This window comes from Phalacrocorax carbo, chromosome 2 (assembly GCF_963921805.1).
Source record: "Phalacrocorax carbo chromosome 2, bPhaCar2.1, whole genome shotgun sequence".
Lineage (NCBI taxonomy): Eukaryota > Metazoa > Chordata > Aves > Suliformes > Phalacrocoracidae > Phalacrocorax > Phalacrocorax carbo.
This window is the reverse complement of record NC_087514.1, coordinates 119,828,241-119,950,136: the sequence shown is the minus strand read 5'-3', so window position 1 is coordinate 119,950,136 and position 121,896 is coordinate 119,828,241. Positions and strand designations below refer to the sequence as shown.

At 42.0% G+C, this 121,896-nt stretch overlaps 6 protein-coding genes and 4 long non-coding RNA genes across 26 annotated transcripts; 4 read left to right on the top strand and 6 right to left on the bottom strand.

Annotated features, from left to right (window-relative positions):
- Positions 1-692: 692 nt before the first annotated feature.
- Positions 693-21,015, top strand: BFSP2 (beaded filament structural protein 2). The gene is made up of 7 exons (XM_064441806.1): positions 693-1,148; positions 10,183-10,265; positions 12,162-12,318; positions 14,613-14,774; positions 19,290-19,421; positions 19,901-20,117; positions 20,930-21,015. The coding sequence occupies exons 1-7, from the start codon at positions 693-695 to the stop codon at positions 21,013-21,015; spliced, it is 1,293 nt and encodes a 430-aa protein (XP_064297876.1).
- LOC135312038 (uncharacterized) lies at positions 1,541-8,396 on the bottom strand. Its single transcript, XR_010371666.1, has 2 exons — positions 5,139-8,396; positions 1,541-4,300 (listed from the first exon to the last, which is right to left on the bottom strand). It is a non-coding gene; the product is annotated as an uncharacterized LOC135312038 (long non-coding RNA).
- Positions 21,016-21,063: 48 nt separating the features above from the next.
- Positions 21,064-27,687, bottom strand: LOC135312039 (uncharacterized). The gene is made up of 3 exons (XR_010371667.1): positions 26,821-27,687; positions 26,075-26,233; positions 21,064-25,346 (listed from the first exon to the last, which is right to left on the bottom strand). It is a non-coding gene; the product is annotated as an uncharacterized LOC135312039 (long non-coding RNA).
- Positions 27,688-27,959: 272 nt separating this feature from the next.
- Positions 27,960-44,552, top strand: CDV3 (CDV3 homolog). 4 transcript variants are annotated; one of them, XM_064444117.1, is made up of 6 exons: positions 27,961-28,450; positions 30,426-30,505; positions 32,663-32,799; positions 33,557-33,719; positions 34,836-34,885; positions 35,268-44,552. In XM_064444117.1, the coding sequence occupies exons 1-6, from the start codon at positions 28,226-28,228 to the stop codon at positions 35,282-35,284; spliced, it is 672 nt and encodes a 223-aa protein (XP_064300187.1). In that variant the 5' UTR covers positions 27,961-28,225; the 3' UTR covers positions 35,285-44,552. The 4 variants fall into 4 exon arrangements, with proteins under 4 accessions (XP_064300185.1, XP_064300187.1, XP_064300188.1 ...); XM_064444115.1 differs by having other exon boundaries at positions 27,960-28,450; positions 34,836-44,552; XM_064444118.1 differs by lacking the exon at positions 34,836-34,885 and having other exon boundaries at positions 27,962-28,450; positions 41,778-44,552.
- A 1,624-nt stretch (positions 44,553-46,176) lies between these two features.
- TOPBP1 (DNA topoisomerase II binding protein 1) lies at positions 46,177-71,676 on the bottom strand. 5 transcript variants are annotated; one of them, XM_064444114.1, is made up of 28 exons: positions 71,480-71,608; positions 71,129-71,216; positions 70,417-70,551; positions 69,699-69,842; positions 68,704-68,885; positions 68,373-68,566; positions 67,378-67,557; positions 66,189-66,358; positions 65,477-65,640; positions 64,708-64,955; positions 64,082-64,401; positions 63,100-63,272; positions 61,938-62,149; positions 60,275-60,567; positions 58,418-58,591; positions 57,264-57,373; positions 56,638-56,761; positions 56,125-56,274; positions 55,501-55,609; positions 54,708-54,900; positions 53,664-53,890; positions 52,431-52,594; positions 51,389-51,503; positions 50,709-50,872; positions 49,690-49,830; positions 47,856-47,945; positions 47,224-47,385; positions 46,177-46,838 (listed from the first exon to the last, which is right to left on the bottom strand). In XM_064444114.1, exons 2-28 carry the CDS (start codon positions 71,207-71,209, stop codon positions 46,695-46,697), a joined length of 4,563 nt encoding a protein of 1,520 aa, XP_064300184.1. In that variant the 5' UTR covers positions 71,210-71,216; positions 71,480-71,608; the 3' UTR covers positions 46,177-46,694. The 5 variants fall into 5 exon arrangements, with proteins under 5 accessions (XP_064300184.1, XP_064300182.1, XP_064300183.1 ...); XM_064444112.1 differs by lacking the exons at positions 46,177-46,838; positions 47,224-47,385; positions 47,856-47,945 and having other exon boundaries at positions 49,695-49,826; positions 50,705-50,872; XM_064444113.1 differs by lacking the exons at positions 46,177-46,838; positions 47,224-47,385; positions 47,856-47,945; positions 50,709-50,872 and having other exon boundaries at positions 49,695-49,830; positions 71,480-71,609.
- LOC135312040 (uncharacterized) lies at positions 57,896-65,001 on the top strand. Its single transcript, XR_010371668.1, has 2 exons — positions 57,896-57,950; positions 62,661-65,001. It is a non-coding gene; the product is annotated as an uncharacterized LOC135312040 (long non-coding RNA).
- A 113-nt stretch (positions 71,677-71,789) lies between the features above and the next one.
- LOC135312037 (uncharacterized) lies at positions 71,790-110,645 on the top strand. Of its 8 annotated transcripts, none has more exons than XR_010371664.1 (6): positions 71,790-71,918; positions 94,552-94,684; positions 100,089-100,159; positions 101,005-101,152; positions 107,344-108,660; positions 110,220-110,645. It is a non-coding gene; the product is annotated as an uncharacterized LOC135312037 (long non-coding RNA). The 8 variants fall into 8 exon arrangements; XR_010371663.1 differs by having other exon boundaries at positions 101,005-107,454; positions 107,959-108,660; XR_010371665.1 differs by having other exon boundaries at positions 101,005-108,007; positions 108,556-108,660.
- LOC135312035 (C-C chemokine receptor type 5-like) lies at positions 72,988-97,851 on the bottom strand. 2 transcript variants are annotated; one of them, XM_064444106.1, is made up of 5 exons: positions 97,819-97,851; positions 80,872-80,967; positions 77,059-77,216; positions 75,648-76,725; positions 72,988-73,184 (listed from the first exon to the last, which is right to left on the bottom strand). In XM_064444106.1, exons 4-5 carry the CDS (start codon positions 76,712-76,714, stop codon positions 73,127-73,129), a joined length of 1,125 nt encoding a protein of 374 aa, XP_064300176.1. In that variant the 5' UTR covers positions 76,715-76,725; positions 77,059-77,216; positions 80,872-80,967; positions 97,819-97,851; the 3' UTR covers positions 72,988-73,126. The 2 variants fall into 2 exon arrangements, with proteins under 2 accessions (XP_064300176.1, XP_064300175.1); XM_064444105.1 differs by lacking the exon at positions 97,819-97,851 and having other exon boundaries at positions 80,872-81,280.
- Positions 89,520-97,873, bottom strand: LOC135312036 (C-C chemokine receptor type 2-like). 2 transcript variants are annotated; one of them, XM_064444107.1, is made up of 3 exons: positions 97,819-97,873; positions 91,948-92,105; positions 89,520-91,614 (listed from the first exon to the last, which is right to left on the bottom strand). In XM_064444107.1, the coding sequence occupies exon 3, from the start codon at positions 91,601-91,603 to the stop codon at positions 90,533-90,535; it is 1,071 nt and encodes a 356-aa protein (XP_064300177.1). In that variant the 5' UTR covers positions 91,604-91,614; positions 91,948-92,105; positions 97,819-97,873; the 3' UTR covers positions 89,520-90,532. The 2 variants fall into 2 exon arrangements, with proteins under 2 accessions (XP_064300177.1, XP_064300178.1); XM_064444108.1 differs by lacking the exon at positions 97,819-97,873 and having other exon boundaries at positions 91,948-92,118.
- A 1,812-nt stretch (positions 110,646-112,457) lies between the features above and the next one.
- On the bottom strand, positions 112,458-114,761 carry LOC104042555 (C-C chemokine receptor type 8). The gene has a single exon (XM_009502024.2). It carries the CDS (start codon positions 114,688-114,690, stop codon positions 113,635-113,637), a length of 1,056 nt encoding a protein of 351 aa, XP_009500319.2. The 5' UTR covers positions 114,691-114,761; the 3' UTR covers positions 112,458-113,634.
- Positions 114,762-121,896: the final 7,135 nt, after the last annotated feature.

Sequence of the window (121,896 nt, the reverse complement as noted above, 5' to 3'; positions counted from 1 at the left end):
GGCTGGGTGCAGTTAATAATGTGACGTTAAACCGACTGAGCAGGGGTAGACATAAGGGTGCTTGTCCCTAGTTAAAACCCACTGGGTTTGGGGCAATGTGCCTTGGTCGGGTGGTGAAGCCAAAGGCCAGAGAAATCCAGAAGCTGCAGCAGGACTGAGGGAGCATTCGAGGCTCTGCGGCAGTGAAAGGCTGACTTGGCCATGGCCCTGCCATCTCCTCAAAACTTTAGTAAAGACTTTAGTAAACATCTTGCTGCAGGAGATTCTGTCTGACGCAAGCATGGGTGTGAGCAGCCAATGTGTTTTTAACATATGTCTAGCTACCTGCGGGTATAAGGGTAGGAAATCATCTGGGTGTCAGCGTAGAAAACACTACTGGTATTTTAACACACGTACATCACACTGAATCCCTGTCCCGCTGTCCCTGTAAACACCATTGTGCTTTTCATCTGCCACATTTGCAGCAGCAGCAGCAGGGAGATTTCCCCTGAAATGAGATTGCTGACCCAGCAGCCGCCCGGACAATGTGACGGGCGCTCCCGGGCAGCACAAAGCCCCCCTTCCAGAAAGCCATTGCACAAAGCCGAAACTCCACGCGGGCCCCAGCTTGCTGGGCTCGGCACATCCCTCCCGCCAGTGCGGGACAAGGCGGCCGGGCTGAGCGGCGGCACTCGGCGGGCTGGAGAGGCAGCATGCCCTTGCCGAGGCGCCGGTCGTCCTTCTTGGGGCAGCAGCCCTCTTCCTCCGTGGCCGAGGGCTCAGGGCCCCCCGGCCGCCGGGTGAGCGTCGGGGGTGGAGGGAGCCTGACAAGACCCCCCGGCGTCTACGTGGGCGCCATCCCCACCGGCGGTGTGAGCAGCTTGGGCACCCGAGTGTCCCGCAGAGCACTGGGCATCAGCAGCGTCTTCCTCCAGGGTCTGCGCAGCTCCTCCACTGCTCTGCCCCTGGCCCCGGGGCTGGAGAAGGGCAGGGGTCTCGCCTACGAAAGCTTGAATGGCTGCTTGGTGGAGTACATTGAGAAGGTGCGAGCTCTTGAACAGGTCAACCAGGAGCTGGAGGAGCACATCAGAGTCTACCTGGACAAGAAAGCGGCCAGTGTGAGCAGCTGGGGAGTGCTGCGGGAGAGCTGGGAGGCCATTTACCATCAGGTGAGCGCCGGAGCGCTGTCGGCAACTGGGGGAATGGGGGGAGATTCATGAGTCATTAGCAAACCTGAGCAGAGAGGGTTGATGCTGGTGATGAATGCCGCCTGACTTCAAGGCGCGGTGATCTAGATGGAGGGTTTTAAATCTGTCTTCATGATAATTAGCATTATCATTTCATAGTGTGCTGTGGAAAATGCCTATTAAGCAGGAGAATTGCCTCAGGCATCCTGCGCATGGGGGCGATTGAAACACACCCCAAGGCGCGATAGTCTGGGCTGATTAAAATGGGTGGGGTTTTTTCTTAATTTTTTTTTCTTAGCTGTGATTATTACACTGAGCATCAAAATTGTTAAAAGAAAACTGCAAGAACTGAATTAGTTTATCCCTCAACATGATATCATTACAAGCATGTGCTTTTTTTATTTTCATTAGCAATTCATATTTTTACTTTATTCCTATGTTTGCTCAATCACATTTTCAAAAGCTGTATTTATTTAAAAATAATAATTACATGGCTATAAATGAGTGAATCCTTTCCTTCCCTTTGTCGCCACCCCACCTTCCCTTACTCTCATCACCTCCGTATGGGACAGGCTGCGGGTTCTCCAGGAAAGTGTTTATTGTGGGGGTGCGAAATGGTGTTTGCTGTGACCTCATGGACAAGAAACAGTTCCTTTTGCTGACCAGTAAGACTTTGCAGGCTGGTGTCCTGCTTGCAACACACACAGGGCTCTGTCTCCTGAGGTCTTGGTGTGCCTTGCGAGTCCCAGCTTCTCGACTCCCAGCCAGCGGGAGCAGATGGGACCCTGAAGAGCTGGAGCCCAGCATCTTGCAAATCTCTTCCTGGCAGCATTTATGCAGGTGCAGAAAAGGCTGTCAGCAGGTCTTTGGAAAGCCTGAAAGACAACTTTAAGGTTCCCCTGGACAACTGTGTGTTTTACCTTGGGCAGGCCAGAGTTTTATTCTGGCATAGGAAAGAGGGTCTATTTCTACAGTGCACTGCATTTTTAGGGCAGGTCTTCACCCAGAACACTACAAACATTGTCTGAACCCTGAATGTTGCAGCATAAACTGTTGTACAAAGATGACGTCAGCAGAAACACCCGGTTAAGCACTGACTTTTAAAGTTGTTATCTTTTTATATTGGTAAATGACACTGCTGCTGCTAAGCCTATAAAGCTTCCTGAAGGGACTGGCAGCTGAAGGCAACAGGTGCTCTGAATCTGGGGTGCTTGTGAAAACCTACCATCTCGCTGAGGTAGATGGGGACTTTGACATGAGATGGGGGGTTAATGCTTTGCAGCCACCATCCTGTGTTTTCCAGACAAGTGTCCCATTTTGCAGTTGTACACCTCACCTGTAAAACCTACAGGGGCTTATGGTTAAGACCAAAAAAGTAGGACCATGACTACTTTAGGAAGGACGGTTTGATTTTCCTTTATATGAAACCCCAATGTTGTAGTGCAGATGAAACTTCTCATGAATTTTTCATTCAAATTGCTTTCCTTTTAAGCTTTCCTTATATTGTCACCCTGCCACCTTGCCTCTACCTCCCTTTCTTATAAGTAAGTAAGAGCAGCTCATAATGAAATCTAGCTTGAATATTGGGGTTTTCCTATACAAAATCAAGAAAAATAAAGCTATGTAATAATACCATTTGCAAGCATCACAGAAAATGAGACGATGATTAGCATCATCCATATCTATTTAACAATTCAAACACATTATAGAATACAAAAGTTTTCTGAATTACTTTCATTAAATCAATAGAAAGGACATCACTTAATGGGTTTTGACTTTCTCAGATATAATCTGAGATGTTATGTACAATTCTGACTAATAGGTTTCTTCGCCTCTTTTATATTAAGCATCTAACCAAAAATGAAAGTAGGCCCTCATCCAGCTCAAACACCGATTAACTCATTCATCCTGGGACTAACTGGCAAAAGTATGCCAGCATCAACACCAAAAGTGTAACACTTATTAAACCAACATCAAAATCTGTTGCCGCAGAAATGGCTGCAACCACACGTACTTTCCTGCTGTGACACGTCCCAGTGGGAAAAGTAAAAGGTGTCCAGGACTCAGCTCTAACAGAAATGAGAGATACCCAGCAGATATATTTCTAGATGTAATTTTTGTAAATATATTTAGATTTAATGTGACATATCTTTTTTTCGGCCTCCTACAAAATCTGAGGATTCATTTTGATTCTTGGCCAGCCCTGTGCGTTCAGCCAGGAGGGACGCTTGGCAGCCGTAAACCCCTTGGTCCCCTTTGTATGAAGCAGCTGTGAAAGTTTTGGGGCAGAAAGCTGCCTGAGCAGCCACCTGGTTTAACCCAAACACCCATGATAGGAACAGATTTTGAACAAAAAGAAGCAAAAGAAAGATACACAATTGGGGGTGGGGGGTGGGGGTGGGGGGTGGGATGAGGGAGAGGCCTAGGCAGGACCCCCTTCCTCCTGCCCTGCTAGTGAGAAGACAAGGATACTGCCATGTAGGAGTCGCAGATTCTCCTGGTCCCAAAATCAGAAATGTGATGGACCCATCTCTGCAGCAGGGTAGGAAAGACCCCAGTGGACCGGAGGTCCCATCCTCTTGCCCTCCCTGGAATGTGCTCCGGCATCCCACATTTTGGGTACTTGTCCTCCCAGCAATAACAACTGGGTGCCAGCATCTCTCCCAAACACAGAGTTAGGGGGAAAAAAATGTGGAAATGCGTGACTCGGAGGGTACGAGTGGAGGGTCCCTCAGGGGAAAAAACATTCGTGTTTCATTGCAATTGTCAGAGCTATTACTGCAGCAGGGGATCACCGACAGGAGCTGAATGATGGGGAGCCACTATCCAGCTCACAGCATTAATTATCTGCCCGGGCAGCTGGTTTTTAGCAGAGCAGGTGGACACACACTAATTGGGACAGGCACGAAATGGGAGGATTTTTGCAGGAAATGAGGGAAATGAGAAATCTTTGCGGAGAGGAATTCATGTGACAGAAATACAAATTCATCTCATTTTACCCCAGGCATACTCCTTTTCTCCAGGCTTCAGTCTGGTCTTCTTGTGGAAAATTCTATCTCTAATCAGATGTGCCTCTTCTGCAGAACAGGAGGTTGTTTGTAATGGCAATTCCTTCCCATGGAGCAGGGCAGCACCTGGGAAAAGTGGATGCTTGAAATCATCTCAGCGAGTTTACAGAGAGGAGAGGGTAGCTCAGCCTCCGTGACTGTTCAATTACGGCTGAGTGGGAGACAGAGAGATTTATTTTGCCTATGAGATGGCATGTAGCCCAGTTCAGATCACAGGAGTAAACACAAAAGCAGAAGAAGGATTCAACATCCTGGATGGATTTTAGCCTGTGCATGGTTGGGAGCATTTGAAAGCTCACCAGAGTTCTTTTATAGAGAAACTTTTATTTACACCTGGCCTTACTGTCAGCATTTATTAGGTGTTAATATTAAGCCTGAGGGACCCTCCCTCAGGGTCCAGGACTAAGAGCCCAGGGAATTGCCGCATTTGGACTTGCACACAGTAATTTATTTGCTGCGGGGCCAGGAGAACTGCTCAGGATTATCTGTAACACACTCTAACGCAACACAGTGTATTATTAGTGTCTGTAAATTGGTGAAATAGCATTCTGCCACTGATCGAAGGGCACAACAAACCCCCACAAAATGGCACAGAGCTTGGTCAACCACCATAAAGAGGATGGTAATAAATTAGCTTTAATTATGTCCTCTCAGCCACCTCCAACAACATAACATTGGACTGCCTTCACATACAGCTGTGAGGTTTTTTATCTTGGGCTTAGGCAACATTACAGTTTTTACAGATCATTTCTTTAGGAGGCATCTCCTGCTTTGAGAGCTAGACCTTTTTTGATGCAGTCCTGTTTACTTATAAAATATTTGCTGTATAAATGAAGTGGTGTTTTCTTGGATGGAGCAGGAATCAGCAAAGGACCCATCTTCCCAGCCTCCCTCCAGGTATTACCTTTCCAATGCAACAAAGCCACTCTTGCTGCCTTTGGGTTTTCCTCCTTCAGGGGGAAGGGGTTCAACGCAGAAAGCATGACGAGTTTACTGCTTGGCATCTGAGCAGCAGGCACGGGGTTGCATGATTTTAGCCTGATTTAGCTGTGAATTACAACATGTGGGAGGCAATGGTCTGATATCAACCATTTCTTTCTGTGTGCAGAAGGAGGGACTAGACCAGCGTCTTCTGATCTTTCTCCACGGAGGCAACATTTGCTTTAACTGCAGTGAACTTAAAAGCCAGATAATTTTCCATTACATGAATAATTAAACTGTGAGATTCATTATCACAGGCCACACCTGAGGCCGCAAAGTCAGCAGCATTCACAAAGGGATTAGGCATTTGTAAGAATAGCGAAAGTATACAAAGCTACTGATAAAGCATAGCTGAGAATTTGAAAGGCATAGTAAATCTTGCAATTCCAGACTTGGTCAGATCGCTGTTAAATATCAAAAGCTGCCAGCCACGAGGGATAAGTCCTCCCCACAAGTGTCTGTACCACGTCACCCTTTATCAAGGCTGGAGTCTACAAACTCCCTTGAAGCACCAGGTTTTCCTTGTTGCCAGTCATAACCCAGTAAACTGGCCAGTACGTTGATGCAGATTTTTACAAGATTCTTTTTTGCTAAAAATTAAAATTGTGTTTTCATGTCTGTAAAATCACAGTGAAATCAAAGAAAAATTTTTCTGCTTTCTACTTAAGATGTTTTATACCACAAATATGCAGTGTTAGCTCAAGAACTGAAAAAAAAATCGTGTTCAAAGGTGTATGTGCATCACAGATGTGAGTGTTGAAAGACAATACGTGCCTTAAAGAAGCTATTATTAGAAACAATATTTGCGTGTTGATAACACTTCCCATCTTGGCTGTTTAAACGCCACATAAGCATCAGTGAATTAAGCCTCCCAAAAGCCCTGCGAGGCAGGACAGCATTGCCTTCTGCTTTACAAGCAGAGGAGGCAATGTCCAAGTGCTTGCAGCATTACGAGCTGTCTCATTTCCAAGGGACACAAAGAAGGGTGTTTCCTAAACTGCTGCATCATGCATTTTAGTATGTGTGTCAGCAAAGTGGCTACAAACATGTCTTACTAACGCTGCCTGTTTGCATCCAGCTGTTGATTATTAGGAGAATTAAATCAAACAAAAGAGCCGCTAGATGGAAGTCTTACATCTCATCTTCTCAAGACCAGAAAAGGGCTTTCACAGCTCATGCAAATCAGGGAGAATTTTTCAGGAAACCTGGTTTCTACATAGAAACTACCTTGTAATTATCTATCCTTCAGGTTCACTGGCAGATTTAAAGCATACGCAGCTGATTTCCAGGAGGGCCAAAACACGAATACCTGCTGGCTCCCACTACAACGCTCATCCCTGAACCCTTCCAAACATGAGACTTCTTTATACCATTTTTACTTTACTTTACAGATCAGGTTTGTGTGCAGTTTTGGGAAGCCCTGCCCTTTCTCACTGAACATTTGGCATTAGCCGCCTGTCTATGAAGAGGGGAGTCAGGTATTAACCCAGTCCTCAGGAGTATGGTACTGGGGTTCTGTGCCACTGGGGGGTAGGTAAGAAGTCACTTCAACTGCCTCAGTGAAACCACAAGATTACTACCAAAAAGCACTTTTAAAAAACAGTTTGTCTCCATATAGAGGCAGAAACCCAGGCAGCGGCAGGCTCTTCCCTGCTTCTGCTTTTGTTGAAGCCCAAAAGCCATTTTACACTGGATTCAGACTCTAAACTTAGCCATTAACATACCTCTGAGTGGCACTCTGCAGCTCACAGGATTTAATGTTACTTTTGCTTGTGGGATGTTCCCAATTCCCTCAAAGACATTCACTTTCATCAGACTTTAGGTCAGATACTGTAACTACGGGGGCTCACTGCCAGAAGCAAATGGACTTGTTTTGACAGGGCAGGGCAAATCACAGGGCAGCATTTCTGTTCCCTGATTTGAGTCAGGACAAAAAATAAAAGCTTCTCTGACAATCCATACATGTATGAGTTGGCAGGAAGACAAAATGCAATAATTTCTGTGGGAAAAAATAAAGAACAATATGGGAAAAGAAAAATAAAAAGAAAAATGAAAGAAAGGAAAAGAAAAGAAATAAAATAAGAAAAAAGAAAGAAAACTAAGAAAATTCCAGTAAGGCCAAGAGTAAGTTTTTTAACTATTAGGAGGAAAAAGAATTCAGAGCTTGGGTCAAAGAACTGCCTGTATGCCTATGCTGCTGCCATGTTGTCATGGTTTAGCCCCAGCCAGCAACCAAGCACCACGCAGCTGCTTGCTCACTCCCCCCCTGGTGGGATGGGGGAGAGAATTGGAAAAGTAAAAGAGAGGAAACTCCTGGGCTGAGGTAAAGACAGTTTAACAGGTAAAGCAAAAGATGTGCATGGAAGCAAAGCAAAACAAGGAATTCACTCACTACTTGCCATCAGCAGGCAAGTGTTCAGCCATCTCCAGGAAAGCAGGGCTCCATCACACCTAACGGTTACTTGGGAAGACAAACGCTATAACTCCAAACGTCCCCCTCTTCCTTCCTCTTCCCCAGCTTTATATGCTGAGCATGATGTCATATGGTGTGGAATATCCCTTTGGTCAGTTTGGGTTGGCTCTCCCAGCTGTGTCCTCTCCCAGCTTCTTGTGCACCCGGCAGAGCACGGGGAGCTGAAAAAGTCCTTGACCAGTGTAAGTGCTACTTAGCAACAACTAAAACATGTCCACATTATCACAACTGTTTCCAGCAAAAATCCAAAACATAACCCCATGCTAGCTACTACAAAGAAAATTAACTCTATCCCAGCTGAAACCAGGACACGTGAAAACTAAATGTACTTTCTCCATCTTTCAGGAGAAACTCAGGTCCTGCAAGGGGACCTGAGGACAGCACAGTGGCACAGCGGCACAGCCCCAAAGTCAGGTCTCTGCCCAGCCACTCTGAAATGCCATAGAAGGGATGACCTGAGGGGTGGGGAGTTAGGCCAGTGCTGGTAAAGCAGGGTTGCAAAGAAGCAAGGAGAAGGAAACAAGGGATTGAATGATGAAGAAGAGCCAGTTCTGTGTGCAAGAGAGCACGTAAAGGTCTTCTGTACTTGTGTGCTGCATGGCAGGGCTGGCTGGTGTGTCATGAGACACCATGTCTTTGCCCACGCCTGTGGCTTTCGTAACATCTCTGACTCCTGCGCATTTGCTGTGCTCGCTAATTTTCTCATGACTAAACTGGAGCGTTTTTGCTCAGCAGCAGTATTTGCAGGACTCCTTTCCTCTTTCTAGATGTTATTTTCATGAAACGTGTTGGAACTGCGTGCCCCTGAGATGGCCTATCCCTCTATCATATTGGTGGAAATTGGCCAAGAATTCCCACAGTTATTAAAGAAGACTTGGCTGCCCATGCCATGGCATGAGCTCTGTTTCTTTTGGAAGCCAAGCTGAGATGGAGCTGGCAAGAATGAAGCTCCAGCCCCAGGCTTCCAGCCACAGCCACCTTCTCTTTTAGTTCCTAACAGTAGGTGAGAATAAGTAAGCAAACCACTCATTTTTAATTCTCATGCCTCCTCAGATTTAAAAAATGTAGGGGGCTTTTAACTTCATGATCCATTACGGACCTCTCAATGTGGGGAATAGGTTATTCCTCCAGATCTCTCCTTATCAGATGCCTTCACATGTTTCGTATTTGTTTGTCCAAGCATTTATAAGACATTTAGAGCAGTAAGCCACTTTTAGTGAGGGTGAATGTTAATTACCACGTAGGAATGCTTCAGCCTTGCACGTCCACCTCCAGCCCGTCACCAAGCAGCAAGCCAAAGAGCAGGTAGGACCATACTAAGGCAATGATCCCACTTGCAGTACCTGAGATAACTTGTCTGGACGCAGCCTTGATGTCTCCACATTGCATGGCCTGTTTCACCTCGGGGGAGCACAATGCTTTGGAGGATTTGCAATCTCATTTAGTTGCAGACTTAGTTATCGAAAGAAAGATTTCTGCTTCAAGAACTCTCCTGGCCCACTTAAAAAGTTGCTTTTATTCATGAGGTAGTTTAGTTTCAACTGCAAATCTCCATGTGTTTCTCCTGAAAAAGACCAAAGAGATGTTCAGTTTAGCTCCTCCAGAGTGATGGCACGGACCATGGGATGGCTGGAGTCCCCAGGTTTGCAGAGATGATTGCTCTAATCCTGGTACCAAATTCAGCATGTCTTCTATCACCTCCATAGCTCAGTGCATGTGTGACTCCAGGGCAGGCAGGGGTCCTTTTAACCTTTTTTAGCATTTTATGTAACCCTCTTGAATCACAATAGGCTGCTATGTCACAACCCTCTCAGGTTTGCTTACCCCTCAAGCACCTCCTGGGTATTAAAGATACCCCTGGAGCCATAGCAAGGGTTCCACAGTCTTATGTGCACAATCTTTCCAAAGCATTTCACATTCGGTGTAACAATCTTTGAAGACTGCCTGCTCCGCAGGACTCATACCTGTCACAAGAGCTTACATGATTCCATCAGAGAAGAAAAACAATGCTCTGGGAGCTAAGCACGGCTCGCAGGCGGCATGAGCAACAAGTATTCCCTGGCTGACCGAAGAGGACAGCCCTGAAGAGGACTGTTGACATGGGAAGTAGAACAGGAACTGCATAAGTGCTACTTAAACTGTATCTAGAAAATATAAGCGGGACTTAAATGATGAACGTACCTTGCGCACAGTAATGAATTTTACCCCTTGCGACCAGCTGACAATCAGAATAAATGTGTTTCCACAAGAAGATGAATGCTTAGGAGCAATGAACAGTTTGATGACAAATTGAGGCCTATTGCAGAGAATTTGTGAATACATATGTTCAAAATTACTTGATTAAATTATCTGGAATGAGTCACTTGAACAGCCCTAAGCTAAAGGTTTATTTTCAGAATCGAAGCTCTACATCTGCTTAAGGTACATGTACAGCGTACGTAGGTAACATGCTGAAGCTCTTTATAGCTTAAGCTCTCTTGTCTCTTTCTTCCAGGTGGGCGAAGCAGTCCTTGAAAATGCTCGTCTTATGCTGCACATTGAGAACATTCAAGCCTGTGCTGAAGATTTTAAAGACAGGTAGTCTTGTGGTGGCACCTAGCTGGCCACTTCCTTTTGAAACTTTGCCTTGGCAAAGAGGAGTACTCTATAGAGGAGTAACGCTTAGCCAGTAGAATGGGCTTGTTCTTTTAAGTTGAATATTCATCCACCTGACTTGGGAAGGGGTTTGAAACAGCAAAATAATTAGGATGCTAACATTATTTTGGAAGATTTTTAAGATTTATAGCAACTAATATGTGCCCTAGCAAAATTACTTAAGTGATTCTTTGATATACAGACATTGATCTCTTACTGAGAGGTCGGTATTCATTCAACTTTGGGTTGATATTTTATAAAGGCAAACATTCATGTGATTACTAGTTCTAATTTGCAGTGCCACACACGTGGTTTTGGAAGCAAAAAATCATTCTACTGCAGCAGCTGAAAAGCAAAAACCGTACCACTTACAAACATCAGTGTGGAAACATTAGATAAGACAGAAATGGGCTGCACTGATTTTCCTTGTCTTTACTGAGAGAAAGGAATAGTAAAAGATGTTAAATACTGACAAACTACTTTTTAAACATCCTTCCATTTGCAAAGCCTATTATTCTTGTACATGAGTGCATGACACTCTTTAAATTTACTCAGAAGGCCTGATGATCCTTCCAGCTTTTATTCATAATGGACTTGTTCATTTACAAATAGATTTTTGCAAGATCTGACACACTGTGTTTCACTTTTATTTCCTATAATTTGTATCATCCGTTAAAATTCATCTCTCCTGGTATTATTGTATTAACTGTATCAAAAGGTGCTAATCATGTTCTTAGGTTTGCTTTTATTTCAGAAAGGTACAACTCTGAGCTACTCATTTTGTGGCTTTACATCCAGCAAGCTACACTAATATTTTAAGTAGTTTTAAAAAATATGTTTTAAAAATGTCAGCTGACTTGGGCAAGCAGCCTACATAACAAAAACAATGTCAGATCAGTCCACGGCAGAGTAGAAGCTCCTAATTCTCACTGGGACGAGCTGCCTCTTTCCCTGGCTGTTGAGCTCCCAGCAACAAAGGTGGCTCTCAGGGGGCAGAGTGCAGGTCTTGTTTCTGAAGCTGGCTCCTGTCTCACCTGCCAACCCCCCTGTTTAACCTCCCTGGCCACCAGGTCCCGAGGCTGGATGGGTTTGACGCAAAAGCCTCCCACCCAAGGCAATCCACCACACAACCCAGCCACATTTTCAAAGGAAAGCCTAAAATGAAAAGGTACAAATGAGAGCGGTGCAGCAAGCAGCGCTGTAGAACGGCAACTGCCTGCCACAGTTTTCCCTACCATTGCAGCCATAGTTTAAAAATTATCTGTTTGCTTTAACAGCAAGTCTATTTGCAAACCAACTGCTCCAATTTCCTCTTTATTTTGATACTACCAGGATTTGGTCTTAAGGATGGGCTGGGACCCTGGAACATAGATCAGACTTCCGTGTTCATTAATAAAAGTAATGCTTGATGCATGCATGTTTTCTTTAACCATAGCTCTGAAAAGTTTTTATGTAGGGGAATAAGCTGTTATTCTCATTTTACAGCCAAGCAAACAGAGAAAAAGCTGCCATAGTCATACTGCATATAAATACCAGATCTAGCTAGAGACCACGTGCCTCTCTGTGCTTATTCAGGAATCTGATCAAACTGATAACCACTGTAGCACAGACTGCTAACTTGGCCTGTTTTATTACACTCTGAATTAATGACAGGGTACTTCAGGCAGTTAAATTCAAGTATAACAAGACAAGGTGAAAGCAAAGTATATCTTCTGTGTTTCTATGCCTCTGTCTGGGACACACAAGCTAATTAGCACAAATGATGTAATTTTTTAAAAAAAGCAGGTTTTTCTTGCTGAGCTCTGCTGTATTAAGGTTAGTGGTTTTTTTTCTCTGCAGGTATGAAAATGAGCAGCCATTCAGAAAGGCAGTGGAAGATGAAATTAATTCCCTCTATAAAGTGATTGATGATGCTAATTTAACTAAAATGGATCTGGAGAGTCAGATAGAGAGCATGAAAGAAGAACTAACTTTGTTGTCAAAGAATCATGAAGAAGTAAGTCCAGACTCGGGACATTGCAAAGCCAATGCGTGCCTGTTTCATCTGGTTGGAATCATATATCTATCACAAAGCAAGCACTAAAAAGCTCTGACTGCCATGTCTGGGTGGGGGAATTCTGAAACTTGTTCCTATTTCTCCCTTCTCTGTTAACTTAAAGCACTAACCTCTGAGGCATGATCAAATTCTTACATTTAAATTTTAACCCCTTTTCATCTGAAATATGACATGGAAGAGATGTCATTACCTCATTTCTTGCTAGACACCACATGATGGTCACAGGGTTGCACAGTCACATATGTGGACATCTCAACAGTGAGGTCTGATTCTCAGACAGAGATGTAAAGAGAAAATGCCTGTGCAGGGACCAAGCTCTGGTCCTGCTGCACTAACACTGAGGATTATCGGGGCTCTTCTGAAAAAACTGCTTGGCTCAGCAAGCTGCTTGGTTCCCAAAACCAAGTCTTTCCTTAGGAACACACCACTGAAGCAAGTCACAGCGACAGGCAGCTGGAAGGGAAGCCCATTATTACCCAATTCTGCAATACTTTCCCACTTACTCGTTACATTCACCAGCATTACTTGCATGAAGGTGGTTTATTCCCTTCAGCAGGAGTTTCAGGATAGGACCCAAATCAGCATCTTTACTGATGGGGGCTTGAATATGGAGCTACTATTAATCCCACCCACATAAGGGACAGCAAGCAATTGTGCTGATGCCTCAGAAGTAAAAGAGCACTTGAACTGAGTTGGCTTACAGAAGCAAGGCACTATCCTACCTTACATTTCTTAGGGGTTATTTCTCCAACCACAAGATTTCAGCAACATTGGCAGGCATACAGAGACTTGGGTTGCCAAGATGAGGTTGTTTCATCCCCTCCCTGCTTTTGTGAGTCTAATCCCAAAACCAGCATTTTGCGGAAAATAATCAGTGGTTTCAGCACTACTGCATGCCATGAGAGAGATGGAAGCTGTTTTAGATAAGAGGGAAAACAGAAAATTGACAGAAATACCCAAGATCCCCCTTAAACCTCTGTGTGTTGCAATGATTGCTCTAAAACCAGAAAATTTGGACTGATGCTGTTCTCTGCCCATATAGAGGGCATAACAAGAATAACAACTTTCCAACAGTTCCTCTTGCTCTGCATTAGGCCAGCGAGGAGCCCTTGCAGGGTGGAAGACTGCTCCCTTCTTTACCCATTGGCAATATCTGAGCATTTGCAGAACCACCCCAGCACAGACCTGGCTTTCCCATGGCAGCAGCACCAGGGGAAGCTGCTCAAGAGAAGTCACAGAATAAAGGCTGGAAGCAACTACTGCGATTACTCCAGCTGAGCTCTGGAACACTGAAGTCCCAAGGACTTTCCTGAACTAATTCAAACCTTTCTTTCCTCCAGTGCCCCCACTAGGAAATCCACATCAAGTCCTTTTGAAGCTTTTGTGCACTTGGAGTGGGCACATTTGGAGGCTTTCACTCTTGCGGGTCCATAATTCACACATATGTGCCCATCCTTTTTTTCCCTTACCATCACTGTCAGGGATCACTGCCTACAAATAAAAGTCCCAGATGTTTTTACACCACTTTTTTTTTTTGCTTATGTCAATAGCACATATAAACAGATTGATGTAAAAGGATTGTGGTGCCAGACCATTCAGATACATGTGCAAACCTCATTTATTCTTGTGTTCCTGAACATAGTGTACAACTGATAGGTTACCTTTAAGCATGGATTCTAGACACACTAATTCTTTCCTTCTTAGATGTTTTTGGAGTGCTTATATGTAAAGAAAGAACAGAATGCTGTCACAGCAGAGCGTGCTCTTCATCTAATGTGCACATGCCCAAAAGCACGCAAGCTGCAAGGCTGTGGAGCGCCTGCTGTTTTGCACAACTTGCTGTTTCTCCCAGTAGATGCATGTCGATGTTATTGTATAGTGCAATATAGTTGTGGTCCTGGGTGTGTAGCATGTGTGTATGTCAAGCTCTGACTGCTGGAGAAATTTGCCACTGTGAGAGGCCTGCTCCAGGCAGTGCCCTGGTGCAGGGCTTCAGCCTCCTTCCACCAAGGGGAACTCCAGCAACACTCCCCATGCAGAAGCAAGGCAAATCCACATCTGACAAAGAAACCCTCCGGTGCACTAAATCATTCACCATTCAGGTGAATGAGACACCTTTCAGGACCAGATTGAATTTGTTTGTGGAACAAAACAGGGCTCTTCCTCCAGCCCCTTCAAAGCTACCATTTGATTTTCCAATTCACCTACTTTTATGTCTGTTATTTTTGCTCAAGGATGTGAAGGTGTTATACAAGCAGCTCGCTGGATCTCAGCTGGAAGAACTTGATGTTTCCCTGGGAAGTGGCCTGGACGACATACTGGAAAAAATCAGAATCCACTGGGAGAGAGACATTGAAAAGAATCATGCTGAGACAGGTGCCCTGCTCCGTACCAAGGTAAGCACTCTGTAACCCACTCCAACATTAAGAGATTCAAAGCAAACACAAAAACTGTCTAATACTCTGCAGTAACTCTGAGGGCTGAGTGTTTTGTTTTTTTCTTGAAACAAAAAAAAGATGGTAAAAATCTAAAGGATTTTGGTCAAAGTCCATTGGAAAATACACTCATAAATATCAGTGACTTTCTCAGGACGCACAGAGTTAAGTAGTAGTGGAAGTGACCCTGCTGATATCACTGGTATCCGTGGGAGCCTTCTAAGGGCTCTGAAATGCTGGCTGAGAAAAACAAACTTAATCAGTTGATACCTTTTGTGTTGGATAAGCCACAGTTGTTACCCTTCTTATTAGGGCCATTCCTCCACTGAACAATTTACAGGGGTCTATAAATCAAAAGGGCAAAATACATTGCTCTACACTCATTATACAGCTACAGACTCCTTGTTGGTTTCTCCTTGAGATTGTTTCCTTTGGCAGTGGTGGGAAAATTGGATAATAACTTAGAAATGAAAAGTGATGATAATAGCCATTCCCTTTAAAAGTTCTCTCCACCCCTGATGCTACATCTGAAACAGCCTTTTAATGCAGCTTTTTCTCTGTCAGAAGGATCCCCCGTTTTCCAGAGTGGCTGGCTGAAATAAGTATTTTTGCAGAGCTGAAGCACTAAGTTCAGTGCATGATCCTATATTTTAAAAGCCATCTTATTCTGAGTTGGCTACTACAGCAGATCATAGCACACCAAATTGTAACTACAGCTATGCTATAGGAATATTTAGCAAAAACATAGCTCCCCCATTCCATGGTACAGCGTTGCTGTGAGAGGAGTAGAGGGTAGTGAAGCCAAACTGCAAGAGGACAAGCAAGAAATATGTTTGCAAAAATATATGCAAGATTTGAGTAGGTGCTTATTTTCAAAACAAAGAAGAAAAATCCTGTGACAACAGTAATACCAAATGTACAAGAAGCCAACCAGAGGCATTTGTCCCAGAGATCGTATCAAGTTTGTGAGCCAGACTGTTACTATGCAAAGTTTTCATAAGGTTAGTCTGCAGGGGCCTGATTTTCAGCTTGTACAGCCCAAAGGAAGTCAGTGACAAGAGTGAAAAAACTACATGAGGTCACAGTGCCCCCATACAAAGCACATGCAGCCCTGAAAAGCCTGAGCATTCTCAGTAGCCTCCTGAGCTTTTCCCAGAAAAATCTGTTTGTGGCCCACTGTTGGGTTTCAGCAAAATGAGCGTTACTCTGACAGCACCGTTCTCGTGTCCCCACTTTCCTGCCCTGCTTGTTCCTGTTGTTCCGCCTCCTGTGCAAATACACCCTCACAACTTCTTCCTTCCTGTTTCTTTCATACCTTCAATAGCTGGTCTTTCAACTGCAGAGAGATATCATTTGGGAAGAAAACTGCCAGCTCATACTAGACTGATAATTGGATCCCACTATCGTGTCTTTGATTGTGGCCAACACCAGATGCTGCACAGAAATGCCAATAAGCAGACATAACCTAACCCATCCCTACTTAGCCATCATAGTCTAAGCCTTTACTAGTTTAAGTTGTTCCTGCTTTGGTTTGATATTTTAATGGCAAGAAGACTCAGAATATCACATATTTCTGGCAAGATCTGTTTCAATTAAGAGCAGGTTCTGGTATGACATTCTAGGGCTTTTTGTCCCCAAATATACCTCTCATTAAACCCAGACGATGCAGTTTTGTTTCTCATACAGGTCTATTCAGACGATTATTATTTATACAGATAACAAGAGTTCTGATAATTATGTCCAGCCTTTTTTTCAACTAAGTTTGTGGACTTATGTTATCTTATGTGGCTAAGCTGCACCATTTAGTTATCTGTGAAGAATTTGTCCCTGCTCTTTCGCAACATCAGAGGAGAGAGAGCAGTTTCCTCCTCTCTTTTGCTTTTCATTACTGTTTTCTTCAATCGCTCTTTGTGAGTTTTTTTTGGTGCATAATGCTTTATTTTCCTTTCCCTGCACCCACTCTGTGGCGTTGCTGTGACCAGTTGAGACCAAGGTATTTCAAATGGTGTCCTAGAACTGACTTAGATGTCAGGGCAGTACTTCCATTATCTTCTGATCAATTTCTTTGCCTCATTTGCTTTGTCTTCTGACTAGACTTGCAATCTTTGCTAGATTTTTCACAGGCATTCAGGCACCAAAACATACCAACTTATATTAATACCTAACAGGGTTTCACATGGGTTTTTTTTTAGATGAGTAAGTAATCTCAAAACTCCAGTTCATTGGTTTGAGCTCTGCAGTTATTTGTCCATAATGCTCATAACCTTTCCCTGAATTGACACAAGTGATTTAAACCCTTGCAAGGCATGCAAGCTGCTTTACATTTTTCCCCACAATATGCTTTACTTAACAATGTGGTGCTGTTTGTTCATGTAGTTCAATTCCACACATCCACCCCTGCTCATTGCTAATCTATATTGTTTTCTGCCATGCATAAATCCTTCTAGTTCATGATTCATCCCCAAGGCAGTAAACCTTGAGGCATCAAGCTGTTAAACTTCAGTCATAATGGAACTAGACCATAATCCTCCTCTTCATGGCCCATCTCTTGAGCAGCTGTTGATCCATGGCAATGCTCTGTCCTCAGCACATGATTACACAGCTTTCTGTCACCCCCTACGCTAGAACTCATAAAAGGCTTTGAAAAATCTTGTGAATGACGTCAATTGCCTCTCCCTTCTTTGCTACTTTGCTAACACGTTCCCAGAACTCTTAAGAGCTTATCAAAGTAACTTTCCTTCTGCAGTTATCATGCTGGTCAGACGGTGGATGTTGGTGTTCTATCCATAATCATCCTTTAATTATCTCAATTCCACAAAAAACAGTAATGACTGATTCTGCACTCTTGCACAATGCCTGGCTCAGAACTGTACAGACGTGCTTGAAATCCACACATTCCTAGGAAACTCAAGTACCAAAAGATGAAGACTTAGGAGGATGATTTCATCCTCTCCCTCCATTAATCCAGTTGTTTTGGGGCATAGCCTTACCCTTGTGGAGCATCTCAGGAATAGGAAGAGCCCCCAGAAAACACGAATTGCCTAGTGAAGAGGACACAAGGACTATGCATTTCTCTACGGAAGGAACCCCAAAGCTGAGGCCGGGTGTCATGCCCAGCAGCACCCACTACAGGGATTCTTGGGGTGACTCAGCTGGTAATCCTATAAGGAGGATGAGGAAACCTTGTGTGTACCAAAAGCTTTAGAACTCAGTCAGCGTGTGCTTACTTGCCGTGCCATCCTCAGTATTTAGGGCCTGATGCGGCCACCTCCAGCTACTCCATTTGCCTGTTCCATCATTCACATCACTAACATCATGTAGCTGTGAAGGCTTAGGGTAACTCCTGAAGGAGTTTCAACATCACCTGTGGTGAGGGCAAGTGGATTTATAGGTCACATTTGGGCAACCAGCAGGGTAAATGTGATTGAGAGATGCCGGGCTTCAGGTAATGGGTGTAGGCTATATATACAGATGCAAAGGCACCCTCCCCGCCCTATGTATCTCTCTAAAAAGAGGTACTCTTATAGTCCTCATACCATAATAACGTGCAGACTACACTCTCAACACAACTTTGGAGACACAGATTACTCCAGAGTGACAGGTCCATGATCACTAGGCTGGGTTCACCAGGCCCCCCCAAAAAAACAAAAACAAAAATTATTTCTGGTACGCTGTCCTAGATTTTTAAAAAATTTGATCTTACTTTTAAAATAAAAGAATCCATAATCAGAAAAGCAGGACAGGGTCAAGATGAATTTTCAGAGGGGAATGGAAGCATTTTGCATAGTTTAACTTTAGCATCAGCCAGAAAACATATAGGTTTTGACTGAAAAATTGTATTTGCTAGAGAGCCCAGAGCTCTGGATTGAAAACCTTGATCTCAGCCCTCACTAAGAAGTATAGAAATTTTATTTTTACTGAGGTGCCTTTTCTTTCACCTATTTTCAAGGAGCCTGAACTAAGCACATATAAAAACCCACCAGCAACAAGAGCATGAAATTGCATAAGAATATCTTAATTAACAGAAATTATTTTTCTGACCTCTGTGATATGAGTTGCTCATAGAATCCTATGTGAAAAATTAAGGTGTGAATACTTCTGAAATCCAACAGACTAAGTGAAAACACTTAACTTTAAAAAAATTACAATATAGCTACAAAATTAAGAATTACAGCAATGTTTCCTTTTTATAGGTCATTTTAAATCTACTAATATGAATGCTGAACAGCTTTTGTTGACATAGATAAAATATATATGCTTGTATGCATAAGCCATTTTACAGTAAATGCATAGAAAATATGATAATTTTGACACTAAAAAGTATCCAGAATTGTTCAACCGAGGGATTTAATATACAAGAAGCAAACTTCAAGTCAGAATTGCCACAAACTGAAAATATCAAGTGTCAGTTTGGTATGTCAGGGAACTAAAACATAATTTGAGTAGGCTGTGGCAACAGTCGCAATCTTTTACCAGCAACCGCCTGAAACGACGGCTGCCATGCGAACCCAGGAGGAAGAGCTGGTGGAGGGCCTCAGAGCCGAGTTCCATGAAACTGCCTGCAAAATACAGAGCTTGCAAGCAGAAACCGAATCTCTGAGAACCTTGGTAAGTAATGTTGGGTTTTCAATGGGTATATTCTGTGCAACTTCTGTGCCTTCTAAGGAAAACGTTCCCATCTTGGGATGCAGACTTACGAATGACTCCCGTTTTCCAGTGGGTGCTGTTTGAGAGCTGCCAGACATTTCTGGGCCCTTCTTGATTGATGTGGTGCATTACATGTACCACATTTGACAACCTGACCCCAAATTTCAATTTCAGTGTCTTCATACTCAATAATAATTTCACTGAGATTGCTGGGTGGGTAGTACTTGACAATGTGAAGAATATCTGTGCCTTGTAACCAAAGTAGTTCAACCTTTATAATGATAATACACATTTTTCAAAGTATCTAAAGTAAGGAATTCTCAAAATACTACATCTCCACTTAAGCATATTCAACAGACATATTGGCCAGACCTATATAAAAATCACTATTAAGCATATGAAAACTGACTGTTTTAATGTCTGCTGTCCTGCCCTTACAGAAGAGGGGTCTGGAGAACTCTTTGTATGATGCCAAGCAGTGGCACGACACTGAACTGCAGAACCTAGGCTCTGTCATTTCCAAGCTGGAGGCTGAGATGGAAGAAATCAAAGCAGAAACTGAGCAGCAGCAGCAGGATCGTGAAAATCTGCTGACCAGCAAGCAACAGCTGGAGAAAGACATTGCTGCGTATCACTGCCTTCTGGAAGGAGAACAAAGCAGGTACTTGTCCTTAAAAGCAAGCATGCCACGAGCCTGGAGAACATGTGCTGCCTGGGAAGGGGTTGTGAGGTTGCTGGAAGCAGGAGGACTAGGGTGGTTCTCGTGTTTCATAAGGCTGGGTGGTAGATGGTGAGGTTTGGAGAAGCTTCCAAAGTGGAAGAACACCCCAAATCCAGTTGTGTAGAGACTCCTGACGTATTGGAGATGGGTGGTTTCTAGCACTGCTGTGGAAGGACGAGGTTTAGGAATACACCAATAGGTCTATCAGCTTCACTTACCTGAAGATTTGAGATGTGAGATTAAAAAGCTGCTAGAGCATCTGGGGCCTACAAAGCAGCTGTGCTGTTGTTTCTTGCCTTGGGTACATTATGCCTTTCCTCCTCCTCCCACTAAACAGTCCAAATATTAAGCTGCAATCCTGGGGAAGCTCCCTTTCTAAGCACACAAGTTTCCCCCAAAGTCCAAGGACAGAATCTACCCCACTGGCTGTAACTTTTGTGAAAAAAAAAAAACATAGCTCAGGCTCTTAATGTTTGTCCTCTGGAAATAACCTGTACATGACTTTACAGTGGCTGGGTTATGTGGTTGGGCTTTTTTGAGATCCTTAATCACCATTAGTCACAAAACCTCTGAGAATCTGATCCACAGATTTTGACTTGCTCTTCTGTTCAGGTCAGGGAGAAATTTTTTTATAATCAGTTCCTGCTGAAGTTGATGAGATTTCAGCAGCCGAACTGAAGATAGTACTTGGTTCAGCAACTTTCATATTTGTAGTAGTGACTGATTTTATTTTACTTTTTACTTTCAGCTGATTATGAAACTCCCAGCCCACAGAAGACCATTGCCATTAAAGCAAAAGAAGATGTCACTGCCAATTACGTTCGTGGAAGCTAAAAATCCATCAAAGCAGCCTGCTTTATTCAGTTTGATTCAACCATCGAAGTAGGTTGTAGCTTGAACAACTTTATTAGACCCTCCTCATGTAATTGCTTTGCTTACAGATTTCAATTTACTCATGTTGTTAAAATTATAATAAAAATAAAGACTAACAGGTTTTTTTGTCTGACTTTTTTTTCCCCTCCAGTATTTTTCATGATAGCTGAAGGGGGCTAGGTTAAGGACATAGACCCTCCACTTCCCAGCGCGTAAACGTCTTTTTATAGTACAAATATATCCAGACTGAACTACCCCTCCACTGCGCGCACAGCACCCACATGGAAATGGCAAGCGCTCTGTTGTGTCACAGGACCATCAGCTCACTAGTGCGACATCTAATTCAAGTAACACCGAAGCAGTTAAAGTGTGCAATTAACGCGATCTGATTAATTTTGCAATACGTAAGCCAGCATAAGCACTAATGTGAGCATCCCAGCAGTACTTAATAAACATGCTTTAACTTTGGACTAAACTTCCAGAAAAGGCAAAGGTGCAGGAGAGCCTGCAGTCCAGGTCACATCCTTTTACTGTACACTGAAAGTCCTAGCCAGGGTGTTCAGTTTGTGCAAATGTGATACTTTTTGATATACTGATATACTTTGATATTTGTTTTTTATATGCTTGGCTCTTTCTTGATCCCAACATCCTTTAAGGCACGTTGGCCAAACTTCTTTTGAACAGGCACCCACATAGCATCAATGTGTGGGTGACCCTAGGTAATTTCTCTTATTTTGATGGTATCATGACATAAAAGATTTATCATCTTTCACTTCTGACCTTCTTTCATATTTTAAATATTGATATCGTCATTGTATCACATTTGCAGTATGGTCATATAAAGTGCCGAGATGGATCCTGTGTTTTCAGACAAGCATGACAAACCTTGCCCCCTGTCACACAAAACCTTAGGTAGATGGCTGGCTTTCCTTCACATGTCCCTGCACGGGATTGAAGGTAACCATGCAAGTGTTTGTTGGATTAGGACTTCACAATATCAACACTTACACAGGGTGACAACACAGTTCATAAAGTGGACTCAAAAACTACTGAGAAATGACATATATTAGAGAATATAAAGGCACACAACATATATGAGAGGTAGTCTGTAGATATTTTGATCTTTAAGTGAAACATTAGCTAACAAAGCTACTTACTTTTTAATGACTGATGAAATCAAATACACCCCAAATCCACTATACTTGACCCACAAGCGAATAACAGGAATGGGCACACAAGTGTTGCCACACCTTTCCTTCCACATTCCCCCACATATGGAAAATCCTTCCTGACACAGTTACTTGACAAACAAGTCCACATTTAATCTCTGGAAAAAGGCCATTTGGCACATACCACCTGCCAGATTTTGATAAAAAGATTACTAGATTAAGAGATCACCCAACAACAACCAAGAAGAAAGGCAGATGATGGCAGATTTCCTTTTTTTCCTCACAGAATGTAGGCTCCTCAGAGCAGCAATAATACCTTCTTACATAGCAGTGCGGAACTTACCAAGCTGAGACTCCATCAAGAATAGCGATGATGAGAGAAAATACACACAAATGGTGGTGCAAGAGATGAGATGGCACAGACCCTGGGCTTGTGAACCCAATGCTGTCTAGGAATGGTCACTTTTTAACATTAAAAATTACCTGCCATCATTCTTGACACATAAGAGTGAGCAGTTTCTCTATGATCTGAGAAAGGAGAGAGAATTTACAAATTATTTGTGTATTTCTTCATAGCAGCCTGGTAGGTTTTCAGGTTTTCTGTCTCATGTGTGCTGTAATTATAGTCAGCAGCTTCTATAAATAATCAAATGAATCCTATAGCATAAAAACATACAGTCTGGCATCAGATCTCTCTGCTATTTTCTGGTGATGCTTCAGGTAGGAAAAGACACTGCTGGCTATCCCACTGCGAAACTGTTCATTATAAATGTCACTGACAGAGATAAACCTGGTGGAATGATGAGCCTGCAATCATACTATGATGTGAAAGGAAGGATTTTTAAAAGTTTCTTATATGCCATTCCAAGTCCTTGTTCCAACAAAACTTGGATCATGAGTTCAAATGATCCAGCAAGTTTTGTAAAAATTAAATTAGATTCCTACTGAGATGTTTATTCATTGGAAAGAGTTTCTTGCAAAATCAACAAGGTATTCCAGTATGGGGAAGTGGCTGGAGAAGGAGGAAGCATCTAAACATAAATAATGAATTTCCAGCAGCTTTTCTCTCTATCCCCAGGCAAAGACCAAAAGCCACTGAAAAGATTATTTTTGTAAGTAGTTCATCAGAAATCAAATGTAGCACATCTGGCCCTTCTAAAACAAAGTGCTTTTGTAAGGAGTGCTAAAGCTTTTGTGAAGAAATCTTTCTCTACTTTTACACAGATCGTTGCTACCTACCTAGCTAGCTACGCAGCCCCTCCAGCGTGCCTTGACAGCCTCAATGCTATCTAAGCACTAACAGTTTTCACCATGTGAGATGGGAAATCAAGAACATGAGAGACTAAAGGCTTTCACAACTATTTGTCAGCACTAAGGTTCATAAGCTGATTTAGCTTTATATTTATCCTCTAGTCTAGCAGTTGCTATATTAAATACATGTGAACATGTTTCCAACTGGTTTTCCTAAGAAATCTAAAACCAGAAACCAGGTTTTATTATCTCCTACTGCAGTATCTACCACACCTATATTCCCATGAAAGGATTTGTGGCATTTGCTGTAACAAAGACTCAGGATGCAGTCAGAGAGTACAGATAATACAATCTAACAGCCAGCTGCTGCATAAAAGGACGTTTCTACTCCCCCTCACTCACTATGCGTTCCCACCATGCTGTCTTGCGTTAGCACCAACAGCTGTCTGATGTCCCAGGAGATGGTTCAGGAAACAAGATTAGCAGAAAGTTAGCCCTGCAAAACACAGGGAAACCTTCCTGCCACTCAGCTCCCTGAATCAGGCCCCTGCAGAGTCAGACGCACACCAGTCGCAGCACAGGGATGGGAGGGGGAGATGGACTAGCCAGGGCTGTAGAGCACAGCCGCTCTCCTTGGAGATAGCTAGTCACTAGGTCAGATTAGCTGTACCATCAAACCGTATGCATACTTGATCCTCCTCCTCAGCCAGACACAGCTTCTTCTGCGCCACAGCTTGAACACACGCTGCTGCTGCATCCTCGGGGGAAGCAGAGGGTGCCAGCCCTATGTTAGCCCATGCTTCCTTTCAGCTTTCACATGGAGTAGCAGCATACCACACCAGCTAGTAACTGGATGGTACTCCAGCCTGTCCTCCTGCTGTTAACATTTTAGCATAAGCAACATTACACTGATTCTACAGTTGAAAGATTATTTTTTAGGTGACTTCAAGTTGGCATTTTGTAAAAATCTAATACTCCAACAAAACATCATGCACTGCTGCCACCACTGCCTGCTTTCAGATAGCAACTACTGGTGGAGAAACGGGCATGATAACACTTCTCCCTTCTGAAATTACAGCAAACTCTTAGCATCCCAAAGCTGATAGGAAGGTTAAGGCTCCTAAAGAGAACCAGGGCCCATGCTGGGGAAAGGATTCCACCAGAACCCTTCTGCAAGCTGCTCTGCACTGAAGGGCACCTTCTCCAATTTCCTTAAGGAGGGGTCTGCCTAAGAGTTACCGAATGAAGTGTTCTTCCACTTGTGCTCTGCGTATGGCAAAAGTGGTTTGCAGCACTATCACCTTCATGTCATGGAACAGAGATAATTAGGTACGAAGAAGTAAGGGTAAGACTAAACACTGGGTGACTGGAAATAAAACCTGCTTCTAACTCTTGCATCACCCACAACTCACTTCGGCTGTCCTTTCTTCAGTTTCTCCATGTGAATAGCAGCTGCTGTGTTACTTCCCCTACACGCAGTAGTGCTTCATTCCTCAATCTCTGTAAAACGCACCAAGATGCGCAGGGATTGCATCATGGCAAGACTCATCATAGCTACAGGATGGAGAGGAGAGATGGACAGGCACCACCATGTGCCACGACATGCATGCTGCAGCATGCGCTTCTACTGGAGGGGAGGAAAAAGACAAAGTCCTCAGAGTCCTCTGGGTAAATCTGTACCTGAGCAGAGGCATTCAGAGCAACCATGTCTTGCCAAAGGTTGTTTTCACAGGTCAGTGATGTACAGGAGAAAGCTGTCTGCTGAGCTCATGCTCCCGTCGCGGCAATGTGGCATTCTGGATATATTTCTTGCATTATAAGCATTACTTCTGCCAGCCCGTGCCTGCGAGCCATTCTTCAGCCAAATGTCCTCTGCATAAGCATCGAGGATTGTTGCATTCAAGAGAGGAAAAGAAAAAGAAAAAACAGAAATATTGGCCTTTTTTTTTCTGCATCTAACATTTTACACAGCAACAATCTTAAACATAAAAGCCAAAGCAATGAATTCGCAGAGAACTACAAATGCTGTGCATCAGCATGTTTTCACAATTTTACATAAAAATAAAACCAGAGGTGGGAGGCAAACAGCAAACCCAAGCATAACTGCCTAACTAATGCTTTCTGTAAAATGCCAACTGAGACACAGCTTTCAGTCTGGATCTAAGCCTTCTGATGCCTAAAATGTTGCTGCTATTTTCCATGGTTTCCACTGAGTTTGTTCCAGATTTAACAGCCAAAATGTTTCTTGGTACCCTGCTCCTGACAGGTATTAAGTTTCTAATCCAGAGTTGGTGATTCCAGCCTTACAGCACTGTGTTTGAAAGGGACAAGTGATGCAGATGCTAAAAGCAGCAAAAAGGCATCAGGTTTGCATTCTTCAGCCTGATACTAGGGGTTATCCATAATAACACAACAAAAATATTTTACCAGCTGCTGAAATTCCAAAAAAGTGTAGCTTAGAATCAGACGCAGCACTGTACTTAGTGGCCAGTATTAGCTTATCTACCACAAAAGCTGAGGGATACAAATCGTCTGCTTAGTTACATATTATTATCGGCGCTGAGCCTGCAAGTTACAGCATGGTGCAGTGCGGAGGTTACGTTGGCTCCCTGGGCAGTAATGAAGCACAAACGCAAGGGAAGGCAGCGCTTCGACAGAAGGAACATCAAACACTCTTCCACACCAGGCTGTCCTGTCGCACATCTGCCACACGACCTTCTATCAACCAAAGGGGACAGCAGCAGGGGAGCCCAGGTGCACTGAGGAGGCACAGAAAAGGAGACTTAGCTACCAAATGTGCTTCCCGCTTTGGTTATTATTCCCATCATGAAACAGAATGTGTCGCTGATCGCGCAGCATTCTCGGTGTTACCATATGAACCGTTATGCTTACAATTTTTACTTGTCAGGGCCTGCTCTGTGTGGAATCAAATCCTGGAAGCACACAGGATATCAATGGTAGGAAAGAAACATGGGGAGAATGTGGCATGACAGACATAAAAAGAGGATTGTATAAAATCTCCCAAACGCAGAATGCTCGACTACAGTGTTCAGTTACAGCTACAAAACACTTCACAGAGTATTTAGCCTCCTTCTGCAATACAACAATGGCACCTCCTGTTTTTTCAAACAAGCCAAGAATTATGGATGGAAAACACTAAATAACAGTATTTTCATGGACACAAATTAAAGAGACCATCACTCTCCAAAGTTCTGAAAAACTTTTCATTTATGTTAATATACACACATACGTAATGATTTCTAAAGAAAATATCTCAAAGCATAAAATGACACTAAATAGATCAAGAATATAAGCATGCTTACTTTCATATTATTATAATACAAACCAATGTTCATCTGACAGGTACTTCTCATTTGGGCTCACACTCGAGCAGCAGGAACACCTATCTCTTTTTGATGGCTGACCAACAAAGTCAGTGATCAGAAACATGTTTCGTGTAATTATGACTCAAGACAGCCTGAGGCTGTTGAAATTCCACAGTGTCAAAACTTTTGACAACAGATTTTGAAGCCACGGTGAGCTTTTTAAACCACGTTTTTTTTCCAGAGCTAAACGTCACTACAGTACCCAAAGCTAGTGGCGATGGTCTGCAGATGCCCTGTTAGGTTCGTTTTCCAGCAGATACTCCCCAGGCTTCACTACGAGTCAGGAAAGCAGCCAGGAAGTTCACGCCAAGGCATCCGGACATCCCAGAGTGGTGTTTCAAGTCTTACTCACTTAACCACAGCAATTCCGAGACAAAAGCTAAATTACTTCCTTGCAACCTTTACTACAGCAGTGTAAGCACACGGCCCTTCCCGGGGTGGCGGGTGGCTGGGCCTTTGTCACCTCAAGGGAACGCCGCTTCAGCTCGAAGGTGGGGAGCAGGGAGCGACGGCAGCCGCCGCCTGGCGGGCTGAGGGTGCCCTTAGGCCTGAGGGCCCGGCCAAGGGCAGGGGCCGCTCCTGCAGCCCTCGCAGCCTCCCGGGGAGCGGCCCTCGCAGGGCTCTGCGAGGACGTATCCCCGCCGCGCTCCCGTCCCGCTCCCTCCTTCGCCCCGGCGGGACGGGGGGAGCAGTTGATCATCTCCCGAGGAGGACCGGGTGGGGCACGCAGACAGGCCGCGACGGCCGGTCCCCTCTGCGGGCCACCGCCTGCCCTCAAGGGACGGCGGAAGCAGAGGCGCCCAAGCCGCCGGGCGCACGCGCCAGCAGCGCCCCGCCCCGCAAGCCCGGCCTCAGCGCGCAGGCGCCGCCCCGCTCAACCGAATTCCGTGCGCTTTCCCCCCTCCCCCCGCCCCGCCCGGCTCGGCCAATCCCCAGGCGCTCCACCGGCTCCGCCCCGCCCGTCACGCATTCTCACGTCGTGACGTTAGCGGCTTTGCCCCTGGAGACTTCTGACTGGCCAGCGGGCGCTTCCTTCCCGGCCGTTGATTGGCCGGAGTGCTGCGCCGCATGCGCGGGAGGGGGTGCGCACAGCCGGAAGGCTCCGCCCTCTTCCTCTGGCCGTGTCAAGCGGTGGCCGCCACCAACGTGGAGCGCGGAAGCTGTCTCTCGTCGGCTGTTGGGCGGGCTCGCGCGGGCCCCGGCAGCTGTTAGGCAGCCGCGCTCGCGCCCCTTCAACGAGGGGCGGCGGGCAGGGGGAGGCCGCGTCGCCGCCGCACGGGGCTCACCTGTCGGCCCGGGCTGCGGCCGCTGCCCTCTCTTCAACCCGCCCCCCCGCCCGCCGTTGGGAGCGGCCCCGCTGCCGCCATGGCGGAGACCGAGGAGAGGAGCCTCGACGATTTCTTCGCAAAACGGGACAAGAAGAAGCGGAAGGAGAAGAGCAGCCGAGGGGCCGCCGCAGCCTCCAGCGCCTCCAGCGCCGCCTCTAACGCCGCGGGGGCGGCCGCGGCGGCCGGGGGAGCCCGCCCGGCTGATGGCAGCGGCTCCGGGGCTGCCGCCTCCAATGCCGGCTCTGCCAAGGCAGCGACCAAGGTGCGGCAGGGGCGGGGAGGGGGGGCCGGAGCAGGACCGCTCCGTCGGGGCGGCGGTGGGGGAAGGGTCGCGGCTTCCTCCGGCGCCTTCCTGCCGGCAGGGGGCGCGGCCGGTGGCGGAACGGGGGGGGGGCGGTGCCGCCCGGCCATGCGGGCGCCCGCGGCGGCAGTGTGGGGCCTGGCGGGGCGCCCGGCCGGGTCCCGGAGCGGGGTTCGGGCCTTGAAACGCGCTTTGTATCCGTGTCGGGGGGGGTGGGGTGGGGGGAGCGGGGAGCGGGACCGGTTCGCGGTCGGCGGCTCCGGTTCTGCCTAACCGTCCCCCATTTCTGGGTCTTGGAGCAAGGTCTGGCCGGCATCGGGGGTTCGTATCAGGTGTCAGTCGTGGGCCGCCGGGGTTTGCGGTTTGTGGACCTCGGCGATAAGATCCCCCTGGTCTTGCAGGCAAAGTACGCCCGGCTCCTTGCGTTTCTGCCAGGAGGGGTTTTGCTGCCAGCAGTTTTTTTGTACCGTATTACAGTGAAACGATGAGAATGCGAGAGAAGCTTAAGGCCTCGTAGTTGAGTTAGTGTCTTACAGCTGGCTGTGCTGCGCATTTTAAACAATTTTAGGAAATACTCTGCTATTTCCTAATGTTTGACTTGGGGAGCTTGACACCGCGGTAGCTTTCTAAGTAGACCAAGGTCAGTGGTAGTCTTTCAGCTGCTCCTCTGCTCATTTGCTTGTAAAATAATATCTGGCTTTGACTGAAGCTTGTCCTTGGATTAGAAATAAAGATCATTAAATGTGAATGGTACATTAGTTTGGAAACTGTGATGTTTCCATGGCGATGGGGAAAGATTTTAGAGCTGTAGACTCACGCTCTTCCAAAAGACTGAATCTTCAGCAGACAGTGCAATAACATGAGGTCAGTTTCTACTTCTGCTCTTACTTTAAAGCAGGTCAAAGTTTTCCTGCTAGGTGTTGATAATATAGAAGATCCTGGGGCAGGGCTCTTAAAAGAAGCTGTATTCCTAGCTGTTCAGCAGAAAGGGGGCTATACCTTTGGCAGACCTCGATTGCAAGGTTTTCATATTTAATGTAATATAACTGCATTTCATGTAGAGTGTAGGAATAATGTAAACTACTAATTAGGCTGCGTGTGTCTTAAAGCTGTGACTAGGAACATGGGAGGACCGCTTATCTGTTCTGGTCCATTTCTGGCCTACTTGAACAACCCCAGAATCTGCTGATTACACAGTAGGACAAAATTGGCTGCACTTAGGTGGGTCGCCCTTTCCCCAAACACGTAATCAAACTCCCATTCTAAAAACCTTAAAGTGGCACTCTCCAAAGACTAGTATTCTACTGGTTTTGTGTACTAAGATTGCTGTGATTCTGAAGCTGACCTTTTTACTATTATAAGAACATTATTAAGAAAAAAGAAAGACCGTAAATGTGGTCACGAAAGCGAAAAAGTCAAATGTACCAATATCAATCTTTGCTATAAATCTACCACAAGCTATCCCAAATGTTCTTTGCTGTTTGGCTCATGAAATAGGTGATGGAAAAGTAAATCTAAAGCTTCATGTGCATTCGAGCTCCCTTTTGTTAGCAAAAGGGAGAGGTCTTGCCCTTGTATTTCCCTGGTCTAGACTGCACAGTCCTGCTCCCTGCTTTGTGGTATCCCTTGACTTCCTGCTGGATTTTTACTGAGATGACGTGGTTTTCTTTCACTTGAATGACTTTTTTGCTGGGACGTTTCTTAGCTGTTCTAGTGAGTTAAAGTCAGCTCACAAGCGCATCCTAGATAACACATAGTAAATTAGGAGAGGAGGGAGCAGAGTCCTTTCCCCTCTTGGCAGTGGTGTAGCCAGATTGGTTTCCCATGGAACTGTACTTTCACCTCTAGTTTTCCTTGTATTATCTTAGTTACAGACTTTTTTCTGCTTTCAGTGTAAAGAATGTAACAACTTTTTTTTTTCTTTCTCCTCTTACAGGAAGAGGATGATTGGAAGGAGTTTGAGCAAAAAGAAGAAATTGATTATAGTGGTCTTAGAGTACAGTCCATGCAAATAAGGTACTACTTATTTTTTTCTTTTTCTCTCTGGTATAATCATTACCTATGTCTAAAATGTATGTTCTTTCTTCAGAGCTGTCTCCGTGGAGTCCAATTAAACAGATGTTTGATATGTTTCTGCTAGTATAGAAGTTTGCTGTAGGGTAACTTAGGTTTGACTGTTCTCTGCAGATGATTTCTTTATTTTATAAATCTCTATTGATACTCTAGGTCTATCTGTTATGGTTGGGCCTCAAATTTTTATTACAAGTGCTTAACATTCTCCTCCATAGAGACAGTAAAGTCGGAATCTCAGAGAGGAGTGCAGGGTAGTAATTCCTACAGAATCATTTGATGACTGTAAGGGTGTCTGACTAAGTCTATTCAGCATCTCAGTTTGGGGAGTGAATTCCTGAACCATTGCATTTTTATTTCAAAAAACCAAACAGATGGTTGGTAAAGCTAGTGTCCCATGACAAGATCCCCCAGGACTGCATTTATGAGTCTCATCCAAGATTCTTTGCTTTTTCATTAGATTGCTCCTATAGTCTGGTCCAAAGTAAGTCCACTTAAGCCTGTCCTGGTTAAGAAAAACGTTTCATCGGGACAGAAAAAGGATTTTTACAACCTCAGTCTTAAACTGAGAATGTCACATAATTCTCGTTGTCCAGGTATTGGTGATGTTCAGAATAATGCCGTCTTAAAGTCACCTTACCTGTAACCAGTGCAACAGATGCTTTCTTCGCTATCTGAGCAGGTCTTACGTATTCTTTAACAACATCCCCCATGCCTTCCCTTTCAGTTAACTAGCCCTTTTAGGCCATTTGCACATATCTGGTCCCCCAGCTCTCCATACCATTGAAGTGAACAGCAGGTAATCACACATCTGAATGCTAAGTAAGAAGTGGGCTGCTCTTCACTGACTACTAGTGACTGAAGAACAAGCACTTTGGTTTTCCAGACAAAGGCCGGCATTCTGAATGCATGTAATGCTGTGGCAGATTTTCAGGCATGTGGAAGTTTCTGCCACAGGATTTTGTAACCACTCACTTAGTGGATTCAAGGGGAGAGTGCCGAAGTAAATGGAAGAAAAACCCACCGGAGGTTATAAAGTATCCAGCTCTGGAGACCTCTTTGCTGAAAATAAGACACAGAGTATCTGCGGGGTGGTGGGATGTTATGCATACTTTCTCTGTTCTAGCTAGTCTGTAGGCATCTGCTTGGGCTGTAGTTTAAAATAGGATAGTGATGTGTTTAGGCCCTAGGTCCAGCTTGCTATGATTGTCACTGAATTGGGATGAACAGTGGAAGGCCGTTTAATTTTTCAGAAATAATAGGTATTTTTTAACTGTTCTCTGACTTTAATTTATACAAAAAGCTTATTTGTTCATGATTAGTAGGATTTGGTGTATTATAAACTTCTGTATTCACACTTTGCTGCGGCTGTTCAGACCAATGTCTTGGGTTTTTTAATAGCCTCACCCTCCACCTATGTCCCATTGTACCACACAGCCTTCTGTAGTAGCTTTGTCTAGCAAATTATTTTGAATCTGACTATTTCTATGCAAAATAAAATAGTCTAAATAAAAGTCAGGCTTTTGCATAGGGCTTATCTTTAAAAAATGGCATATCTTTCTCTCCATGCTTTTTTTGGTTGCCTGCTTTAAAGAAAGTCTTGAGTTGGTTTGTAGATTATATTTGTATGGGTAATGTAAGAGTGTTTCTCAGGTGATTGTGGTTATAGGTAAAGGGAGCTCAGGACTTGCTTTCGGTCACTACTTTTTCACAATTTCTTCCTCTTGACTAAAACATTTTATGGCAGCTAGACTTGTATCCCTTTCCTGCTTTATCTTCACATCGCTTTCAAATGCATGACTGTCTTAGTAAGAAAAGTCTTCAAGCTCAAAATAAGAAATCAATTTATTTGATTACTTAGTACAGTTCAAATTAGTCTTTTTATATGCATTTTTTTCCTTTTCACTTGCCATATTATGTGGCAGTGTGCCAAAAATTGTTCAGGTGGAGGTACTAATGCAGTGGTTACAGGACTAATTTAGTCTGGTTAAATCTATTATCTTCAGTACAGTAGCGTGAACTCTTGTCTGTGGCAATTGCGTAATCTCTGGTAAGTCTTAATCTTCTGTTTGTAAAATGCTACTTATAATTTCTCTTTCATAGTGAAAAAGAAGATGATGAAAGTGAAAAAAGAGAAGAACCTGGTGACAACTGGGAAGAGAGTGGTGGAGGTGTAGACAGATCATCTGGTCCTTGGAACAAGTCAGCTCCTGCACCAGCACCCGTTGTTGAACCGACTGGTAAATTTAACTCAGAGTTGTTGTTTTTTGCAATGGGAAGTGTATTGGATTGAATTAAGCTGCTCAGAGGGTAGAACTCAAGGAGCAGTTTCTACTCAGGCTCCTTCTAACCTATGTACGGTTTGTTTGACATAATAGCAAATGAGGACATTTTCCTGTGAAGGGGTCTGAGGAACTGAATTGATAGTAGTGTCAGGTACTTTAAATAAACATGAATGGAGGGGGTTTTATTTCTGAATTTGAAGGGGGGAGCATTCCATCTTTGCAGGAGATCCCTCTACTTTGCAATCTGCAAAATACCTGTTGGAAGCATTTCTGTTGATCTAAAAATATTGCTTTGACAATTAAGGCGATGTTCAGCCACTATCTGATGTCTAACATGGCAGTTCTTGAGTAGGGTTCCATGGTGAGTAGTGCGCTTTTCGAATCAGTCCTAGGGTACAGAGAACATGACATTGCAAACCAGTTCTTTAACTGGGATAGGACTTCAATTTTGATTAAATACAATTTATCAGCATCAGCGGAGATAAACTGCTTAGCAATGATCTGACTGCAGACCGGGAGCCACATTTTAATTTGACTGCAAAGTATAGATTAAATTAGGTGACACCTGATTTTCTAAAATATTTGCTTCCAGAGCTTTAAAAGGTGCAAAAACATACTTGTAAGGTAGTTCTTTGTTTTTTAATCTGTGAGTGTTTTTTTCAGATATGAATGGAATTTTATTCTCTTGTCTAAATCTTGTTCTTATAACTAGTTACAGAAACCCCAGAACCAGTTCAGACTGGCGGAGTATACAGGCCGCCTGGTGCCAGGGAGGGCGGCAGGCCACGGAGAGCACAGCAAGGACCACCAGAAATCTATAGTGATACGCAGTTTCCATCACTGCAGTCCACCGCCAAGCTTGTAGACAGTCGAAAGTAAGTACATTCCATTAATTCCCTAAGAGACACATATTAACTGCCTTCTCTAAGCTCTTATTTTGTTATAGGGCCTAAGCCTGAATCTTTCCACAGAGGAAAGAAATAACTAAGAAATTATTCTGTTTGGCAAAGATATATGGGAGATGTCTTACCTGGGAGGGGCTTCCCATGAAATAACTTTCATGGGACATAGCTCAGTGAGATAGCCAAACAAGACTGCCAGTCACCTTATCTTTGACTTGCTGAAGGATTTACCTGAAGCAGAATATTTCTGCTCTTGACAGCATCTGGTTCTCTGAGATACTAGCCATGGTGAGGCTGTGTGTTATTACCCTCGGTATTCATGAGTAGGATGTCTTGAGCACACTGCCTTCTCATTAGAGATGTGAAGGTAACTTAATCGGAGGAATGGGGTTTAATATAAATACTAATCAATAAACTTGCTGTCTGGGCTGTGGTTTACAATGATGAGCCCACACCCAATTTTGCTGAAGTGTTTTATATTTTATGGTGCTGAAGACTTGAGTGTCACCCTGCTTTTGAGCCCTGATCTTTCCATAACCTTGTTCCCTACAGAAGAGATAGCTAGGCCAATACCTATTTCACTTGGGTTCTTTGGGGTTTTTGGTTTTGTTTTGTTTGTTTTTGTGGGTGGTTTTTTCTGCTTGCTGTGTTATTGACTAACACAACTTAGCAGCTTTGTTTCTTTTTGGTTCTTTTTTTGGTGTGGCTTTGTTTGGCGAATGAGACATGCTGTCATTAATGCTTTAAGGTTTGAATGGTGCAAATTCAGCTGAGATGAAATTCTGAGTGAGCATTCTAGAAATGGACTTCAGCTTTCTAAAACCTGTTTTTCATAAATGCACTTAAATTTACTTCTGAGAAAGTTAATATTGAAATTTAGTATGTAATCTGAGTTGTACTGGGTGATGAGCTTGATTCCAGTGATAAGGCTTTACAAGACTTGCTTGGGAATGTTTGGCTGTTAAAACTCTAGACCTTAGTGTTCTGTGTTCATACTGTTTTTGTTGGGATGGGGTGGAAGTCGACTAGAAATTCACTATTCACAAGCTAGTGATAAGATATTTACTGATTACATTTATTTTCCCTTAGGGATAAAGAAATGGAGAAGAGCTTTGAAGTAGTAAAACACAAAACTAGAGGTAGGGATGAGGTGTCAAAAAACCAGGCACTTAAACTTCAGCTAGACAACCAGTATGCTGTGCTTGGGGATCAGTAGAGCTGCATACACATTACAATTAAGGAATGCTTTTTTGGTAACCCTTCTACTAAGGTAACTAAACTACAGCTAACGGCTATGATGAACATGCCACCTTATTTCTGCTGGATCTACTGCAGCAAGTGCAGACTACTTTGACGTAAGTGATTGGTTCTCCTGCACTATGGAAGCATAATATGTTACATCTTCTCCATTGGATATGGGGCAAATTAATGTAAATGATTGAACAAGAGTCATCAGTGTTCTTTAATTGCTCAGAAAGATATCTACAGCCAGTGGTCATTTCAAAATCTTTTTATGTTCAGATACTGAGCCTTCGTAAAGGTTGACTACCTCAGACTTGCTGCACTCATTGTGGACACCATGTGGATCACAACTTCTGGAAGAGAAGGTTACAGCTGTTTTAGTGGCCATCTGAAACTTGAAACCAGCTCTACTGGATTCCTGTCAGAAATCCTGCAGAAGTCAGCCATTTGGTTCCAATTTGCTATAACAAAGATTTAAGTGACCTTAATGACAAACCTATTCTGTTCCCCCTCTGAGGAATCCTGTCATGTGTAGCCATAGCCTGCCAGAGACTTCTGGAGTGTACCATACCACTCATACTATCCAAGTATAACACAGCTGTAGTTTGTTTACCTTTTTAGATAGCTGTACTGAAGTAACTGCAAAACAAATTAAAACTCATTCAGTATCAGATTTGAGGAATGATGGGTTTGAATGGTCTGTTTGCATTAGCCATTTCACAGTTGTCTGTTTAAGCATTTTTTTCCCCCCCTTATTCTCCGCAAAAAAAAAATATGCCTGCCTTGTTTCTGGTATCAAATTGCAGTATATTTAAATAATGATGAGATGCTGTAGTGAAATAGGGTTTATTTTGGTAATCGTCATGAGGTTTGTCATTCTCACCCTAAAGCACTAAGACTTAAGAGTTTTGATTTGAGACAGAGGGATCCAGACTCCAACTAGTGTCCTTGGAATTTCTCTTCTAAAAATAAGATATGTGGCAGTAGCAATACTAGATAAAAATTTCTCCTCTATTAAAAATAGTTTTTTCTTGAAGGGTAATGGTTACTTGAGAACCAAAATAACTTTGGATGCAGAGGGATAATTAAAGCTGGTAAGCCTTATTTGTTTGGCTACTTCTATGAAGCATGCAGGCTTTTTGAGGCAGAAATCCTTGAAGTAAAACTCATAAATGGTGTTTATTCAAAGTCAGGAAGTTGAGTATGAATGGAAGGCAGTGCCTTCTTGAAGTTGTTGTCATCTCTGACTTAATTTAATGGAAGTAGGCAAAATGGAACTGATACACTAAAAAAATATATAGGACATTGCCTGTAATTCTGATTTGACAAACAAAACCTGTCAAGTACCAAAAGTGTCCTGCTGTAACTGATTTTCTCTTCTTTGAATTGTTACACCAGAAGCAAAATGAAGTACAATAGTGGTGTGCTCCAGTGTTGAGGTTTCTCAGAGTAAATGCCAAAAAAATAGACCCGACATCTATAAGAGTTGCCAATGGCAAGAAAAACAAGGGAACAAAACAAAACTTGCTTACATGTGTGGGAGTACTGTGTATGTGCAGAAGATGAGGCTAGTGCAGGAATTGCCTAGTTGGGTTCCCTTTGACTAACTGCTGACTCCTCCTAAATCTGCTTCTCTGAGGCCAATGGGAATTCTTGCTGTTGACTTCAGTGGGGCTGGGGTTTCACCTGGTTCTTATGTGCACAGACTAAAACTAGCCTTGCCCTTGCAGAGTTAACTGTCTCAAACTTCTGCTAGAAGCTGCTATTAAGAGAGGGCTCAAGAGACTATTCTTAAAGTTGGAGACTTCATTTGGAAACAAAACCCCACTGAAAGACTGATCCCAATCCCTTGGGCTCTAAGCCATGTATCTTCCTTGAAAACACGGTGTTGCCAGCAAAACTGTTGACTTATCACTTAAGATTTCTGTGGAATTCATGGTAAATGGACATGTCACTTGATGTGGTAGAAACGTGAAATCTTAAAACGCTTTTCCTGATGCTCTAAAGCAATTGAGATCACCAATGCACATGAATCGAGTTTTAATCTACTGTATGAAGGGTAGATGAGACTGTCCATTGTACGTATCTTTATTTGAGGTTTGGGGCATGAATTCTGGCAGTTCAACGAAACCCTGTAACAGTTTTAAATCAAATAAAATGGAAATATACATGGATTCTGGAGTCTAATGAATCTTTACCTTTAGTTCTAGCTTATGACCATGTAACAGGTGAGGAAACACTGAGCATTTGTACCTCTTAAGGGACAGCCATGGAGTGGGTAGTCAGCCTTATGGTCAGGTTTAAGAGCTTATAGCAGTGCATATTAATATGACTTTTATACTAGAAGTTTAGTTTGCTACTTGTCAGAGTGTCTTCTTACTCCCACCATATAGGACTGGTTTGAAATTGTGAATTGAGTATGAAGCTTTGATTTGCTTTTCATTTAAAAGCAGATCTGCTAAATTAAAGACTAATAATAATAATAATTTTTAAAAACCTAAACCCAAACCTCTGGATGGTTGCTGTCACTGAAAACCATCAGCTACAGATAATTAGAGGTGTTATTTTGGGGGCTTTTCTTAAGTGTATCATTCCAAGTTCTTTCTGAAGGCGTAAAGAAAAAAAAATCAGAAATGCAGCAAATTTCCATAGTACAGAATGTTAAACTGTTTTAAAATGTTTCGTGTTAAATATCGCTGCCAGCAACTATCAAAATGCCAGTTGTCAGTATCTTCCTTGTAACAATTAATTGTTCTGCATGCCTGAAATTTTGAAAGTCAGTCCTCTGTGGAAGCTCAGTATGCTTTTGAGACTCTGAAGTCCAACTTTATCTGGTCTGTTGTTGCATTTGCTCGAGGCATGCTAAGAATGTCCGTTTCATTCCTTCAGAATGCTTGTTGAAGGCTCGTTCCATAAATGAAGGATTGTCAGTTGTAGAAATGAGATTCTTGATATTGGTCAGTAAAACGCAGTTGTGTGCCGCTTCAGGATCTTCCTAACCTGTAACATGCTTTTATGGTGGGTTAGTTATTAATTTCCAATTCAAAGGTTCCATTTTACTTTCTCTGACTTAAAAGCATAGCCATAAAGTTACCGACTTGCTAGTAGAACATTTAAATGTCCACTCCTTATTGGGAAGGGAACAACTTGGATTTGTGGTTTTTGGTGATACAGTCTGTACTTAAGGAATGTTAAATGCTAAAAAGTAGATAATTTTAATAAAGTTGGACATCCCAAATTCCTGCTGTAGGAATCTGGCATCTGTATTTACTTAAGCTGATGATAAATGTAGGAGAGGAGTAGTTCTGTACTGCCCCCTTCCGCCCCCCTGTTTAGCTGTGCCGTGTTTAATCTTATTCACAAATGAAGAGGAATTGACAACTAAAAGTGACTGTCTCCTGCTACTTCAGTTTTGTCTTTGTAGCTAGCCTTACCAGTCATGTCCAAAGTAACTCTTTTACAAAACTTAGAAACAGATGAATCTTTAATGGTGCAAATCGTGTTAGAGACCCGACACCACGGGGACTCAGGTTTTTGGTATTTGGCGGCATCTGTTTGCTCTCTATCACCACAACATGGCTGAGACACACACCTGTGCTGTTCAGGTCAAGTAAACACAATATAAATTTGGTATGGCTGCACATCTTGGAGTCTGCTTATCTGAGCTTTTGCAGTAGTTGTATCTTCTTGTCTTTCGAGTTTCAGGCTGGTTGAGCAGTTTTAAACTTGCTTGTGGTTTTATGTCAAATACCATCACTAAAATGAGGCAGATTATTCTTTTTTTTAGGCTAATAGGGCTTCATGTGCTTAAAGGGTGCTTGTTTACAAGGTATTAATATTACTCTTTCCAATATTGACATGGTCAGAGAAATGAATACCTCATATTTTACAAGACCCATTTGTATCAGAGGCCCAAGAAACTAAATTTTACTAAACACACAAGTATTCAAAAATCAGGTTCATCACTGGACTGTAATTTAGTTCCCAAATTGTCCCTCTGTGTTTTCAGCGTTGAACTTCACAAATTGCTTTAATAGTCAAGAGGGGCTTTATCTGGGAATATAAGTGAATAACAACATGCGCATTTAAATTTCAGCTATCTAAATTAGGTGCATACAAGGGGGAAGGAAACCTCACATATATTTGCTGATAAATTCTTCAGAAAAAGTTAAAACATCAGCTTGTCTGTATGAAAGTTAATATGAGAACCTGCAAGCTCTAGCAGATGGAAGAAGAAATGACAGCAGAAAACAGAACTGAGTCATCTAATACCAGTTTGGATAAGTCATAACTATCAGGTATCTAGAGTTTGGCTTCTGAGGCACCAAGTGTAGTTCCACCATGTTATGTTTGAAGTAAAATAGAACAGGAAGGGAGATTTTATTTTTAAAAGAAATAAAAGTAGAAAGTAGAAATTATGCAAATAAAACAGAGGAGGTATAAGAAGAGAGGGATTAGGAAGGCCATTTTCTAAATGATAGTATTAAAAGCATAGCCTAAGGCAGGGAGTGGAGTGTAAGTAGTTGGATAGGAGGACAAGTGCTGCGTGGGTAAGCTCTGCTGTCTCAAGTGACAGATCCATCTGACTTTACATCAGCAAAAGTGTGTGAAGTTCAGTACTTGGGGAAGGCATCCCATTTCATTTTTTCCCTTTAAAGAAAAGAATCAGGAAAACCTGTCCAGAGAGAAGGTAGAATTTAGTGCTGGTAGAAAGCTGTCTGACCAGTTGCCTAGAGAGAGAACTGAGAAGGGAAAAATTCTAAGATAGTTCAGCAATCTTACTAGGAAATAACTTGTTTCGTATTTCACTCTGCATGGTAAAAAGCTGAGACACTGACTCAAATTGCTATGAAGACACTTCCTTTTTTTGTGAAGCATCTTCTAATGGTACGTATATCATGGTTTTATTTTCAGTTGCTTAGAATATCTGTTGATACAAGAAGGTTAATGAAGTTCAATGGGCTGCTTAGCCAGAATACAAATATTAAAAATGTATCACGGTATTGGTGAATCACCAGAAAAGGTAGTGCATCTGGAATACTGGAATGGAAAGCATCTAAAAAAACCTGCATGCACTGAAAAGAAGCAAGCCCATTTTGTAGCAAGAGCACAGGGCCAACAGCGTGGCATTTGGCTTTGGCTTTCCACCCAGCTGCTGTGCCAACTTCAAGTAATTTAGTTTCACTTCACCTTAGTTTCCCCAGCTGTGCCAATAAAACCCCCAACAACCTTCTGCACAGGGGTCTTGTGAGGCCAAAGCTGTTCTTTGTCAAGGGCTGGGGCTGATGCAAGCTCCTACAGAGGACTAAAAACCTTTATATAAAAAGATCTTTATATTAGCTTTCGTTACAGTATTTTAATACTACTTTGGGAAAGGCTTATTTCTACAGAATGTAATATATGTTCTATTTAAGTATTATGTAAACAGGTTTATTTTAGTATGTATGGGTAAGGAAAAAGTTCAGGCTGAGTACCCTTAACTAGTATTTCCTCTCTTTAATTATCTGTGCAACCCAAATGGTATATTAATATGAGGCTTTTTGGTTTTACATGGAATACCTTAAAATCAATATTGCTATATTTTGTAAACCCCATGACTGAAATAAAATCCTGCTCACAGTCGACAGCCATCTCTTATAATGTGGCTGTTTTAAAGTTTGTTCAGATTATGTGAACGAGAAATGTTCGCTCCTGAAAGTATGTATTTGTGTCAGGATACTAAGTGGTATTTTGTAGTAGGAATGTAATTTTCTTCCCCTTTCCATGTGTAAACGCACATTTGTCCTGCTCTTCATCCTTTCCCATATTTCAGTTGAAGTAGCATGCAGATACAGTGGAAATATGGGAGAGGGTAATCTTAACTTCAAAACTTCCAAAATCTGGTATTAAGGCAGGCTGTGGAGGAAAAAGATGAAGGGAATAAAACAAAGGGAAATAGTTGCCCACAGAGAGGTTTCTGGGAAACAGATGAAAGAAAAATGATTGGAAGAGAGAGCTGGGAGGGGTGAGTGGAGGGATTGGCAGGAGACGAAGGAATACAGCTACAGAAGTGGTGCTTACCCTATTTACTGTTATCTCCTGGTTTATCAGTTAACTGCAGCTGAAGGAAGATGAAGAAATCATTTTTATGAATATGCTCTTGTCTGCTGATGTTGACAATTTTAAGGTTCATCGCCCAGCTTTTACAGTGGGCCTTTGAACAGAAGCAGAGAACATGATGGTGGCAGGCATGCCGACAAATCAGACCTCTGCTGGGTACTGGGCAGAGATGAGGCCCAGCAGCTCTTCTCTTACTGATACCTTTATCGTTGCAGCACCTCTAAGACAGTTGTTCGTGTGCATCAGCCACAGTAATTCTCCCTCAGAAATGATGACTGTTAAATTTAAACAAACAAAGGGAACATTTAACTAGCTGAATAACAAGCTTTAAAGAATAACATGGGGCTTTTTGGAATACCTCTGGTGATAATGATGAGAAGTGATATTGAGGTCAGCAGACTGGTAGGTGGCTTAAAATGACTTTGAGGTATATATCCTGTTACGTGGTGGGGAGGAGGGTTACTTTTAAGATGTGTATCATCTAGTCTTTTCCCCTCTTAACAAATAAACCACCTCGGTCTTACTGTCTTTCCAGCTAAGAAGAGCTGCTTCTACGATTCTCTTGCTGCTTTCCTCCCTGTATTTTTCTGTCACTTTTTTTTAAGATGCTGGTGAAACAGCAAATATTGAGGACCTCTAAGAGAAATACATGCTGTAATATTTTTCCATATTGTTCTGTCTTTAATACAGCCTAACATCTTATTCGCTTTCTTGACTGCAACTACACATTGAGCAGATGTCTCCATCAAGCTGTCCATGGTGATGCCTAGATCGTCCCCCTGAAAGATCACAACTAATTCAGAATCCACCAGAGCATGTATGAGTGGTTTAAAACCTTTCCAGTATTCATTGCCTTGGGTTTATTTTCTGTTGACATTCACTTGCCACTGACTTGCCAAGTTTACAGAGAGAGTTACCTGACCCTGGCAACCACCATCTTCCCCAGTGCTGACAAACCAAATAACTTTCTATGGGCATTGGCTTTTGCCATCCTATATACGGAAGTCTTCGGGTTCATGTATATAATTCACTCTTCTTACCAGTGATTAGCATGGCATGCTCTTACTAACTTTTAGTCAATCTGACCTTTTCTGTTCTGTTTCTTGTCTCCTATTGTCCTCTTCTAAAGAATCTTCAATATTCTGTATTGAGTTTTCTTTCTAGCTCAGTTATAGCATTAAGTCATCGAGTTATAACTGCTTTATTTCAAAAAATTTGCCTATAGAAAACTGTTAAAATGTTATCACAAGCTTCCTTTTTTAATTAAAACAAATAACTTATTCTGTATCTCTTTCAGAGTATGTACAACCATAACAAAATGATTCAAACCATAAAAACAGGCTGATACAAGAGAACAAATGCATTGAGAAATTGGTAAAACAGATGTGAATCTGATCTCCCAGAGCTTAACTTCATTGGTTTCAGTGGAGTTATTTCTGTCACTTGAGATCAGTTTCATTAAAACCTGATTTGAGATCTTCTCACTTGAAGTCTAGACACAACAGCCAGAATCAAGCACAAGTGAACAAGCTCCATAGCAAACTCGTTTTAAATATCTGGGTTACTCTACTCTTTCTTTGTGGCAGAGATGGAGCAGGCGTATTGGTCTCTGACCAGCAACCAAATGGGCCCAGCCATGCTTAGTCTCATGTACCTGTTGTAGTATTTAACTGGATGTTGACATTAGATTACAGTATTTGAGATGAAGACAAGTGCCGCAACACTGGGGGGCAGGCTTAGTCTTTGTGGTTTGTTTCATCTCTTCACATTCTCATCTTGTACTTCAAAGATCGTGCATCTGTAAATAAGGTTAAGTCTTCAACCATTGACTGCATTTACCAGTATTGCTACATTTATAAATACAAAGGAGGTGAGGGAAGACTCAAGCCTGTTAGGATGTATAGCCTACCACTGACGAGCTGCATTGTCTCAGTATCAGAATACTCTATCGCATAGAACAGCTGCTTTCCAGTACTAACAGTAATGCATGGTCAAGAATGTACCTTGGATTTTGCATCCAAATAAATTGTATCTGTTCAGTGTTCTGTTACAGCCATTACTACTATTCTGTCAAAAACAATTGTGGCTGCTGGCAGGGTTATAGACTTGGCAAATTGAAGCTGAGGTGGGTTTTTTGTTAATTTTCAGCAGGTGGGCAATAGAGCAGATACAGCAATATCTGATAATTGGTAGAATGAAGTACTTCATACCCTCTCCCACACATGTAAAAGACTCATCTCTGCTGCTACTCTCACCAAAGCCCTGTCTTGCCACTAACCACCCAGTAACCTTCAGGACTGACTAGTTCTCTGACTGTGCCCTGTGTCCTTAAGCTGGGAATTAGGTAAAAGGCAAACTGGCTTTGTAAATTGGCATGACACTGTTTTCTAGATAATTGGCTTTGCAATTTTTTTTTTCTGCAACTCAAAGCCCAGCAAAAATCTCTTGGTTTGACCTTCCTTCACCCTAGAGTATTCCCTTCTTTTGTTCATCTACATTATTACTATGCCAAGGATTTCTAATCAGGTGCCTGAATTATTCACCACATATTTAGAAAGCTGCTCTATAAGCAAGTGCTCCTGAGTCTTGATCATGCTGTATTTCTTCAGTCAGGGCTCTAGCATCGTAAACATGCCCCCATCTGTTGCAAAACTGCTTAGCAAATAAATGTGATCTCTGTGAAGAATTTAAACCTAGACCCTCAAAGGCTACACAGGAGCCCAATTCTCACAGAATACAGCAAAATGAAGGCAGCAGCACTGGCCCCAGTACAACACAGTTCAGCTATGGAAAGGAGTAGGGTTGCATGACTGGTAACATGCTAGCTCAAACAAAACTGTCGTAGCTGGACAGCAGGCTCTAGCCCAAAGCATTTCTAGTTTTTTAATGAAGCGATGACTGTGTGAAGAACAGTAAGAGGACATCTCTGTCAGTGAAAAAATACAAAACTGAATTTGCTTTCAGCAATGTACCAGGATGTCTCACCACCAGACTTAACCTGAAAAAATGAAGATAAAGCCACTTGAGTGTTTACTGTAGTGCAAAAGAAAGAATGATGGAGTTGGGCTGGGAAAAATGGCTGGCTGGGAGCCCACTGAGCACTGCAGAAACTGGTTCAGCAAAGGAGAGTACAATTGATCTTTTTCTGAGAACCCTGTGTGGCCCCCACAGTTAACACAGGAACCTAACGGTGCCTGTATATTTATATAATTATGTTTATAGTCATAATTTAAGTTCAAAACCTGAACTATATATATATTTTTTTGTCAGTAGATTTTTTTACCCTGGTTTACCTATCATGGCTTCTGCATATGACAACTTCTAACTGTGCAGTGCACACACCTGTTGTCCTTCTGTCCCATGTTAGAGTAATGGTATCAAACTCTGTAAAGCACTTTTGTGATGTTTCCTGTGAAGAAAGCTGAAGAAAATAAATTTATCTTAACAGCACCAACTGAACTTACACCTCTGAGTCTGTCTCACTTTTGTTGTGTTCACCCCTCTCTCCAGTGACAAGCGATCGGCAGTGTGACGGACAGCAGCGTGCTGGTTGTCAGGGTGTTGTTCTAGGCTCAGAGCAGGAGAGGCTGGCTCTGGCTCTAACAGCTGCTTTGTGCCTGTTCCCTGTAACGCTCCCTCACTGTCCTCCTTCATTCACTGTAGCTGCTCAGTGCCTGCCTTCCCCACGGCTTACAGCCGACATCCTCCTGGGCAGTGCACATGGGGGCCTGTCTGTAGCCTAAATGCGTGCGCAAGCTGAGCTGAGGGCTGGAGACCAGGTAATGCTCAGGTCTCACGTTACTGGTTGCACTGGGCCTTGGTATGGGTCTGATTTTAGCTGCTCCCCCCCACTCTGCCCCCAGAATTCACAGCAGCTGCAGGAACTATGTGTCTCCAAGCCTACTTTAAAGCTTAGCTAAGTGGGTCAGGGAGTGGTTTCTTATCTGTAAAGTGATAATAGCAGCACTACACTTCCACAGCAGCTGCTTCCGAGGCCTGGGAAGGAAAAAAATACAGTAAAGTGACAGGTCTTAGGTCTTACCTAATATCCACACCTATTCAAAATGCCTGCAATGCAAAGCAGCATTTTGGAGGTCGAACAGAAAATTGCCAATGCAATACAAAGTTAATTCAAAATGTGATTTAAGGCATTAACAGCATCATTATTTTCAGTATGGGGACTTGGAGCAAGTCAGAGATGTTTGACATCCACAAGTAGCAAAAAAGCATCAAGCTGTTAAGATCAAGAAAAGCAAAGCAGGTATTAAGACTGTAGTTGCTGCCTGAGGCCCCAGAGAAGGGGGCACAGATTTAACTTTAAAAAAAGAGTCAGATCCTTCACACGCATTGGCATCTTTCAGTCCTTCCTGACAATTCCTTCAGGTCATCCCAACAGCATCTTGCAGAGCTCACTGACAAAACAGCTACTGCACTGAAGCAGGAAGCAGAAGCGCCAAGTACAGCCTTGCACATAAAGGCAAGCTGCCTGTTCTCTCTCACCCGGAGACTCCTACCACCCAGGTCCCTTGTGCTTCCCCCCAGCAGCAAGGGGTTAGTTGCCCCAGCCTAGAACAAGATTCTCAGATGCTCCTTGGCTCCTCCTTCCATGTATCCGCAACTGATAAAAAGACAGCTAGAAAATAAAAGTAGAATACACCCCCCTTCAAAACAACGGAGAGGTAAATTAAATAGACTTTGAAGAAATTACGTATACTTCCCCAGACAACTCCATTGATCCTGTGCAACTGGATGTCATGCTTTTCTGTTCAAACAGCCTGCAGCAACTCTAGCTGCTTAAAACACAGCTCTTCAGATTTCACAGGCACACACACTTTTACCCAGACCAACACCGTGCAACTTACAGTAAGTGCAGTAAATAAGAGACCCAGGCCCCACAGTTATTAAAAAGTCAAACAGTCTGTCAAATATTGTGGTTGTCTGAGTAAGTTTCCAGCTGCTGGAAACTAAGGCCTTTGTTCTGCCTCTGGTTCCTGTCACAGACAAACAGGGAGCACAGTCAGACAAACTTCACCTCTTCTCAAAGGCGGTTGGTTCTGTGGTTCCTGAACAGATTCATGAGCACTCAGAATGGCAGTACCTCAACAGCGCCTCTATTTTATAGAAATAATTTATTACACTCTCTTTTAGTACAAAAATTTACAAGCCAGTTCTTTTTGTCCGGTTTCCCTTTTCCTCTCCAGTAGAAAAATACCCCAAGAGTTAAAATTAATGTAAAACCTAACTCCATTACTGCATGGGAAATGCAACAGAATTCTTATCAACTGCTATTTTCCCAACAACAGACAGTTAAAAGATGTGATAAGCATCTCACAAAGTACTGAATTATTATTATACAATGGTGTCCCTGAACAAAATCATTACATTACATTTTCAGGACATTTTTGAGACAAAGTATTTTTTGGATGAGCTCTTGCCACATATTTAGATGCTACTGGTAAACAAAGCAATCTTATCTATGAGTACGACTGTAAAGTTATTTTAATTTCAGGACAAATTACAAGTGAAATTCAAAGTTTATATTTTTTCATCCTCACCAGAAAAATTAAAAATATTTCAAAATGTACAAACTAGAAACACAGAATTAGCTCAGTGTATTCTGGATCGCTTGACTCTGCTCATTTCTCCCAGTGCTTTTCTTTTCTGGGACACTCCAGTTCCAAGTTCTGCATTATTCTGAAGGTAAGATTGAGCTTCTGGCAGGCAGTAAGACTCCATTGGGGGAGGTGGATCCTTCAATAGAGGAAGAAAAAGAAAACAAAAGTGGTTTAGCTCAAGAAGCTTCTGAGAAGAAAGAAACAGCTCATTGGTTTCCTAAGATTTAAAATAACAAAACGAACACGGCACACCTCCATTTTGAATACGTTTTTTGCAAGCTCCCTATCCTGCAACTGATCCCACTGCCAGCGCTAGAACAAGTCACTTTGTAGCATTTAAAATTTGAGGCCACAGACCAAAATACTCGGCACGGGCACTTGTGGCCACAATTCCTGGCAAAGGAAGCACGGGACATGTCCAGCAGCAGCCCCTTTCAGAGGCTTGAGGTGACTGGGGTTGTTGGAGACAAGGGGCCTGCCCCATCCCCAGCCGCCCCGGGAGCGCCCGCGGCAATGCACACCTGGATGAGGTAGTCCGCGATGTACTCTGGTTTCAGGCAGTTCACTCCTTGTGCTGCCGCCTCTGCTACGTTAACCCTGGTGTCGTCTGGCTTCAGCTTACTGAAGTCAGCAAAGAGATGAGTTGCTTCTTTGAAGAGAGACACAGAATGACCAGAGAACACCTACAGATTGAAACATGACAGACAAAGATGAGTTTATCTTTGTGCTTTTTCCCCAAGACAAATGCAGTTCATGACCTACAATTTAACTCATCAAATTAACTAGCAAAGCAGGGGTAAATAAAATACCATTTACAGCTGCATTCTGTACCATCATGCACCTTCCAGGAAGGGTGATCCTTCTCATCAGGGCCAGGCACAGAAATTCTGCCTTCAGTTCCCACCAGCACTACTGGCCTGTGTGACCTCAGACAAGCTGCCCTGCCTGACCACATGCAAAATGAAGGTGACGTAGCTTTTCCCTCCCACCCTTTCACCGTATCTCAGCAATCCTGTGTAAGCAATCTTGCTGGTTAAGGCATTTTACTCACATGGAAAATGCCCAGCAGAGAATTTAACAGGAAAAAAAAAACCAAACAAACCGAACATATGCATATTTAATTATTCAAAAAAAAAAAAAACAAACACCATACTTTTGCTCCTCCTGACTGAAGAAGGCGCCTGAATCCTGCTTCCTTGGATTGGTCAACATTCAGGATCACTTTCCAGCCACTGAAAGCTCCCTAGATAAAAGCCTCAATTTAGTCAAAAGTACATTGGTACTAAAATCTATAATTTGCTCCTTTCATGAATATCCATCAGATGAAGATTTGTGCTCATCTAGTTTTGTCTTTAAGTATAAATGGCCGAAAAAACCCCACACAACATACAACTATTGGGCCAACACCGTAGTGCTAGGCAGCTTGACACCAAGCCCCTTCACCTGCATAGGGAGATGGGCAAACTGATCTATGAGAAGACCCTTAGCAATGAGTACTTCTTCCAGAACACCAGGCACTTTTCCACAGAAACACATATTAAGAAAAACAGTTACTTGGAAACAACACTTCCCTCCTCCCCCATGCACTTCGTTATCTACTCAGTTACAATAACAGCACCTAGGGCCAAATGGTTGCCTCCCACAAGCACTCACTCTGGTTTACAAGTAGGCAATGGGTATAGAGGATTTGTTACAAGCATTCATTTAAGAAGGCTATTTTAATATACATGCAAGTCAGATTTCTCCTGATGTGACTGAAACATCAGGCGTATTTCTACTTTTCAATGGATACTCAACTGCAATGACTGATTTGAGAAAGGAGTTAAAAGGCTTTGGGGAGCCCAATTCCACTTTCAAACACCTCACTGAAAGACTATGGGACTTGCACCATAAAAATCACAGAAGGTACTTTAGGAAAGATGCAAACTTGTGCCATGTTTGAAGCACAACAGTATTCTCACTGCTAGAGCTTTGGAAGTGCTGTCCAGAGAGCTGTATTCACCTATATGGCACAGCACGGGATTTGTAACTGTTACTGCTGGTACCAGCTGCAGTTTCCTAGTTGTGCTGCTGGTTTTGGCTGGGATAGAGTTAATTTTCTCCACAGTAGCTAGTATGAGCCTGCGTTTTGGATTTGTGCTGGAAACCCTGTTGATAACACAGGGAGGGATGTTTTCATTACCACCGAGCAGCGCTTACACAGAGCCAAGGCCTTTTCTGCCTCTCACCCCACCGCACCAGCGAGCAGGCTGGGGGTGCACAAGAAGCTGGGAGGGGACACAGCCGGGACAGCTGACTCCAACTGACCAAAGGGATATTCCACACCATATGACGTCATGCTCAGCATATAAAGCTGGGGGAAGAAGGGAGACATTTGGAGTGATGGCATTTGTCTTCCCAAGCAACTGTTAGGTGTGATGGAGCCCTGCTTTCCTGGAGATGGCTGAACACCTGCCTGCCCGTGGGAAGTAGTGAGTGAATTCCTTGTTTTGCTTTGCTTGCGTGTGCAGTTTTTGCTTTGCCTATTAAACTGTCTTTACCTCAACCCACAAGTATTTTCTCACTTTCACCCTCCCAATTCTCTCCCCCATCCCACTGTGAGGGGAGTGAGTGAGCAGCAGTGGTGCTCAGTTGCCAGCTGGGCTTACACCACACCACTAGTAAAGCTGAGTTAGGTTGGCTCCCCAGACACCTGAAGTGTAATTAATCATCATCTTCTTGGCCAAGGGACATTTACATAAGTAGCCACATTCTAGCTTTGGAAAAAGAGCAAACAATGGTTCAGGAGGAGATTAAGACTTCTAATATGCCAGCACTAAAAGGTTTTTTAAAAGCAAATTACTTCACTAGAATATATCCAGCTAAGCCATTTTGTTCTTAATAACAAGGCAGATTACCTTTCTCTGCCAGTTAAATTTCTGAGTTTCTTGGTGACAATCCCTGTCCTGTCCACCCACACTGTACAACTTACATGAATATCTAAATACCTCAGTGATACCAGTTTCTTGCCTCCCTTTATGAATTTTTTTCCTCCACCTCATGGCTGCAAGCGCTAGTTTCTTCTGGTTTACATTGATTCCAGGCAAAACATTAAGTATGGAATTACTTCCCCACTCATAATCTTCTTCCTAGAACAATCGTAAGCTTGAATTATAAAGCAGTCCTGCCAACTTTACCAGCAGAAAAACAAATAAAACACACCAAAATGAAAAAAAAAGAGACAAAAAACCCCAGAACAAATCCCAACTCACTCTAATTTTATATATTGATTTTACCTGGCCAAAACAGCTCTAGTTAAAATTAGAGATATGGCTTTTAGTTGCACATAAGTATCTAAATCAACTAATGTTTTCTGTGACATCAAGTCACATTGCAGACAGATTCCTCTTTCAACAGAATTCAACAGCAGGGCAAAGCAACTCACTACTCTGGACACCATCGACTACATTTCTGCAATGTCTTCCAAAATAATGAAAGCTCGTTTTGACACATAAAGATGTGAACCAGTCTATAGGCATTATTTTAAAGTTAGCCTGGTCAATGTAAAAGAACTGCTAGACACAGGAGAAGTGTGAAGGTTAGGGAGGTGACGAGTTGGAAGAGAGTTAAATGTTTATGTATGTGGTTATGGAGTTGGATCGCTTAAGACTATTACATTCATTTATTGAAAAGATCAGGAATTACTTCCTGGTGTAACAAGACTGACATAACTTTAGCTGATACCAATAAGAATTTACCAAAAGGTACTCAAGCTTCAATTTTCAAAACTAACTACAAAAATGCGGGTATTTTATTTGTCCTATAGCAGGAGTTTGGTCTGGGACTAGTTTTCAGAGAAAACTTTGACAAAACTTTCTTAGACTTTGGATCCCCTAAAACTCCCAAGGCTCAGGCACCCCACACTGCTAATTGCTTTTGAGAGGTTAAGTCCTTTCCTAGTAGTGCAAAATAAAAAGGAATGAGAAGAAGTGAAACATACTTATTTCTCAATAATAAGGTCACATGCCTGAACAAAGCAGCCAGCTCCTCTACATGCCTCCAGGTAGGAACGATGAAGCACCCACTTTCCCGCAGCCATCGAAGCCAAGAACTTTTCATTTCGAAGAGGATGTCCCACAACAATGTGTGTGCAACTTGGATCAAAGCACTGCTTCTCAAGTACTATTCCACCTTGGAAGTGAGGAATGAATTTGACTCAAAATATTTAAGGGTCATACTCTACCACAGAGAGTCAACTCAGAGTGAGAATGATTTGAATATACTTAATATTATCATACGTAAATTTGAGTTATCATTGAAGTGGCATGGGAAGAAGCTGGCAAGAAAGGAGGAGCAGTCAGGAAAGAGTGGCTCTGATAAAAATGAAGTGCCACTGTAACACAGACAGCAATGAGACACCAGAGGACAGCAGTCCTGGGCACTTCCAACAGTAAAGAATGAGGCCCTTATGGAGGCAGCTAAAAGAAACTACCAGAGACAAAACCATTGCTGTTTGATGGCAAAGCTGGTCACTCACATAATAACATATTCAAGAATTGCTCACAAGCACAGAAAGCAATAAATTTGAGACCTCAGATCTGATGAGTCATTAACAGAAGCCCTTTCTTTTCCCCAATGAGCCACAGCTGACCAGCTTACCAGCTTACAGACACATACTATTCTTTGCATTTTACAAATATCTGGTACCTAATTCCTCAATCAGATGGCAGTAATCAAATCTTTCCTGAGGATTAAGAGAAGACAGCTGAAATTTACGGTGTTTTTCTGGTTCTTCATCAGCCTTCTCATCTTCTGTAACAGCCTGGAAATACAGTAACAGATTTTGAAAATATGACAGGAAGATTAGGTTGACAGCTGACTATTTCTCTGCCAAACATTCCGGGTTAGTTTTATATTAAGTTTTCTTTTAGCCAGGAAAAGTAGAACCAAACCTGTCAGTCGCTTGACAAAAGCTTGGATCTTATCAAAGCAACGTTAGGCTCCTGATTAACATCCTCTTGGTTCCCCCTTTCTTCAGGACACAACTGAACCAATCTGTCATAAAAACTAATCCTTCATTCATATCCACTGAATGCCAAGCGGAACACATGAAGAAACCATCATCCATCTATCACACTGCCTCATTCATTCAGACTTTCTATAACTTTGAGGGCCTCTATGCATTTCCACTACAGCTTATTTACTAACATGACACGCTATGCCTCCGAAGGCACATAGCTGCTGAAAGTTTGAGCATCAAGTCATACACTGTGGGCAAAAGGCTAAGCTCATTTTCCTAGCCACTTCCAAGTTCACTATAACAAAGCAGAATTGTGAATGAGGTTTTTGGCAGAAAAATAATTTTAAGTTTGTACCTAAACATAAATTCCAGATACCACCAAGGAAACAGAAGTCTAAACCTTTTTCCATCAACCCAACATGGCTGGAGGAGCTCTGAGTAATACACATAGTAACCCTCCACTCCAAAGCCCACCTCAGCATTCCAGCAGGAACTAATAGGACAAAAAGCTTAATTTGTCTGAACAAACAAGATTTATTTGAACAAACATTACTTGTTCAAATTCTTGAGGAAAGGAGGAAAGAGGACTACACAAAAGTAATCCACTTCCAAGATTTTAAATGCAGATATTCACCTAGTTTATATTTACCCTCAATTTCAAAAGTTCTTGAAGTGTCACTACAGCTCTCAGAACACAAATGATCACAAACATTTCTTCATAAGACAAACCTTTTCTTTGGGCTGCGGTGCCACAGGAGGGTTAGCCAGTGGGAAAGCAATGCTGGGGGCCTGTGGAGTGGGGATCAAGTGATCTTTAATTGGTGTTTCAGGATCTCTACAGACAGGATTTTTTAGACCCTCCACCAAATCTCCATCCCCAGCCTCAGGAAGAGCTGTGAAAGTAAAACATTTTTGCATGACTTGTCTTTGGCCGCATATAATTATGGATAAAGTTTAAATAATAGTAGTAAAAAAGTAGCTATCCTAAAAGGACAAAACACAACTGCTGCTACAACGCGCACAGTTACATTTCACTGTTGCCCTTCTTAAAGATAGTCTTCCAATTGCAACCCCCCCAGGTGCAATACTGCAGACTCATGTGCCTGGATGCCTTGTTTTGAAAAAAAGAAAAACCTCAAATGGCCTAATTTCTTCAGCTAAACCGCACTGATTCAGTTGAACCAAAAATCAATTGAATGCATTTAGCTAATTTTCTTCAACCTCCTCTTCGACAGAGTCAGTTTTCAGGAATACTGTCGCCAGAAGCAGAAACTCTGTAAGCAGATTGAGGGAAGGAGTTGGAGGCAGGAAGAAGGCAGTGGGGAGAGAGAAATGAAGGATTCCACCATCTCTCAGGAGGCAGGAATGGGAAGAAAGCAAAAACAGATGAAAAGACATATGTATGTTGCTTCCTTAGCCCTAGCAGTAGACTAAAGACTTCAAAAAGAACAGGGACGATAAATACGGTATCTTCACAGAATCCCGACCTAAGCATGTCCACTGGCAGCTATGACACACCCATTTTTCAGGCTCATAGGTATCTTCTTCCTGTATCTCCATTCTTTACCTATCAGTATTCCCACTATAATTTAGAAGATTCTGCTACTGGTATTCCCATTTGAATTCCACCATACCTACCTGAATTATTACCTGAAAAACAGCTGTGGTTCCAAATAAAAATTTGGAAGCTTCCCTAAAAATAAACCACATTGACTTTAAGACAGGTGCTGCCTTGGTGTTTGACCAAAAATGGCAAATGGACGGGAAAGCTTCTCTTCAAAAAACAGCAACACAAAATGGAGCTCAAAGATGTAAAATTGTATTTTTGGCATTCAAGAAATGCCAACAATACTCACTGTTTTTTTCCAAAAGGAGAATTCAAACACTACTGTATTTTAAAAGTCTCAAAGATCAAATGGATACTGTAAGCAAAGAACAGGGATCTTGTATTTCTGATTTTACCTATATCAGCAATCTCTGCATCAGCTAAAGATCCTTTGATGGCAGGCTCATCCATGTTTTTGTTGACGTTACTCTGACCTTGCTCAGCATACTGGGAAGGACTATTAGGCCACTGGAAGTTGCTGACAAGTCTTGCTCTCTCCTCCCTCGCAGTAGGATCGTCCCAGATGATCTGCTCGCTCTGGGATGGCTCTGTGTTTATATCTGTGAGTGCCTGACGGGATTGCCTAAGGAAATAAGCACAAATACCTTAAATATTCATTTGTTTTACAGAAGACTACCATACTAGAAGGCAATGTGTTAATGATCACATCATCTGTGGTATCCAAGTGACCTCATTATTAGAAAGCATGGCTAGGAAAGGGGAAGTTTTCAGTATAAATGCAACTCCAGCAGCCTGGCTTTGTGGGCCTAAGTGTCAGCGTGACTGAAAAAAGGCAATCAAAATATCAGTAGGAGATGTTTTTATTTGGCGTCATATTGATAAATTATTCCCAAAAATCAGTGTACTCTGCTCTTTACTGAACCTATTAATTTGCAAATTAACACCAAGCTAAAGGAATAATTCTGCAAGGTTTCCATTACTTTCTCACTGTAGCTCAGCACTGTTAGAGCTCAAATCCTACTCTCTGGAGAGAAAAGAGCACAGAGGTGCTTTGCAGGAATACCTACTACTGGTATATGACCTAGGTACTGAAATACTGCAACAATGGTTTCTTCAAAATCTATAAGAACACCAACTAATCCAAAGAGAAAGAAATTAAATCATCTGGCATAATTCAATTCAAACCTAAAAAGCAATCATACTATTTTATGATTTTTTTGAAAAACAAAAAGAAACCTACTATGGGTTAAGATAATATTCATTCTGACTTTATCTAGCACATCCAGTTAAAGATTGTGAATTGCAAGAGAAGCAACTGAAGTACATCAGTAGAGAAAGATAATACATCTGAAAACCCTGGAAACCTGCTCACCTTTCAATGACTGTCTAAGTACGCACCACGAGGACAAAATAAGATACGTTGAAACACAAATCAATACCTTAGGGCTTCCAAGACCCTACTTCGGCCATTTCGCACAGACCGTGTGCTATCAGGAGTAGTTGGCAAACCATCAAAACTGTTTCTTGAAAGGGAACCTCTTTGCCCTTGTGGTTTCACTAGCGATGTAGCAGACATGATCTCCTGCAGCTGCCTTTGGAAGTTCTCCCTCATTTCTAGTGCTTGGGTTAAAACTTAAGAGAAGAAACAAAACTCACAAGATCAAGACTGTTACATTGTAGCAAGTGAAAAGTAACTAAAATTCTGGTCAGCTTCCCCCACCCTGCATCAGTACTAAACCAAGACAATAAGAAGTGTGAAAAGGTATCTGGGAAAAAAGTATCTAGGAAAACTACATATGCCCTGAGTCACCTATTCCTAGACACATGTAGAAACCTCCATTTGAATTTGCTCACGTGATCTAACTTTTATCCACAATTCTTGCACAACGTATTTATTTATATAAGAAAAAAAAAAAGGTATACTTTAAACCAGTGATTTGTGATGTTAAAGACGAACTTCAGTGTTTAAAAAACCAAAGAAATAGCAATTAAGTAATTTGCAACAGATGAACATGATTTTCTTATGGACTGTCAGTCTTTACCACAGAGAGCAAAACCCTTCCCTCACATCCAGCAACAGTGAGGGCTAGCTGTGCTTGACTGGTATATAAATTAGTACCTAAAGCTTCCAGATCTTAATCTGCATTCAGATTCAGAACCTGAAACTTTAAAAGGCTTATATTGATAGTTTGATGTTCCACAACTATTTTGAAAACAGTGATTCATATTCACCTCCTTTGGATTCACTTGTAACAATTTGTTCTTCCCCTGCAGTGACCGTTTCCTTTATCTGGTCAGTAGTTACATCATCTTCAGCATCGTCTTCATCCACTGGAATAATCTAAAAACAATTAAGACAAGTAGAATTCTGAAATACTGGGTGGTTTGTTTTTTTTTTTGCTTTTTACTCATGTTCAACACTTGTATAAATTCTGAGGATGAATAATTTTGCCTTAGAGTAAATCTAACCTTTCTGCTACCACAATGGCAATAAAACAGTGAACAGCAGCATCAGTTACACCACCTATTCTGCAGTCTAATTGTCTACTAAGGCAAGTTCACACCTTGGATCTCATTACCTACAAAAGAAGGCAAAGACTGGACCTACATAATTTCAAATTTGGAAAGCACTTCTAATCCTGAAATGCCCGTGTCTCCCTGCATCACCCTAGAAGATGACTATTACAAATGCAGAAAAACCTTAAGGGACTTTAAGAACTATTAATTACTAGCTAAACCTGATTCAGTGCACCACTGAATAAGCATGAATGTTTTTTATTAATATGTTAATATAACAATTAAGTTAACTGAATCCAAATTGCTTCATAGAACATGAATTCATATCACACATTATACCTCAGTTTCCTCAGCTGGTTTTCCAGTTGATGGAAGTTTACTGGAGGAGGAGAGCCTAACATCTTGCACTGTGCTGATGTCCAGGCTCATTTTGGGATTGTAAGTGTGAGGAAAGAGAGATTCAGGAAGCCGTTTATATTCTCGGGCACTCTGTAATAACATCAGTTAACAAAAGAAAGATGGGAAACTGATTGTGATAAAAGAAATTCCACATCTAAACATAGGAAAAGTTTATAAGAACACAACCGAAAGAAGTACTTTACACAAGAGGAGAGTGTGGTTCTCATTCTGGGTAACGTGTAATAGATATGTTAAATGGAAAAGAATTCTTCTCCTCATGGAGAACAATGTAAAAGTACATCAGTGAAAATTGATTGCTCAATTTATAAATGCAAAGCATCAGTTACTATATGTGTTCAATATAAATTTAAACAGAAAATCCACTGCCATATAACTGGTTTGAAACCTCCATTTCCCTTTGCTTTTAATAAGGTAACAAAGCAAGCTCCATACCTCTAAAAGCCAGTGTTCTGAAACAATATGTATACCCCGTTCTTTAACGGATTTGTATTCCTTATTGTTGTCATTTTGTCCTCCCTTGTAGATGAAGTGTGTTACTGTTTCATCAAAGCACCATCTAGAAAAGGAAACAAAATACAACTTGAAGATATAATTTCCTATCAAAAAATATTAGAAATCTATCCCAGAAATTGTTCTATCCCTTATTCATGGTAAAATATTGTTTTGCCCATTTTGTTATGCCTAAACAACTCCACCAACAAAAAGACAACAGCATTCAGTTTCAGGATAGAACAATTTCAGTGTCTTTTGAAAGCATTCCTGAAGTAAACAAAACTAAATCTGAAAAACATATGGAAGAGGAGCGGGTTTACTTCAGTTTTCCTGTTTTTTATCTAAGTAATAAATAGATACCAGGGAGGTGGCAAGGGCAAGATGGCCTTACTTTGCATTAGAAATGAATGGCCTTATTTTGCAATAGAGAGTGTTTAAGGTGGTGAAATCTAATGTTTAGCTATAGCAAAAGGTCATACAGATAAGTATATTAAAATGCTAAGACTCATATTTATTAGACAATGTATCAATGCAGAAGCTTAGACACTGTTTGTATCAGTTGATACCTGTAGTCTGCCCCAAGAGAAGCTGCTACTGCATTCAGTTCAGTTTGCTTCTTACTAAGTTTTTTACTAACACATATAACAACTTCAGCTAGAGGCTTGGGCTCTTCTTCCTGTTCAAGCAGCAGGGAAAAAATAGGAGAGTCATGTTGGAAAGGTTTTTTTTTTATCAATAACAAAAGTACTTCACTATTTAGTGAAGCATGTAGTTAAATATGCAATAACAACAAAACTAAGATAAACATGTTCTATCTATTTTAGCTACTCCCAAACTCCATGGGCAAAACTCAGCCCTATTATCATTCTGTGCACTAGGAATCTAAAGACAAAAGGATTCTCTCTCAGCCAGTCTCCCTGGAACATATTCTGTTCCTTTCATTGCAGCCTGAGCACTTCCTGAAATTAGTGAATTATCAAACCTGATGCCACAGAAGTATTTCAGCTCTACTGCAGTGAAAAAAATAAGAAGTAAGAATAAGGACTACACAATTAGAAGTGAAAGCCTTCCCTTGCTGAAGACCATTAGCTTTCCTGCCCCTCCTTTGCAGTAAACAGTGTACTAGCATGGCAAGCAATACATAAATTCTCCTTTCCTCCTAAATCTTTCTGTTTTCTCTCACTAGGGTAGAATAGACTGAAGAGGCAAAATGACTACAAGAGAAGAGAACATAACATGTCTTCTATAAGAGGGTAAGCAACTGATCACATCTTGTACCTCCTAGCAAGGAGGAGAGCAGCACCTTACAGAGGAAGATAGGAAAAGACACATGCATTAAAAAAGAGCTCCTAACTAGTCCAATACAAAATATTTAATCCTGTTCATCTGGAGCCTAGGAATTTCTTAAGTGTGCCGAAATCCTCTTGTTCCAATACTACAAAGTCTAAATTGGTACATATTTATATGTCATGTTACTTAGCAATTGCTTAATATTCAAGATAGTGGTACAGACAGCAGAAGGTTTAAAAATCCTTTGCCTTCCAGGCGGAAACTCTTCTACCTTACCTTCCTTTAACTGTCATTGAAGAATGCATAATCACATGGATTTCTACTCAAATAGATCACACAGCAAAATTCACAAATGACTTTGTAACTTAGATCACAAAAGATACGGCATTTTCTTAATATGCGTATGCTCCCGAAACTCAAAATTTCGTACCACTTCGGGCTGTACAGTGGTCAGCTGGGGGCTGGCACTAAGAGCTACTGTATGCCTTGTGCTGTTTGCCAGTGCCAATTTCAAGTTTCTGCCAATGACTTCAGAGAGAGGTGTGCTCAGTTTCCTGGTTTTTTGATCAGGACCTCTTGGAGTTTCCAAAGCTGCCAGAGCATCCTACCAAAAAAAGAAGCAATTGACTGACTTTCAGGAACACATTACAAAATTCTCACTCAAGTGCAAGTTTCACAAATATAGTCTGTAGTAAGATTTCACACTCCTAAACTAGGACGGTGTACTACAGCAGCAGCTAGCAACTGCAACTGTAGTACTATTGCACAAAAGCAGTACAAGACAACCCCTATCTTAGAGTCTGCATTAGCAAAACAGGAAGATACAGTATTAATCTCTCTTTTCACTGCCATCAATGAAAGCTGCCCTCACTGGAAAACACAGCGGCCAAACCCAGGTATTCCTAATCCCGAACAACTACTTTAATTTACTAATACCTCCCCCCACAAGAGTTGCATATGAGTATGTGATTCTATCTGCACTTTTAGAACACCAAGTTTCCTACTGCCCTTTTTTCAAAAAAAAAAAAAGAGAAATTTTGGTCTAAAATATCTTATGTTTGAAAATTATAAGAGTGGTGAACTATTAGATTTCAAAAAGCAGAGTACCAGTTGAATCACAGAATCATTTGGGTTGGAAGAGACCTTAAAGACCAGCTAGTTCCAACCTGCCCTGCCATGGGCAAGGACACCTTCCACTAGACCAGGTTGCTCAAAGCTCCATCCAACCTGGCCTTGAATACTTCCAGTGATGGGACATCCACAACTTCTCTGGGCAACCTGTTCCAGTGCCTCACCACCCTCATAGTGAAGAATTTCTTCCTAATATCTAATGTAAATTTACTCTCTTTCAGTTTAAAGCTGTTAACCCTTGTCCTATCACCACAATCCCTGATAGAGTCCCTCCTCATCTTTCCTATAGGCCCCCTTGAAGTACTGGAAGGCCGCTATAAGGTCTCCCCAGAGTCTTCTCTTCATGAGGCAGAACTAACTAAAGAGAACACTAGATTCTTCTGGTTTTGTAATATGTGTTTTGTTCTATTGCGGGCAGAGGATTTAAAAAAAAAACAAACACAATGAAACAACCAATCCACAAAGAACTCCCCAAAACCCCAACAACTTTGCAGGAATTCAGCATATTCATCTTTTAGTTAAGGCCTCAAAAATTAAAAACAAACCTGAAGCCTTCCAAAGCACACCTGAATCATTCAAGAGCTGCTCCAGCACAGACACTCCCTAAGTGTCAGGGGTTTTTTTGTTCTGTATTAAGACTAGTAGTTTTTCTAGCCTCTCGTGACCTTCAGAATGAGACAATGAACCCAAAACCCTAATGCATTTTTTTAATTTCCAAAAACAGTTTTATAATTACTATAAAGGCATTAAATTAAAACATCTCATTAAAGTACCATTTCATCAAAATATAAGTAAACACTTCTTTCCAAATATCTGGAGCAATTATAAGCTTTCTTGTTACATTTCTCAGTCTTTATGTTTACGAACACAGACTGTGTACTGTGTGTAGAACACGAGTATATCATGCAATAAGCACAAAGGAGCTTTCTTAAGGACATTTTAGCATCCGTTAGTCAATAAATTTAGTCCACAGGTCATGAACTAGAAATATATATAAACAAACAAAGCCAGTTTTCCTGGCTTTATTCAAAATGGAAAGTCTGTATGTTAACAGCATAAAAAGGGGTAAGCACAGTTTTCTGTGCTGTATTTAAGTTTATGCGCATCTTTAACCCTACTGGCTCTACAGACAAAAAAAATTTGCGAAGATGACCACCTTTACATCAAAAGAAGGCTTGAATAACTTGTCTTTGGAAAGAAATTTTGACGGTGTATCAAGATGTAGAGATGGTTCTTTCTGTGGCAGCCCCCCTTGTGCAAGAGTGGTTGTCGTCTTCTCAGTATGATGGGAGATCACAGCTTGGAAAGCTTTACTCTGAAACCTGTTGATATCAAGAGGGGTCACAGCTGTTTTTTTCCCAGCTTCAAGGAGGTAAGTAGGTTGTTCTGAATCAGGAGATTTAATAGTTGCTGGTGTCTTGCTAAGCTGAGTAATGGAACTCTCCTTATCTTTAAAAGAAACAAAGAAAACATAAGCAAGCAATCTGATTTTTTTCTTTTGAACAGTTCTCACATGCACTTTTATTTAAACAACTGAAAGTTTGTCTGACTTTCCTTTCCCTAAAAAATAATTCATATTCCCCTCAATAAATGCTCTAAACTGACAGTTATATTTTAAAAGCCAGTATCTCAAGTGTCTCTTCCAGTTAACTACTTAGTTTGAATTAGCACTCTTCCTAGAAAGGTTGGACTAGATGATCCCCAAGGTCCCTTCCAACCTGTGATTCTGTGATACACTGCTACTAAGCTTGACCCTAAGTGTCTGAAAAAGAGCGAGCAACCCCTCACCCACTCACACTGGTTGCAGTTCCACACGTACCTACGTAGCTCACGTAAGTCATACAACAACTATCAAAACACATATCCAAAGAAAAATGTAGTACACAACAGATCCTTCCCTTTCAACATTAAAGATAATTTCTCCTCCCTGGTTCCCTAATTCCCATGCAACGTAAAGTTTCTTTCATATTCATGACTGAATCACACCTCTTTAGGTCACTAAGTACACTTCCAGTCCCTTACGCCTTTGGATTAATAGGACCAAGATTTAGGCAGGAATAAACTCTTGAAGCTTATCCATCATAAACACTTCTAGATACGCACAACTTATCATCTTTATAGCTCAAAAAAGATTAGCATGAGAACTGCTTTTACATTTTACTGCTCATTTCCCCTGCCCCACCACCACTTTTCCTTAAAAATGTAATATATTTTAATATATAGGTAAGATGTGCCTATGCCAACAACATATGGGTCACTAAGTCAGAGGACAAAAATTTATAATTAATTCACAAAGGAACTGGTAAAACAGGTCTGCTAACATTCGGTATTAAATCACTGTAGTCTACATCTTAACACAGAAGAAATATTGCCAAATAAAAGGTGTGAAATAACTGGAAAAGGAGCAGAAGCATTAGAGATGAAGTAGGCATGAAGGACTGAACAGAGGGGCATCATGCCATTGCCCATCAACGAGCATGAAGTTCTAAGCTGGATCTATTATCAACTCCCACGCAACCTACAGAGCAGCATATGTGTCCCAAAGGACAAAGCTGAGACACTGAGCTTGATTCCCAACTGACTGATAACCACAAGACTCCACTAGCTCCAAGAGACTTGCAGCAGACACAGAGCATCATTTCTATAATCACAACTCAACTCTCAACAGCAGGAAAAAAACAGATATGGAAGAAGTACTTGTAAAAATATCCTTTAGCTCTAATACTTGGAAGATGTTAGGAAAAAAAAAAATTCATGCCTGCCTTTATCGTGAACAGTACTATGACACAATCATATTCCCTAACTTGCTAATAACCAACCTTCAGCCTCTGCATTTTCAACCAAGAACTTTCTTTCATCTGCTCTCTCTCCCGTCCTTGCTGACTGTAAAAGCCAAGCTACAGTGACTGCTGGCAAATTCCACTTCTTTGCAGCTTCGTACTTGGAACCATCCGGTTCTCTCACCACAAGATGGGTGCTGGCAAACATTCCCTTTTTTGCATTGGCTTTCCGCACAAAGAATTCTTGGACTCTAAAATTAGATTAATAAAACATTCATTTAGCCATAAAAAATTAATCTAGGGCATGTTTATACTATTATAAAATGCATTCAAGCGACAGAAAAAGAACCAGTAGAATTATCTAAGGCCATCCACTTTGCACTTTAGAGCTAAACCTACACCTACAAGCAAAAAAAAAAGTTAACAGTAATGTTTTGCTATTATCAGTACTGAAAACATAACATTTCTCATATCCAGAATTTCTCACATATTCTGTTTCCAAATCATATGCTGGGCCTAACCTTCTTCTGCAAGATTAATGGGACAGGCTGGATTCCTTTCTGGAGCCAACAACCGTAATTCTAAATGAAGAACAGTTTTCTTTAATATTACAGCTTTTCTCAAGGACCCAATATTCCAAGAAGACACAGGATTGAGAACTCACCAACAAAGAACTTAGTCCAAACAGTCCACAAATCAGGTCTAAGCTACAAAGTGGCAAAACTGTATGACTAAACTTGTTTTTCTTAATGTTTTTCAAAGATCCTGATGAACTGGAAGCAAATAATTCACCATCCCAGAGGCTGAACCAGATAGTACTGAAGAGGAACAATGGTCCGTTCCTGGACAACTGAAGGGCAAGTCAGAAGGCCTGACACCTGAGAAGTTGACTTTTATTTTCCTCTGTTCTAGAGCAGAGCAAAAAGTTATGTGACTGAGTCACTGGGAAATATGACACTGAGCGTATTCTGGTAGAAATTAGGCTGTGTGAATACTGACTAAACTTCTCTAAAGGAGAGGAGAATAGAAGAACTATAGAATAATGTCTCATTGCTTCAGCACTAGGTTTATAAGTAAATAGAATCCAAAAGAGGTTTCACTCTAATATTTGTTACTCCTGTAGAAGAAGAAATGAAACACATAACAGATTTCATTACACTGGCTGTCTAAGAACAAGGAGAAATGGTGACAGGAGACATACCTTGCTCCCAGCAGTCCTGCCAGATAAACCAGGGAGTCCCTTTCTACACCAGTGAACTGGCTAAAAGAAAGAACACAATCCTCCAGAGGGGTAACTCCTTCCATTACTGGGACTGGTGTGAAAAGTGGATTGGACTGGGGATCTAAAAGGAGCTGCTGTTCCACACATGTTATCTTAAAGAAGGTGAAAGAGAGAACAATGCAGATCAAGCCAAATAGCAACAAATCCAATGATGCTTCAGCAACTGTATGATAGCATTTATGGACTCAACAACAAGCAATCTTGCTTCCGTCATTATATCTGACACAAGTTATTTCCCACTGAATCAGACAAATTCTTTTTTAGACTATTTTAATTTTGTCAGGTTTGACATACTGAGTCGCTATTCAGAACTTTTCAGTTACTACTCTTCCAACCCTGGAGGCTCCCTCAAAGTAGCTCAAGGTGTGATGTGAGATCTGTGTAGGTTTACTTCACAGAAAGTTACCAAGTACTGAAAAATACTAACAGCAGTTAGCCTACACCATGTGCCCTCTCTTGGAAAATATGGTTAATATTTTTTGGCTTTGAGCTGTAAAGCTGACTTGCTCTTCTGCCCCAAGTTAAAAAGCCGTAAAAAGCATGAAACAAGAAAAACGTAAGCACAAGAATATGAAATGAAATCACTATTAGTCAACTAGCTCCTTCTACAATTCATTATTTAGAGAAAATGCTGCCAGACTTTCATATAAGAAGCCTTTGAGTCATGACAATGAATTCCTGTTTAACAAACCTGTAGAAAATGAAATGAAACACATAAAAGATACCTTATATTTGCAGAGGCTTTAAAGCATGCTTTCATTTAGTACATTTCAAATGAAATGGGGCTAATCTCTCAGTATGTTACTTAAATGTAAGTCACCGATAACTCTGCATTCCGACAAGTCGTATTTCTAATATAGATACCTGTTTACTTGTGGAACTGAAAGTCTAACTCTCTTACCAGCCATGTATTTGTGACAACATCACCAACAGTCGGCTTCACCGTGCACCCCAATAAAGGTACCACAGCATAGTCTGCAATGGTTCTGCTTTGCAGCGGCAGAATTTTCCCAGCATTCTCCTTTATAATATCTGCAATGTAGGACTCATCCTCTTCACCAAAACCCAAAAGAAGAAATCTCTTTCTGACAAATAAGCCTCCTTCAACCACTGCAGAAGACTCTCCCAAAGAACCATTACAGACAGAAGACTGATCCTCTCCTTGAACAGCCAAGTGAGTAACATCATTGAAGGTTCTGGATGTTAGATTTTCAACTTCATCTGAAAGGAAAAAAAACAAACAAAACAGAACAAAAACAAACCCCAACAAACCACAGTAATATTGCTTGACAAGAACATCAAAGACAACTCAAAATAGTGTCATGAAGAAATGACAGTATTCTATTACTTTCAGCCAGGTTTTAGTTAAAAGCTCTACATCAGCCTGTTTAAATTTGATTTCTAAAAAACAATACAGAAGTTAACATACTACATGTGGCTAGCTTTTTAATAAGCAAATGCTGCAAGCACTCAAATGCTAATTATGAGCAGTTAAACTTTCTATGGTATGCTGAGCCTCGAACATACCTGATGTAGAATCATTATTTACATAGAGAGAGAGGAAGTCATCTTCAGCAGCTTTCTGGTGCTTTATAACGTCCACAGGTTCTTTCTTCAAGAGACTGTTCTTTCTGGGAGGAATTGACTTCATTCCAGGTCGCTCCAAAATTGGGTTCTCTAACGGCTGGTAATTTAGAGGGATATATTGCTCGACTGGATGTAGATAACCTTTAATAAATGACTCCAGCAACCATTTTGCTGTCACTACATGAGGCCTATAAAATAAAGTGTTATACAAACAAGTTACAGCAGGTATCAGAACTGTGATTCTTCTTTCTCACTCTGCAAATACTAGTATATGCACGCACCTGAAGTTTGTAATCCAGTACTAAGCAAGCTTTTGGCACTTAAAAAAAACAACCTCTGGAGGTTTGTAAATTCTTTCAGTTTAAGAACAGAGAATGTCATACTTATTTTCTGTAATGTCAATTGTATCTGCCACTGCTGGGTTGCCAAATCCTTCCTCCTCAATATATTAACAAATACACATTAACACCTCTTTTCATCGATAAGAACACTTGTTTTTCTATTCACTGAGGTGACTCATGACTACCCAAAGGACTACAGTATTCAAGAGCACACAAGGATGTACTTATGAATACTAGCTGTAAGCCTTGTCGTTTAAGTCAAGAAGTATTTAGGATTTTCAAATCAATACATTTTTTTCTTGTTTACAAGGTGGTAGGAGAAAGAAATCAAGGCAGAAGTAGACCTTAAGCAATATAGTTATCATAACCTGTGAGCTGCCTTTTCCAAAAAGTGTTTCAACTCATCATTATTTTCCCCCAAAATGACATGGGTAACATCTTCATTAAGTTGATTAAATCGAACACCACCACCGCAATTAATAAGCCTTCTCATTTTGTCCAGCTTCCGGCCACTGAATCCACACAGATAGATCTGCAAAGAGAACAGAGAAACCAAAAAAGGCTTTTAAGAAAAAAAAAAAAAGGTAAAAAAGAAGAAAAAATAAAAGTAGGATATTTTGGTATTATTTGTTTTGACTGCCGCGGAACACAGAAACTAGTGGTGTTACTTCTGAGAAGCAGAAAAAAAAAATCAAGTATTTAGAATTTGAGTAATTTATCTTTGCAAATTAATCTAGTAAAACTTCAATATTTAATACTGGAATAAACCCCCAGCCAAAGTTGTACAACCAAGACAACAGAAAAACCCACCCAAAACCACACACCAATACTAGAACCCATTCAGTACAGTGTTTATATGTCTATAAATATACAATCTTATATTTATACTACATATTTAATACAATTATACACACACATATGTAGACACAAGCAAGCTACAGCATGTGGACACAAAATAAATCTGGCATTTGCTACTGACCATAGAAACAATTTACTCAAGCAGCAATTGCCAGTGCTTCAACCTAGTTGCTTCCACAGGGTTATGACTGAACATTTCAAAGTCTAGATTGTTAAACATACTCGACATCCATCTAACAAATCTTCAGGGGCTTGAAAAGAACTTATATCCAAGTTTTCCAGCTCATCAGGAAGAGGATCGAGTCTGCTGCTCATAGCAGAACTACATGCTGTTTCATTAACACCACTCAAATTGATATTGGAAATGTGGCTGACATCCGGAAGGGCATGATCTTTAAATAAAATTAAAATAAAGATGCATTAGTTTTGGCCCATCGCTCTCTTCTGCTTCGCTAAACAAAATACAAGACTACCACATACAATTCTGTTGTGCTAGAATGCAATGTAAAGTCTGAAGAATAAAAAATACTAGGTAAGTACAACCTTGGCTAAACAGAGGGTTTTATTTATACACAGACTGAGTATGGTCTTACTAGCAAGAGCGCTTATGCACCTTCTGTTTATTCCCAAAAGGATATCACCTATGAGATAGCAGCCAATGAGACCAGTTTTCAAAGCTTTTATTCCAGTTTTGTGGCCACCTATTAGAAATACTCTTAAAAATAGAAAGGCCTCTCTGCGGTAAAGAGAAACCAACACGAAGCTCAGTGATTTAAGAGAATTATACGCAGTTTCCGTGATACCCAACTTGAATTCCCAGTGCTCTGTTGGTAGTGCTAACCCAGTGCCCCTGTTCAGCCATTTCCTGAAGTAGTAGTCAGGAATGGGTGTTTGGACAGACACATTTGAAGCTGGCTGTGTCTTTCATGCTGCCATGTTTGTTTACAAAATGCTTTTAACTTTTCTTCTGTTAATAGCATAGACTAATTTAAAACAAATACATGAAGAAAAAAATAGAAGAAAAAGAAGAAATAAATCAGCATTTGTTTTCCCCCAAGGCTGCTGTAAGATTAAATTCATAACAGACACTCTTTTAAACTATAAATATATGAACAGTTGTGCTTTTTTAGGACTTGGAGATATACACCATTGATTCTCAAGCAAAGAATCATACACCTAATTCCAAGTTTACTTTTTAAACAATTATGCACGTTTCAAGTCTACACACGTTGGAATATTCAATGTGTATAAAAGCAATCTGTTGTGTTTTAAGCATCAGCAGAATCAGAACCCAAAATGTCAAACCAGCGTTGCAAAAGCAAGCGGCATCCTACTTATTTGAAACAGTTCTTCCTCCCTGCTACAAATGTTTCCTACCTTACTTTAATGTATTTTAAAAGGTGTTACTTACCATCAGGCTTGCCAGCGCGATGTGTAGGTGTTGACGTACTGGGTGTACTACTCAGTTTTGATCCAGCCTCTATTTTATATATTGTCTCATCCTGACAGAAGCCTTTCTTAATGCTGTCAGAAAACCACTGCACAGACACACAGTGCACATTCCATTTTTTGGCACATTCATACTTCTGACCTTTCAAATGTAAACACAACAAAAATCACAAGTTACTAAAAGGCTAATGCATCAAACAGTGATCACTGAAAGATGGCTGGACATGAAGACACGTAAAAACTAATTTCAATGTGCAAGCTGTGCTATTCTGGCCTCTTCTAATAAGCTGCTTGTTTATTCTCTAACTAAAATTAGAGAAAAAGATGTCATTGATGGCTAGCTCAAAAGTACAGTCTGGACAGGGCACTAAAATTTTAAAAAAAAAAGGGCTTTAGCACTGGGGGTGGGGTGGGGGGTGGGGTTAAAAAGCCCCAGTATATTTCCCCATAGGGAAAGGGAGGGAGATTGGCGAATAAAAGATGATCCTTCCCATTCTTCTCACAGTAAAACTACAATCCTTCCACCTTCCCAAAAGGAAAGAAAGGGAGCTTTCATTTTATCTTAACAGGGAGTTTAGAAGGCACAAAGAATAGATCAGTTAAAAAACATTAGTCCATAATGCAATTTCAATCAGCATATAAATTAAGACCTATCCAGCTCTCCCAAAAAACCCTTAGTTTTTCTTTATGCTCCCATCCCCTCCATGATCATCCCATTTTCTTCCCTTAAATACCATCTGGGTCTCTGTTTTTTCCCTCTTTTGTTCTCTCTCTCAAGCCTTTAGAGCAAAGTAAGGGTGCCCTGTGTTACTCTTCCCCAGAGACAGTGATTCCCTAAACAGAGTAGTAAGAGCAAAACTGAAGCAGACTCAGGGACAGGTCAAACTCTTACACTTACACATATTTACCCTACTTCACCTCAAGAAGTGAAAATAATATTTACTCTGCAAGTTTTACCTTTTGGCTCTTGAACTATGAGGTGAGTACATTCATTCATCTTGAGCTGCCCCGTATATTGCCCACCGTGCTCAGCAGTGAGGCGCTGGACTTCCTTCCTGTCTGAACTACTTAAGCCAGTTACGCAAATTGTACAGCCAAGGAACACAGGGCAAGCGTAGTCTTCCATGTTAACATCAGTGTATCTCATTATGCTAAAGGAATGAAAGAAAAAAAAGAAATAAAGTATTTTTTCTTCCAAGTAAAATCAACCAGAAAAAGAAACTGTCTGTATCACCATAAGAATTACCAGTCCCCCAAACAAAAACAGTTTTGTTCTGGTTTTTTATACCTTTGCTGAGACTTATCCCACAGTGTCTTAACCCAAGAGGGAAGCAAGATAGGCTTTTTCAGAGAAGCAGCTACTAAGTATTTCTTGCTGCCAACTTCTCCAGCTATAAGATGAGTTACTGACATATTGAGGTCTCTGTACACACGTCCACCCATCATCTGCACATACTTATGAACTTCTTCCTGGGTGGGTAAAAAAAAAAATATAGAATATTATCAAGAAAAAAGAAAGAACCTATATCACACTGACATTCACCTTAAAAATACAAAATCGTGGGTTTCAATTGTCCATGGGTTTCAATCATGGGTTTCTCCTAAGAAACTGTTTAAAACACAAAATGGATATATAAGGAAGCCTTAAAAAAACATCAAATATAATTTCAATTTTATTTGCATTTATGATAAGCTGAACATAATATGTCCCCTTAATAAAAATAACTCTAATCATACCATATGATTAAAACTTCACGATAGTTGACACTTTAGGCAGTATGAATTAGAAAGAGATATCAGAATAAATAAAACTTCCAAGATAAACTAATTAAACCATAGCTGACTGGGTATTAAGTCTTCACCATGTAGTTTTGAGTAACCAGAAATACAGCATGTTGTCTGTAGCAGTATAGCTACAGGCAAACTAGCAAGATAAGTGATCCATCTCATCAGTTAACAAAAATCCCTGAAACATGTATTTACTCCCATATTAATATAGCTGAAATTTTGTATGATTATATATGTATATGCTTATGTAATAAATACATATGCATGCATAGACACACCACTATATACACTATTACATACTACATATACTTACAAGGCTCCCTCTTTCTCCATACAGCTCTCTACATAAACTATACATAGTCTACAAACTACAGAAACACTAGATACGTCTAGACACAGGCGCAGTTAGACTTGTATATAGTATGACTGCTGCCTTAGTAATGAGGCATCTGAAGAAGCTGTCAGCTAAACGATCCATTTTTAACAATGCATTACCCTAACATCTTTGTCAAGGCTGGTACAGGATACTGTTACATCGGCCATAGTCATATTGTACACAGGATACTCAGCTCTTGGGACACATCGCTGGGACTGCATACAGTACAGGACTACCTGTGGTCCAACGATTCTACAACCAAGCTGCAATAAAATAACAGGAAAAAAATGCGAAGAAAATTAGCAGAAGGTACACTAGTATAAGCAAGGCTTTCCTTGTCCCTGAATCCTGATGAAGGCAGGGCCCTTGGTCTGTCCTGCTCCCCCTCTAGCATCTCCAGGTAGCTGACAGTTTTGGTTTTACTTTCAGCCGCAGATTTCCAACTGTAGGTCTTCTGGCCTCAGTAAAATCAGCAGATGCTACAGCTAACACACCAGAGAATTCCACCTAGCCTGTCTGTCTGCTGGACAATTCCTTGCAGGTCAAGCAAAATCACCTTACTCAGAAGATAAAAAAGTGAGAGCACCAGCTTAGTGACTCCAGCAGAATTGGAACTGATCATACTATTTATTTTTCCATGTGCTTCAAAATAACCCTTATTCTTTGCTAGTCATCTTCTTCCCTAAATACAAGATGCAATGAAGTTTTAAAGATTATATTGTGAATACTCCATACTGCTATATTCAGTGCAAAGAGATCATGCAGAGTGTAAGGATGGACACGAGTGTTTCTAGAAAAGAAAGACTATAGCTAGAAGTAAGTTGATGGGTAGCGTACCTTTTTAAGATGATTGAAAACAACACCTCTAAAAGGATCACAAATGTAAAGTGATTTATCATTTTCTTTTATATTGAGTGCTGCTTCTTCTTCAAGGATTTGGAGATGTTCTTCTGACTGAAATTCTTTTATAGACTGCAAGTAAACCGTGCACAGAACATTTATTTAATTAACAAACCACAAATAGCCAACACTGTGGAAACTACATAAGCACATCTACTAGAAACAGCTCATGACAAAGCTACCACTCAAGAGTATATTGGCAGAAGGGCTAGAATCCCTCATATGTGTCCCACTCATTCCCCCCCAAGTCTTCACAATACACAGACTTCAACATTCATCATACAAACTTTCAGGACCCTGCCAGATTGCCTTTAGCCCCCATTAACCTCTTAAGGTGGAAAACAATCCACAGTGTCTTTCCTAAGTCTGCTTAGTGCTTAGATGAGCAACCGCTTTTCAGATCTGCCAAGCAACGCGTCACTTCACTAAATGTCAATAGGTTTTGCACTTATAATTGTTTTTTGTTCAAGAAGTAATTTCAACAAAATTGTTCTTGTTCAAAAAACTTTATTAAAAACTGAACACCTCTATTACAGAAATAGCGTTATTTCCAGATGTAGACGTATAAGCTACATCTAAGTCAACCACAGGAATCATTTAATTAGATAATTCACCAAGCTCACCGGGAAACGTGGTCAAACCTACTTACCTCAAGAGCTTTAAGAAAATACTCCGAGCTCCCAGAAGACTTTATGAATTTCACAAAAAATGGCTCCTTACTACCTTTCATCCTTTAACTGAGAAGCAAAGCCCAGTAAGCGCCCTGCCATTGTGGGCGCAGCCCGGAACCGCGCAGGGCCGGGCCGCACCACCCACCACCCCCAGAAGCTGCGGAACCCCTCTCGTTCCCACGGGCCCGCCCCACGCCGCCGACTTCTGCCAGAGCGGGGGAACGGGGAGGCCGGGCCCGCCAGCAGGCCCCTTCCCCAGGGCCTCCCCCACACGCCGGGGCCCTGCTCCACCGCCCGGCGCGCCCACCTCAAGGCTCTCCCACACCCACCAACCCCGGCTCCGCAGCGGTGCTCGGCGCTGCCGGTTTAACCACGCGGCCCGCCGCGAACCCGGCCCCAAGGCGGGGCGAGCGCCCAGGCCCGGTCCCTTCTCTTCACCCACCGCCTGGCACCGCCACGGAGGGCGGGAAAACGGCGGCTCTCGCATTGCGCAGGCGCGGGGAGGGGGCCGACGCGTCGGGGGCGGGGCCGCCGTTGGGCTGGGCTGGGCGGGGCGTGGGAGAGGTGTGGGTGGGGAGTGGGCGGCTCTACGTCGCTACGCACCTGCGCTTGCGCTCTCGCGGTCTGCCGGTTGGAGGTGTTACGGGGTGGGGGGAAGGGTCCGCTAGGGGCGTGCGGGACCCGTTGCTCTGCCTTTCGTTGTGCTCGCGCCGCCGCACGCGTCTTCGGAGGGCGGGGGGCGCGCGAGGCGGCGTGTGGTGATCTGTGGTGAGTGCACCCGCCTCCTCCTCCTCCTCCTCCTTCCCCTCCTGCTGATGTACCTTTGCGGCGCATCGCACCCGGTTACCTGTCAGTCCGGTCCCCTCAGCTTTACTCCCCCAGTGTAGCAGCGTTGGGCCAGTGGGCAGCTGAGAGCCCAGGCGGGCCCCAGTGAGCGGTAAGCTGGAGGAGATTCCTCTCCGGTTTGGGAATTGTTGCTGCCACAGGAGGCGGCAAGAAAGGCTGCTTCCCTAGTCGAGGCATCCCCCTCAGCCTGGCATCTACTGTCCAAAAAAAACCCCTAAGTCCATCCAGGGGGCTCACCTGGAATAGGTTTGGGGTATTGATGCTGCCGACCTCTGCTGGGCGGCGATAGGAGGAGTATCACAGTTGCCCGGGTCTGGGAGAGGTTGGAAGCGTGAGCGTCCCATTTCCATCCAAGTTTCAATCCTTATTGTCTTTCCAAAGGAAATACAGTGGGGAATGTGTTCTTATTGTTGTAACTTCCAAGCTATGGACAAGCATGTCAAATGATCTCCTTCCAGAGGAGATGGCTGGAATCCAGACAACATGAGTGCATGTAAAACTTCTGCAGGAGCTGAAACAAGCCTCACTTCTCCCATAGCACAATGTTGCATCTGCCTGAGTCGTTAAAAGGTGACCATGCCTGCTCATCCAATGGACCTCCATTCTTAGTGGCCATGAGTGTTTTTTCTAAGGTTTGCTGCTGTTTGCGTAATATTGATGCTGCCCGTAGTAGGGGTAGACATTTTGACAGAAGATCCTCTTAGGAAACTTCGAAAGAGGAAAGCACCAAAAGCATTGGGTGTAGTGAATGTTTGGTAGCATGAAACCTTACAGCGTGGCCACATGATGGCGCCAAAATCTTAAGAACTGAAGGGACATGCGTGCACGAGTCTACTGTAGTTGTTGGCTCTTCGGTCACTAGGGCAGATCCTAAACACACTAAAAATTCTTTTGTATGCTTTTTCATTTTAAAAACACTTAATCTTCTAGGGTCATAGTGAATTGTATGAGAGAGTGCTTTTCCCACCTGTAAAAATAAGACCAAACGTAATGACAACCAAAACAGCATATTTATTATTAGATTATTAGTGGCAACAGTTAAGAACACTTGATGGTCCTGTGTTATTTGATGATGCTGGTTCTTAGTCCACTTGTAAAACCCTGATTTTGTCCTGCCTGCTCCTTCAGCATCATAGCAACCTGTTACGAAGAGGAATTTCCCTTCCTTTTTCATTCTTCTGGGCTGTTCTATAAAAAAGGGGGGAAGGGTGGAAGGATAAAGAAGTCTAACATACAAAAGTTAACCAACTTGCGTAATACAAAATATTATTACAATCTGTTGGCAGAGTCCTTAATCGAATGCACCAGCAGTGCTACCAAATACTGTGTTTTCTATTTTCTCCATGAATGTGGATCACGGTTCACTACAGTAGCTGAAATCTGGCTTGTCTCTTTCGCTGAAGTGTAGTCCCTTCTCAGTGAAGTGACAGAAACTCTTGATAAGCTGCTTATCTACTGGGCCATCAGTCTCTTTAAGTTCTACCTCTTCCCTTCAGAAACTATGTGTCACTTGGGAAGATCCATGCTGTAGAAGAGAACACCGCAAAGGACTGGGGCTGCTTTTTGACATGCCTCGCAGAAAGCTTGTCAGTGTGCTCGTGCATGTTTGGTTGTTGTACTTTGCTCCTGCAGGGCTGGTCAAGATACATACCCTGACTGGCATCAAAGCCCTCCAGAGAAAGTAACTAATTAAAGGCAAGGCGTCTTAGGGACCAAATTAAAGTTATTATCAAGAGCAGAATAAAATACAAAAATATTTTCATAGAGGTATTCTAGAAGTTTAAAAAAATGCCAGCCTGTCTAGAAGTTACTGCATATAACTTCCTATCTCTTTAAAAAGCAAATGCCTATATTTGTCATTTTATGCTGAAATTACCCAATTTCTGCTTGCATTGATATAGTTACCCATTTTAAAAGCATATACAAAGTCCAGAATGTAACTAATACACAGGGTCTTAAAAAAGAGTATGCAGCTGGAAATCTTGTAAATTAGAAGGTATAGTATGCTTTTGTTATACTTCCCATGTGGATGTGGTCCAAAAGTGGTGCTTAATATGACAAAACTGAATAGCTTGAAACAAGTGGTTTGATAAGCAAAAATTTCCCTATTTCACTTCCTGCTTTCACAACCACTTGGCAATGTAAAATCTCTTTGGGGCTTTTTGAAACATTTGCTTCTTTTGAAAATATTATTTAAAAGGCAATCTAGAGGAGCTGGGAAACAGGAATTGTCCTGCTGGATAAGAACAGCAATCAAAATATTCACTTTTAGTTTCCTGTCCACAGAGTTGTTCAAAGCCATAGGTCTTAGGGGAAATATAAGAAATCCTAGAAAGGACAACTCAGGCTAAATCAATTAATACCGTTGACTATGGTATGATCTTAAGCATGTTAGTATCCCCATTTTTACTTCATCTTTTCTATGTGTTCAAGTGCTTTGCAGAATCTGAGCTTTAAGGGGAAGCACAGTAATATTTTACCATCAGTCTTACTAATGATGGAAGCTTTTGCTCTCTGTAAAACTCCTAAATGGCAGAAAAAGAACATTGTCATAGCACCCAAATGATACCTCCTTCTAAAACAAAAAAGAGATGCTGTGTGCCCTTGACTCTGTAGAACAGTGAATATTTTTACTTATTCATATGTTTTGATAGCTTAAATATGTTTATCTCTAAAAACATCTGGGTCAAGCTTGTTCTGAAACAATTTTCACACTTCTAATGCTGTTGTTGTTTTGCAGCCACTAGAACCACATTCATTTCATATTTTAAAATTTTTTTCATACGTAGGCTAGAAAAATGGCAAGCAAAATCACTGTACTAAAAAGTTAAAACCCTGTTGACACATTGTCCACATTTGATCTAACCTGGTTAAAGCTCCATGTGCAATACTTTCTTTTTGAAATATTGTAAACGCATGGATTTTCCTATAATGACAGGTCGTTATATTAGCATTTAGTGTGAACAACATATACAACGCCAGCTGATTAAAAGGGAGCCTTCTGAAATATCAAAGACACCTAGTAGTTAAAACTGTTATGAGAAAGATTCAAGACACTGATACTCAACCATATATATGCAAAGGAGAATATATCCTGAAATATTGAGTCTTTTCTAAATGTATAAAATTTTCCTATCCCATTGTAAAAGTTTCTGTATCACATGCCTCAGTAATTTAGCATTATTTACAGAGATACACAATCAGGCTAGTAAAAGATGTGACTGAGACCACGTTCAAATGAGTGAGATAGCTTGTGTAAGGTACAGTCAGGAGATGTTTCCAAAGAAACAGTGTCAATTTCTAACCTCTAGCTCACTTTAAAAAAAAAATCAGTTTACAAGCCTGCTAGCTGAGGTCCTTAGGCTGTGTGTGGTATTGGACCTTATACTACAAAACTACCCTTCCACATTCACAAAAAAAAAGAGAACACCTTTTTTTCCCCTACAGGATCCCACATTAGCATGTCTAGGTAGCTGACTGGATACATCTTTTTCATTTCTGTACAAGACAAAATACAAGCTTTAGTAGATAGGTATTCTGTGAACTTTTGCAGCTGCCTTAGAGCCAATATCTGGGCCAGATTCTGCAGACTTTCATCACAGACTTGATTTCACAAAAGTCAATTCTACTTTTTCACCAGACACAACTTACAATGCAGCAGAAACTTCTTGTTCTCCAGTAGACTGTGTGTAGGTGGAGCTAGCCCGTTCAGCTGTGTCAACATAGAAAACAGGACAGTATTTAGAGAAGTGGAGTGCAATCTGCTTTCGGAAAAAGCTACGAAGATACTTCCTAAATTTTTCTCCAACAAATGCATAGATCACAGGGTTGATACAACAGTGGATCATTGATATTGTTTCTGTCACTTGGGTTGCTTTGTGCAGTTGACCACTGCCTTCACAAGTAGTGACGGAAAATATACCTTGAAAATCACGCAAGAGAATGCAAATGTTGTATGGTGCCCAGAAAAAAAAGTAGACAATCATGATGACAAAAATAAGCCTGACTGCTTTATGTTTCTTCTCATTCTTACATTGCAGTAATGTCTTTATAATTTGTGCGTAGCTGCAGATCATAATTAACATTGGAATAACAAGTCCCAGGATGTTCATTTTTAAGGTCAGGAATTGCTTCCATGCATTTCTCTGCTCTGATGGATAATGAGCACTGCAAGTGTAACGTGAATTTTCCTTTTGAGTTTTGTGAAATACTATTCCAGGAACAGAAGCACAAATAGCAACGGCCCAAGTGACAACGCTGGCGAGGATGCCATTGGTAACCGTCCTAGCTTTTAAAGCAAACACTGCATGCACTATGGCCAGATACCTGTCTAGGGTCAACAGGATTATGAAGAAGATACCACTGTAGAAGCCAAGGAGGTAAACACCTGAGAGCATTCTACACAGCACCTCCCCAAAAATCCAGTCATGAACAGCGTAATAAGCCCAAAAAGGGAGAGAAAATATAAACGTCAAATCAGAAATTGCCAGATTGAGCAGGTAGATGTCAGTCATACTCTTCAGTCTCTTGTATTTTACCAGGATAAGGACAACAAGCAGGTTGCCTGTGAGGCCAAATATCACCACCAAAGAATAAAGCGGTGGCAAAATTGTTGCTGCAAAGTGCTTTTCCTCAGTTCCCATGCATGGTACCGCATCGCCGTAGTCGAACTCTGTTGTCAGTGGCAAGTCAGCTAAGTCCACAGTATGGTTTTCCATGGTGTGTTGGTCTGGAAAGGAAGAGAAGGATGTTGAACTAGAGGAAACTCCAAGCTTGGCAGTGACAGGAGAGTACAGTGGCTGGCATACAGAGCAAAGCTGTACATCTCTCTGGCACCTGGGCACCTTCTCATCATGCCAACCCGTACTGTAGCCCTCACCCAAGGAGGACTGGGCCCTGGCAAGGTGTAAACCAGTGCCTGAAAAGGTGCTGTGCCATGGGGGAAAGAAACTGCCTGCCGTTCATCCAGGTTGTTCATGACTTCCTGGGAGCCTGAATGCCTGTGGGAATCAGGTCACTGGAGGTATGGAAATGACCTCTGCAGAGTACTAAGCATACCCACCTGGTGGAACCGCTGTCCTGGGTATTGCTATCAGTAAGTTGGCTGCGTTTGTCTGGGTAAAGTGGCAAACGTCGTGTTCCTTACAGAGTCTGGGTCAGGCGTAGGCCATGGAAGCGTGCTGGTTTTAGGTAGGTCAGGAATGAAAGTAGTGCACAGTCCTGTAGGAAGAAGAGATAGGCAAAGACCTTGGCAAGTGGCACAAAAGGAGGCAGTTGCTCTCAGCGTGGCCCCTAACACCTATATCTGTTGTGGCATCTTCCTGTCCTAAGTGTCTTGGAGGGGGCACAGAGGCGAAAGGCAGGTATGGCCGTGGCTACGAGCAGGTGCTGACAGTTCTCTGTGTGTACTGGTTGTATGATACCGTCCTTCATCCTTTGTAAGTCAGTGTTTCCAGTGAGGTGACACAGCAATTGAGGAAGCGCAAGGGTTGCCCAAACTCTCTGTCCCTCCAGCTTTGGTTTGGGGACTGTTGGAGGGACTGGGCTTCCTTTGCAAGAAGGAATGTGAACCTGGGAGGTAAGTGTGCAGCAGAGCTGTGAAAGCCCTGGGGCAAGCTCTGTTATAGTGGGAGCAGGTAGAGGCTTGTGACTTTGATGTCAGCCCTTCCTGTTCCCAAACCCTCCCCCTTTCCCAAGTCCCTGGTAGGGCTGTGAGCCAGGTGCAATTTGTGAAAACTGGTCTCTGAAAAGTTGAGGAGATCTGTCTTCTCAGAGACCCCTGGAGAAAATGGAAGAATTCCTGCATGTCCTGTGAGCCGCTGGGAAGAGGATTTTGTGCAGATGGGTGTCTGAGGGACCAAATGTCCTTCATGGTCACTTAATGAGGAAGTGAAATTGATGTGTTTGGTAGCCAAACAGAGCTGTTTGCTGCCCGGTGAAAGGGCTGCTCTTTCTTTCTGTGTCATCAAGACTGCTTTTCTCAGGCGCTTCATGGCAGATTGGTGGCTGTTCATAGCAGGTTGATGGATTTGAAGCCTGCATTTTCCTGGCAGTTTGATGCCTATTCTCTTGACTAAGGCAACAGACTGCTCCTCACATGGCAGACTTCAGGCAGCGCGTCTGCCCCAACTTGCTCTGTGATCTCTGACCACTCACGCAGCGCTGCAACGTTTGCTGCTTTCCTGCTTACAGCCCTGATGCACCTGTTTCAATGACGAGGTCTACCCTGTGTGATTGCAGGCATCTTTTGCAGAGACCACGTTCTCAAAACCACCACTTCATTCTCTCTGCACTTGAGTTCTGCAAGACTAAAGGTAACTGAAGAAACCCAGCCTGTGGGTGGAGTGACACAGGGGCAGCCCCCTGGTCTGCTTTTTGGTAGAAGCTCATATTGGTCCATTCTCGTTCACAGCCTGTGAAATTTCCGCAGTGTCTCTTTGTGTCTCTGTATACAAAACTGTTCAGGTGAAAGAAATGTTTTCTGCTGTAGGCTCAAGATTGCTCAAAATGCTAATGTCCTTATATTAATTTTTGTCAAAATGGTTAACTCAGCTAAACATAAGCTGATGTCTTGACGAAGGGACTGGTGCTAGGTCTTTGAGTACCTTCCTGTGACCTTAAAAATGAGGATCTGAGTCTCTCCTGAGCTGACAGCTTCTGATGGAGGTTCTTATGCTGCACAGTGCAGATATGAATCTGCCCAAACAAGAGGAAGCTTTATTGGAGCAAAATCTGTACCTTTAAAAGAAAATTATGTGATGCCTTTGCAAACCTATTTCCTGCCCCTTCCCCAAGTTCTTCCTTAGTCTGGTTGTCAGCTCTGCCCCTAAGAATATCAATAATGAGGACATCCATGTTCAGACATTCTTTTGGCATGTTGAGTATGGCATGAAGTTTTCTTCTGGAGAGCAAGGAATAAGAGAAAACTGCCAAGTTTTAACAGTTTGGGTCTCAGCTTTGCCTAGACCTCTGGGGAGAAAATAAGTGCTGTCAAAATCCTCAAAGACTGGCTTTCAGGGAGGTCTGGCAATCTCTCTCAAACAGTTTTTTTTCCACAGCCATACTAACTACATAGTTACTACAGTGCTGAGGTAGTGGTTTCATTGGTAAAGGAAGTGGCTGTGGCTCAGGTGTATTGACAGTAAATAAGTTGATTTTAAAGTATCTAAGGGTTTATATTTCTTAAGTACTGTCTCAGCAATTCTTTCAGAAAAAAAAAGCACCTTTATAAACCACTCCAGAACATTAACTTCTTTATTTCAAAACATTACAAGACTTGGGCACTGCACAAATATTTCATATTCCCTTCAGCTAGGCCTGCTATATCTATGTTGCATGCCCTGACAGTACAAGTCCCTGGTACTGCAGATAGCTGAATATCCCCGTTTCTGATGTGTCAGTCAATCATGCTGTACACTGGGATTGTGGGATGAGGGGCTGGCTGCAACACAGTGTCAGACCCAGCACGTTCTGTTTTGATCATTTTGCACCTGCGTGATGCTCATGCATAAACAGGTATGAAAAACACCCGGGTCATAAACCCAGAGTGGGATTTTATGAGTATGTGATTGATAGGATTCATGCAAATATTATTGCAGAATGCTGCCTCAGTATTGCTGCAGTAATTCTTTTTGCGACAGCCTCTTCTTCCTGATAACTGCTATCTCAGTGCCTTCCATCCTTTCCTCTGCCTTTCTGGAATGACAACCACATCTCCCCTGCATCTTATCTTCCTCCTTTCAACCCTTTTTGCATGCTTAAATTGTGGTCTCCCCTCTGAGCAGTTCCTTCCACTGAGCCCCGTTCCTCTAACCCAGCCTTTGGTTCAGAAGCCTCTCCCTGCAAAAGTACTTACTACACTGAATTGTGTAGAGTATCCAGCACATGATGACAATGGAAACTACAGATTAAATTTGGAAACCAGAAAAAGGAATTGTAAGTGGTGTTGTGATTTATCTTATCCCCTCACTGTTTTAGGAAACAACATTGGCCGCTGGCTAGAACGCTTCACTGGGTTAATCGACCTGGGTTGTTTAGCTAATCAGAGGTGTCTGGCTGGGTTTATGTTTCCTGATCATTAGGAAAATCGCCCAAAGATAATCCTGGAAGATCTCTGAAGAAAGGATATTTCAAAAAGAGGTATATATTGTTTTGAATACAGTTTAGATAAATACAATATTTCTAGAAATCTGCTAGACACATTCTGTTGCTCTAGCTGAAACTAGCAGTCATGCAGTTTTCAAGAGAAAAGCTTGCCATAGGAAAGCTAAGCAAACTCACATCACTCTTTCATGCTGAGTTTCAGATCAGAGCGCTCTGCTTTTAGAGGCAAAGATTTTTTTTGAAGTGAATTTCAGTTCATTTGCACAGTGCTGTAAAATGGTAACAAATAAAAAGGTGTAGTAAACAGAGGTAAAATGCTAAGCTATGCTGCGTGTAAACAGGTTCCATGAGACAGAGTGTTTAGAATGCAACATCAGATTTTCTGAGTCATCCTGTGAGAAGAGTAAGTACTCTTCACTGAGATAAGCTGTTTTGTCTTTGCAGTAACAGTTTTAAAATCCAGATTTCCATCATCATATATCACCTTCAAAGAAAAAATCAGAGTCATACCCCATTATATTTCTTACATAGATCTGTCTCTAGAGATTTCTTTGCTTACTTGGATCCTCTGCTCAAGCTTTCTAGTGGTTCTGTCCTTTAAAATAGTGTATTCTGTTTAACATTTCTTAAGCATTTCCCCAGGGTAATTTTTAAAGATGAGTACACTGGCAAGATTCTACAAGTATTTTTCACCTCAGGCATCAGACTACCTAAGCAACTACTAAATGTTAATTAGAAGAAGAAAAAAAAAAAAGAAGCAGAGATGACTTACCATGTACCTTACGGTGCAAGTGATGGCTTGGATCATTACATCAAGAACAACGCTAAACTGATTTGTCAGTCACGGGAAGATGGTCAAAACCACCTCCTGCATGAAGGAGGATGTATCAGTTTGAAAACTTCTAGCAAACAAATCTGTTTTCATTTAAAAGCAATCAAGGAGCAGTTCTCTATTTTCTAAAAATGGGTTGTCAGATGTTACTTTTCTAACTCTGTGAGATGTGCAGAGATGTTGAAATTGTGGAGGATCCTCCTAGGAGCTGAACTAAAGGTTTCACAACTTACAGCTGTAGTTTTAGAAAAAGGTTTTTATATCTTTTTTTTCTTTTTTTCATTTAGCTAACCTGTTTGAAGCAAGAACACTTTACATAAGGTTCATCTGTTTATATTTCTCAGTCATTAAATGTCTTTTACGGTTTTTGTTCCTGAATAAGAAGTGGAGCTTTTGAATAAAGCTTGCACTTTTATTCAAAATTACGTGCACTTTCTGTTGGCTTGCTCTGAGTTGCAATCCTTGTATTTTAGGAGATTTGATTGATTCTATTTTTCTCTAACCCAGTCTTTTGGACTGTACTTTTTGTTTTAATCCTTCTCTTAAGACTACGACTTAGTCTATATAGAGTCTGGCCTTGTTTTAAAGCAACACTGTAGTTTACTTTTTGGAATTAAGCTTCTGAAAAGCTCGATAAAATCTGATTTCCTATCAACTTATTTCTTTGTGGCTGATTCCTTTGACTTTTAGAATTAAACTGAAGCTGCACCGTGAGCAGCTTTTTAGTTCCTTTTTAGACATCAAAGTAACCTCACAGGAGATATGAAAGGTACAGGGAAAGCAAGAAAGACATGGTGCCTTATCAGATGCCTGATAAACGCTGAGAAGATACCTAATAACTGCAAACCCCTGTCTCCCCTTGACATCTGTTTGGAGGGTTCCAAAATATCTCATCCTATCAACCTAGTGAAGGCACGAAAGTGATGTCTTTCCTGCACTCAGCCCTTAGTACCCTTAAAAGATTTTAAAATGCCAAAAGCCCAATGGAGATGTCTAGTTTTGGATGCTGCCATTCCTTAATGGGAGCCAAAGGAATTACATCTTCTGGGTTACATCTCAGATCTAGGGGGAGACAGTAAAAAGCTAAAAGCTCAGCCTGTTTTCCTTGTCAGTCCTTGCATGAGGGACTAATCAAGGTCTTTATTCCATAGGATCAATAGATTTGTCTCTTCCTTTCCTAATCAGCTGTTCCAATGAGCTCTCTAAAGGTCAAAATTAGTGGCCACTGTGGGGTACTCTAAGGTTCACATTACCTTAATTGATGGACTATCTTAGACCCCCTATACAGTCAGTGGAAAGAGCTGCTTCTAGAAACGTTTCCACTACACCTAAATCAAGCTCCTAATTGCTGACAAAAAAATGCACTTTTATAATGAATTCTTATAATTCTCAAAAAAGGTTCATACCAAATTAATTTTTCAATGTATAATTCCTAAAGAGTGTACATATTGAAATTAACAGACATTTTAAGGATTTCTTTCTGAAGCCTGCTTCTTTGTTCACTGTTTGTTACATGTTACTGAACCTACTGGAGACTTTAAAACTTTTTGGAATCTCACACTATATGAACAGGGGAAACAGACTCAAATTTGTTGTTGGACCTGACCATTTTTCACTAAGCTTTTGATTCTGAAATATGCTCTCACAAAACTGGTCTCAAACATTTGAACTAACAACAACTCAGAACTAAGACCTGTGGTGGGCTGGTCTTCAGAAATAATCCCTTGTTCCCACAGATTCATTGGCTTTATTAATCTGTTTGATTTTGTTGCTTATAGCTTTTCATTCTCATAGCTCAGTCTGATCAGCAAGCACAGCTGGGTGTTTCATTTACTGATTCTCACCCTAAGATTGCAGAGGGTGTTGCATGCCAACAGAGGGCCTCTGCCACTCACAGTTATAGCAGCTGACTAAGGGGAGTGGTTTGGTCTGCTCACCAGCTGGGTCTTACAGCTGGATGAGAGACTCCCTGCAGAGAGTGTGAATAGCTATAACACTTGGCGGCCCAAATATAGGGACACGCGGATAGCAGGCACCTGGACTGTGGCTTTATTGTCAGCACCTACATGGTATGTTCAGTTAGCTCTACACCAGCTGCAGATAAGCAGAGCTGCTGGGAAGTCAGATTTGATCAGGTCTTCCATGTGGCTGTAGGTGAGTCCAGGCCCCCTGTGCTGTTTGCTGAGCACTGGGGTGCTGGTGGTGTGTTGTTCATCAGTGCTGTTAGGACAAGATCTTTCTTTTGTCTCCATCTCCACTCCTTTGCTCCCCTCAGTCGCTCTTGATGGGCCCCTGCCAGGACTTGACCTCCCATCCAGTCTGAAGCTTCATCACACCAGCCTGCGACTGGCCGTCTTGCTGCTGTGTCTCCTCCTCCTCCCTGCTGCCTTCCCATTGCCTCCATCTAGTCCATGTGTCAACACCAAGATATGGACAATGCAAGTAGCACATCCATTGTTACCAGTTAGATTTTTTTCAGCTTTTCTCAATCCCTTGCCCAGCATCTCTTTGAAAAAGTACACTGCTGCTTGCCGTGAGCTACAGCAGATTTTAAGAATCATTACCTACAGGTGAACCTCATAATTTTACCAAGAAATTGAAGCTATTGTTCAATAATGAAAGGAATAATTACAGTGGGTTGATACAGCTTGAAATTTTACCTATTATGGTTTTACCTTCAGAGATGAGTAGGAGTTATATTTAGTGGTGTGACACTCATGCCCTCCATAAAGGCGTTCCTGGAATGGTAGTGGGTTTCGTTCCTTACCTGTGGGGCTCAAGTTGATGTACTCAGGAAGTACACAGCCGCAAACACTGTCAAGTCAAACCACATTCATCTATCTCTCCTATCCAGTGGCTGATTATGATTCATCTTCATAGTAATCAGACCATCTCACCGAAGTATCCAGTATCGAAGTGATATGGCAATTCTGCAAGGAGGTGTCATCATTTATGTGAACTCTACACCAGAACTGAAACATCTACTAGGACACATATGAGGTGCTCACATACCAGTGTGACATACAAATGTCATAAAGCAGAATTATGGGTACAGGTATTTGAAAATGCAACTAACTGTTTCTGTTCAATTTATTACAAACTTGCACCACCTGAAGAAGAAAGACTGGGAGAGAAAAAAAAAGGCCTAGGACAGAATGGCAGATACCTTTCTTAGGTATTTCATATTATTCATATGATAGTGCACAACGCTCTTATCAAAGTCTATAACTACAGCAAAGCAGATCATCCTTTTCATCTGGAGAAGAGATCTAATGAAGACGTCAACATAGACTGGATGCATTTCTTTTTCCATTGGTGAACCCAGTTAGATCTAATATTGTTACTTGTTATAGTCACAAAATCCATGCCTAAATTAGGTTAGCATTAGCATGTACTTTATTTCATCAATAGTAGTTAAATGTCTTTGTTTTCAAGAGGCTGAATAAAGACATCCAGCTAAAACTACTTTGTTGCTTAGGGGTTTTTTTCTTACCAGCCCTTTTTTTCAGGCTCTCAAGTTCTTGTGCCTAATCTTTTGCTGCTACTGTACAATGACCCACAATCTTATATCTGTGAGGTATGTTCTTTTGAGGAAAATGGGGGAAAAAACATTATGTACCATACCCTAAGATTTCTGTCACAGAGACTAGTGAAAAAACACACAAAAAAAAAACCCGTTTTACACATTTCAAGGAAGGAAAGGAATCTGGGTCTGAGGAAGTTGGGTTACAAAAAACAAACTCTGGAAGACACAAGCATTTCTAATCTGGATTAATACTATTTCTTCACATGGTTTTTTACTGGCAGTAAGATCAAGGGTTTTTTTCTGCTATTATTCTGTTTTCTGTTTGTTTCTCTCTTGTAAATCTTGCACGTAAATAGTTATCCATTGTAGCACATATTAATTCCATTGTCATTGTACTATTTTTGTTTTGGCTTTCCCCAAGCCGCTTTTACTGAACTAGTGCTTCCTCACACAGTGAGGAGGAAGAGAGCATTGCTTCCTTCTACCATTTTTATCCAGGCTTCTGATGTATGCTGCCCTGTTATATATATAAGGTGTTATCATCGTACAATATATTTTACTTTTGGGCCATAGCTATGCATTTCACAAATTTTCAGCTCTCAGAATCTCATTTTCACATAGACCTTTAATTCTCACGCTTTGCTGGTTTTAGGTACATTTATAGTACACAAATTCTAGGTCTACAGATGCTGTTTGGGGCTATCTTAACTGTGAACCAGAAATGCTCCTCAGTGTACATGTAAATCCTGGACCCTTGATGAGGCAGGCTGGGAAAATCCCACATCAAATTTCTTCCCAGTGAAAACTAGGTCACAGAAAGGATAGACAGAGTCTGTACAATGATAAGGTATGTGCCCAGACCCAGGAATCAGGAGTACTTTTGGATGCCAAAGATTAGGTGTAATCTGTAATTGTCCATACCTCCTAATAGTCTCCCTGCAAGTAATGTCCAAATGGCTCCTTCACTTCCATTCACTTGGTTTCCATTCCATTCAAAAAGTCTGGTATCAGGACAGGTTGTGTCGTTGGTGTCGTGTGGTTAGCATCCTACTGGCACAACCTCGTAGATGGTTCTGCAAAGCTGATTGTCACTTGAAGGTTTGTGCAGTTTTGCACATTGGCCTGTGTATCTGGTCATGCTGCCCTCCTCCAGTTCAGTATTGTGGCCCCACCTTCCCGGAATCAGTCATTTCAGACTTAAACCACTCAAACCGAAATTGCTCTCACTGTCACAGGAATTACAAAACTGCTTGGCACTTACACAGACTTGAACAACATTTCTTTTCCCTACCATTCCATTTTCTGAATGAAGTACAGCTCCTAATAGGCAAGCATCACCAGAATATCAGTACAGAGCAATACCTTCACTCCTTATTTCTAGACAAACATCCTTCTTTGTTTTGGCCTGATCACTATTGATATTCAAAATGCATCTGAAATTACTGGTTTGGTTTTGTTTCCTCTGCTAACTTAATTTTCTTCATTTCTGTATGCAGGAGTAACGCTTCTAAGGCCACAGTAACCACAGTAGCCCCTAGGAGAAGCCCAGTAAGCATCAGCAGTTGAAAACAGCAGCAAAATTAGACTTCAAAGTGAGCAGTATCTGCCTGTTGTGCCATTTAACATAGGCAGCATCATGTCATTCTCCTCCTGGCATTTCATTTCTTTGTTTTTTATTAACTGGAACAAGATACCATGTAAATTTGTCCTTATGTTCTTTGTATTTATCCCTTTCGTAATTTTCACTGAAAGGAGTGATATTTAATTTAGAGCTTCGTAACTGAAACTCTTTCTTGCCTAAATCTTTTCACGTCCTGCTTAAAGTATCTATCTCTGATCTTCCAGTTACTCTGGCTATTACTTTATTAGCCTCTATTAAAGCTAATAAAGTAATTGTCTCATGTTTTGTCACTAGTTTTTCCTATTTATCCTTTTTCAGTACTCCTTTTCCTTTATTTAGCTTGATATTATCTAAAATATGTACACATAACACCACAGTGGGTTAACACAAAAGAAAGTTATGACAGGAACATGCCTATGCACTGGTTACCAGAAATTTCACTATTTCTGTGTTTGCCCGTTATATACTTACTACAGACAAACCAATGGCAGTGATTATAAGTCTGGTGGTTGGTTGTGAGTACTGGTCAGCATTCATCAATACCATATATGCACTTCTGCTGCATTTCCTTTTGCCCCTTAGGAAGTCTGACAGTCGGCAGAGTTATCTTTTGCTGCGTGGGGCATTCGTCCCCACATGCTTCCGAATACATGGCAGTAGCATCTCCTAACAGGAAGGTCTAACTCTATCTTCTCCTGTGCGTAAACTAAACTGTTTGTTTGGTTTCAGGGCTGTGCATAGGTATTTGTCCATGGCTCCTGGGCATTCTTTTCATAAGCATGCTGAAAGCCCAGTCAACGCATTATCTCTTCAGAAGTTCAGTGCCCAAAACCTTGTAATGGTTTCCACTTAGCTGTTCAACATTTGTTTTAAAGCAACAGTTTACTTGTAGTGTTCAAAGAGCTGCTATCTTGAATCTTTTTGGTGTTCTGGTGCTAGTTGTACACTCTCTTAAATGTTTGCTTTCATTTCCTCAATATCTCACCAGAGCAGCTCATATGCCTCCCAAACACTGCAGTGGTTCTTCCTTGTGTTAGCTTCTTCTCTGCTGTATTACAATTCTGGTGTGCCTTGCCATTTTCTTAACATAGCTTTAGTTCATCACACAGCTTCTGTCTATCTGCCTGCTTCTCTAGCTCTTACATACACACTGTATCTTCATCTCAATGCTTTTCCCTGCAGAGCTTGAGTTATGGAATATTTGTCTCTCATATATAAAATTTCCCCCACCTCTCTGCTGAGGTGGCTTGTTTTCTCCTTCATAGACCCTGGGGATCTTGTTAAACCTTCCACACGAGTAGTTCCATCCCACTGTGACCAGGCTGCTTGAAGTCCTGCTAGCCTAATTTGGAGCCTGTAGCTACACCATGCTACAGCCACATCTGACTGATTAAAACTCCAAGTCTGCAACAAAACTGTCTAGAGCCTTGCTTGTCTCAGTGCAAAGCTGCAACAAAGGATCAAGGATTATCCTGTCTGGGTACCTAACATATCAATAAACTAATCTTTAGGTTTAATTTGTTTGTTTTCCTTCCAGCACAAAATACTAAATGCAAATCAGAAAACAAAGGCAGTGGGTGTAGAATTTCACTTATCCCATGGTGGACAGATGAGAAGAGTGTGCAGGGGGGAGGAGGAGGTGTGGATCATAGGCTGAAAAAAGGAACTGGGACAGTGGAACAGGGAGAATGACATGGTGAAGCAGAAGCACGTTTCCATATTGAACTTTGAATGCTTAAAGTTCCTTACACGTAAAGCCTGGGAGATTAGGCACACCACTTTGCTGGGCTCACTCTGTGCAGTGCAAGGAGACCTGAAATTAGTTGCAGAAAGTCTATGGAGAATCCCGTCTTTATCCCAATATTAATAGAGTGCCATCTTTTATTCTTCTCCTTTATTCCCCTGTACACGTCCCTGTTTCTCCTACCTGTCAAATTTCACCCATCTATAATCTGTGGTCCCAGACTTTTCCTGAAGCTATCATAATGCACTCTTCTCAAGCTTGCAGGTGAATAAATGCCATGCCAGCTTCTGGAATGGGCAGACTGTTCCCTGCTTGTTCGGTTTGGTTTGCTTTGCTGGAGTGTGGTATTGTGAGTGTTTAAGTCCATAGTTGCATCTTTTTGCAACCTCAATTCTGACAGCAGAACTGATGTCCTTTTGCTTAGGAGGAGAACATGGGCTACAGGGTATATGTTGTTTTTCAGACACAGATTTTATTAATGTCACTGCATTAACATGAAAACAGGAAGAAACGTAATTGCAACAACAAAAAAATTTTGAATAAAACACAGCAGTAGAAATATCACAGTTACAGCAGGACTTCTGTCACACTGAGCTAATTTATGCTTTAATATTAAAAAGGTGCTTTCACATTAGTGCAGTAAAAGTGTGCAAAAGAAGGGAAGAATATTATTTCCAAGCAAGAAAGTTTACTGTGAGGATAATTTTTGGTCTGTTCTTTAGCCTGTCTCTGGCTATTAACCTAACAAGGTAGTGGCTAGATTATAATAGCTGATAGGGTAAAAGCTAACAACTAACAGAAGCAGTGCCTTGAGGGGGAAGAGTATTTGCACCACCTAGATTAAGGCATCTGATACCTAAACTAAGAGGCTGACATTTCCAGGCTCCTTCTATAATCAGGCAGGTAATCTTCCCCAGAGGCCATTTAAATTGTATGTCTGCTTCTGACTAGGGCATCTCTTTTTCTCTACTGACCACTGAGGGACCATGAAGAGATTTGCTGTCAATTTAAGCATGAGTCACGTGCCTAATGTTAAGTAGTGTGGCATCCTTTCTTGTCTCCTTACTTTGCTTGGAGGCTACTTGAACCTGCGCCTGGCCTCCAGATTTCCATGAGCAAGTCTTTAATATGCATGGGCAGTGCCCTTTGAAGTAAAGGGAAAAAAAAAGCAGGACAGTTCACTTGCATAAGGAGTGCTCAACTGCACTTCCTTACAGTTTGAAACAAGAAGTTCTGCACTATGCCCCTGCCTCCTCTTCTTTGCTAACATCATGTCCCTAGAATACCACTTTCTTTTACAGGGGAAACTCCTAATTATACATAAATGTATGGCCACAGGACACCAGTAGACTAAAGGTCTGAAGTCTTCAATTAACCTGCAGTTCTAACTGAGGCACCAGTTGGCTATGGGCACTTTTCTCCTGGGAGGGCAAAGTGGGTATGTCTCCTCTGCAGTCGGCTGCTTTTGGAGTTCCCAGGCTACTGTCTAACTAGAAGTGTATCCCAAACATCAGACTTGCTGTGTATGTGAAGAGCATGTTTTTCTCATGCAGGAGCCTTGCCTGACACACTTATGGTGTCTGCCATGTAAAGTCTTCCTGTACACACATGATTTACCTGTCCGGACCTAGGGATGCTTCCACTCAGTACTGTGCTCATGGTCTCCAAAATCCTTCAGAGGGTCCTGATATTTTTTCATACAGAATCCTGCATACCAAGTACCAAGGTAATTTTCATTCTGACCTTGCAGATCTTTGCTGATGTACTTTTATTGGTTAAGTGCTGTTTTCCTTGGAGGGATATGATTTGTCAGGAGCAATCTCATGGTTTTGTGGGGTACAACATTGTCTTATGGTGCAGTCAGTAGACTTGGTGTGTGCAGATACTTGCAAAATTGCACCCATAAAAATCACAATGTTACCCATTAAGATCTCACTTTGGAAAATGTTAGCAACTGAACTATGATATGGCAGGCATAAAATTAAATTACTAAAATCAAAATACTATAACTCAGTCTACAGTCAGAAGGTTTATCTTTAAATATGACTCCACTATTAGCTAACAGATAAATCCTTGGGTTAAATGGTCCCAGTAAGATAAAGGTCACTCAACTCTCCCATCAGAGGAGAAATATTATCTTGATATATCTCATATTAATCCTCAAATTACTTTTTATGGAAACAAAAAGGGGTAGGGAGGAAAATGAAGAAAACTAAAAGCCTTCCCCTATCAAAGGCCTGGCCATATTGCAGAAAGAATACAGTCACTTCCAAAAGGTGTTCCATTAATGCTGAATACTAAACAGTACATCAATCCTCAGTGCTTCCTCCCGGTGTTCATCTTAAAATGTTCACATAACAGCAAATGGCTCTTGTGAGATGACATGTTACTCCTTAGTCTCTTCAGTATTGTATTCCCGCCAGGTAAATCTCACTAGCATTTGTTCACTGGATACAATTTGGGTCGAGACAGAATTGTACTATTCTGGGCCCAATTCAAATCTTGATATGATCCAGGTATGGTGTTAATGATTCCTGGAGAACTCACTGATTTCTTAGCTTAAGAATGGAAAATGCTGTAACCCCAGGGAGCAGTTAACCACACGAATTGAGGGTCATAGTTTTCAGTAGTGGTTGACATACAGATCTTAAATAATGTCAGGCAGTCTGTAAGGCAAAGCGAGTAATGCAACATATGTTTTGATATATTTTTACAGTCCAGTAGAGATGTCATGCTCTGCAGTAGATGGTGTGAATGTGGAACTAACTCTTTCTAATTTTTCACGATAAAGATTTGGACATTTTTTGCAGAGGTGGGCTGCAACATGCTTTCGGAAAAAGCTGCAAAGATACTTCCTAAATTTTTCTCCAACAAATGCATAGATCACAGGATTGATACAACAGTGGATCATTGATATTGTTTCTGTCACTTGGATTGCTTTCTCCAGTTGAGCTTTGATTTCACAATTTGGGTTGAAAAGTGAACTTTGAAAGGTATGCAAAAAAGAAGAAATATGGAATGGTGTCCAGAAGATGAAATAAAAAATCACTATCACAAATATAAGTCTGACTGCCTTCTGTTTTTTCTCATTCTTGCATCCCAATAATGTTTTTAGAATTTGTGAGTAACTGAAAATCATAATGAGCATTGGAACAATAAGTCCTAGAATATTCATCTTTAAAGTACAGGAGTACTTCCAATTTATTAAGGAATCACTTGGATAATGAGCACTGCAAGTGTAACGTGAATTTTCCTTTTGAGTTTTGTGAAATACTATTCCAGGAACAGAAGCACAAATAGCAACGGCCCAAGTGACAATGCTGGCGAGGATGCCATTGATAACCGTCCTAGCTTTTAAAGCAAACACTGCATGCACTATGGCCAGATACCTGTCTAGGGTCAACAGGATTATGAAGAAGATACCACTGTAGAAGCCAAGGAGGTAAACACCTGAGAGCATTCTACACAGCACCTCCCCAAAAATCCAGTCATGAACAGCGTAATAAGCCCAAAAAGGGAGAGAAAATACAAACGTCAAATCAGAAATTGCCAGATTGAGCAGGTAGATGTCAGTCATACTCTTCAGTCTCTTGTATTTTACCAGGATAAGGACAACAAGCAGGTTGCCTGTGAGGCCAAATATCACCACCAAAGAATAAAGCGGTGGCAAAATTGTTGCTGCAAAGTGCTTTTCCTCAGTTCCCATGCATGGTACCGCATCGCCGTAGTCGAACTCTGTTGTCAGTGGCAAGTCAGCTAAGTCCACAGTATGGTTTTCCATGGTGTGTTGGTCTGGAAAGGAAGAGAAGGATGTTGAACTAGAGGAAACTCCAAGCTTGGCAGTGACAGGAGAGTACAGTGGCTGGCATACAGAGCAAAGCTGTACATCTCTCTGGCACCTGGGCACCTTCTCATCATGCCAACCCGTACTGTAGCCCTCACCCAAGGAGGACTGGGCCCTGGCAAGGTGTAAACCAGTGCCTGAAAAGGTGCTGTGCCATGGGGGAAAGAAACTGCCTGCCGTTCATCCAGGTTGTTCATGACTTCCTGGGAGCCTGAATGCCTGTGGGAATCAGGTCACTGGAGGTATGGAAATGACCTCTGCAGAGTACTAAGCATACCCACCTGGTGGAACCGCTGTCCTGGGTATTGCTATCAGTAAGTTGGCTGCGTTTGTCTGGGTAAAGTGGCAAACGTCGTGTTCCTTACAGAGTCTGGGTCAGGCGTAGGCCATGGAAGCGTGCTGGTTTTAGGTAGGTCAGGAATGAAAGTAGTGCACAGTCCTGTAGGAAGAAGAGATAGGCAAAGACCTTGGCAAGTGGCACAAAAGGAGGCAGTTGCTCTCAGCGTGGCCCCTAACACCTATATCTGTTGTGGCATCTTCCTGTCCTAAGTGTCTTGGAGGGGGCACAGAGGCGAAAGGCAGGTATGGCCGTGGCTACGAGCAGGTGCTGACAGTTCTCTGTGTGTACTGGTTGTATGATACCGTCCTTCATCCTTTGTAAGTCAGTGTTTCCAGTGAGGTGACACAGCAATTGAGGAAGCGCAAGGGTTGCCCAAACTCTCTGTCCCTCCAGCTTGTGAAACTTGGTCTCTGAAAAGTTGAGGAGATCTGTCTTCTCAGAGACCCCTGGAGAAAATGGAAGAATTCCTGCGTGTCCTGTGAGCCGCTGGGAAGAGGATTTTGTGCAGATGGCTGTCTGAGGGACCAAATGTCCTTCATGGTCACTTAATGAGGAAGTGAAATTGATGTGTTTGGTAGCCAAACAGAGCTGTTTGCTGCCCGGTGAAAGGGCTGCTCTTTCTTTCTGTGTCATCAAGACTGCTTTTCTCAGGCGCTTCATGGCAGATTGGTGGCTGTTCATAGCAGGTTGATGGATTTGAAGCCTGCATTTTCCTGGCAGTTTGATGCCTATTCTCTTGACAAAGGCAACAGACTGCTCCTCACATGGCAGACTTCAGGCAGCGCGTCTGCCCCAACTTGCTCTGTGATCTCTGACCACTCACGCAGCGCAGCAACGTTTGCTGCTTTCCTGCTTACAGCCCTGATGCACCTGTTTCAATGACGAGGTCTACCCTGTGTGATTGCAGGCATCTTTTGCAGAGACCACGTTCTCAAAACCACCACTTCATTCTCTCTGCACTTGAGTTCTGCAAGACTAAAGGTAACTGAAGAAACCCAGCCTGTGGGTGGAGTGACACAGGGGCAGCCCCCTGGTCTGCTTTTTGGTAGAAGCTGAATTTAATTACATGGCGGGTCATTCTGATCTTTAGCATGTGAAATTTCTGCAGTGTCTTAAGCTCGTGTCAGCATACTTAGCTGTTTGAAGAACATTGTATTTCCTGAAACCTAATATGCAGACTATTCAGGATCCAGAGAACCTAGTTTTAATCTGTGTCTTTATCTCAGTCGATATATATGTAATACACATTATCTTCATGAAGAAATTTTATTGATTACACCATGTTAAAACAATTTTTTCTGTGTGTATATGCAAAGTATACATACATATATACACACATATATGTACACACTCATACAGAATTGTGGAATCATAAAATTATACAACCATTTAGGTTGGAAAAGAACCTTAAGGTCATCGAGTCCAACCGTAATCCTGACACTACCAAGTCTACCACTAAACCATGTATCTAAGTGCCATGTTTACACGTCTTTTAAATACTGGTGATTGTGATCCAACCATTTCCCTGTGCAGCCTGTTCTAATGCTTGACAACCCTTTTGGTGAATAAATATTTTCTGATATCCAATCTAAAGCTCCCCTGGCGCACTTAGCCTTGTTGAATCTTTGTGTAAATGCATAGAAAGTAATAGGGTTTTTATCTAGTTTGGAACTTATTTTGAGATTGAAAAACAACAGAAGATACTTGTGTGAGTAACTGGACTAAAGGTAATTGATTCCCTACACATTTGTTTCCTTTGCTGCCCAAGCCTTATCTCCTTTGATGGGTTGACCCCAGCCAGCAGCTAAGCCCCAATCTAATCACTCACTCCTTTCCTCCACAGCTGGATGTGGTGAGAGAATCAGAAGGGCAAAAGCAAGAAAAAACTTATGGGTTGAGATAAAGACAGTTGAATGAGTGAAGGGAGCAGAAGAAAACAGGAGAGGTGATACAAGGACAAATGCTTGCCACCTCCCACCAAGCAGGTGATGGCCAGCCAGTCTCTAAGCAATGCCTACTTTGGAAAAACTTTCCCCACCACCACCACCACTACTTTTATTGCTGAGCATGATGTTATATGGCACAGAATATCCTTTTGGTCAGTTTGGGTCACCTCTCCTAGCTGTGGTCACAAATCTAAAAGCATCATAAGGGCTGCTGTGAAGAAAATTAAGTCCATCCCAGCCAGGCACAGTACGCCTTTCCACTACCAAAACTGAGCTCCTGCGCTGTACAATTCACACTGATGCTGCCTAGAAAGATGGCATGTACTGTGCTTATTTTGTTTACCGTCTATGACCTGATGGGAATTCTCTGAGCATTTGCATGGGATAGAAGTCAGATCCTCCTCTTCACAACAAGCACAAAATATTAAAAATATTTTCTGAAATGCTTTCTAAAATAATCCTTATCCTTTGCAGATAAGCAACGTTAATCACAAAGAGCTCTAGAAAACTGATCTGGTTAACAAATTCTGTTGGAAATTACTGTTTGCATTCAATTATTTTTTTTATTTAACTTTAACCATTTTTTCATTTTCATGCAGAAAGAAACATCTTCTGCAGAAGCTGTAGCCCTTGACAAGAAGTTTGGTTTTGGCTCTAAAATTATCTAGGCATGAACCTTCTGAATAGGTGTGTTAGCAAAGGAATCTCCAACTTTACCTCTGTTCTTGTGCTGTAAGTATAAACGGGCTCTTCTGAGAGGTTCTGCTTTGGGAACTTGAGATATTTGGCTTATTTGCCTCTTATTTTCCTTCCAAAATTAACAAAAAATATTCAGGAAGTCTTAATGATTTTCATTTGCAGGGCTTTCTCATTTACTTTATGGAGTGCATGTGGCCATCAGTTCCCACTGTCCTGCCCACACACCCACAGTTTCTGCATGCACAAAGTAGTTTTGGTTGCTAACAGAAATTCTGGACAATTTCTGCAAAAGCAGGCAACTGAGTCAAACCTAAGGTAGAAATATAAGAGGAAGAGAATTTTCTCTTTGGTGTCCTCCTTCCCTTCTAATTTATCCTGTGTGCTTATCATGCAAAAGTGTCTAAATATATGAGCAGTCCAATCTGAGGCTACTCTCATTTCCTGTCAGAGGACTGGTTTTGTTCTGAGTCTCCAAGAAGTTGGGTGCAGTGAAGTGTGACCAAGCCCCAGGCCAAATGCCTGCCCCTACCCTGGGGAAGAGTTCTTGCAAAGAGAATGACTTACAGCTTGGATGGGAGAAAATTTTATTTTCTTAATAATTGTAATGTTGTGAGCCAAAATAAATATAATTTCATTTCTTTAAGTTTTAACAAAGCTGTGCTTACTGCAACATCAGAGATTCTTGTAACGAGGATGTTGCTCTGAATCATGTTTTCTCAGATTTCTGTATTTCAGCTGCTTTGAGAGAAGCCTTGCTAGCTCTTGAGTATTAGCTGTTATCTACAGTGTGTCACCTTTAGCTATAGAAGTGTCTAAGTGCTGGTATGACTATCAAAGATTTCCATGTTAGAGTAATTCAAGCAAAGAGGCTCCTGAGTTGCTACACTTATTCTGGGATGGCAGTTTCACAGCTCAGCATGTCTGCTCTGCCCTAAAGGGGATTTGGACAAAATTCCCTCACAGAAATCAGAACATTTGATAACTTCAATTTAGAAGAGCATCCGTGTATTAATGGAGCTGCTTATCTCAAAACTGAATGACTCCCAAAGTTCCCTTTCCCTTTTTATGGTCTAAGACAAAGGTTCTCTTTTGAAATGTATGAACGGGTAACACGGTGTTACTCCCCCTGCACTCACCCTCCTCCTTTTCACAAATGGCAGTTTGTCATACAGAAAAAGAAATTGCTTAATGACTCGTAGGCAGCTTAGAAGTATGTGTCAGCAGCATCTAGGGCATTTTATGAAGAAACAGAAGTACAATGTAGCATAGAGTAAACTGAAACTTAAGAAAAATAATATCCCATATACAGACAGCTAGTGTTACGAGAGAGGTGCCCAATGTTTCCTGCTAACAGCTCTGTCTATTTAACTTTGGCTTTGGCTTTCCAGAATGAGTCTGTAGACAGGCAAAACTACAGAGAAGACTGTGCACAGACACCAAAGACCTCTTGGGAAGCAAGCATAAAAGTATGTACTTTTCTTGAGTTACCAAGAAAGCTGAAGGAAAATACGGAAGTATAATCTAAATGCTGTGTGTAAGACTCTGAGCTGATAGTTTCCCTCAAATACATCTTTTCATGGGGTAGTGACCACAGGATTTCTTTGCAGGATATGACTGGGGAAAGACAGTCCCTTCCAAAATTAAACCTCGCTTTATATATATAAGAAATCTCCTCCTCTTTTATAACAGCTGAGCATTAGAAACATCTCTTCAGAATGGCTTGCCTCCTAACTTCATCCCTGCAGAATTTTCAAGGAAAAGTATGTTCTGGGCTGGAATAAACAGGCTTAATACTCTGCGAACCCTCAAGATCCAATTGTTTCTATTCCCCACCAAAACCAGAAGGATGGTCTTGCAAAACTCCTGAGCTTTCCTGCAGATAGAGTCAGTCTATGTGATTGAAAAAAAAAGTAGGAGTTGTTCTTACCTAAACGAATGCACATTAAAAGAGTAGCACTGAAATAAGCACTCTGAGAAAGGGCAACTTGAGACAGCTATTAAATGTCTTCCTCCAAATCATGACTATCTGCGTAAGAGGGCTGTTCTCTTGCATAGGCTAAGTCCTGTGTTAGTATCTCTGTTCAGGATTGTTCTTTTTTTTTGTTGTCTGCTTAAACTGCTTCAGGTAAAACATTGAATTCAGAGTAATTCAAACAACAGTTGTAGCCACAACTATTCTGGGGGTCAACTATACTATATAAAAAAAAAGGATAATAGTCTAGAGTGGAGATTGCCAACATATATCATAGGATCATGCACCTGTCATGTTATTGCTATAAAGGTCTCCACACAGCAAAGTTCAAGCCCACTGCTCTGGCACTGTCAGCTGTTCATGGCAAATAACAGTGCAGTTCTCCCATGAAAGCAAAGGTTGCAGTAACTGCATATTTGATATATGACAAAGAAAAATGTATTCTTAGGCTATCATTGCTTTTTTGCTAATACTCAAGTGGCAAGTCTCATTTATCCAAGCAGAATAGCTCACCTATCCTTGTGTGTGAGAATGGTACAATTCCAGTGTAGCAGTGATGAATTTTATACATGTAAAACCTCATTAACAAAAATTACAAGCCAGATCATGACTAATATATATGAGATATGGAGTACAGGCTTTCTAATGTGGTGGCTCAGAGATATCACATCAAAAAGAGGAACCAATCCCAAAGAACATATCCCTTCATTACATGGTAATGAAATAACACCTTTAACAGATTAAATGCTTGAATAATACAAAGAAACCATGTGATAGGGTAGTGACAAAGAACACCTGCCACCTGCATCTGATAGAGCAAGATGTGGCTTAGATTTGGGGAGTAAAGTGTGAAGGATCTCATGTCTGATCAGTTTATATCCTTAGCAGAATACATTTTCAAGCTACTAACCTCCTGGAAAAGCTTTGAAATTAAGACACAGTAAGTTCCAACTACAAAAAAAGTTTATAATTTTCTACACCATTTGTCAAGTTCAATTCTCTACTGTCACATTTAGCCTTATCCTGAGTCGTAAGCTAGTTATGAGACCCAATTGTTCTTAAAGATAGTGTCTCCACTTGAATGGTAGCTCTACTGCCACTGTCATTGGGCACATATGCTTCCCCACTGAATGAATCTGTATCTAGATAAGTATTTGCATTTACATGTAAAAAAGGAAAAAGAATAGCTACTTACTGATTTATCAAGCTTCTTTCGTCTGATCACGTCTTCTTCTTTGTGAACAAACGCATAGTTAAATCCTATATCTGAAAATAGGAAACAGCACTTCCTGTGAGATATATTGCAAAACATTATTACAAGAATCAAGGGTATGGTTCTTCTTTTTTTGAAAACATGCAGTTTCCAGTCTGAGGGGTGAAGACTTCACGGGTATCTACTTGTTCTGCTCCATCTGGAACTGGAGCAGTCAGTATCTGAACTCTACAGGGTTAATACTGGGTAGTTAAATTCAATAAAATCCTGTTCTCAGGACAGTAGGTATTTCTAGCTGCTCTAGACACTTCTGCAGCTCAACAGAAAGTGGTGTGCAATACCTGGCATACAGAATGTATGCTTTTGAAGTTAAATTCAGGTCTCCAAAATGAATGTTGAAAGAACCCCACCAAGGTATTCTTCATGTTCATTGTCACGGACAGACTTCTGTATAATTTCTACATGGTTCTCCCTTTATCATCACTAGTGAAAAAGAATCTGTAGGCAAAATTGCTACATTATACTATGCAAAGCAGTGTCATATTATACAGCATCACACTTGCCTTAGATGAGCATTGTGAAGCTCAGGTCAAGTCAAGGTCCAGATGTTTCAGCGCTAATTGGGTCAGGCAGAGCACTGTGCTGGTAGAGCTACCTTCCTTCCAGTTATGTGACTAGCTCATGTGGTCTACACCACACTGCACCGTGTGGTCTAGACCCCCTCCTTAAACACATATTGTAATCTTTGCAAAGCTGTTTGTAATGATCTTGAACTTCTAAGAGGCTGTAGTATGAGGCAAGCTGAAACCTGCAGCTCGTTCTCTTTTTGTTGTGGTGACATGGCAGGGTTGAAAGCAACAGAAAGAGATTAAAATTAAAAAGTGGTTAAAATATATTTTTGCTTCAAAGGCAGGAAGTATAGTCGGGTGTAGTGTGGTGTATTTATTTTTTAAAAGCATTCACTTCACCAATGCCATTGTCACTGCAGCTGCCCCAGGCTCCAGCTGTTGGAATGATAATTGTTGCCTATGTAAGTGGCCATTATAAATGAATAATATGGCCACTTATCTGCTCCCTGAGGAGACTTGTTACATTTTTATAGCAAGTTATAACAAGGCTACATTTTTCGATTTTGCATTTTTTTGGCAGCAGCTGTTGACCTTTTTCTCAAAGACTGCTGTGTAGTTTCCTGCAGTATTCTTGAAAAGCTGTAAGACTGGCTTGTGCTACAATTATAGCTGGATTTTGTAATTCCCTAGGAAATCTATGTGGAGTCTCAGTAAAACCAGTGATACATGACATGACATGACCACATGCGTTCCAGAGACTCACAGACTCACAGAGCTCTTTCAGAAGGAGCGCACAAGCAAGGCATTAGGAAGCTGGGTCTCTGTGATGGATGAAAGAGATAAACATTTCCTATCAACCTGGAAGGGGCTGTGTAGTGTTGCTGTAAATATAGACTGCAAACCACTGAAAGCCTTCAAGCCTGAGCAGAAAGGGCCTTACCAGGGCACAGTGGATAACAGGGAGACACAACCAACATTTTCTTTCTATAGCATCTTCCTCTGAGTTGTCTGAATTTGAAAAGTTATGGTTTTACCACTCAGGACATCTCTTACCACTCAGTGTAGAGGCTGCTAGTTTGGCAGTTTTCTATGCAAGTTTAATCTTTTGTGAACTACTATGCCTGGTAAAGAAATGCTTGGCTTGCAAGATCAAAAATCCTGCCTAAGGCACTTCATTTTCCCTGCCCAATGAGAAAGAGGAGTGATTGCCTGGAGAAGTGGCTTCTTTGGGCTCTCGGGAGCGGGACTCCTTTGGAGTCCATTGCCCAGGGGCTATGGGTGGGTGTAATTGGGAGTACCAGAAGGAATCCTTGCTGCCTTCTTTCCCTGTCTTGTGACACTGGGACTTCCTTCTGCCTTTCTCAGGGACTTTTTGCTTGCTCTATCTGTTTGCCCAAGCAAAAGACAGTTATGGCTGAAACTAGCAGCGCCAACCTATGAGTGATGGCAAAAGTTTTGGAAACTTAGCAAATGCAGCACTTTGGAATTGAATCTCTTGCACTCAGGAGAGGAAGAAGTCCTGGTTGTATAGCAAGCAGCCTATGCAGACAGTATTTTCTAAACAAACGTGAGAGAAAAAAAATTTATATAAACCTGCAAGCATCCATGTGTTGAAAGAACTGCTAAAATTTTAAGTCTCTCAGGAATGGTTAAATTCTTGTTTTCATTTCCTCTCTTACACAGACCAGTCCTGGGAAAGATCACAGAAGAAGTCATCCTTGGAAAACCTATCTGCTAGTTGCATAATCTGTGAGGTAAGCAGCAGTCTTGAGTTTGGCGTAATGGGTTTGATGGATCCTTGTGATGGGGAACAAGTGACTCATGACTCACTTCGAATTTAAGAAAGAAAGCACAGTTTTGTACTCATTGTTTTGAAAGAGTTTTAGGTCTTTGTGCCTCCAGTCTGGGTGCTTAGATCAAAGACAAGTGGTTTTGGGCTGCCTGAGCTCCAATTGCTCTGACCTTTGAAAGTCAGGGATGGTTTCTTTCCGAAATGGTAATGCAAATAATTGGAAGCTACTTCAGAAAGTTTGATCGAGAATAAAATACAGGAAAAAAGAAAGATTCAAAAGAAAAGAAATATCTCTTATTGGATACTTAAATTTAGGCACCTGGGACTACATTTTGAATTGTAGCTAAATTATTATTATATGATAGAGCATAGGGCCTGTTAGAAAGGACAGAGCCTCCTGAAAATCCATTTTTTAGGGATATTGGGACTCTAAAGAAATCCAGGGGAAAAGAATGAAATGTTCATCAGTCTAGAAAGCATGAACTGTGAGAAATGATTGGAAAAGGACTAGATGATCTCTGGAGAGACATCTCAGACTTACTTTTAATGATTTTACTCTTAGCGTCTTTTCTGGAAGGGTTTAATGAGCTTTATAAGCATTAACTAATTCAGAGAACTACCTAAGAGATGGAAGCAGAGGAAGCAGTAGGAGAAAAGCCTCCCGAAGTCAGAGACATTGCCAGGGGATGATTGTTTGCCTTATAAAATTAGAGAGCTGCTCTCCATTTATAAAATTAGAAAGAGCAAGAAGGGAAGAAAAGAGTACATTAACTTCATCATGCTAATCAATTGAAATTCTATAAACAGGGAGGTACCGCTTGGTTGTATCAAAGAGAAGAATCAAAAAAGAATGAAAAATTTCTGCAGAAAAACTGTCTTACTTCAGCTGAGGCTTTCTACAAGCTGTCACAACATTACCACTGACAGAACTGAAGCAAGGAAACCAAACCATGATGTACTACTATTACTCCATCAACTGCTGAATATAAGAGAGAATTAGCTTTTTCTGACAATAATACTGTTGCCTTAAATTTTGAATGTTATATGGATACTGAAGTCAAGATGTTGGGATACACCCAGGGCACTGACATAATTTTCCTAATTTCTTGAAGAAGTCTGTTTTCTCTTCCTGTGGATGGGAGAGCTAGAGACAGTTCACTGTTGGCAAAAATATTGGTAAAATTGCCAAGCAGATTACCTAAATAGAAATGACTGGGCCTCAGCTGTATGCCACTAAGACCATAGCAAAGATTAAGCATTGTCCCTGCAGTTCATCTCATACTCTAGGCCTCCCATGTGGAAGGAGAAAAGCTGACTTCAGTCCCTGTGTCAAAGCATGTTTAAGATTTTCAGGCAAAGCAGGACAGCACAAGGAGGGAAGGTGCATACCGGTGGAGTTCTTTCCTATTCCACTGGTGTGCTTCAGCCTGCCTTTTTATGGTGAAATTGGACAAAGTAGATGTTTTGTGTTGAAAAAGGAGTTCAATAAGTGTATTACTGAGTCCTGTGCAGTTAGATTCCTCTTGAGCGTCCTCATCCACGGTAGCCCTCAGCAGACATTTTGCCGACCGTCCTCAAGCTTACAGGGATGGGTGTGTCGCACCTTTGGTTGAGCACAAGGAGGAGCACACAGGAGGACTTTGCAAGGTCTGTTAGTAGGTAATTCATTCCAGACTCCTTCAAACTGAATGTTATAGGCTGTAGGAATCTCTCTCCCACCCTTAGCTGGTAATAGGCTAGCTAGTCTAAGGGCTCCCTCTATAGCCAAAAGATAGGGGTAGGTATTTGCAGACGGTAACAGACTGTCTTAAGCTACTCCACCTTAGTCTAGAATGAATCACCATATGGAGGGGCTATCTTTAGTGATAGAAAGAGGCTAGACAATGAGTTCAGACTAGACAGCTAACCTGTACATTAATAGAAATGAGTTGTAGCCCAATCACATGTTTCAGATAACCTGAATGAAATCTTTGGGGCTTTTGGTGATGAGAAACCATTCTTTATTTTAGGAAAAGATCAAGCCAAATATTTTCAATTTGTTGTTCTTTGGGGCTGGGGTCGGTTTTTAGCAGGTAAGCCTGATAATGCTGTCTACATCCTTTACTGAAGAGGAAGAGACCTATGCTGTAGATCTAAAGACCAGTCCTGCTGATGAGCCATCCAGAAGCAGGAACAGATTTAGTGGTGCACTGTGAAGACTGTACCCTGCTCATGCCCATGAGAACGGTATGTGCTTCTCATCAGGTCACAGAAGTAAGGCTGCAAAGGCCATCCTGGTTTTCCCCTATCTTCTCATACCCATGCAGGTGTTCTAAAGGGGCACTGTGTTTTGGAAGAGGTAGGAAGATACATGAAAGCAACATACAGTTTCTATTGATGGCGTATGAAAGTTGTATTATCAGCTGCCCAGGTGTCATAGTACTTCCTCACAGCTTTAGGGCATTTCACACAGCCTTGGAGAAGTAAGTACTTGACAACTGAGATGTAAGTAAATTGAGAGTTCAACATATTCTTAAGATACTCTTGAGTTGCTCACAGGAAGAGCTACACAAGGAAATATCAATGTAATCTGTCCTTCAGTTCAGTTTGCAGGATCCATCGTCCCAGCTGAGGGATGGGTTATTTGGGGTTCTTTTTACTACATTTCACTAGCGTGCAGGACCAGCCCCTATTTAACGTACACTACCTGTACCTTTCTTGGACTGCAGAATTTTGCTTTTCTCTCATGATTGTGTCTCTAGTTCTATTAGGGTAGTATCTGATTGCTTCACAGATATTACAGTATTTGTCTTCTGACCACGTTTATGAGATGAATCAATACAATTATTTCTGTTTTGCAATGAGGAATCTGAAGTGCCAAGATTATGAATAAACAGTCAAGCATCTATTGATTTGGGGAACCTGGTTTGAGAACTGTTTTTCTCCAAAGCAAAGTATTATGCTGGGGTGTGGTTCCCATCTGTTGTAGCTGCTGGTTCTGGGTCTTCACATTGGGCCCTGGAACATGAGGAACACAACCTCAGAGGCCATCTATGAAAATCTAAGCTTAAGTGGAAAGGGAAGGTCCTTAATTTATGGGCTCGAAGTAGACAAGGGTAGGTAGGATAAATTCAGGCCTAAGTGCCTAAATCCCTTGGCGGAACTTGTGTCTGCCATGTGACAAGGTTGCAGATTCCAGTAGTATTTGTGGCATAGGACTTGGCATCTCTGAAATGTAAGTCTTCCCTGATTTTGCTTCCCAGGTGTCTGTGGGACTGCTCAGTGAAACTGAATTCAAAAGAGACAACCAGCCCCAGATAGTCTTCAGTCTTCTCAGAGACTGGCCTCACACTCCCATGCATCTGTCTGGTGGAGACTTTTTTATTTCTGAGAAACTTCCCATGGAGGGTCCAGCAGCCTGAAGCCAGCTTGGTAGCCATACTACACTGATTTATAGATGTACTGAATCTGATCCTAATCACCTTCCAACAGGTTTTCTGTACAGGGTGGAGACACCATTTCCTTAGTAGCTTATGCAGAGAAAACATAAGAAAACAGTGGCTTTTTGTAAGTCAGCAAAACCTTTTTTCTCACAGTCCACAGCAAACTAACCACACCACAGAGTGTGATACCACAGACTATGCATCCTGTTGTCCATCCCCAGCAAAAGAGGATCACTGGTTCTTCTGTACTATGGTGTGGTAAATTTCATTGCTTTCTCTCTCTTTTTTTAAAAAGGCAGTACTAATTGCGTATAATGGGAATGGAAGACCTAGCTTACAGCAGCTTTGTCCACAATTGAGATATTTTATACCTGCTTTGTTAGTTGAATGGTTGTGGATAGGCTGTTTGTGCCACTGTGCAAAGCAGTATCAGTGTTAGCAGGTGTGATATGAAGCCAAGTCCGTCTGTATTTGTGAAACTCTCAGATCATATTGCAATAATTGTTTTATGCCAGTATATTTAGCACATTTAGCACACTAGCACAAACTAGTTTGCCATTCTTCTTGGAAGAGATTGTGTAAGTGTTAAGATGAAAGCAAGCCACAAATGAGAGATAAAAATAACTTCAACTGAAAAGCCATCTGAGAAAGAGAATTCAAAGGAAAGCTGGTATTTCTGCCTAAGTTGTACTAACAAGCATATGCTGGGATAAAACCCTACACAAAGCTTTAAGTAATTCTTAGGGAAAAAATATATTAGCATTGGCTGAAGTACACTTGGATTCACCTGAAATCACAAAACCAAACTATTGCTGGCGTGTTTCTTCAGGGAATTAACATCATACACTGATGCCCCATTTTACAAGACTTCTTCAAGTCACAATATATTTTCAATCTTATTAGTACTTGTCCTTGGATAGTGGAGATGTTTAATGTCTGTTACTGTTTTTCACAATGATGAGGGACCATTTCTTATCTCCTAGTTGTTTATATGTTAAATGCATTAAACACACAGTGCTCACCACCAACACTTCCAACTTCCCTCCCTTCACTCATTTCAATTAAAAGACTGTCAGGTAGGTCTAAGCCCAACAATCTTGTGGTTTTTTTCTCTGAAATCAGGGAGTCTTTCCTGGGATATAGCCTAACATTTTCTCTGCCTGAGAAAAAAGCCCAGAAAAATTAGTGCCAAGGGCTCTGGACATGAGCAACCTGTATCAGAAAGCTGTGGCAAGTGAAAACACAATTTATCAGTTGGCTTGAGAATCAGTGTGAAGAAGAACAGGATGACCCATTAGGAGGGGAGACAGGCTGACCAGCTGACACTGGAGTGCACTGGGATGGGTGAGCGAGGATACCTGATTATCTTCTCCAGTTCAAGAGAATGAAAGGAACTGCTGACAAAGGGAGAGAAAGAAGTTGGGCATGGAAATCATGTAAGGGCCCCCAGAGTTTCAGCCAGACCTCTGAGATTTTCAGGTTCTTAAAGAAAGTTGAAGCCAGGCAAGTTTCAGAATTTAGTGGCATTATGAGGTCATTTCAGCAGAAAATTGTAAACCACAGAAAGTTCTGTGTCTCACTTCTGGGTTAATTTATTAATGCAGTTGGGGTTTGCATTGGATAATGTATTTGGGTTATAATGTATTTCTAATTGAGAAGAACAAAACCCACACAAGGTATCAGAAAGAAGACAGCATTTCTATAGCTAAGATTCTAGTGTAACGACTACAGGTAGTTATAGTTGTGGCCACAAATGAGCAATATAATTGACTTTGGCTGGTCCAACTCTTCTCCTTTATATTTTTATCTTAATTAAGAGGAGAAGGTAATAAGTAGTTCTTATTTGGATCTTTTAACACTGATGTCAAGCCCTGGAAAATGTTATACCCGATGACTATTGCATCCTGCCTCACTGAATTCAGTGGTGGATCTCAAACATGTGATAGAACCTGGCTTTAAATTGTTTATCATATACAGACCTGTGAAATCTCAGGCTTTCAGGGTGAGGCACTCTTTCACCCCTGTTTTGGGTTTCCCCAAAGTGGTGCCATGCCTCATAAATTTGCAGTGCCACACCCAGCCTGTCTACCAAGGCACTCAATGCTGCCTAGCTGGCCTCATGTGTGGAGCAAATGTAATGCTCACAGTTCTGTTATTGGCAAAAAGGAAACACCTTACACGTAAACCCGGGAATTTATTGTTAGTATAATTGAACTTTTAGCACTCTAATCCAACAATCATTATTAGTTCAGATCTAATTACCTCAGAAAAAGAAAGAAAAGAGAAAAAAGTTAAAAATACATACTTCTGGGCAGGAATATCCTAATAATAACAAAAATAATAGTTAAATTTGTTGTATACACAATTCCTAGTTTATACCCCTTTTCTAAGCATAAAGCTTTTACTCTTCCACTGCTCCTCCAGTCATAAGGCTGACAGCTTCAGCCTGTTGATCCCTCATGAAAGGGTCCCTCTACACCTCATCCTCTGTCCCTATTTCTCAAGGCCTCTGCTGTCATACTAGGACTGTTCTTCTCTGTGTTGCAGCGTCATGTTAGAGTCATGTCAGGAAGAATAACTACTTTCTGCTACTATCTGTATAAAACCTGTGGTTGTGCCACACAAAGGTAAGCAGAACTAGGACAAGTTAAATATAGGCACCTGCTCAGAAGAACTGCTGTTGCAGCTAAACCAAGCAAAAATAAAGCTTCAGGCAGGTCAGGATGAGTTCAAACAAAGCCAGGCTGGCAAGCCTCAGTTCTGAGGCCTTGCACACGCAGTACAAAGCATGTGGCCTGGCAATAGCAAAACCAATATTGTACTACTGAATGAAATAACCATATTACTGGGTGACAGGTCTGTAGAAGACACTTAGAAAGCACAGTCTCCATTCACAGGATTAAGAAGTCTCTCCCTTGTTACATCCACCTGGAACAAGAGGTAATACTCAGTGAATATTTCACAAGACAATACTAAGAATTTACAGTAACATATTTCAGGAAATTTTCACATTTTTGAGCTGGAGATAGTGAGGCCAGAGGAGTTCAACAACATCTTTTTCACTCACCAACCTTCTGCGCAGGGCAGCTTTGCTCAACCCCAGCTCTTGAGAGCCAACAACCTGGCAGGACAAAGGCACAGACTCACCCTCTAGCATGTTTACAGCAGAAAATAAATCAAGGTACTAGAGAAGCTCCTGAAACAGCAGAAGTAGTCCTTAGGACTGGGAAGTAGTCCTTAGGAGTGGGAAGGCTGTGCCCCAGAAGAAAGAAAAAGGGGCAAGGAAACTGAAAGCTCAAGAGCATATTACAGTGGGTTGAAATTTCGGAGTAGGAGAGTGGCTAAAACAGCTCCTGGAATTAAGAGCAGTGCCAGGTCATAACTTCATGTTTCCCCCTCCTGCTGAGACATGATGGTCTTTCACTTTACAACTTTATCATCTACCATGCAACAACTGTTGTGGACATATTTTTTTCCATATTCTTTTTCAACACCCTGTCTGGGTTCCCAGCAGTTGGTGGCACTATTTGGTTTTGTCACAAATCTCCCATTCTAGCCGCAGACTCTGAGGCTTCTTCATGTGTCCCATGCCCCTGCTGTCACAGACTACTGACATCCATGTCCCTAAACTGCTGAAGAACCTGAGAGACTCTCCAAAAGCGAGTCCTGGGGATGTTTTGGCACACAGGCTGTAATAAGCGGAGAAATGTGTTTGTATTCACAGTTACAGGTGCATCTGAGCTACATCCAGGACCAGCAGCCATATGACCTGTTAGTCATAGCGCTCAGCTGCTTATCATCCTGATCACAGCAGAACACTTTTTTGACCTCACAGGTTTGTGTCTCTGAAGCAGTCTCTCTGCGTATTTATTGTATTTACTGTGTTGGCACATTTCTTATTTTGAAAGTGACTTTGTTAATCTATTCAGGACCCTGAACTGCCCATTGTAGAAATTGCACTGGAAAAAGTAGTTATTTCTAGCACCTAAAGCACACTTTTTCCAGGTCTTTGCCATCTAGTAGTGTGTGTGACTTGTGAGCTAACCTTGTTTTTGTGAAATAATCTGCAGCGTCTTTTGAATGTCAGACAGCATTTACCAAGTAGCCTAACCTCTTGAGAGTGTGTGGTCCCAGGGCTGGAAAGCCCCCAGTGACAGGGGTCTGCCTGGAGATCGCTGCCATCAGCATCTAATGGGCAGCAAAGAACAGCAGGTAGGAGCGTGAATAAATTTTTCAGCTCTTCAAAGGCATATAATCATGGTTTCCCAAAATCACTGAGAAGATTAGGTTAAGTAATTCAGTGTTATAAGATGAAGTTCAATGTGATTTTTTTTTCCAGAGCTGTATCATCCTGAAGTATCGAATGATTTCTAACATCATTTCAACAGGTGTTTTCTATGGGTTGATTCCCACATTTTTCATACTGCTTAAGCATCTTAAATGAGAGTTCTACCTGTGTTTTTCTACTTAGTTTTAATCTAGGAGCTTGAGCAGATGCAGCCAAAAAAAAAAAAAAAAAGTTGAATAAATGAAACTCCAGTATTTAGTCAGTAATTAACATCCAATTTTCTTCTCTGGAAGTGGAAGAGGCAAGGAAAGTAGACATCATCTACAGCTTCTGTGCATTGTCTCCCTTAACCTTCTGTTACTCTTCCCACATAGCCCCTTAGCTAGGTCACATCCTCTGTGCCTGCTAGACGATAAGAGCAAATCCAGATGCCAACACAGAACAAACCAGCACTTTACCCTGCTCTCACACAAGGTGCAGCTCTTCATTCTTCCTTATGGAAAGAGGAGGGCTTTGTGGGGCCAAAGAGATAGAGAGCAAGAGTGTGCACCACCTCCAAATACTGCCCCTGAATAGGCAGAACCTCAGTTTAAGGAAATTTTCTTCCTGTAGAATGATCTCCCATGTTCACTTTTTTTAATCTCCCAGGAGCCCTCATCAAACCAGGTTTCTCATGACCCTAGCTGGGGGAGATGGGCCAAATGTGATGCATCTAAAATTCAGTGTCACATCTTAAGATTGGGCTGTCCCGTGGTAAGTCAATAAGACTGAGGAACATTACAAAAGCTGTCAACTTGGCCATCGCAGGCTGGAGAAGAGCCAAGAGGAGTCACCAACAGGACCACATTTTACATTATTTTCTTGCTTTTCTAACTCTCCCAGTTCTTTGCACTGCTTTGCACTCTTTTATTATACTTCCTGTATTTTAAAGATCTGGGAGGTGTTTTTGAGGATGTGCACATTTGAATGTTTTGTTGGACATTGCCAAGTGGTCTTGGACTAGAATAAGGACATACTTTCCTGTGTAGTGTCATAGGCATCGTACTACAAAAGGGCAGAGAAACATGAAACACGGAAGAGGAGGATTATGAAACATATTAGATTAAAATCAATAGCTAGAAAGTACAAGCACAGTCAGATGCATTTTAGAACTAACTAGGGAAATGTTACCAAACATTGAAAGTGGTACTTAGCACTTCAGCTGGCAACCTAATATCAATGGTAGGTGTTACAGCTTGGTCCTTGGAGAAACATTAATTGCTTTAGTTGTGCAACATCTGATTAGGAGATCTGTTATACAGACAGCAATAATTTCCTTGTTCCATCCTCTTCAGAATAGTGATCAACTTTCCACTAACTCAGTGGAACAAGATTGGGCTAGATATTTTGGCATATACCACACACACCACACACCACACATTACCACACACAGCACCAGGAAATCCAGGTGACATCAAACCTGAATGTGCCTTGGTGCTTTTGCAGTCGTATTTGCAGCTGACAACATCTCAGCACATGAAAACTAGCTGATCTGGTTATGACTAGATTGCAAACTTCTTTTACCAATTTTACTTTGTGTCAGAACTCTGGAAACTGAGAAGATGATAGTGCATCTGCTTTCTGCCTTACTCCAGGGAGAATATTACATCTGCAGAAGAAAGCAGATTGCCATTGACAAGTTTCTACTGAAAAAAAAATGTATAATGCAAAAAACAGCAGTACCAGCTTCTTAATAGTATTCTGCTCATGTAGTGGTGTTACCCAGAACCACAGAATCACAGAATGGCAGGGGTTGGAAGGGACGTCTAGAGATCATCTTGTCCAACCCCCCTGCTTGAGCAGACGCAGGACTGCGTCCAGGTGGGTTTTGAATGTCTCCAGGGAAGGAGACTCCACAACCTCCCTGGGCAGCCTCTTCCACTGCTCTGTCACCCTCACAGGAAAGAAGTTTTTCCTCATATTCAGGTGGAACTGCCTGTGTTCCAATTTGTGCCCATTGCCCCTTGTCCTGTCACTGGGCACTATTGAAAAGAGTCTAGTCCCAACCATTGCAGCACATGGAAGTGCAAAAATTTGGGAACATTGCTTAGTATCTCTGTAGATTCTTTCTATCAGATATAAAAGTAGCATAAAATCCTGTGGATTTACAACATTAAAAATAAAATTTCATGTTTAGAGAAGAGGCACAATGCTTCTGAGAGCTCTGCTGTGTATGAGTACTTGGGGTGATGCTAGGTATGTTTGTGTCTCTATTCTGGTAGTTCATACAATAAAAGGGGCAAAATAGCTACTTGTATTATTCCTTTTTGCAGCCGTATCAGACAGAGAAAGAGCCTTCAGAAGGGAAAAGCATCCTAAGAATCTGCAGTCTTGATCTGTGAGAGATTGACTGCCTGAGCAGAGGATGGGTTGTTTGGATCTCCCCTTCTGGATTCTTAAATTCCAGTCTTTCAAACACAGCAGTGGAAGACAAGGAGGAGGAGGAGGAAGAAACTCTGCAGTCAGTCCAACAAAACCTGTGTTTTTTACTTCTTTGGTTAAGGCTTCACATACTGTCCTGGTTTCAGCTGGGATAGAGTTAATTTTCTTTGTAGTAGCTAGCATGGGGCTGTGTTTTGGATTTTTGCTGGAAACAGTTGTGATAATGTGGAGATGTTTTAGTTGCTGCTAAGTAGCACTTACACTGGTCAAGGACTTTTTCAGCTCCCCGTGCTCTGCTGGGTGTAGAAGCTGGGAGGGGGCACAGCTGGGACACCCGACCCCAACTGACCAATGGGATATTCCATACCATATGACATCATGCTCAGTATAGAAAGCTGGGGAAGAAGAAGAAAGGGGGGGATGTTTGGAGTGATGCCGTTTGTCTTCCCAAGTAACTGCTACGCGTGATGGAGCCCTGCTTTCCTGGAGATGGCTGAACACCTGCCTGCCCATGGCAAGTAGTGAATGAATTCCTTGTTTTGCTTTGCTTCCGCGCGCAGCTTTTGCTTTACCTGTTCAACTGTCTTTATCTCAAACCATGAGTTGCCTCACTTCTACTTTTCCGATTCTCTCCCCCATCCCACCAGGGGGGAGTGAGCGAGCAGTTGCATGGTGCTTGGTTGCTGACTGGGGCTAAACCACGACACATATCATTTGGGCTAAATGCTGCTATTACACACACACACAGAGCATAATTTCAGTGGGAGCTGGACAAAAAAAATAATAGAAACCAAAGAGTTTTGCCCTTGTCTTGTAACCCAGAGAGAATCCTAGTTTACTGCTGAAAACATTGCTGCATTAATGATGCAAGACTCTCTTTGAGACATTTCAGGTTCACACTTGCGGAATTTCATGATGGCTTTGGAAGAATTGTGCATGTCTGGGACATATGTGGTGTGTATCACTTTGAATGACACAGCAACCTGAAAAGGGGCACGATCTTTGAAAAATTACAGTGCTCTTGATCATCTTGTCTTTCTGAAATTTGAAATTCAGCAAGGCAAATAAACAATTATTGAAAAATATTTAGAGACCTTATCCCTTATTCCTTATTATTTCTTCTGACTAACAAGACTGCAAATATGATTCAAATCTGTGTTTTAAAACCAGAGAGCCCTTGAATATTGTCTTTACCTAAAAGCAGTCTTTGCTTTGTTTTGGTCTTTCTTACACATCTGTTGACAAAACAAAGTGATCAGGGCAAATTGTTTGCTGTTTCACACTTGGTCAATTTCAATCAGAAAATAGCTGCCAAAAAAAGCTTCTAGGTATGAAAAAAGCTTCTAGATATGAAACGACCATTCGCTGAAATCTAGAGGCCTAAAAATGTGCAGGGACTTTCCACGGATACTTTATATCCTTGAAGCCAGTTCCTTGGTGCTGTAAGTCCCATGCAGTCTGGATTGGACCAAGACACCCCTCGGGTCTCTTCTCTGCAACCAGGAAACTTGGCTCCTGACTGCCATGTTTTGTGCTGCCTAAGCTGCAGTCATGCAGCTCACTGGGGAAGTGCCAGCGCATGAGAGCTGCCCAGAAAACATTTCCATCTTCCTTTCTTCTCAAAATACCAATTAAAAAAGAATATATGTATATAACTTCTGTTTCTTCTCCCTTCCATTTTCAGCTGAAACATCAACAGGTAAGATGATGGTAAATGTCACTGAACATTTCAGACAGAAATACTTTTATCCAAACTCCAAAATTCTGGCCACGGGAAAGATATCTGACAGAGATGCAGGCCCATGTTTCTTTTCGATCATTAAAGTGCCCGTACAGTACAAAAAAAACCCACAGAAATACACAAAGAGATGGCTTTGTTTCTAAATACCTAGAAGTCTTCTGAGAACTAAAACGATACAATAATTGAGCTGCAGTGCATTTCTTACTCATTGAGGAATAAAACCTAGAAATGTTGATTACACTATCATAAATGAAAAAAAGTGTTTTCTGTACTGTGAAAGTAATGGCAAGAATATCTGCCACTGAGGTTAAAAATGTATTTGACATTTTTAGGAAACATAAAACAATACAATTATATTTTCAGAAGGAAAGGTAGAACTAAGAAAACATATAACATTTTTTATTACCCCAGAAATACAATCTTTGACAATATCCCGGCTGTGTTTTTCCTGGTTTCAGGTAGTCTCTTGTTTAACTTAAAATTTCATTTACAGTAATAGTACATCAAAATAAATGTTATTTTTTTACTGTGAATTTTTATTGGGATTTTGAGAACAAATCTTCTTCAGCAGAAAACTGGAGGCAAAACTTATTTTGCTGGAGAGCTCCAGGGTGCCTCTCAGTTCCATCAGATATATTTTATGTTATACCAGCTCAAAAATCAGTAAAAACAACCTTTCCTTATCCTAATCTATGTTTGTGAGTCACCAGAAAGACTTTCAGGAGCCAAGATATAAAAAGATGCAGTTAATATGTCTATTCAAAGAAAACATTTAAAAACGGTTTGAAAATAATGCTGTGTAGAAAAAGAGACAGAGCTTATGTGCTACATGCTATTTTGTGTTGCTTACATTTAGGAGCAAGCGCCAGGGACACAGGGTCCGAGGGCCCACACCTCCAATGGCGACACAGACTACGTGGCTGCTTTGATGAGGACATTCAAGTGTACGGGCTTCTACGAGTGGCCAGTATAGGGGGCACCTGGAGGCCTTGCTCTGCTATTTTTGGAGGCTTCATCACCAAAGGCTGCTTTGGGCAGCAGCAGCTTCAGGGCCACCCCGGCTGTGCCTCTGGGAGCATCCCACAGCAAAGGGGGAATGGTGACAGTGGCTGAGGTGATTCCCTCTTTGCAATGTGAAGTAATCCCATGCCTGTCCCCTTGCCCACCTCCCGGAGGGGTGTCCCACATCTGTCCCAGGGATGTAGGGATTCAGGTATGGAACAGCTTCCACGAGGCAGAGTATATCTGAGGGTGAAGCAGAAGCGATGCTTTTATCAGAGGAGAAAATAACTACTAGAGGAAGCACCCTGCTTACTGAAATGTATTAAAAGAGCTCTAAAAATTAAAAATCATTCTGTGGCAAGCTTGTAGCGTCACCGTCTTACAAACGCACTGACACTCTCAGGAAATAACGTTGCCACTTATTGTGCTGAAGTTCACGGCATATCTGAAAAGGAGACATGGATATACTGGTCGTCCCAAGAGGATGATAGACATGGTACAACCTCCAGGACCATGTTAGAGCTTAGGCCAACTTCTCGCACCAGAAGGCAGCCCAGGTGGGCTCACAGGAACCCTGTGCTGTCAGAGCAGCCAGAGAGCTGGGTGGCCATTGAAAACGACTGACCAGCCCCCGCACCTCCGACAGGGCTGGAGATGATACGGACACAGGACTGAAGTAGTTCTTTAAGATGGGCCTTGAATATCACTCCAGCAAAGGCGTAGATCACAGGGTTCAGGCAGCAGTGGATGAAGGAGATGGTTTCAGTCAGCTGCAGGGCCAGGGCTATCTGATAGCTCGCCTTGCAGTCATTGATGATGTGCAGGCTCTGCAGGGAGTCTAGGAACAGTGCGATGTTGAAGGGAGTCCAGAAGAGGAAGAAAACAATGACAATGATGAAAATCATCTTGATCGCCTTGATCTTGTTCCGATTTTTGCATTTTTGCAGGTTTTTCAGTATCTCGGTGTAGCAGCAAATAAGGATGCTAAGGGGAATCAAGAGGCCCAAGATATTGACCGCAAACTGTGAAGCGACTTTCCAGGTATTGTCTCCTGGGGGGTATGTGGAGACACACTGCACAGACTGCTCAATTTCCAGCTGCTGGTTGAACATGATGCTGGGTACAGAAGCCAGGCCAGCCACCAGCCACAGGATTAAACTGATAATTATGCCACAAGAGGCTGTCCGTATCCTCATGGCATAGACAGCATGGACAATTGCTATATACCTGTCTATGCTCATGAGGGTTATAAAGAAAATGCTGCTATAAAAACCTGTGTAATAAATGCCAGCCATTATCTTGCACATAGTGTTGCCAAAAACCCACTGGTCTGAAGCATAGTGGGCTTGGAAAGGGAGAGGCACAACGAAGAGGAGATCAGAGGCTGCAAGGTTCAGCAGGCAGATGTCAGTCATCGTTATCAGCCTTTTCCTGGTCAGGAGAACCCAGAGGACCAAGGAGTTTCCCAGAAGGCAGAAGACAAACACAAGGCAGTAAAGGATTGGCAGACAGAGGGATTTGAACCTGCGAAAGCTGTTTCCTTCATTGCACGGAGCAGTGTTTTCATCATATCCATAGTCATATTCTGTTGTGCCAAGGAACTGGCTTGTGGGATTCATCTCAGGTACCTGTGCAGGAAAGAACAAGGGATAAATGGCTGGCTGTGCTGGCACAGGACTCCCAGGGTGGCTTCTGCCTCTCTCTGTGCTACATCAAGCTCGTGGGTCAGCCTCCAGGCAGAGAGGGACTGCAAAATGCAGTCTTGTTCTCACCGGCTAGACAAGAGCAGCTGTACCACCCAAAAGGCTGCACCTGCAGCCTGCCAGTCATTCCTATACATGCATAAGTGTGAACACTGGGATGTTCTCGGTTTCCCCAAAACTGCCTCAGTGTCAGTGAGTTAGCCTCTCATCATTATAGTGATGGGGAAAAATTCATGTTCTGAATAGTCGTAATGGTGCAAAATGGTAGAAAACCTGTATCTGATCTATGAATCCAGATTTTCTTGTGCTTCCCAGGGCGGGGAAGCTTTATGCCTGTACCATAAAAACCCTTATAAAAGTGTCGTGACTGAAGAAGCCATCACCCAGCAGCATAACCACATTTTTAACTGAGCTGATCCGGGCTAGATACTGGCATGGAGTGCAGAGACATGTAAGTTAGTTTTCCGTGGGTGGCTGCAGGATCACATACAAAAAACCTCTGCAGCAGTAAGGAATTGGCAGGGCCACACAGCGGCACTTGCAGTGCTGAACTCTGGGCTGCTGCAGCAAGCCTGCCACTGATCTCCAGGTTAGCTGGCAAGCAGCTTGGCTCTGCCTATTGCTAAAACGCAGTAGTTTATTGCTCCTGCCTGTTCTGCCCAACTGCAGTTATCTAGTTTAGAGAAAACCAAAATAATCTAGGGGAGTGGTTCCTTTCTGTCATTTCTGAAGAACTGCAGTGAAGACAACTTTAAAATAGTCTGACCTGCTCTCCAAAAGTGAGCCACTGCTTTAGCCACCGTTTTTTTTTCCGATGTCACCTCATGACCTCTATAAAAGGGGATCTGCTTTGCAGTGTTAAACAGTTAAGTCACATTTTAAGAAGTAATGGTTCTTTCAAAAGACACTATTTCAAAGGAGTTTGCTTTGTCACTGCTAAGACATTTCCGTGTTTATTGTGCATTGCACCTATGTTATGCTTGCATACAGGTTGATCACATCTTGAAAGATCTTCAAAGACACAGAGTGTCCGGGAGGGAAGAATCATTTGTAATAGCCATTGCTATTAAGCTGTAGCAATAATATGAATGACAGTGATTAATTCATTAAATGGAGAGTCATGGTCTCCTGAGTTGAGAGTTGCTGCTCCGGTATATGAAAAGAGAGAACGGTGAAAATTTTCATATTGACAAGGAAGGAATCAGAATTGACCCCTTCTTGCCCAGCTGTGCCACCTTGTGCAGGGAAACAGGAGGATCTGTACACACAGCATAGAGGGGTGTGGAGTCAGTGGTTGTGCTCTGTTCCAGGTATGCTCGTGCCTCACCAACCTGCCTCAGCTTTTCTTGGCGCACCAGGCCTGTATCCACCAAAGTCAATTGGCATGTGCCACACAGAGAAACCTCTTACAAATACAGCACTCATCCCTATGGAGTTCCTTCTTCAGAAACAATGAGTGATGAGAGAAAAGCAGTGCTGCAATCTACACTGAGAGTATAATTCTTTCCCATGCTTAGTTTTCAGCTGTAGGTAGGACATCTGCCTTATTAATTTCAACTTTGTTTTCATGCATAAACCCCTAAATATCAAGATGCCGAGTCACTAGATAATGGCTGATCACGCAGCAACAGATGTGGGTAGAAAATATTTCCTGCTAACGCTTTTGATGTGTGACCCCGACACACTGTAACTGTAAGTATTGTGGCGATGGCTTGCTTTTAACTGTCTCTCCGGGATGCCTTCAAAGCAGTCCATAGGTTCAACAACCAGAAGTAAAAACTTTTCAAAAAATAATGAACATTGTGTTATATAGATCTATAAACTCATTGATAGATACAAACAGATAGCTATAGATTTATAGATATGATGTGTCTAATTTTGGTGAACTTCAAAAGGATTTTTCCTGGGCTAAACAGAGGCTGGAGATGCTCCACTTCAGACTTCCAGACCGCCTTTACACCAGTAATGCCTTTGACAGCTTCTGACCAGGGCACAGCATTTTCCATTTTTTCCCCCTCTCCACATCAGCTGGCAAAACAGCCAAACTGAAGAAGCAGGTTTTGGAGGGTATTGGGAGAGAAGTGTCTGTTGCAGGTCCCTTTCCCCTCATTGCCAAAGTTAGCCCATTACTTTCAAGAGTAGCAGATTAAATATGGATGGACTTTACCTTTGACAGCAAGAAGCCTCGACTCTCTCAGTTGGCTCCAGTCGCCTTCTCCTTCTACCGTGTCCTCCTTGTCTTCTCTCAGGCTTGGGAGTTCCCCTGGAGTTTTACTCCATAACTTGTGGAGATGGCTGAGATCGGTGGTACACGGATGTCAAATGGGCAGCTGCCCGTTACAGAATTGGTTTTTAGACAAATAGAATGATTTGTAGCTGCGGTAAACAGGAAAAGAGGTGAGAAGGCTTACAAACACATTCTGCAAAACAAAAATCAAATGCGGCTCTTTTTGAAGACAGTAAAGGTAGCACATGACCAGGTGATATCCTTTTAATGCATTTGCTAAACGCCTCTTCCTCGCAGCCACCCATGATGTAAGGAAAAAATTTAAAAGTTCAGATATCTCCATCACAGAACACACCCTAATAAATTTGCAACTTTTTACAGAAGCTGATATATACTTTTCTGAGATGCATTACTTTACTTTTTCATTTCCTTCAGATCATATCAACTTGTATACTGCAGTCCAGTTATGTCCCTCCCCATTAGTAATGTATTAACTTTCTGAGCAAAATAAGAACTCACAGCTACTGATACCTCTTTGCAATCATTTTTTAAGCAGCTTTTATTCAAGTGGAGATATTTCAGAGTTTCTTTGCTACCTTGGGGTTTTTTAAAGTATATTTTAGTCCATTTACGATACACGGTCAGGACAAGCTATTGAAACAAGGACAGGCTTGAAAATTTTTATTTAATTCAATAACTTTAAATTATTTTTGTTTTGTGTAATACTCTAAACTGTGGTGCTTCATAAGTCAGCCAAATTATATGCTTTTCACTCATCGATCTCAAGCATTTTCTTGATTTATAGGAGCACAGAGAATGCAAGAGATTTGCCCAAGAGCTTCAAGCAAGCATGACTGTTATTAAAGTTATTAACCTATTCTTTGGTAGCAGCTCCAATCCAAAGTAGCTTTCCAATTTGCTGGCTGTTGCATAAATTAATAGTGAAACACAGTCTCAAGGAAGAGAAGAGCTAATTACTACAGGCAGAAAAAGTGAGAAAATGGACTGGGGAAAAAAAGAAGCAACCTAATGAAGGATCTGGCAGTAGTCAGTAGCACAGTAGAAAGAAAAGACCTGTCCCCTGAGGTATTCAAAATGGTACCGATGACCACGGCATCACCCTGCCTCCAAGTACCCAGTTGATCTCATTACATAAGAAAGACCAGCTCCTTTTTTTCAATTTCTTTTTTTTTTCAGAATTAACTTTTGAACATTGTTGTAACAGAATTTTATTCTCTTCTCTATATATTAAATATACGAATAATATGTCAATAGTATGTTCTGCTGTTACAGACATACAGTATAACATAATGTAACTCCATTCTATTTACTTTTTTGTTTAGAAATCAATAAGGTCAGCTTTCATTATTTCTTCTTATGATGAAAACATCAATCAATCAAAGATGCCCCCTGTTCCATTGGATGCTTTTTGCATTAGTTCGGCTGATAAGCCATTAACATATATAAAAAAATTAAACAGTAGTTTGACATGAAACCAATAAAAGAATGAAAGCTTCCATTAAAAATATATCTGCATTTTAAAACATTTCTACATATTCTAAAACAAAAAAAGTCATATATTTTTATCTGTTGCATGTATTACAATTTTGCAAAAATATTTCAGTTCATTCAAAACATATATTTTTTTAATTGGGAAATCTTCCAGCCACGTATTTTCACCAGCCGCAGTTCTGCACGGCCAGGCAAAGCAAGGCATGAAGCTGGAAGAATGCGGCTGGGAAACATCAGAGGAAAAGCTCTGTGTGTTGGAGAAAGCTGGAGCGAGCAGGAAGACGCAGAGGACCTTAAAGGGAAGCAACAGAACTTGTATTCAAATAAAAAAAGATAAGATACAAGTGAGCAGGCCTGGTGACTGCCGTGGCTGGGGGATGGCTGACTGCTGTACTTTGGGCAGTCCAGAGATGACTGCACTGGGCATATGGGTAACAGCTTGGTAATAAGGAGAGGGAGGAGAAATTGTGGTGGTGCCAGTGTTTTGCAGGAAAACAGCAGAGTTACAGAGTCTGATGTAACATTTCCAATTGCAGCTTTACTGTGTTTTGAGAAGTCATATATACGTTCAAGTCCCTGACCCTGCCTGGCTTTCAGAAAGGTTTACGTGCCTGCACCGCTTCTGGGGTGGTCGGTGTCCCTGACACGCAGCCATCCCCCAAGATTTTCTCAACAGAGCAAGAAAATTAATTAAAGGCAACAGAGGCTATGATTTGCTGAAGGCAGTGAAAGGAAGGGAGTGGAGACAGGTTTAGGAGATGACAAATATGGCTTTGGAAAGGTGTTGTCCCTGACCTGCAGGTATGAGGGTGGATGGGAGGGGAGGCCAGCACCACAGGGGTGGATTTGGGAACTGTTGGCTGAAAGGGTGATAATTATGATGATGAAAACTAATAGGAGATGCCACGGTTGGGGGACAGGGAAGAACCGGAGGCAGATTTTTATTCTTCTCCCCATGCTGAGCCGTACTCACTCTCTTACAGGTAGGTCGGGAGGAGCATGGGCAGACAGAGCACTGCTGGGCTGGAGGGCAGTAGAGATAAATAACCACTGGTGTGTTCACAGAAGTGGCGTGCTGAAACCTGTAGGTATGCTAAACTTCCCTTGAAACCTCAGAGGAGGATATCTGGCGGAGGAGGATGGGAGGCATGCATTTCTGATTTTCTCCACCATCGGCTATGAGCCAGGCTCTAATGTGACACTTTTTCAGTCTGTGAATAGCATCCACCACGTCCTGAGTTACACAAGGGCCACACTGGCAAATGGGTATTTTCTACCGAGCCAACAAACAGCCCTTTAAAGCTCATCTGAGGAGGATAACAAAGCAGAAAATATGGTAAGCCAGCAAGAGGCAGAAAAAAATGAACACATAGGTTAAAGGTCACCTGCACTCGAAAGTGCTGAACTAAAGGAAAGAGATGCAGAGAGGCTGCAAGGTGGCAGGAGGAGTGGTGCAAGAGTGCTGGGCTCAGTGTGGTAAAGCAAAGCTGTGGAAGGGGTATGTTTGCTACACACAGACAACCCAGCGAGGAAATGGCTAGGGGAAAGGAGGGTTGTCTCACCTTATAGAAAGCACAGGCGTATAAAAGCAATATTTACATGTTACCCCCTGGGTTCAAGGGCATTTGCTAGCAGGGCCCTGGGGCTGCACAGCAGCCTTCCTGTGGGAGGAGACCAAGCCAGGTGGTGTAAAATGGTCCTTGGTTAAGTGTGTGGAGAGGATGCCTGACCCAGGGGCTTTCATAGCAGGCACCGTGCAGTCTTTCCCATGGCCTCGAGGGTGCTCCCAAGGTGCTGGGTGGGACCCAGAAGGCAGGGAAGTCTCAGATCTGTTTGCTAAGAACCCATCCAAAATTCACCCTAGAGCTCCCATCTCCAGTAGCCCTGGCTGCTGCCTTGCAGCATCCCTCCAGATGAGTTTTAGCTGGACACTAATACCAGTGCTAGCAATGTCTCTTCATACATTTGTGGGCTTTCCTGTGAGAAAGAAATACCTTACAGCAAAACAGAGACATCTGACTGTTGGTATCTCTGGTGCTCCAGCCTGTGGCAAGTTTGGGTTTGGGTGCAAGAGCCATGTCACGTGCCATGCTCCATGTGCCCAGCCAGGACCGTGAGCTGCAGGAGAGAAGAGCTGCACGGCATCACACTTCGTGAAACTGCTGGTGCACAGGCATCTCAGTCACCACTCAGGTTATACAGGGAAAATCTTGCTGCAGGAGGAGGCTTCTGGTTTGTCTTAACGGTGGTTGTCATGGTCAGCCTGCAGCAGCCACAGCGGCCCCAGACAACCAGTGAGTGCTGATGACTCTCACATCACGAGACTGTGCACCACACCACTCATGCTTCCTCTTTAGCTGCGCCTGCTGCCATCGCCACCGCAGTGGTTCTTATATTTACACTCTGCAGTTATGGTTTCTGCTGTTTTATCTTCTGCCAGAATAGTTGCTTCAGTGGGGAAAAAAACACAATGCTTTGTATAGCTGAAGACACTGTAAGCCTAGAAGTGACCAGCACATCAGAGTAAGGCAGACTTCCACCCTCCCAAACTACTTGGAGCCCGAAGGTCAGGAAAGTGATGCTCCATGTTACATGAAAGGCTGTGGCAAATGCACAACCAAAATGAATCTTGCTGTGAAGCAAACGGCATGGCCACATCTGCAGCTCCTACAGAAAGACACATTCACTGGCAACAGGGGACCACCCATGCACACTAGCTCAGCCTCTGACATTAGTCCCAGAGGGTTTTTCTTATCCCGTGCCACCACTGCAGCTCCTCAGCCTGGGGGTAACAGCCAGCTTAGCTGCTGCAAAACTGCTATGCCTCATCTTGTAGAAACCACTCCTTCCTCCTACAGACAGTCTAGATGAGTTGAATTTGAACACAGAAAGGAAACTGGTTGCATCAGAAGACACCACCATCAAGAACTTGCTGTGGCATCAGGCAAGCCATGGTATGGCTCTGGCTGGCAGGGCAGATAAGAGGCACCTGTCTGACACCATGGCACAGGCTCTGGTGTTGGTGTAGCAGCTGTTAGGAAAAGATGGGAATAAAAGCAGAGTGAGATACCCTGCCTGGTAGGATATTTCCCAAGAAAAGACCAAGTATTTCCTGGATCCCCTCACTATCATAGCACCCAGCTGGAAAGTGGAGGACAAGTTTGCCTCAATGCGATGCTCCGCTTCCATCCATCTCAAAGCGATGGTAACCAGCTGAGTCAGGTGCTCTTATCCAAGAAAAGCACTTTCCCCTGCCTTTGCCTGACAGCAAAATAAGAGGAGCTGTTTAGTCAAAAGAGGCCTTTCCCTTTCAAATCAGCTCTCACTTTGCATCTCAGAGGGCTTACTCTGTCATATTAGAAAAGGAGGGAAGAGGTGACTTA

Coding starts and splice junctions, on each gene's coding strand:
- LOC135312036 (XM_064444107.1), bottom strand. CDS start 91,603: ATGGAAAACCATACTGTGGACTTAGCTGACTTGCCACTGACAACAGAG.
- TOPBP1 (XM_064444114.1), bottom strand. CDS start 71,209: ATGAAAGGTAGTAAGGAGCCATTTTTTGTGAAATTCATAAAGTCTTCT. Junction 62,150..63,099: donor GCAGGACTGCTGGGAGCAAG/GTATGTCTCCTG, acceptor ATCTAATTTTAG/AGTCCAAGAATTCTTTGTGC. Junction 49,831..50,708: donor GAGCTGGCTGCTTTGTTCAG/GCATGTGACCTT, acceptor CGATTGTTCTAG/GAAGAAGATTATGAGTGGGG.
- CDV3 (XM_064444115.1), top strand. CDS start 28,226: ATGGCGGAGACCGAGGAGAGGAGCCTCGACGATTTCTTCGCAAAACGG. Junction 30,506..32,662: donor GTACAGTCCATGCAAATAAG/GTACTACTTATT, acceptor TCTCTTTCATAG/TGAAAAAGAAGATGATGAAA. Junction 32,800..33,556: donor ACCCGTTGTTGAACCGACTG/GTAAATTTAACT, acceptor TCTTATAACTAG/TTACAGAAACCCCAGAACCA.
- BFSP2 (XM_064441806.1), top strand. CDS start 693: ATGCCCTTGCCGAGGCGCCGGTCGTCCTTCTTGGGGCAGCAGCCCTCT. Junction 14,775..19,289: donor GTGCCCTGCTCCGTACCAAG/GTAAGCACTCTG, acceptor ATCTTTTACCAG/CAACCGCCTGAAACGACGGC. Junction 19,422..19,900: donor CCGAATCTCTGAGAACCTTG/GTAAGTAATGTT, acceptor CTGCCCTTACAG/AAGAGGGGTCTGGAGAACTC.
- LOC104042555 (XM_009502024.2), bottom strand. CDS start 114,690: ATGAATCCCACAAGCCAGTTCCTTGGCACAACAGAATATGACTATGGA.
- LOC135312035 (XM_064444106.1), bottom strand. CDS start 76,714: ATGGAAAACCATACTGTGGACTTAGCTGACTTGCCACTGACAACAGAG. Junction 73,185..75,647: donor CAAGAAGTTTCTGCTGCATT/GTAAGTTGTGTC, acceptor CCTTTTTTATAG/AACAGCCCAGAAGAATGAAA.